The sequence below is a fragment of the Gastrolobium bilobum genome, unplaced genomic scaffold (assembly GCF_033153095.1).
Source record: "Gastrolobium bilobum isolate Gb01-03AN ecotype WA unplaced genomic scaffold, APGP_CSIRO_Gbil_v1 utg12474, whole genome shotgun sequence".
Lineage (NCBI taxonomy): Eukaryota > Viridiplantae > Streptophyta > Magnoliopsida > Fabales > Fabaceae > Gastrolobium > Gastrolobium bilobum.
Window position 1 is genome coordinate 652 of NW_026895756.1, and position 126,622 is coordinate 127,273.

The following is a 126,622-nucleotide window of genomic DNA, read 5'->3' on the forward strand; positions in this document are numbered from 1 at the left end:
CACTTCTCCCAGTTCAAAACCAAATTACAGTCCTGACATCTTTTTAATACAGAATCTAAATTCCCTAGACATACATCAAAATCAGAACCAAATAATGAAAAATCATCCATAAAAATTTCTATGCATTCTTCTATCATATCAGAAAAAATGGAAAGCATGCACCTTTGAAAAATGGCAGGAGCATTGCATAAGCCGAAAGGCATCCTCCGGTATGCGAATACTCCATATGGACATGTAAAAGCAGTCTTCTCCTGATCCTCTGGTGCCACAGCTATCTGATTGTACCCTGAATAACCATCCAAGAAACAATAGAAAGCATGTCCTGCCAACCTCTCTAGCATCTGATCCAAGAAAGGAAGTGGAAAATGATCCTTCCTGGTTGCCTTATTCAGCCTCCTGTAATCAATGCACATTCTCCAGCCAGTGATTGTCCTTGTGGGAATCAGTTCATTATTCTCATTTTTCACCACAGTCATCCCCCCTTTCTTGGGTACTGTTTGCACAGGACTCACCCAAGCACTGTCTGAAATAGGGTAAATCATCCCAGCATCAAGCAACTTCACAACCTCCTTCCTCACTACCTCCTTCATAGTGGGGTTAAGTCTCCTCTGTGGTTGCCTTACTGGTTTGATTTCCTCTTCCATCAATATTTTGTGGGTGCAAAAGGAAGGATTAATACCCTTAAGATCTGAAAACTGCCATCCAATAGCCATTTTATTCTTCTTGAGTACCTTAATCAACTTCACTTCCTCACTCTCAGATAACATTGCATTGATGATTACTGGATATGTTTGATCATCCCCAAGGAACACATACTTCAGATTTGAAGGTAATTCTTTAAGCTCTACCTTAGGTGCTCCTTTTGGAATGTCATCAATCTTCTTCTCAAGCTCTTCCACTTCTGGCTCTTCTTGGTAATCTTCTGTACCTGTCTCTTCTTCTGATCTTTCTTCCTCAACTGGGAATTCTTCTTCTTTATTCACTTCTTCCACAACCTCATGTATCACATCCAATCTAAAACAATCCCCCACATCAACAGGGTGCTTGATAGTTTCAAATACATCAATTGTGACTATTTCCTCATCCACCCTTAGCAAAAACTTTCCTTGTTCAACATCTATCAAAGATCTTGCAGTTGCTAAAAAGGGTCTTCCTAACAATAGAGTACTTTCTGTATCCTCTTCCTCCATGTCAAGAATCACAAAATCCACTGGAAAAATAAACTTGTCTACCTTGACCAAGACATCTTCAACCACACCTTCAGGCCTCTTGATAGATCTATCTGCAAGATGCAGAATAAGATTGGTCTCCTTCAAAGTGTTGATTCCCAAAGCTCTACATACTGTCAACGGCATCAAGTTTATACTGGCTCCCAAATCGCACAATGCCTTTCCCACCTCCATATCTCCTATAGCAATAGAGATACTGAAGCTTCCAGGATCTTTCATTTTTGTTGGAATCTTCTTCTGGATTAGGGCACTACACTCTGCTGTTAGGGCCACTGTCTCACCATCAGTTAATTTCCTCTTCTTAGTAAGAAGATCTTTCAGGAACTTTGCATAGTGAGGCATATTTTCCAGTGCTTCAGAAAATGGTATGTTAATTTGTAAATTTTTGAAGATATCCAGAAATCTTGCATAGTGCTGTTTCTGAATCTCTTGCTTCAACATTTAAGGGTAGGGAACTCTAGCATAGGGAGATAAAATAACTGGCTGTTCTTTCTTGTCAGTCATCTTCTTCTTTTCCCACTTCATCATCTTTTGTGGGGAAGCATTTTTACCAACTTCTACCTCTCCTTCATTCTTATTGTCTTTCCCTTCCTCTTCTTTCTTAATTCCAACTATAACATCTCTAACAACTACTTCCTTCTCACTTTTCTCATTTCTCATCTTCTCTACTTCATCATCAGAGACTACATCTTCAACCACAACCTCTTCTTCATTCTTTTTATTTTCCACATTCTTTTTCACTGGTTGAAGTACCAACCCACTTCTTGTCATAATTGCTTTACAGTGCTCCTTAGGATTCACTAATGTATCACCTGGAAATTTCCCTTGTGGTCTCTCTGATATCTGTCTTCATAATTGACCAATCTGGGTCTCCAAATTTCTGATTGATGCTTCCTGATTTCTGAAAGAAGTTCTGGTCTCCTGCATGAATGCAGTTGTCTCTTCCCTGAATGAATTAGACCCCTGGATATAATCCTGAGTTGTCTTAGATAACTGAGCAAACGCTTTCTCCCATGCAGCATGATCACTTTACTGCTCCTTCATATGTGGTGGTGGAGGATGTAATGGTGAGTTCAATTGATGGTTGGAACTATAGCTGAATCCTGGGTGTTGATTCTTGTTCTTCCATGGTGGCACATAAATATTCCTTCCCTGATTGTTGTAGTTCCTTTGATTATTCTGATCATACCACACTCCATTCACCTCTGCTTGTTCTGGTGATCCCCCATAATCACACTCCTCTGTCACATGGCCTTTCCCACAGATAGCACATACACTCTTGGTTTCCACAGAAGCTACCTTTTGTGAAGAGAGTTGCTTAATAAGGGTATCCAACTGTTGCTGCTGTTGTCTCTGTGTCTGCATCAGCTGATCATTCCTTGCCAACAGAGCATCATACCCATCCAACCTGATGATTCCTGTCCTTCTGTCAGCCACTGGGGCATTATCAAATTCCTGAGATGCCAATGACTCAAAGATATCCAAGGCTTCTTGAGGAGTCTTGGTAGTCAATGATCCACTAGCAGTGGCATGCACCAAGGTTCTAGTGTTAGTGGTCATTCCTTGCAGGAAGATTGCTGCTTGTTGCCATGCCTCAATTCCATGTTGTGGACATTTCCTCAACAAAGTCTTGAATCTCTCCCAAGCCTCATAAATGGATTCTGACTCTTTCTGCTTAAAGCTTGTAATCTCATCCTTCAACTTGGCCCTCTTGGATGCTGAGAAAAATCTCTGCAAGAACTTGGTTTGCAGATCATCCCAAGTTGTTATACTTCCCTGTGGCAATGATTGCAGCCATCTCCTTGCATCATCCGTCAGTGAATGAGTGAATAGTCTCAACAGAATTGCATCTCTTGTGACACCATTTATCTTCACAGTATCCCTCAACAACAGAAAGTTCTCTATGTGCAAGTAAGGGTCCTCTGCACTGGTTCTAGCAAATTGATCCTTCTGTACCAAATGTATCAAAGCAGGCTTCAATTCAAAGTTGTTGGGCTCCACTGTTGGGCGCACAACACTCCCAATTGGAGGAATCACTGCAGGAGTCATGTACTCTCCCAATGTCCTCTGTGGTGGTGGTGGTGGTGGTCTGTGATTCTCTGCTATTATCTCTTCCTGATTAACCGTACTGGATTCACCAATTTCTTGTAACTGTCTCCTTTGCCTGGCTGCTCTTTTGTGCTTCCTCAATGTCCTTTCTAATTCTGGATCATACAACAACAAATTCGGATCAAGTGTACCTGGCATATACCATAATCAAAATTGACCAGAAACTTAACATAAACTAAAATACTGAAAATAAAAGGATTCAATCTCAGAATTCTATGGTATCAGTTAGTGTTGAAAAACAAATTCCCCGGCAACGGCGCCAAAAACTTGTTGGACGTTTAGCAAGTGCACTAGTCGTACAAGTAATAAAATGATGAGTAAAGATCGTTCCCACGAGGAATTGTGTTCAAGCACCAATAAACCATAGAAAACTAATTTGAATCAGATAAGAATTTGTAAAAGTCATGAATAATTTGTCACCAGAAAATTGATTGTAAGTAATTTGACACAAAATAAATATGGATTAAGAATTAATAAAACAACAAGTAGTCAGAAAACAACTTTCCTCCATAATAACCCATGTAAAAACTGATTATATTATGAATTCTTTTCCATGTGATGTTAATCAACCTTTTACTTATCATCAAGATGTAATCCCTTACTACCCTGATAGATACATTAATCAGAAATCCCAATCCCTTGGTGATCTCTTTCTTAATACATGCATGAAATACTAAAGTCTTAAGATTACATCAGAACTCTAGCATCAATCCCTTGAGTACTAGAATTCTGATGTTGAGATTATCAGATACAGAAGTCATATAAACATCCCTGTTCTACACTACTTCCTTGATAGAAATAATTAAATCAGAAAATCTCAAATCAACACATGAAAAATACTTCATCATATTAATCAGATCAACATAATATTATCATGGAGTTCTATTGCATTCAGACTACAAAGACTTTACTCAGACATGACTAAGGAATAGACAAGAGAAGAAGAATCAAACTTCATTTCCATGTTGAAAGTCTTCAATCTCCAAACTATTACAAAGAAATCTTAATACAAAAACTAAAACACTAAGAGAATTTAGAGAGAAGTCAGACTAAAGTTTAAGAGAGAGAGAGAGCAAATTCCAGATCTTTTACTAAGTGTGAAGGCTTTGCCTTTTATAGTGTTACAATTAAAAACAGAAAACTGATGTGGGCGCTAAAACATCCATAAGTGACCGTTTTAGCGTCCATGCTTTACATTTGCTCAACTGTTTTTAACTGACAAAAATGCTAAAACGTTAAGGAATGACCGTTTTAGCGTCCAAACTTGGTGGATGCTCAACTGACTTTAACTGACTCCAACGCTAAAACTCTTGATTTGGACATTTTAGCGGTGGAGACAAGAGTCCTTTTTCCACTTCAGGGCGCTAAAACGCTTATTGCAGGCCATTTTAGTGCCCAAGACCAGCAATTTTCCATCTTCTAAGTGCAGCAGGGCGCTAAAACGCTCTGTGTGGGCGTTTTAGCGCTCATCACCAGCAAGTTTTGGCCTCTTCCTGTAGCAGGGCCCTAAAACGCTCAGTGTGGATGTTTTAGCGCTCAACACTTAGGCTATTTTTCTCCTCTTGAGCTCCAGAATCTTCTTCCTTCTCCAGTTGCCTTTCAAGCTTGCTTTTCCTACAAAAATCATACAAATTTCCAATAAAGCTCTTGAACTTGTAATTGAGGATATCTTAGGACATTAACCTTGTTTTTCATCATTTAATCACACAATTTGATCCTAATTCCTGCTAAAAACCATGATGAACTAAGGGTTCATCAAAGAAAACGTCGTCGTTTGTAGTTCCAACGTGTCTACCGTCCAGTCCGCGTCAGCAGACTAACGTGCCACACGGGCACCATTAGTTTGACCGTGACGGAAGAGTTGACAGAAGGACTAACGTGGCCCTTTTTTCATAATATTAGGGACCAATTTAGTCCTTTTTTATTGCCAGGGACTAAAACGGATTTCGTGGATATTGCCAGGGACCAAAAAGGGTGTTTACTCTAATTATTATGAGACTTAAATAATTATGGTAAGTGAGTAATAATGTTGAAAGTCATTTTTCTGACGAAAAGTGCAGATACCGGTTCTGCTACTCGGTATAAATGCGTACCGATGAAGTATCCCGAAAAATTATGAAAAATGTGTATATAGTCCTAGAATAATATGTAGGACTTGCAAAACAAGTTTCAAGTTAAAATAATGAGAACCGGTGCCAGAACTGATACTGGCTATGGAAAAGCGCGTACCGGAAAGGTACTGCGAAAAATAAAATAAAAATATGAAAAATCATAGAAAAATGAGTAGGTTCAGAATCCTGAGTTTGGGATTAAAATACTAAGCGTAGTTATTAGTGCTAATATTGTGCGATTAGTGATAAGTGGGCTATAAATAGGCTTGGGCACAATGCCCTAGGTCATAAACCTTCAGCCTCTACGTGAAGTTTTCCGGTCTTCATCAGCTGCCACCCTTCCCCTCCATTGTCACCCTCTTTTCTTCACTTAAAACCTCCAAGTAGTCACCTTTGTTCATTGTTCCTTCACCAAAGTAGTGTGGGTGAGTGAGAGCAAACTTGAGAGGGTGTGAAGCCTCACATTCTGAGTGTGTGTGGTTGTTGTTTGGGTGACTTGAGTGGCTGAGCTTTCTTGTTGGTTGTGAGAAAACCATTTTCTTAGCACATAAGGCTTCAAGAAGCCATTTTGATGATGAAAGGTCCAAGCTTGTAGCTTTTTTTCGTGGTCTTGAGGTGGCAGAACCATAGTGCTGTGTAGAGGACCCCTTGTGTGTCTCATTTTCGGAGTTTTGGAGCCTTAGAGGTATTCATGATCACCTCTTTGTCATTTTGACGTTTTAAGCTTGTTTAATCGGTTAAAAAGTAAAACTTGGATCATTTAAGTAAAGGAATGTGTTTCTGAGTTCTTAACATGCTTATGAACATCTATTTAAGGAGTCATTGGACTTTCAATCGCATTTGGACCCTTAAAAATGGGATTATGCAGCTGTCTGTTCGGAATTCTGCATTTTGTTGGAGAAGTATTCGAATACTATTCGTGTAGTATTCGAATACTATTCGTGTAGTATTCGAATACTTGTCCTATGGTAGTCGAATACTCCTTACAGGAGTATTAGAATACTTTTCTAGGAAGAAAAGTATTCGGATACCATTGAAGAAGTATTCGAATACTGGATAGTATTCGAATACAATGGGTTTTGGTATTTGAATACAGTGGTATTCGGATACTGGGGAAAAAGTATTCACATACTTTGTGGTATTCGAATACTTAAGTGAAAGTAGTCGAATACTTTCTGAATAGCTAGAGTATTCGAATACTACTCGTGAAGTATTCGAATACCTCCTGCAGAAACAACATGAAATGAGTTAAAATGAGTAAGAAAGTATTGATCACTTATAGAATCTTGAGCAATGATTATTGATGATTAATTATTGTATAAACAGATTGTGATTGTGCTGTTTGTGGGCCTTGAGCTTGTGTGGACTCTTGGCTTGGATTGTTATCTTGCAAGGTAAGCTTCCGTGTTCTCGATTTAGCCATTGTTGGTTCCACCATGTCCCATGGGGGGATGGTTTATATGCATGATGTTGTTTTCTTGTATTGTTTTGATAAATGCTATTGAGCTGTTATATGCGAGTGCCTTTATGATATACATGTGGCGTTCCACCTATACGGTAAGCCTGAGTATGTGGAGACATACAAGATGGTGAGGCTGTGGGTGAGGTGTAAGCGGTGTTCCTTGTACTTATTGTGGGGTTGTAGACGTACGTCCTGCATTTCTCTTGCCAGTAGAATAGTTAAAACACACATGGCATGAATATCTGTTGCACTGCATAGTTTTGGAACTTATACTGTTAAAGGCTTTTGAACTTATATTGCACATGTAAGTGAGCTTGGGGAGGAAGATCCTTGAGGACCCCTTGTCTTACTGAGATTTCTTGTTTAGAGATCTCACCCCACGTTTAGGGACACTTATTTCAAGTTCAGATAACTTGGGGGCTGATGCCTCTAGCGGCAGGAGGCCGGAGCTTAGCTGATATTGATGTTATATGCTGACATGTTTGGATGCTGGATTATATCTGCTGATGTTATGCTTTTAGCTTGTTATTATTATGTTGCTGTTGTTGAGACTTTTGTGGGCTTTGTTGCCTTATTTGGTGAGCATGGGGTTTGTCCATGCCACATTGATGTTAGTACTTTTAGCTTGAGTTGTATAAACTATCAAGGTTGTCCGGTCTACGTGTTGTAGTTCCGTGACTAGAGACACATTGATGTAAATTTTATATTGAGGTATTTCAGTTAGATGTCTTTTGCAATTTACATACATGCGATGCTTTTATGAAATGAATTAAGTAATTCAACTTGGCTAATGATAATGAAGTCATAATTGAAAATAAAAAGATATTCCGCATTTTTAAATTAAGCGTGGCTTAATACGATGATATGATAACAAACCGGGTATATACGGGGTGTTACATTTTATGGTATCAGAGCACTTTCTAGGGAAAAGCCTGTATGTATTACAATAGCTTAGAATGCTTTGTGGTGTCTTGTCTTGTGTGTTTGCTCCGTTGAGTTTTATTATGATAATGCATATGTGATCACATTGCATGGGCCTGATCAATTCATAATTTGTGTAACTTGTGCAGAGTCATGGTAATACCCAGGAGAACTCGTGAGACTGTTGAGGGTCAACCCGACCCGATACTGACTACGTTAGCTGAGATGCAGGAGGCCACTAGATTAGCCAACGTGGCAATGATGAACGCCGCTCGTGAGGCGAACCAGAAGGCCTCGGAGGATTCTCTTGAGGCGAACCGTTTGGCGAACAAACCGGATATATACGGGGTGTTACAACTGGCATTCCTGTGGTAGGGGAATTCTTCGAGGTGTTTCTTGAGGAGATTCCTGAGTTTCCGCCACAACGGGAGATAGAGCTGTTCATAGACTTGTTGCCTGGTATGGGGCCTATTTCATTAGCTCCATATCGGATGTCGCCACCGGAGTTAGCGGAGCTGAAGAAGCACATTGAGGGTCTTTCTGCGAAAGACTTCATTCGACCGAGTGTGTCTCCATGGGGAGCACCGGTCATCTTTGTGAAGAAGAAAGATGGCACTATGCGATTTTGCACCGACTACAAGCAGTTGAACAAGGTGACGATCAAGAACAAGTATCTTCTTCCGCGTATTGATGATTTGTTGGATCAGCTCAGGGGTGCTTGTGTGTATTCGAAGATTCATCTCCGGTCCGAATAACATCAGATTCGGGTGAAGCCGGAGGATGTCCCTAAGACCGCGTTTCACTCGAGATACGGTCACTTCGAGTATCTGGTGATTCTATTTGGACTCACCAATGCACCTGCAGTATTCATGGATTACATGAACCGAATTTTCCAGCCATACCTGGATAAGTTTGTGATCGTCTTCATTGACGATATCTTGATTTACCCCCAGACGGAGGAGGAGCATGCTGAGCACTTGAGGATTGTGTTGCAAGTGCTGAAGGAGAAAAAGCTTTATGCTAAGCCTTCGAAATGCGAGTTCTGGCTCAAGTCGGTGAAGTTTCTTGGGCATGTGATTTCTGTTGAAGGAGTTGCAGTGGATCCCAAATAGATTGAAGTTGTGCTAGATTAGGAGAGGCCCAAGACAGTTACTGAATTGAGGAGTTTCTTGGGTTTGGCAAGTTACTATCGGAGGTTCATCAAGGGATTCTCCACGATGGTTCTACCATTGACTCGCCTTACCCGGAGGGAGACTCCGTTTGTGTGGACTCAGGAGTTGAAGGAGAGATTGACAACTTCACCAGTGTTGATCCTTCCTGATCTTGAGGAGCAGTTTAAGCTTTACTGTGATGCTTCTGGAAAAGGGTTGGGCTGTGTTTTGATGCAGACTGGTAGAGTTGTTGCTTATCCTTCGAGGCAGTTGAAGCCTCATGAGGAGAACTACTCGACTCATGATTTGGAATTGGCTGTGATTGTGTTTGCCTTCAAGATTTGGAGGCATTATCTGTTTGGTATGCAGTTCGTCGTGTTCAGTGACCACAAGACTTTGAAGTACTTGTTTGATCATAAGGAGATAAACATGAGGCAAATGAGATGGATGGAGTTTCTGAAGGACTACGACTTTGAGTTGAAGTATCATCCTGGCAAGGCCAATGTGGTAGCTGACCCTCTGAGTCAAAAATCCGCAAGTCTATCCAGTTTGTCGATAGATGACTTTGATGTCATTGAGAAGTTTCGAGATCTAACGGTGACTTCTGTTAGTATATGGATGTCCTAGAGACAATCTTTTGATTAGATTACGACATAAGTGGACCTTTGTATTGTCGCAAATAAATAAAAGCATTCTTTATCCTATTTCATATTTTGTCTCGATATTACTGTTAATATTATATATGAGTAACTGGATAAACCCCTTGGAATAAAATAGGTATCTCTTGAGTATCTGTGATGAGATCACGATCATGAGGATTCAAGGATACTGGATGTTTATTCCTAATTTTATGTTCCTAGTCTAGAGACACTGAGAATGGGGATCAGTGATCTCGGGTAAGACTAGCACGACTTATCTGCTTGTATTCGGATGCAAGGTAAAGACCTCATGAGCTACAGATATGGAAATGTCTTAGCTAAAGTCGTGGGTGGACCTATAAGGGTATAGCTCGCACTTAACAGACCCACAAAGAGACTCTATGAGGAAATCTCACAGAGAGTATCATTAGAGTAGTCTTTTTATATTTGGGTATGTCTTTCCTTAGACCAGAAGTTATTGCATAGACTGTGTTCTAGAAGGCATGCTTTGACTGGATACCTCGTCTGCCTGAAACATGGAGACTCATAGGTATACTGTTGGGCTTGTCCTGAAAGAGCACAGGGCTAGGGTGATACGCTGAAGGAATTCGTCAAATCTCTGTGAGAGATTAGGTTATCTGTAAACAGGAGAAATTGGGATGACATTTACAGGGACTCGAGAATCTATGCATAGTAAAAGAGATCATGAGATGATCTGCCTTTAGAGTCAGTAAATTGAAGATTCCCTATTTCGAATAAAGCTTACCCTAAACCGCAAGGGTTGATACGTTCCCTTACCCTAGGTTTTATGGGAAGGTTACCGAGATGAAAGGAAATACATACGGCAACCAAATATGTGTAATAGGATGATTATGTCATTAACCTAACTAGCTCTGGGGCAACAAAGCATTGCTAGTGCTCTGTGTTGTCATTAGATGGGTTGTGGGCTTATTGGGCCCAAGCCCATTTATGTCAGTGGCTATGTTGGGCCTAATGGGTCACACACTAACACCTTATTGTCATGACAATATAGCATTAAAGGTATTGAGCCTAATAATGGTTATTATCCCAAGAAGAAGTTTGGAAGCCCAGCAAAAGGGAAAAAGGGTGCATGGTTAGTTAATGGGCTTGGATGGTCCAAGACATTACTAATTAATTTAATTAGTTAAATTAATTATCAAATGTTTAAATTTTGAATTTTGAATTTTGAATTTGAAATTTGAAATTTGAATTTGAATTTCGAAATTTGAATTTTGAATTTGAAATTTGAAATTTAAATTTTGAATTTGAAATTTGAATTTGAATTTGGAATTTGAATTTAAAATTTAAATATTTGAACGTTTGAATTCAAATGTTTGAATTCGAATTTGAATTGGCTATGAAAAGTTGTTTCATAACAAAAGGATAAGATAAGATCTTATTGGAATAAATCCCAAATATCAAGAGGAGATCTTTGAGAATCTTCTAGTGAGGATATGAGGCGCTGATTTTGGTATCTGATGATGGTCATAGGATCAACCAAATGAGCTCGAGTCAGATTTGATTTGTTGAGAGAATAAGTGAGACAGTTGGTTCAAGTTTGAATGCAACTGCTCAACGTATCTGGACTGTTATGAGGCCAAGTGGGGTGCACCATATGGCTGGCCATATGATGGTTGTTGAGTCAGACTCTTGTTGAGATATTCACTTGATATCATGAGGATGTGAGAGGAGGTTGTTGACAAGATTTGGATTTTTGTAACAACTCCACTCATCCCCCTAGTGTGCGCTACATAGGGCCTTATTTGAGTGAAGAAAATATGATTTTAATTAACTCATTCTCTCATCTCCCTGTGGGTTCCTTTTGTCTGATTTTTCTTAAGAGAGTTTTGAAATAACCTAGCTTTTTTCAAAGTAAATCCATGCGCCACTTTTGTGTCTATTCTGGCTGAATATTCACTCTTCTAAACACCTTGACCTAGCCTCCTTCACACATTGGGCGCATAGCTTGCCTCCATTGGTGTTTTCGTTGGTGGCCTTGAAGAAGAGTTATTCCGTCTTGACAGAGGGTGGTGTGGATCAACATTAGAGGGCTTGCATCTTCAAGCCTCATCGTGATCATCCTCAAGTTTTGGAAAGCAAACAAGGTAACATCCATGCCCTAAAGCATGTTTCTTAATATGGTATGTGTTATTCCGCTCGAAAAATTTTGTTTTTTCCTCTCATATGCCTCGACCTTCAAGGTCAGTTTTTCCCTCTCAGAAGCCGTCTGGTAAGCTTCAACCTCTAGAGATTCCGGAATGGAAATGGGAGAGCATTTCCATGGACTTCCTGGTGGGTTTGCCGAAGACTCAGGTTGGCTGCGACTCTATCTGGGTCATTGTGGACAAACTGACAAAGTCTGCCCATTTTCTTCCAGTGAAGGTGATCTTCACTACTGAGCAGTTGGCCAGACTGTATGTTCGCGAGATTGTGAGGCTTCACGGGGTGCCCGAAAGTATCATTAGTGATAGTGACCCGAAGTTCACATCTCGGTTCTGGGAGGCGCTGCAGGGAGTATTTGGTACTCAGTTGAGATTGAGTACAGCCTATCACCCTCAGACTGACGGACAGACTGAGCGGACCATCCAGACCTTGGAGGACATGTTGAGGGCTTGCACTTTGGAGCAGGGTTCAACATGGGATAAGTACCTGCCATTGGTGGAGTTTTCATATAACAACAGTTTCCATGCTAGCCTGGACATGGCACCCTACGAGGCGTTGTATGGTAGGAGGTGTCAGACTCCTACCTGATGGTTTGAGGTTGGAGATAAAGAGTTGTTTGGCTTGGACTTTGTCCAAGATACTACCCAGCAGATCCAAATGATCCGAGAGAAACTGAAGCAGGCGCGAAATCGCCATAAGAGCTACTACGATGTCAAGCATCGTCCACTGAAGTTCAGTGAGGGTGAGTACGTGTTTGTGAGACTTTCACCTGGCACCGGTGTTGGTCGGGCCCTCGGAGTGAGGAAGCTGAACCCGCGATTCATTGGGTCATACCAGATCCTTGGTAGAGTAGGGCCTGTTGCCCTATGATGCACGGTCACGGACACGGGACACGACACGACACGCCGACACGTTAATTCTAAAAAATGTCATGTTTTGACACGTTGGGACACGTTTTGATATTAAATAAAATTTTTAATATATATAATATAATTTATATTTAATACATATAAGAGTCCATAATAAGTCATATAACCAATCAAATATTTAAATTTCATAACATAAATATAAATATAAATAATTTTTCGTAGTTTGTTTATTTTTCATGTCAAATTTCATAACAGAAAAAAATTAATTTATAAATTATTTCTTTTAAATTTAGTTAACAAAATAAAATTAAGAATTAAAAAAAAAAATCTGTCTGAGCGTGACCGCGTGTCCGAGAAAGTTAACTGCGTGTCAGAAAAACGTGTCAGAGAGTTGACCGCGTGTCGGACACGTGTCCGACACGCAAATTTTTCACAAAATCGTGTGTCCGTGCTTTGGAGCTGTTGCCTACCGGCTTGCCTTGCCTCCAAACTTGGCCAACATCAACTACGTGTTTCACGTGTCTCAACTTCGGAAGTAGGTATCAGATACCTTGCACATGGTGCAACCGGGTGATGTGGAAGTTCGGGAGAACTTGAAAACTCCCGTCGGACCACTCAAGATTCTCGATCGTGGCGAGAAGAAGATGAGGAGTAAGATCATTCTGATGGTCAAAGTGCAATGGACAGGAAGAACCCCTGAGTAGTGTATTTGGGAGCGAGAGGACGAGCTTCTCCGGCAGTATCTCGACTTCTGAGACTAGTATGTTTCTAATTTTGAAGACAAAATCCTAAAAAGGTGGGGTGAATGTAAGAACTCGCACCGTTAATTAAGGAAGTTAATTAATTAAGTATGAGAAATTAGAAAATAATTTCATAATTGACCCTAATAATTATAATATGGCTTAAATAATTATGGTAAGTGTTTAATAATGCTGAAAGTTGCTTTTCTGATGAAAAGTGCAGATACCGGTTCTGCTACTCGGTATAAATGCACACCGATGAAGTATCCCAAAAAATTATAATAAGTGCAGGAATATTCCTAGAATAATATATAGGACTGTGATTTCAAGTTTCAAGTTAAAATAATGAGAACTGGTGCCAGAACTGATACTGGCTATGGAAAAGCGCATACTAGAAAAGTGCTGCGAAAAATAAAATAAAAATATGATAAATCCTAGAAAATAGCTAGGTTCAGAATCCTAAATTTGAGATTAAAATGCTAAGCGTAACTATATTTGTTAATACAATGTGTTTAACTTAAGATGCCTATAAATACTACTCTTCACAAAACCCTAGGCTGATTTGATACATGCAACGTGTCTTTTCTGAGTGAGCTCCAGCAGCCTTGAGCTTTCCCTTGACATTCTTCCTTTGTTCTTGATAAAACTCACTAAAGAAGCCATTTTTATTCTTTGTTCTCTATCATATCACCTTGTGTGAGTAAGGGCTGGCCTTGGGTGTTAGTAAGGGACCTTTTTCTGAGTTTGGTTTCTGAAATTGTGAGGGTTAAGGAGTTGTGCTTCTAAGTTGTGTGAGTTTTAACCTTTGTCTTGGCATTTTGAGCTCCAAGTTGTGAGCTTTGTGGAGAAAGACACCATCTTGAGGTGGCAAATTCGTGGACCTTAGAATCCTGTGCTGTGAGTCTGAGTTGGAAGCTCCTTTTGTGTCTCATTTTCGGAGTTTTGGAGCTTGGAGGTATACCATGATCACCTCTTTGTTATTTTGATGATTTAAGCTTGTTTGATCGGTTAAAAAGTAAAACTTGGATCATTTAAGTAAAGGAATGTGTTTCTGAGTTCATAACATGATAATGAACATCTGTTTATGGAGTCACTGGACTCCAAATCACGTTTGGACCCTTAAAAGTGGGATTAAGCAGAAGTCTGTTCGAACTTCTGCATTATGTTGGAGAAGTATTCGAATACTTTTCGTGTAGTATTCAAATACTTGTCCTCTGGTAATCGAATACTCCTTGCAGGAGTATTGGGATGCTTTTTTGGGAAGAAAAGTATTCGGATACCTTTGAATAAGTATTCGAATATAGTGAGTTTTGGTATTCGGATACTGTGATATTCGGATACTTGGGGTGTTGGTATTCGAATACCTTGTGGTATTCGAATACTTTAGTGAAAGTATTCGGATACTTTCTGGAGACAAAGAGTATTCGAATACTCATCGAGGAGTATTCAAGTACCTCCTGCAGAAACAACATAAAATGACTTGAAATGAGATGGAAAGCCTTAATCACTTAATGTAACCTTGGTAAATGGTTATTGATGATTATTTACTGTATAAACAGATTGTGATTGTGCTGTTTGTGGGCTTTGAGCTAGTGTGGACTCTTGGCTTGGATAGTTAGCTTGCAAGGTAAGCTTTCGTGTCCTCGGTTTAGCCATTGTTTGTTCCACCATGTCCCATGGGGGGATGGTTATATGCATGATGTGTTTTCATGTACTTTTTTTATTGAAATGCTTATGAGCTATTAAGTGCAATTGCTTTATGATATGTATGTAGTGTTTCGCCTAGACAGGAAGCCATGGGGTGGTCCAGTGGGCAAGTACAGCATGTGCATGTACTATGTGGGTAATAGACGTATTCCTGCACTTCTTTGATCAGTAGAATTGTTATAACACACATGACATGATTATCTGCTGCATTGCACTGTTTTGGAACTTATACTGTTTAACTATTTTTGAAACTTATATTGCACATGTAAGTGAGCTTGGGGTGGAAGATCCTTGAGGACCCCTTGTCTTACTGAGATTTCTGTTTAGAGATCTCACCCCACGTTTGGGGCGCTTATTTCAGGTTCAGGTAAAGCGGGGGTTGAGACCTCCAACGGCAGGAGGTCGGAGCTTAACTGATTTATATGTTGTTATGCTGATTATGTTGGATGATGGATTTTGCCTGTTGCTATTTGCTGTTAGCTTTATGATTATGTTGTTATTATTGTTGAGACCTTGTTTAGCTATGTTACCTTATTTGGTGAGCATGGGGATTGTCCATGCCACACTGCTTGACTATGTCTTACTTTAGCTTCGAGTTGTAATAATGTATCAGGATTATGTCCGGACTACGTGTTGTAGTTCCGTGATTTTAGATACTCACAGTTGCTTATATATTGAGGTATTTCAGTTAGCTGTCCTTTGCAATTTACATACAAGCGTTGTTTTTAAAGAAATTGATTAAGTAATCAACTTGGCTAAGTTTAATGACGTCATCATTGAAAAGAAAAAGATATTCCACAAATTTAATTAAGCGTGGCTTAATACGATGACATGTTAACAAACCGGGCATACATGGGGTGTTACAATGTAGCTTCTTAACTTGGTTCCGCCAAAGTTTGTTGTAAAGACACATAAAAAACTATGGAAAGGGTGTAGGCCCAGATCAATCCATATTCGGATTTAGGGTGCTATGGCATACGTCCTACAACAGCAGTCAAATAAGATGGAATCTTATACAGAAGAGTGCATATCTTTTGGTTACCCTAAGAGAACCAGGGATGAGATCTTATTTAGTCCTAAGGACAAGATGATCTAAGTGGGTGGTATTAACACTCACTTGATTTTCTTAAAGGAGGACTAGATGAGAAATTATAAGCTCTTAAGTAAGGTTATTCTTGAAGAGACTTATCTCATATCAAGAATTTCCAGAATCTCTAGAAGCTTCATTCGTTGTTCCCTTGATTGTTCAAAGAGGGGAAAAATATATCTCTAGGTGAACGAACAACGGAACCATAATTGGAAAGTCAACATGATAATATATAAGTGAAACTAGTAGAAATATTAGTATCACATGTGGAAGAACAATATCAAGAATAAATGGATCCTCAAGAAATTGAAGATCCACCATTTGACCCAATCTTTGATCTACCTATAAATACACAAGGTCTAGTGCAGAACATTCGTAGTGGGAGAGAACCTTATTAGCTCTCAAGTTGTCTCTTATCGAGTGTCATTGATCCTACTAGTTATGATAATGCACTAGAAGATTTTATTGATCAAGTTTGCTCAAGCTATAAACCATGAGATGGAATACTTGTATTTCAACTCTATTAGATACCTAGGAAAGGCATCAAGAGGGGTAAAACCCATTAGGTGCATGTGGACCTATAAATGCAAAGAGAGGATAGACAAGAAGGTAAAAACCTTCAAAACTAGCTTGGAGGCAATTTTGCAAGACGTCATGCTTGAGTCTATCCAGATTCTCTTAGTTGCTGTTATAAGTCTAAATTATGATATTTCATTTTGGGAGTTGGATGTCAGGATATCTACATATAACAACCAAAACAATTTATAGCAAATGGGCAGGAACACACGGTATGCAAGTTGTGAAAGTCTATTTCATGGACTTAAGCAAACATCGAGGTCTTAGAACATCTGTTTTGATCAAGTTATCAAAATTTTGATTTTGAGAGAACCTTGATGAATGATGTGTATTTGTATGCAAAAGATCCAACGAAAAATAGTAGCTTTTCTGGTACTTTATGTAGATGATATGCTCCTTATTGGAAACAACGTGGAGGTAAAATCAAGCATAAAGAGTTGGTTAAGTTAGTGTTTTAGTATGGAAGTACTGGGCAAGCCAATTATATTCTTGGTATAAAACTCTTATGAGACCGAAAGAATAAGTTGTTGGCATCACCTTAGGCTACTTACATTGACAAAACTCTTGTCAAAATTCAACATGAGAATTCTAAGAGAAGAATTATAATTCTCAGATGTGGAATTCATCTTCCTAAGGAGTAACCAAAGACACCTGAGAAGGAAGAATGCATGAGCAGGATATCTTATGCTTTGGCAAAGGTAATCTTATGCATATCATGTTGGGCGTTAAACCAGACATCTGTCACGCAGTGGGAGTAGTGAGACGGTACCATTCTGGATATAGAGGAACACTAAGATTATTGTTAAGCATGTACTCAAGTATCTTTGGAGAACGAGGGATTATATGCTGGAATATTCTAGTGGGAGTTTTGAAAAGCTAAGTTTTCATAAATTCAGTTATTTCAAGTGGATATTGACTCAAAAAAAGAACCTCGAGCTATGAGTTTTACTCAACTAGGATAGAAATAAAGGTGGATCTTGTAGACCCAGTTACTAAGAGTTTGCCTGAACTTGTGTTCAAGAGGCATGCTACTTCTTTGGATCTTAAGAGGATCCCAGACTTGCTTTAAGCGAGTGGGAATTATTGATTTCATTGTGCTCTTAGAGTAAGACAATGAAACAATGAAATCATTTTCTGAATTTCATAAATAAGGTTTTATTTATTTATTTTGCACACCATTTACAAATATCAAGGTCCGGATCAATTGTGGAGTATATGATCATATGTATACGTTCATTAAGGACATGATCATAGGTTCTCACAATTAATTAATAGATTCACAGCTGTTAAATAAAGTTGGGCACTTTATTTGGGCTGCAATATTTTATGAAATGGTTTTGTCCAAATCATTGTAAAATATTGGTGTGGATTAACATTTATATTGAAAGGATCAATGAGAGATTTGATTAAGGTTGTTTTTCTGTCTTAAGGTATCAAATCTCCAGTTAACCATAGTTATGTAATTACTCTTAATCCTGAGTTTATTATAAATAGGTAATCAAATAGTTTTCATTCTTTGATTTACCAACGGGTGAGGTTCGATCTATTGATAGCCAATAACTCGGTATTTTAAGAGTGAGATTATTTGATTATCGGTATTTATGAGATAAACAACATGGAATTTGTAGGATATGTCCCCTTGATATGTTTCGGTACTTGGATATTAAAGACACTGGCCAGTGCATGTAATCCATTAGAGAAACTAGCATAGTCAATGGAATAAATAATTGATTGAGTTATAGAAAACTTGTCAATCAATTATAGACATTCTACAAAGGGGCGATGCATATTCGTGTTATAAGTGTTATTAATCTTGGAGTTCAAGTTCGGGCTTTTAGTGGAATAGCACCGAATTAGATAATCATTCGTTGATTATCAAGAGCCTTGTTTAATAACAGATGGTAGATCCCCAGACTAGCTCAAGAAAAGGATGAGATAATTTTCAGTTGATGACAACTAGTGGGATACATGTACTTGGACTTTGGGCTCAAGTTTGTACTTAAGAGCAAGTGGGAGATTGTTGGACTTGCTCTTTCACTAAAGCCCAATATGGTCTAGTGTGTAAGAAGAGCCCAAGAAACCTAAAGCCCATTCTGCTTAGGGCTAGGGTTTCCTGGAACCCATATATATTCTACACTTATAGTCATCAGCCTCTCAAGTCTTCACTTTGTGGTTGCAGAGGCTGAGGTAAGGTCATCTCCCTGAAAGTGAGAGAGTGCCCACACACTTTCCATTTTCCCCTGAGACATAGTCTGGAAGATCTGCCACAGTCCAGTTTCAAGGAGGCTGTTCGTACTGCGACGCTGAGGAGATCAGTTCGTGAGTTCGTGCTGTGACGCAAAGGACTCTAGTTCGTGGAACATCATCTCGAATCTGAGCTACAAGAGGTAATGATAAAACTATGATGATCCTATACATCCAAATCACAATGGTCTTAAACGCTTTCGCAGATGCAATTGCTTCTGCAATAACTTTCTCTTCCGGGATAGGGAAGTGTTACGTTTATAACTTTTTTTTGTTTATAACTCTTACAACCTCAACTACGTAATCCGAGGAGTAGAATTACTTAAGAGTGTACTTCCCGGAGTACATAACTGAGGTTGTAAAAATTGTAAATAAAAAAATTTGTAAAAGTAATCTGCTATCGAGGTATAATTTTAATTTTAGAAGAGAATTCATATAACTCAACGTATTAGTAATTCTTAAAAATAAATAAATAGCAAAAGTTGGTTCAATTGGCAAGAATATATGAAATATAAGAAATTATAGATTGTTTCATCAGATAATGTTAACAATATAATTTTGTTTTGTTTTGTTTTCACTAAAATAAGTCATTTTCAAAGGAAATACTCAACATGATGGATTGCCCTAATTCTTTTTGTTCAAGTTTATCAAATCCCAATAAAACCTTTTTTTTTTGTAAGGAAAAGGAGGATTAAGCCCCCAAAACAACAAAAACAAAACCAGAAAAAACTACGAATTACAACCTAAGACACGAGGTCTTCCCACACTCGCCATATTAGCATTAAGAAGCGGGATTAGTCCAGGAGGAGGCTCCCCCCACACTAATCGGTCATCCTGATTACCATGATCAATAATAAAGTTTGCTAACCAATCTGCACAAGTATTTGCTTCCCTTAAAGTGTGCTGAACAAAAACAGACCAGCTTCTATCCAACCAAGTCCGTATACGAGAAATCAACTGATTTTCACGGACTGTTGCACCACTTCTGGTGAGCACAGTGACCACACTAGATGAATCACTCTCAATCACAACTTTGCGGAACCCAACGTTCCAAGCCATCTCTAAACCCCGTAAAACACCCCACAGCTCAGCCTTAAAAGAAGAACAAGTACCCAATTTGAAAGCTAAGCCACCCAACCAAAGACGTTAAGAATTACGAATAACTCCCCCACAAGCAGCAAGACCAGGATTCCCTCGCGCAACACCATCTGTATTCACCTTAATAAAATCTGAAATAGGGAATTGCCAAGCAATATTAATAACCATAGTGCTCCTCTCAGCAAGATTATTTTTCGTGTGAGTGAATGAATCTAAAACATCTTTAAACAGATTCTGCACCAGAAGAACTTTCATACTGATTGAAAAAACATTGGCCCCATGAGTAACATCATTTCTCCAATCCAAATTTTCCAACACAAAATGAAAAATAAAGTGATCCAATTCTCACGAAATCTACTATAATTCTAATTTGAAATGTTCAATAAAAGCCACTGCTCCAAACTACCAGAAAAGAACTCATCATACTGCGAGCTAGGCATAAAATAAGACCACAAAGGTTTCACTTCTCGACAGTCCCTAAGAGCATGAAGGACTGATTCCCTCTCCACATTACACACAGAGCACACATCATCACCATTACCCCAGGCTGCAATTCTGCACTTTGTAAGAAGTCTCCCATGCAAAATTTTCCACATTAGAATTTTAATCTTTTGAGGACCCTTCCACTTCCATAGTAAAGACCACTTAGAATTATCAACATCTTCACTTCTATGATGGCTTGTTAACATATCATAAACTGCTTTCACCGAAAAGAAATTCGAGCCATGCAGGTTCCAAACTTTCTAGTCCGAGCCATCAGCGTCAGAAGGAGGAAGCACACTACGGAAACTGTCGACAATATCAGCTGGAAGGAACTCAGACATAGAAGCCAAATCCCACTCACCATTATGCTTAACCATACCCGCCACCTTCACGTCTGCTTCCCTTGAGGAAATACTCCTCGTGGCACACTCCTGGAGCCTAGAAGCTTGAGGAAACCATCTATCATACCAGAAACTAATACTCTTACCATCCCCAACTTCCCAAATAAGCCAATCTTCCATAATATACCAAATTCAGAAAATATTCTGCCAAAGATTGGAATCACCACCCCGCGCTACAAAAGGGCCACCACGGTTTCTACAAGCACCATACTTAGCGTGGAGAACCCGAGACCAAAGATGGTTAGGTTTATTCACATAATTCCAAACTAGTTTGGCAAGAAAAGAATCATTCATAATCTCCAACTTCTTAAATCCAAGACCACCATACATTTTAGGAAGAGTAATAGTATTCCAGCTAATCAAATGATGCTTCCTATGATCCTCCCTATCACCCTAGATGAAACCTCTTTGAACTTTCTCAATCTCTAAACAAATTGAAGAAGGAATCTTGCAACTTTGCATCTGAAAGTAAGGAACAACAGACATGACATATTGAGCCAAGGTGATCCTACCAGCTTGCGACAAACTTTGTTGATTCCACGCATTAAGTTTCGCTCTAATCTTATCAACAATTCCTGAGTAAGAATTTTTTGAGACCCTACCATGTTGCATCATAGTCCCCAGATATCTACCCACAATCTTCACATATTTAAAGCCACTTTTCTCAGAAATCCTTTGATGCATATCCTCTGGCATATTTCTTGAAAAGAAAACACTAGTTTTTTCAACACTCAATTTTTCACCTGAAATTTCTTCAAATAAAGACAGACATTTTAAAAGGACATCGAGTTACTCCTCCTTAGCCTCCATGAAAATAATCAAATCATCTGCAAATGCTAGATGTGAGATTTGAGGACCATCATTACCAACCCTGATAGTGTAACAGCCCGTTGTACACCGGTATTGTTAACATTAATTAAGATATTAAGCGCAGTTACAATCACAACAATTCATTTATAAAAATGCGAGTAAACTTTTTTCGTTATTACACAAGCATTTAAAACAATAAAAAGCGTAATAATTAAAAGTTATGACCATAACTGTAAACTCTTTGCGGAATACTTAATTAAACTACTTTTTTAACTTATTTTACTTATTACAAGTCACTAAGGGGTTCCCATAAACCCACTTAGCATAATTCTCACTTTTACGTTTTCTACCCTTCCGAACATGGTTCGGTTATTATTTTTCTGCGGACACACCGCACAAAACCAGTCCTTCATCTTTAGCTATATTTTTTTCTTACTTAAATACCTTTCCAATGAGCCATCACATGAGTCATTTCGATCTCGTTTTCTCCGGATATCACCGTTTGAAGTTGGACAAGCAAAACTGCCAATCAACCCCAAAACAGCTCCAAACATCCTTCACTCCACGAATTACTGCACAAAATCCAATCTACCAATTGCTATCAAATTTTTATACAACTAACTAGACACCTCAACTTTCAATTTGACATATCATACACTTAATTTGACTGAGAAACGAAGCGGGAATTAATTTCCCAAAAACTGCCAGAAACAGCCCCTGCACAGGTGCGTTCTGGACAGTCCGTGTTCATAGGCTTCTACAGGGCTGCATGTAACCCAGAAAGTTATCAAATTTTAACAAAATGTAGAGGACATCTCAAGCTTTAAAATGACGTATGATACGTTCCTATCGGACCTCTGTGGAGGGAGATATGTTCTCCCGAAGTTCGCCTAAATTCTGCCAATTCTACAGAAAATTCGTCAGAGTTTCCTTTGTTTTTACAAAAATTCCCAAGTTTGCAAATGCTTTCTAATACCTCAAATGTACCTAACAACCAATGGGTGGCACACACAAGGACCAACAATGCCTTGGGGTGTAACAGCCCGTTACGTACCGGTATTGTTAACATTAATATGATATTAAGCGCAGTTACAATCACAGCAATTCATTTATAAAAATGCGAATAAACTTTTTCCGATTATTACGCGAGCATTTAAAACATAAAAAGGCGTAATAATTAAAAGCTGTGACCGTAACCGTAAAATCTTGCGGAAGACTTATTTAAACTATTTGTATAACTTACTTTACTTATTATAAGTGACTAAGGGGTTCCCATAAACCCACTTAGCCAATTCCCAAACTTTACGTTTTTACCTATTCGGACATGTTTCACTCTTAATTTTTCTGCGACCAAAACGATCTCAACCAAACCTGCTTCACAGATTATATCTTTGTCTTACTTAATTCTCTTTTCTACAAGCTATCATATGCTCAATTCGGAGCTCATTTGCTCCTGTTATCGCCGTTTGAAGTTGGATCAGCAAATAGCCAAACAACCCCAAAAACAGCTCCGAACCACTCACCTTTCTCGATTTACTGCACTCGATCTATTCAACCATTTGCTCTCAAATTTTTATCCTACATACTAGACATCTAAAACTTCATTTTTATATATTGCACGCTTAATTTGACTGAGAAAAGAAGCGGGAATTAATTTCCCAAATCCGGTCCAGAATCTGCCTCAGGTGCAGGGGCACATGAGCAGTCCATGTTTCTCTATTTTTTCAGGCTGAAGATCAACCCAGTTTTTCCTAAAAATTTTACACAAGATAGGGGATATCTCAACCTTCAAAATGGCGTATGGCACGTCCCTATTGGACCTCTATGGAGGGATATATGCTCTCCCGAAGTTCGCCTAAAATCTGCCAATTCTACAGAAATTTTGCCAGAGTTTCCTTTGTTTTTCCAATAATCCCAAAATTGTAAACGATCATTTAAACCTCAAATGTACCTAATAAACACATGATAATACAGTAATAATCCAATGGGTGGCACACACAAGGACCAACAACGCCTTGGGGCACTTACAACCCAATCCAGTTTATAGTTATTACACAGTTTATACAATAGAGCTCACATTATATTTCTTGTTTCAATCACATAGGTCCCATTCACATGTAGTTTCACAATATAATCATGTAATCATAACTCTAACATAGGCCTAAAATCCTTCCATCTTTTACATCATGCCTCTATTACATTTACAACATACACTTAAATATTACAACTTACGACTTTACTTCAAATTGCCTTTTACAATATTACAACACCAATTACAAATTTAGACATAAATTTAAATGATACAAACTGCTAGACCTAGGCATGCCAACATGAACAATATGCCAAATACTGAAAATGTTCCTCTATCACCCTGCGGGCCTCTTACCCGCTGCTCCAACGCTACAGGTACATCCTGAAATAAATTCCCCGAGACAGGGTGAGATATACGAATATATCTCAGTAACCAAGAGGTTCTGGAGAAAACTCCACCCAATAGTTCACTTTGATGCATATCAATAGAATAAAACAACCACTTTGAAAATGGGATATAGCAAGGGATTTAGAGAAATGAGGAATATAAAGAAACAAACTACGACGATACGGGATGGTAACCCCAATTCCACGTACGCCCTGGGCATATATAAGCCTATGGGTATCATCCAAGGTGTGTTCACAGAAACCACAACCATGATGCCCAAACCAACCAAAACGCCAAAGACATTCCTAGTGTGCTCCTACCCGGATCACACACCATGACACGCAGTCAACTGGAACTCCCTCCTGGAGACCTATCCAGCGGAAGTCCGAAAATGCCCGAAGGCTAATAAAACTGTCTACTAGCCAGAGACTCGGTACATAAGTACCCATTGTAATAATGCATGCATGCTCATGTGTTCTATACTACTCATACACACTTCATACCGTTGCCATCAACTGGCAAGGTGGAACAGAAAAGGGGAACAAGCCCCAGTACCAAGAGGTTACCTGAAATATTGTTTCCACAAGCTCCGCAGCAGCTTATCCCTCCACTTGGTACACAGCAGAATGCCTACACAGAGGACATTCCTAATCACTCACAATTCAAACAATACATGCTACTTTACAATTACACATGCATTGCACCAATTACTTACCTCAATCCACTTGGTCCAAGACCAATGGCAACTCACTGAATCAAGATTCGGAATTCAAGTCAACGTACGGCAACCTATACAATTACGTACATCCATCAGTACGCGTCAAATAACATCAAAATGCAAAATCACAAAAATCCTCTCCATCCTCCCTTGATGGTTCGGCCATTCAAGTGTAAATTTGAGATTTATTTTTCTAAATTTTCTTTCTCATTTTGTTACGCCTCATTAGGTTGTCAATAGGCCAATTCAAGTGCTGGTTCGTCATTTTCGCGTCGGATTACATCAGAACGCGAAAATCGCAAAATCCCCCCTTTTCTCCTTGGAGGTTCGGCCATATAGGTGTTATTTGGGGATTTATTTTTCTAAATTTTCTTTCTCATTTTATAACACTTCCTTAGGTTGCTTAGAGGCTAGTTCAATCGTCGTTTTTCCGTTTTATGACATTTACGCATCGTTTTGCGAAATATTTCACTTTAGGCTCATTTAGGTCTCTAAACACAATTCATTTTTTCCCATTGATTCAAACACTTTCCAACCACAACACAACCCATCTAAGCACTATATAACTACACAAATCATCATCCAATTCATTTTTCAACATCAATTCCTTAATTTTCCTTTAAAGGCCAAGTTGTAACCTAGGGCAATTCTAGGATTTCCATTCACTTTTAATCACTCCACACCTCACACAACCACATTATATCATCATATAATCATACAACAACTCATTAATTAATTCCCAACAAAATTCCAAAACACAAAGTCATGACATTCCTCAAAATTTCTAAGTTAAATTTTCATAATTTTCATCAATAATTTTCATGGCATTTCTAGCTCTCACACATCATTCTAAGACATTATCATCTAATACACATTTTCCAATTGAGCTCTCTAACATCACCAATCACGAAATCAAGGTGTAGGGTTCATGAAAATAAACTACAATCAAACCATGTAAATGGGATGGAAATATACTCACAACCAAGGCTTGATGCTACCCCAAGACTCCTCCAAACAATGGAAGCTCAAATGACTCCATGAACCTCAAATTTCTCCAAAAATTCGCAGCTGTAAATGGGCAATAACTCACCAAAGAGAGGGTTTCAAGGGAAACTAATCGGTGGAACGGGTTCGGATGATGATTTCCATTGAATTTCAAGACAAGAATCGATGGATTCGGTGGAGAAACGACTAAGTTATGATGAAATCAAATTTTTGCACAATAAAGGGGATGGAGGGGCTGTCACCGTGAAGAAGAAGGAGGGGAGGAGAGAGAAAGTGTGAAGAAAAGGTGAGTTTGACTCACTTAAGTCACAGGCGGGTCCCACACGCATTTTAACTTTAATCAATCATCTAATTTCAACCACAAATTCATGACCTACGTATTTTTCTTGTTCATGTCATATTTTTCTTTCTAATACCTCAAATGTACCTAATAACCAATGGGTGGCACACACAAGGACCAACAATGCCTTGGGGCACTTACAACCCAACTCAGTTTATAGTTATTACACAATTCATACCATATTGCTGTTAGTATTTGGGTGTCCTAGAGATAATCTTATGATTAAATAAGTACAGAGATGTAGACCTTTTTAATATTGTTGCGAATAAATAAAAGCACTCTTTATCTTGTCTCATAATTCCGTCTCGATATTAATGTTAATATATTATGAATAACTTGATAAACCCCGTGGAATAAAATAGGTATCTCTTGAGTATCTGTGATGAGATCACAATCATGAGGATTCAAGAATACCAGATGTTTATTCCTAATTTTATGTTCCTAGTCTAGAGATACTGAGAATGGGGTCAGTAATCTCGGGTAAGACTAGCACGACTTATCTACTTGTATATGGATACAAGGTATAGACCTCATGTGCTACAGATATGGAGATGTCTTAGCTAAAGTCGTGGGTGGATCTATAAGGGTGTAGCTCGCACTGAACGGACCCACAAAGAGACTCTATGAGGAAATCTCACAGATAGTATCATTAGAGTAGTCTCTTCATATTTGGGTATGTCTTTCCTTAGACCAAAAGTTATCACTTAGACTGTGTTCTAGAAGGCATGCTTTGACTGTATACCTCGTCTGCCTGAAACATGGAGACTCCTAGGTATGCTCTTGGGCTTATCCTGATAGGGCACAGGGCTAAGGTGATAAGCTGAAGGAATTCGTCAAATCTCTGTGAGAGATTAGGTTATCCTTAAACCGGAGAAATCAGGATGACATTTACAGTGACTCGGTAATTTATGCATAGTAAAAGAGATCATAAGATGATCCGCCTTTAGAGTCAGTAAATTGAAGACTCCTTATTTCATATAAAGCTAACCCTAAACTGCAAGGGTTGATGCGTTTCCTTACCCTAGGTTTTATGGGAAGGTAACCGAGACGAAGGGACAAACATACGGCAACCAAATATGTTTAATAGGATGATCAAATCATTAATCTAACTAGTTCTGGGGCAACAAAGCATTGCTAGTGCTCTGTGTTGTCATTAGATGGGTTGTGGGCTTATTGGGCCCAAGCCCATTTATGTCAGTGGCTAAGTTGGACCTAATGGGTCACACACAAACACCTAATTGTCTAGATGCTCTAGCATTAAAGATATAGGGCCTAATAATAATTATTAGCCAAAGAAGTTGTTTGGAACTCCACCTAAAGGGGTGGAGGGCGCATGGATCATTGTAATGGGCTTGGATAGTCCAAGACATTACTAATTAATTTAATTAGTTAAATTAATTATCAAACATTTAAATTTTGAATTTTGGAATTCGAAATTTGAATTTTGAAATTTCGAATTTTGAATTGGAATTTCAAAATTTGAATTTAAAATTTGAAATTTGAATTTTGAATTTTGAATTTTGAATTTGAATTTTGAATTCGAATTTTGAAATTTGAATTTTGAATTTTGAAATTTGAACTTTGAATTTGAATTTGAATTTTGAATGTTTGAACATTTGAATTTGAATGTTTGAATGTTTGAATTCAAATATTTGAATTCGAATTAGAATTGCCTATGAATGGTTGTTTCATAACAAAAGGATAAGATGAGATCTTGTTGGAACAAATCACTAGTATCATGAGAGAATCTTTTGGACATAATCCAAGGCTATATATGGCGCTGATTTGGGCTGTTGGTGAGCAAGATTTGCTCATCAAAATCAGCTTCAGAAGATTCAGTCAGTTGGGAGAAAATCTGAGTGAGTTGATTCAAATTTGAATGCAACTACTCAGATGTATCTGGTCACCTTTTTGGGCTATATGGGGCGCACCATATAGCTGATCTTATGAAGATTTCTGATCAGAATTTTGAATAGGTTTTGAACCAATTCTCAAGAGAATATTCCAGGAGCCTGTTAGCAATTTTTGAAATTAAACAGCTCCACTTCTCTCTCTCCAATCTGGCGCCTAAAAAATCTGATCGGTATTTTATTTTAAATACTCTCATCTTATGCGCCTATGTGATAAGTTGTTCCTCCAAGGGTTTTTCTGAAAAGCCTAGCCTATTCTCTCCTTTCTCCTACGCCACTTGTGAAGCTTTCACATTGAGAGCTTCACTCTTTCAAACACTTTCACCTAGCCTCCATCTTCACACATAGAGCGCCCAGCAAGCCTCTTTGTGGTGATCATCTGGTGGCTTCACAAGAAGGAGTTCTTGCACCTAGACGAGTGGGTGGTGTGGATCAACATTAGAGGGTCGGAACCCTTCAGACCTGCCTTGATCATCTGGTGATTTCACGAACAAGGTAACATCATGCTTTCCTAAAGCATGATCTTGATGTGCATGTATGTTCCGCAAAGAAAAATTTTGTTTTTCCCTCTTGCATGCATCGGCCTTCAAGGCCATTTCAAACTTTCAATTGCTCACCTTATTTTTCCTTAACTTATTTCAATCACCAATGTCTATTTACATGCATTTTCTAAACATACATATAATCATAATCTTAAAATAGGCCTATTGCCCTTTCATCGTATTACACATGCTTCAAATTACACAAGGTCCAAATACAATCTTTACAATTATCCAATTACAACCTAATTCATAAATCTCCAAATGCTATAAAATACTTGTATCTAGACTTAGGCAAAATAGCATGAACAAATATGAACATAAACTCATCCTATAAATAAATACCATGTTCATGCCCTAAATCTAGTCTAGGCCCAATAACCATCAAAATGCAAAAGCATAAAGTCCTCCCACGACTCATCCTACGGTTCTTGCCCGCCGCTCCTGTGCCACTGCTACCTCCTGAAATAATGCCCCCAAGACGGGGTGAGATATACGAATATATCTCAGTAACCCAGAGGTTCTGGAGAATACTCTGCCCAATGGCTCACTTCGATGCATATAAATAATATAAAACAACATATTAAAAAACAGGATAAAGCAAGGGATTTAGAGAAACTGGGGATCATAGGAATATAAATTACGACGAAGCTGGAATGGTAGCTACCAATACCACGCAACGCCCTGCCTAATGGCTTGGCATATAAGCCTACGGGTCTCATCCAAGGCGTGTTCCAAGAACATCCAACCAAGGTACCCCTCCCATCCGTATACACCCGAGACTTCCTAGTGTGCTCCTATCCGGATCACACACCACGACCCTAGGTCAACTGGAACTCCCTCTTGGAGACCTATCCAGTGGAAGTCCAAAATGCCCGAAGGCAAACTGTCTACTGGCCAGAGACTCGGTACCTATGTACCAACATACATACTATATGCATGATCATGCTGTTCTACATTACTTACATACATTTCCTACCATCACCCTCAACAAGCATGGTGAAACACACAAGGGGATCAAGCCCCAGTACCAAGAGGTTACCTTAATAAGCCTCTCCACTTAGCTCCAAAGTAGTGTATTCTCTGAGCTCGTTACTCAAATGAAATGCCTACATAGAGGACATTCCCAATCACTTAAAACTCATACGAACATATGCAAGTTAACAATTATTCAAGCATTGTTCCAATCACTTACCTCAATCCCACTTGTCCAAGACCAATGGTAATCCACCGACTCATGGTTTGGGATTCAACTCAACGTACGACAACCTACAACAACCATGTACGAACAATCAATACACGACAATTCTATCAAATTACGAAAACGTCAAAAATCCTCGCATACACCATGTAGGTTCGGCCATTAAGGTGCAATTTTGTATTTTATTTTTCTAACTTTTCTTTATCATTTTCTTAGGCATCCTTAGGTTACCGAAAGACCATATCAAGTGCCGTTTTTCACTTTACGTCTTTTAAACGTCGTTTTGCTTAATATTTTGCTCTATGTACAATTTAACACTAAACACTACCAATTATTTTTTCGTTGATTTTCTAACTTTCCAACCACCACACAACCCATCTAATTTCCATTTAATTACACAACACATCATTCAAATAATTTTTCAACACAATTTCCCTACTTTTTCCTCTACATGGCCGAATTGCACCAAGGCAATTCCAAGAGATTTTCAATCCAATTTAACCACTTCACACATCATACAATCCCATTATATCAACCTGCAATCACGCCACAACTCGTCAATCCAATCCTAACACATTAATCCAATCCTAACACATTTTCAAAACTCAGTCTTGACATCCTAAAATTTTTCTAAGTTAAAATTTCACATTTTTCATCAATAATTTTTATTGCATTTATGGAAACTACAGATCATTCTAAGACAGATTCATGTACAAACATTTTCCATTTAAGCTCTCTAAACACATCAATCAACCAAGCCCTCTTTAGGGTTCATGAAAATAAATCATCAAATTAATCCATGAGAGGTGTTGAAATATACTCACAAGCTTGGCCTAGGACCCCTCCAAGTGATCTCCAAGCAATGACTTGAACACACAACTCCAAAATCACAAAAATCCCTCCAATTTTCGTGGCTGGTTTTGGCCCTTTTCTAAAAAATGAGAGGGTTTCAAGGGAAACTAATCTGTGGGTTGTTTTCGGATGATGATTTTCAACAACTTTGCTCACAAACTTTTCTTGATTCAGAGGTGTATTGAAGGAGTTATGAGGAAAAGAAATTTTGGAAGCAAATCTCCCATTCCATGGAAGGCAAGCATGGTTTGGAGGAGGAAGGAGGAGAGAGAAAAATCACATTTGTGGTGTTGTCCAAGTGGCAAGGTCCACTTAAGTGAGATAGGTCCCACATGCGATTTAACTTTAATCAATCACCTAATTTAAATCACTAATTCATAACCTACGTATTTTTCTCGTCCACGTCATATTTTTACTTTCTAAAAATATTGATTATATTTTCACGCTTATCCGTACAATTATACCGCAATATTTTACACCGGAAAAATCACTATTCATCAAAATTTTCGAAACTTGCCTATCCACTCGATTTTTTTGTTCTGAATCCATTTCCAGGATTATTTTTATCATCTGAGACCTTCTACTCAATTTTTATCTGCCTAGGGTTGCGTGTTGGTTAATTACCGTTTTGCCATTTCTTTGTATTTTGGCCTATTTTTCAAGATTTTCACTAATTATTCCTTTTAATTCTCATTTAATATTTTAATATTTGATTTAGAATTACGAGGTGTTATACATAGGTTTCAAGATACCACCACTAACAGCAGTATTTATAATATAGGTCAACTTCTCTATGGCCATTACAAATAGATATGGAGATAAGGGATCTCCTTGACGGATACCCCTAGAAAGAGTGAAATCTTCAGTTTTACCACCATTCTATAAAACATTAATTTTGGAAGATTTAACACAGCTCATAATGAGGTTGACAGTGTGCACATGAAGCGAAATTTCCTCTAAAGTTCTATGCAAAAAATCCCAACTAACTCTGTCATAAGCCTTGATCAAATCAATTTTGATAGCCATAAAAGTTTTTCTCCCTTTCATCTTATGCATATAGTGAATTAATTCCTGGACAATAATAATATTATCCTGAATTTGTCTATTCGGAACAAAAATCACCAGGAAAGGAGATATAATGAGCTCCATAACTGGTTTGAGCCTATCAACAATGATCTTGGACAAAATCTTGTAAACTACAGTGCATAAAGAGATCGGCCGAAACTAAGAGATAAACTTAGGAGAATTTGTTTTCGGGATCAAGACCAGAAGAGTTGAATTAATCTCAGCAACAAGCTCCGGCTTACTCCAAATCTTACTGATAACATCACAAATTTGAGTCCTTAAGAAAGGCCACTGCCGCTGAAAGAATATAGTTGGAAAACCATCATCACCAGGAGCCTTAAAAGACCCCATTTCACACGAAATTTTGGAAATTTCCTCCAACCCAGGAACTTGATCAATCTTTCCTTAAAATCAGACGGAATATTTGACCAACAATTTGGAGATGTTAACCATTTACGGTTGTGGGATTCTTCAGTAAACAGACTTTTATAGTAACTACAGACATGATTCCTAAGCTGGGAGGGATCCTCAAGCCAACAATTAGTATCATTACTCAGGCTATTTATTTTATTACAACTTCTGCGGACCACTGTCTTCAAATGATAAAATTTAGTGTTCTTATCACCATCCACGATCCAGTTATGACGAGATTTTTGAAACCAGAGAGACTCTTCTTGATCCAAAGTCACATTTAACTCCATTTGCAGATAACGTTCTAGATCTTGCAGCCGAGAAGAATCGTTAGCAAATCTATAATTCTGAACGTCTTGAATTCTATGGGTTAAATCCATCTTTCTCATATTGATGTTACCAAAAACTTCTTTATTCCACCGTTGGAGATGAGGAACAAATTGATTGATCATAGACACAAACTCCTCTCTTTTATTCCATTTCTCTTGCATCAGCTCATCGAAACTTGGATGCTCCAGCTAAGAAGCTATAAAGCGGAATGGCCTCTTCTGCCACACTTTAAATTTTGAAGAAAAATTCACAAGTAAAGGACTATGATCCGAAAGTATCCTGGGAAACACGCAAACTTCAGCCTCCTCAAAACACAATCTCCATCTCTGATTCGCACAAACTCGATCAAGCTTTTTGTAAACTCTATCCAAATGATTCCACTTTGGACCCTGCCAAGTAAAATGAGGACCAGAAGTGTTTAAGTCTTCCACATGACATCTATTAAGAAAATCAGAAAACCGATTACATCTTGCACTATCAGGATAGAATCCTCCTTTCTTTTCATTACTACTTCTAATCTCATTGAAGTCACCTAACATAAGCCAAGGAACATTAATGGAGTTACTAATATGAGAAATATCATCCCACATCACATGTCTTTCAACTTCACGGGGGCTAGCATAAACAGCAGTGCATAAAAATTCACTAGAATTATTCATTAGAACCTTTATATGCCACAACTAGGATGATTGGGAAATTCTTTGCACCGTAACACAGTTGGAGTCCCATATAGCCCAAATCCCACCAGGAAAACCCACCGCTTCCTCAACTAAAATCTGATCAAATCTAAGTTTCTTCATCAAACTTTTACTCTTAACGCTACTGGTCCGAGTCTCCATTAGCACCACCATGCAAATGGCATGTTTATCCACTATCATTTTAAGAGTTTGACCCAAATTAGATTTGGCCGCACCCCTACAATTCCAAGATAGCAAAGACTTCAACAAGATTTTTGAATTTTTACAGAGTGGGATTGCACCTGCGACAATTTACTGGAAAAAGACTTCCCTGCTCCTCGCTGACCAGATGATGCTTTACTTCTGCTAGAAACTGAAGCTGTCTTACTAGGCTTGGGATCCAGAGGCTTAGGATCTTAAGATAACACAATCACACTAAGGGATGGATCCCTACAAATTTTCTGAACCTTCGCAGATTCATCCAACGTACTCTCGTTCCCAACATTATCAGTATACATCATAACAGAACTCTCATGACACGGATTATCAATCGAGCCCAAATTGTTATTAATACTGTGCTGTATCTTCTTAGAACTTCCTATGGTATCCTTTGGAGTAGACTTTACCTCCATAATTGCATCCCCGACACCATCTCCCACCAACTTGAAAGCAGTTTCAGTCTCTATTAGTTGAACTCGTTCATTAACACCATGTTACCTATCTTTACCTGGACTCTTGGCTAGATCACGAACCCCATGTAGATTGTCCCCCCCAAGCCTATCTGTGCTCAACTTACCAGTATTGTGGTCCTCTTCCGTAGTCTCAGGTTTATTTGCTACAACAACTATTTTAATATTCTTCTCTTCATTACTTCTTTGTATGCTATTATCGGACTTCCTTTCCACATGTTTTCCGTTTTTTTCCTCGAAACTACCATCCAAGGACCGAAATTAGGTTGATTAGTCTCCACAGGAATGCCAGCATGCTGCATATACTATCCAGAATTGTATTATTCAAAGACACCTCTCCATTGGTCACAGTCACAGGTTCCTTTGGAGCATTGGGGAAAAGCTCTGTTCTATGCCCATATTTCCCACACTTGTAACATATTAAATGAAGACCTTTATACTCCACCTGCTTATACCTTCCCTCTACATAATAAACAGACTTTAGTGGCTGGCTAATATCCAGTTCTACGCAAATCCTGGCAAATTTTCCCCTGGCCAGGTTGGTTGATGCTGCATCCAGTCGAATGAACTTCCCCAACCAATTACCAACACTCTGCATCAAGGGAGTATTAATATATTCCACAGGAAACCCAGGTAGACGGACCCAAGCAGTGATCTTACTAATGGGGGAGCTAAACGCTTGAAAATCGGGCTCCCATGATCTGATGAACGAATAATGATCAAAAATTAACCATGGCCCAGCAGCTAAAACAAAATTCATATTTTTTTTTGCTTCAAACCTGACTAAGAAAAAATCATTCTCAATGTCTGTAACATGAATTTTCCCATCTCTTTCCCACATATTCTCCAAGTGTTTCTTCATGAAATTTATTGAAAGTTTTTTCCCTAGCAGTTTGACAATCAACGATTTCTTCCATGGCTTCCAAGCTGTCTTTTTGAAACTGTCCGAAAGCTTGAAGTTCGGAGAACCATCCTTGCGAAACTCCAAAGTGACATCCTCCAAAGATAGAGCCTTTTTTCGTTCATCTACAGCCCCATCCTGCAGCAGCATCTCAGCATCATCCTCCTCTTCCGAATCGGTCTCCGATCTCCGTTCTCCATTACTTCTCATAAGGATCTCCTTGAAACTTGACTGACCATCCATCCAAGTTTCATCTTTAGGAACCCTCGAAATATTATTTGAGAAGGAACCATCGCCCTTGTACTTTTTGTTACTTCTTTGAAGGTTGTCCACCTCCTCCGATGTTAGATCTCGAGAAGTTGACGGTTGCATGATAAGAACGTAAAGAAAACCCTAGGGATACTAGGAAACCCAGAATTACAGTTTACCCCAATCAAACCTTTTTAAATTTGAGGGACGAGGCAGTAGATTTGTATATATTTGATCTTTACGTGATATTGGAGTTTTTCCAGTGTTTTTCAAAAATTAAAATAAATGAAATAATCTCAACTTATATATATTTTAATTTAAAAACATAAAACCATGCCTTTCCATATCATTAATTAGTTACCTTATTGCTACCCATGTCATCTTGAGACTCTTTAAATTCCCATCTTCTCGTGTCTGTATAATAATATAACCTATAAAGTATAAAGTTTGGAATTACTACGAAACAATGCTTAGGAATAATATATATTATTAAAAATTTATAGAAATTACTTTTACTTAGATGTATAAAAAATAATTGAGAAATTAAAAATTAGAATACTTTTTAGCCAGTTCCTAGATTTGGGCTAAATAATGTCTAATGTGTATATAGGGCAATAAAATCACAACATCATGTGAAGCACCTCTGCGTAACTCTATATTCTCTCTCTCTCCTCTTCCTGTCTCTCAGTCCCTTTCTTAAGGCAAGTTCTCTTTCTTTCTTTTTCTCTCTGTATCTGCTTCTCAGTGTTTTTTCCCCATTTTGTTCGATTTGTAGTGTGTGCTAAGATGCCAAGATTTCGATGAAATATTTGTGCTCGTTGTTGGAAATAGGAGATGCCCTTTTGCCGTGTGACAATTTCTGTTTACCACTCTTTGTTCTACTCACTCGTAGATTCAGGTCTTGAATTGGGTATCTGAATCTTTCTTGTGTTTGGTTGAGTAAGAGATGAAGTTTGACTTTTTATGCGATTTGCACTTGGGTTGAGAAAGCCCCACGATTTTATCCATTAAAATCTTGATATAATGTGAATTGGGTTTTGAAAAGAAATTGGAATTGATGAATATTATGTAGCTTTTTTATTTTTCTTTTCTTTTCTTTTCTTTTTTTTGTGGGAAGGAGGGGAGTGTTGTTGAGCTTCAGATGTGAACATTGTAATGCATGCCCAAATGTGAGTAGAGAACTGTTGGGGTTTGATCATTGATGCTACTCTTAAATTAGAAAGAAAACGAAAAAAGAAAAAGAGCTATTGACTGTTGATCATGATTTTTTCTTTCTTTTATCTATTTCTATAGGTAATTTGCAATGGCTGAACCTTCCAAGGTCATTCACGTCCGAAATGTGGGGCATGAGATATCTGAAGTAAACTCTCTCTCTCTCTCTCTCTCTCTATATATATATATATATATATATATATATATATATATATATATATTTGTGTGTGTGTGTGTGTTTGTACTTGTCATTTGTTTTTGTATAATGATCATGACTTTACCATGTCTCAGTTGCACTTGCTTTAGCTCTGTTATGGCCTGAATGGTGATTTCTGTGATATTTACTCTTGTCCGGGAAAGGATGTAAATTTTTTAGACCCGGCTTGTAATTAGTTCTATATTTTCTGTTTCTGTTATTGATTGTAACAGTTTTAGTTAGCACTAATCTGGATTCTATATATAGACTATTTCTTGCCCACTGAACCTTCCATCTTATTTAACGGGCATATAAAACAAAGATGGATAGTATTAACTTCTGTTACAAGAGAGTTCTGAATGGTTTAAGGAAATGGCACCAGCCCTATTCATTATACATAGGATTTAAAATCACTAAAAAGGGAAACAAAGAACCTACAAGTCAAACCAAATTTAATCAAATCAAGCTAATAAATTACAGATACATAATCCCTAAAATTATGGGATCTATTTCCTAAAATAGAAGGTACTATTCAACAACTTCAAAGTTGCTTGTTCTCTTCAACATTAATGACTATATTTATAAAAGGAAGCTGCAAGATCATGTCAGTAGGGAAAATTCTGGTAACAAAATAAATATACATAATTGTTAAAGCTTTGCATAGCCAGTTTCACAAGTTGTTTAATATTACTGCACGGTTGCCTCTCTCTCTCTCTCTATATATATATATATATATATTTCCTCTATATTTTGGAGTATAGACATGATAAATTTTTTGGGGCAACTCCGGTTTCTATCTTATCAAATGGAAGAACATTCCTACTACCCCCAAAGAAAATCTATGACCGTTTCTTTAAATTCTGAAGATAAACTTAGTATTTTCTAAATATTCCAGAAATACACTAGGGAAATGCAAAAGCAAATGGCATTGGTTACAGAATTTGTGTAAATAATTCTCATATATGAATTAAGTGCTTTTTGTGGGATTGGAGTCTGCAACAAGATATATTTGTCGATCTGTTGAGTACCACAGTCCAAATGAAACAATAATCTTTCGAGGGAGTTTTGGGTGTAAGGTCAAGAAAAAAAAATCTATCTTTGGTAGGAGAATAGATAAGAAGAACTAATAACAATACACACCATAACAATCCAAAGTCTAAAATTGCCTTTCAGGAGTAAAATACAAGGGTACGTATGTATTTATGGCTATAAGAGGGTTTATAGTAACATCTTCTAAAGGATGAATTGCTATTTCAAGTTCTAGTCGCCATATTCCTTGGGGCATAAAGTATTTGAACGTAAACAATCAGCACTGTTATGTTTTCCTGTTTGCTCTTTTTCTTGGGGTGAGAGGGAGAGGCAATGGTGTTCTATTGCAGTACATTGATTTGTAGAATTGCTGCTGACATGCAAACAAATCATTTTTATTCTTTAAGAGGAATCAATCTGCAATTGCTATTGTTCCAATTATTTGTACTTTACATCCTTCAAATCATTTCTCTTTCCCCCAAAGAAAAAAGAATTTGTTAAGGACTGATGAAACAAGATAAAGGATGGGCAATTTTCTCAAAAAGTGAAAGAGAAACTAAAAAAAAAAAAGAAGCATTAATGGACAGTCTACAGCACTAGAAAATCTAACTTAGAATGTCCTTAAAAATCCAATAATGTTAAAAGTGCTTGGGTGCTTGCTTAAGTCAAATTAGATTCCCTCTTGATATGTCAGGTGTGAGCTCTGCTTAAAGAAGATGTGGGCTGAACACAAAAGATGAGCTGGTTGAACAATTCTGTCTCACATTAAGCTCCGAGTTTTCAATTCTCTTCAATGATTTATAAATTTTAACTCTTCTGGATGCAGAATGATTTGCTTCAGCTATTTCAGCCTTTTGGAGTCATAACAAAGCTTGTGATGTTACGTGCCAAAAATCAGGTTTTCTTCTTGCCTTCAAATGAAACTTTCTGTTTTCCTTAGATTCTTAGAATTTAAGGCTGAATGATTTTATTGTTTTCTTTTATTTGTACAATCTGTTGTCTTTGTAGGCTCTTCTCCAAATGCAAGATATTCCTTCTGCAGTTAATGCTTTACAATTTTATGCAAATGTTCAGCCAAGCATAAGGTATAAAACTATAAATAGATTGTTCATTTCTTTTTTAAATCTTTATATTATTGCCTTGAACAATATTTGATAACTTAATCCTGGACATGCTAGTTAGAGATTTGGAAAGCATGATTCGTTCCCATTGATTTTAAGAAATCACTCTACTTTTTGTAATTATCTTTTCTGTTTCATTCTAGGGGGAGAAATGTTTATGTCCAGTTTTCCTCACATCAAGAATTAACTACAATGGATCAAAGTCAAGGACGAGAAGATGAGGTTAGCATTTTTTTTTAATTGGAAAATATATTCCTCAACTTGTAGATTTTGGAAAAACAGAGAATTGATCAGCCCTTTTTTTTTTGGAATTTGTACTTTTTATTTTTTATATGATGTTTCCCCCTATAACATTTATATTATTATCTTAGTTCTTAGACTTTCAATTGTAATGGGTTTAGTGTAAATTGTTATGTTCTGTATTTTCTGTCTCTTTATCATGAACTTCTCTATTTATTCTCCTTTCTCTCTATCTCTTCTCCTTCTCTATGCTGTCTACTGTTGGCGACTCTCTGGATGCACAGCCAAATCGAATTCTTTTAGTTACGGTTCATCACATGCTGTATCCTATAACAGTGGATGTACTACAACAAGTGTTTTCTCCCCATGGATATGTGGAAAAGATTGTAACCTTTCAGAAGTCAGCTGGTCAGATTCTCTCAGTTTTCTTCCTTTCTCTTTCTTTCTTTTCCTATTAATCTTTTGTATTTGGGGCTTTAACTGGATGAATTGTGGGCATATTTGGTTCAGGCAATCATTTATTTTGAAATATAAAAATATTTTTCGTTCTATTTTTAGATAAATAGGAAGATGATAGAATTATTAATGGAATTATGTTTCTTGTTTTTACTGTGTCATGGAATGCTTCACTTTTTTGTCAGCACAATATACAACTTCATATGATTAGATATGAGGAGGTGCCACTGCATTTATTTTTATGGATGAAGATTATTGTTATATTTGATTTATGCATGTTTAGTGTGTGTGTGTGTTCTACTATTTGTTTCATCCTGTGTTTGAAAAATTGTGTAGGCTTTCAGGCTCTCATCCAGTATCAATCCTGTCAAAGTGCTGTTACTGCCAGAAGTACACTTCAGGTTGTTGTTTTACATTACGTGTAGCTTAGGGTTCTACTTTGATTGTTAATTTTGATATTGTTTTTCTGAAATGATGATCGTACTTCTGGAAATTTATAGGGACGCAATATTTATGATGGTTGCTGTCAGCTAGACATTCAGTTCTCAAAGTAGGTTAAATTTATTACTGCAATTTCATCAAATAATGTTTTCGTGATTTAGAGACTTATGCTATGCTACTGTGCTGGCCCATTTTGTATCCCTCCATCTTTGTGTCTTTTCGTTTATTCTTGGACATTAATTCATGTTGATTGCAGCCTTGATGAACTACAAGTGAACTACAACAATGATCGTTCAAGGTGATTCAGTCAGTTCTTTTTTCTTTTTTTCTTTTTTCACTTCTCAATCCCTTTTTTAACATCATATTCATTGTTGCTGAGTTTATTCCTCACGTTCCACAGGGATTTCACAAACCCAAATTTGCCTACAGAGCAGAAAGGCCGATCTTCACAAGTATGTTCTGTGTGATTCTTTACTTTAACTATTTATGAACCAAATCTTCTTGTTGATCTTTGTCAAGTCCATTCTAATGCTTTTTTTTTTGTTTCTTTCATCCTTCATCTTCTATGAAATAGTCTGGATATGGTGATGCAGGAAACATGTATGGGGTTCAAGGTTCTGGAGCCAGAGCAGGTGTGAAATATTTTAAATTGCTTTGGTTGGTTTGCTTAATTTGTCTTAGTGTGCTAATTTATAATGTACTAATATTTTTCATTTTCTTTTTACAGTTGGATTCTCACAGGTGGGTACTTTTCAAGCTAAGTTGAACTCTCCAATAGCGGTTGTTAATGCACAGTTGAATATATGAGGAACTTTTTATCGGTTTGCATTTTATGAAAAGTAGCATTTGAGATGTCTAATGGTTTGTGTCTCTTTTATTTAATTTTTAATTCTTTCAAAATTCTGAATGTGCTAAATACGATGTTTTCCTTATTGTAGCCGACTAACTGTCAGAATTTGAGTTTGCCTATCTTTAGCAAAATAAATTCATGATCTGGCTTTATGTTTTATTTGGTTTTTGTTTTTATTCAAATTAAGGTTTTGATTGGGAGAGGGAGGAATTTGCTGGGCTTTTTCCTTTGTGAAGTGTGCGGGAGTTTTTTTCCATTTTGTGATAGATGACATTATATTATGAACCCATTACTACTATGACTTTTTTGTTTATAATATGACTGTTCATATGCATGTAAGTGAACCTTCTTTTCTTCATTTATATTTAGTGCATGTTTTGTTTAGCTCAAATTTTTTTTCTTAGTAAGATATTGATTAAAAGGGGGCGAACCGGAACAGTGGTAAAACTGTTCTTTTATGACTGAAAGGTCATGAGTTCGAATCTAGAAAACAGCCTCTTTGCAATTATGCAAGGGTAAGACTGCGTACAAGGATTTCCTCCACCCCACGCTCGCCAGTCGGGTTTAACGGAGAGTGGTTTTTTAGTAAGATATTGATTATAAGCAATTTTGAATACAAAATAAGCTAATCCTAACTCATACTTATTAATTTGTTTTGAATTATAGATGGCCAATGCTGCAGCAATTGCAGCTGCCTTTGGGGGAGGTTTACCTCCTGGAATAACTGGAACAAATGACAGGTGTACAGTTCTAGTTGCAAATCTCGATCCCGATGTAAGTATGTTGACTTGAAATTTCTGCCTTCTGCTAGAAAGTACTTTACCTTTTTTTGAATATTTGGCTTGAAATTTGTTCATTTCAGAGAATAGATGAGGATAAACTATTCAACTTGTTCTCCATTTATGGGAACATTGTCAGAATTAAACTTCTCCGAAATAAACCAGATCATGCACTTATCCAGATGGGAGATGGTTTCCAAGCTGAATTGGCAGTACACTTTCTGAAGGTTTGTTTCATGTATACCTTGCTGATTATGAATCTTTAGACTTGATCTCGTGGTATCTTTACTAATGTGAGAAGTTATTGTTGTCTGTTATAGTTGTACCTGGAGATAATCAGTGTATTTGTTATTTACGTTAGAAGATATTAGGGTTATTAGTCTTACTGTTTTTGGGCTTGGGCTTGTACAAGTAGTACTTGTACTTCACCTAAGTACTGGTGTCATCTACTTTGAAGGGCTTGTTCTTTTTGCAGTCTTGAGTTCATAGAACTATTTGTATATTCTCTCTTTTGATTACCTTTGAAATCAAATTCGGTCTTTATCCTAATAGTGAAGAAGCTATGTCCTTTCTGCTGCTGAAAAAAAAAAAAAAACTTTTGGAGAAAACCATCACTTTTTCCTACCTTTCTCTTTGTGCTCCACCCCTCCTCTTTCCCGATGGCAGCAGCCCTTACGTGTGGGGATGCTTCCCGTGGTGGCTAATCACCCGACACCCTGGGTTGTGCTTCCTAAGTGCGTGTGGGTTTCTTCAATGGTTGGATCTGGTGAATGTGGGAGGCCTCAATAAGGCCTGAGTGCTGGCGTCTAGGGAAGTTTCTGGCCTGATCTGTGTTTGCTGGCAGTTTTTCAGCGATGTTTGATGTTGGTGCAGGGTTTTCAGAGGCTGGTTTGGTGCTTTTTCCTTGTTGTTTGTGGTGCTTTCTTTCATGTTTGGTTTCTCAATTTTCTGCCAGATTCTTCTATCCCCTGTGCCTGATGGGCTGTTATTCTAATTCTGCTCTGCCTTCCTTTCATCTTCTCCTGTTGCCGACTTTTTCTATACTTTCTGTCTTTTGTTTTTCCTTGCTAGTTCTGATGGCATTTTGTTGTGTTGCGTGTAAATAACAACCAAAACTTGTTATCAATAACTAATGTATGATGAGTAAGAGTACTATCCCAGTATCCCACAGAGAAAATTAACAAAGTATGTCCAATGAAATCATCTCGCTAGTGGTTGCTTGAAGAATGTAAAACAAATATATTAATGGATGGTTGGAAGCGTTGCGTGAAGGTGTAAACCAGTAAAAATAAGCACTAAATGACCAAAGTTGATGAAGAAATCAAAGAATGAAGGGTTTGGGCATCAATTTTCCCATTAGTGCAAATGCTGCCAGAAATGCTATAGCTATTGCTAAATCAACATCAACATCAACCAGTAACCAGAACGCTAAGAGTTGCAAGTTTTTCCAACAAACTTACATTTAATATTTCCGATTCTAATTTTAGCATATTCCTATGAAAAAGTGAAAGCGAAAAAGCAATTCAAGTGCTGCTTCCAATAGGTTATGTGAGGTAAATCCATTCCTGTGATTTACTAAGTGCCTATTTGGCATGTCTTATTTTTAGCTTCTCTTCTCCTTAAAAGCCGAAGCTTAACCAAACATAATTTTATAAAAGCTCTTATCATAAAGAGCTTTTTTGTTATAATGAAAAAAAAGCTAAAAGCTCCTAAGAGGAACTTTTTTTTAATATGTATGCCAGCTTTTTGGAGTCGTAATATTTATTTTATAGTTTTACCCTTATTTTAAACTTGTATTTATAAATTTTATCCATTACCCTAATAATCCATCCTGATAACAAATTATTTTATTTTTCCTTCTTCAAAACCATCAGAACAACTTTATATAATAACCAATCAGTTTTTAGCTTTATTTTTTAAGCTCTTTTTTGTTTTTAACTTTAGCTTAAAAATAGCTTTTAGCTTAAAAAAAGATGTGCTAAAAAGCCTCTAAATTAAGTCCTGAACAACCCAACCAACTCGCACTTCTCAATATCAGTCTAGATTCAATTACTTTCCAACAAATCAAAACCACTTAACCTTGCTTATATATGCCCTGTAAATATGCAAAGCTTTTCAATAAGAACAATATTAAACAAATTGAAATTATTGACAAAAGCATCCAGGATAGTGCTACAACAATGGGTACTTTATCCATATAATCACAAAAAGCTTTGCTCATAACTACAAAGCAAGATACTAAAAGTAGCAGCATTGTCTCCAAAGTCAAGTACAACTAGTACAACTTAGAAATGAGATGAAAAGAAGTAAAAGAAATCAGCTCAATGTCCAGGAGGGGAAGCTTCCAGCAAGCATCATCAAACGCTCTATCTTCATCTATTGAGAGTTTCTCCTCTAATACAGCAAAGCCAATGTCCTTCCCCGTTCTCTTGTCAGCTGAGATGTAAGCCAACCGAGACACCCATGGAGCCTAATGTTGACTTAGGCATTAAAGATAGGTAAGAGGTGGATTGCTTTTATAGTTAGTTTGGTCAAGCAATTTATGCATTCGCTTAAGAAGAAGCTTCTTGATGCAATCTATAGGGTCTTAAGGTATCTTAAGAGCACGCTAGGTAGGGGATTGTACTTCAAAAAGGGGGAGTAAAGTATGGTTGAAATCTAAACTGATGCAAATTGGACAGGTTTATCGAAGGATAGTGATAAGAACCTTGGGATGCACCACCCCAAAAGCTAGCTCAAAGGGTGGGAGTCCAAGTCCACATTAGTTGCCCATATCAATGTGGGACTCCAAGTCCCATACCTTACAAATGGGTCTTAACATTCCACCACGCTCCGCAGTTCCGGCGCCCACGCGGGCTGGCTTTGCGCTAGTCTTTTACTAGCCTCGGGCGAACACTGCAATGCTGGCGTCACCACCCGCGCCGTTCAATTGCAACCGGGAGACATAGTAGAAGGCTCTGATATCATTTGATACGAACCTTGGGATGCACCACCCCAAAAGCTATCTCAAAGGGTGGGAGTGCCCAAGGCCTTATAAACCCCACATTAGTTGCTCATACAATCAATGTGGGACTCCAAGTTTCGTACCTCCTTGCAAATGGGTCCTAACAAATAGTGTGGGGAAACTTGGTAACCAAGAGAAGTAAGAAGCAAATAGTGGCTGCTAGGAGTAGTGCTGAAGCAGAATTTCGAGGATTAGCTCATGGTGTTTGTGAGGGAATATGCTTATGAAGGCTTCTTGATGAATTGATGATCTCCTATTCTCTACAAATAAGGCTGTATTGGGATAACAACGAAGCAGTCAATATTTCTCATAATCCTTTTCATCATAATAGAACAAAGCACGTGAAAGTTGACCACCATCTCATCAAGGAAAAATTGGATGATGGAAGTGTGTGTATAACAGTTATTCCCACCGTAGAGTATATTCTTACCAAAATCTGACACAAACTAACCTTTGAAGATTTGATATGCAAGTTGGGAATGATCAATCTATACATCCCACCTTGAGAGGGAGTGTAGAAAATCTTGTACTTTATTCTAGGAATCCTTTAAATTAATTCTGTCCTATAGAGTGAGATGATATTTTTATCTCTACTTTTTATTCAAAAGTCATTTACTGCTAAAAATGTGTGCATGACTTTTTCTAGGTTCATTATTGATTTTACTGGTGTTTTTTGGCATGCAATATCGATTCTTTCAAATGACTGCTATTGATCCATATTTTTGAGATGGTGGCATTAAACACGTGGTTGATAAAAACTATGGTTGTAATATCTAATTAGCTAATATTTTTTTGTTCTTTAAAAAAAGACAAGCTGATGTTATAAAGCTCTTGCTATGTGCACGGTCCACTAAATCTGTTGTGTGGGTCTATATTAGATAGTATTCCATTTGCAAGAGTCTGATTCCATGAATCGAACATGTAATCTTTGGGTCACGGTGACCACACCAAGTCTATTGTGTCAAGGCTTCTAGTCAATTAGCTAATATTTTCGAATGCAATCAAATATTGAATAAATTAAACATTATAATTTGAGAAAGTAGAAAATGGAGAATAGTTTCATTAAGACTGGATTGCTTTGCATTGAGATGATGTGAGAGTGCACATTACACAGTATCCGTGTTGGATCCATTAGTCATCTAAAAAGTATTTGGGTTTCTTTGATATATTTATTCTACCTTTATTATCATTGTGGCCTGCAAATTAATGTGTGTTTCTTCTGCTCTAGTGTTAAGCTGGTCACTAAAATCATTTCAATTTGAAATACAGGGAGCCATGTTGTTTGGGAAGCGATTGGAGGTCAACTTCTCAAAGCATCCAAACATAACCCAAGGTGCTGATACACATGAGTACGTGAATTCAAATCTCAATCGATTCAATCGTAATGCTGCTAAAAACTATCGGTATTGCTGCTCACCGACCAAGATGATTCACTTGTCCACCCTCCCACAAGACATCACTGAAGAGGAGATTGTAAGCCTCTTGGAGGAGCATGGAACCATTGTCAACAGCAAGGTCTTTGAGATGAATGGTAAAAAGCAGGCTCTTGTTCAGTTTGAGACTGAGGAGCAGGCTACTGAAGCCCTTGTGTGCAAGCATGCAAGCTCACTTTCTGGCTCAGTTATCCGCATCTCCTTTTCGCAGTTGCAAAATATTTGAGGCTTTGGTAAGGACTTAAGGGAAAGCAGTCTTTAGGGACAAGGAATTCTAAATCTGGGAAGGAAAATATTTATGCAGATAATGCCATCTTCATTGTCTTGTAATGGTGTCTCTTTGCTTGCTAGTTTACTTATAAAAACTGCTCTTGACGTTTTCTCTTTCAATCATTTTTGTCTTCTCATCACGGTTGCCTCTACTAGATCTTTAGGTTGCTAACATAATGTTGTGGGGCAAGATTTATGATTGCAGATAGATGAAAGTCTTGAAGAACTGAAAGGGGAAAATGACTACCTTTTTCAGAGTTGAGGGATTGGCTTGTGGTTTTATAATTGTTGTATATGTTTTTGTAATTCAGGCTAAGTAGTAGGCCTCTCTGTTGTATTCTCAATCCATATCAAAATTTTCTTGTCCCACTAAACAAGAAGCTAAATATTTGTTTTTGGTTTATTATTGGTCTCTCTGTACTCTCGCTAACTAGTTTGGGATAAAAATGTGATGTCGATGGTGATTAGTAACTCTCATCTAGCTACATATATCTTTCTTCCTTGCATGTAATGGATTGAGAACATGTTCATGATTTCTTCTACTCTGAGATTCCCATTTTCCACTCGGTCTCCTGTGTCTATAAACAGGAAGCTCAACCTCCAATGAAAGAAAGGAAAGTACGAGCCCTTAAGGGCTGTGTCCCTGTTGCAAGAATTCTTGCATAGGCATTGTCTATCGTGATTAATGGTATGTATGCCTAGGTTTAAAGGTTTTAATGGTGCATCTGAAAGACTTACTTTTTATGTAAGTGAATTTCGTACTTAATTATATATACCCTGATATAGTCTTCAAAATTTTAGATCTGACATGCTAGAAGCATTATTCTATGGGAAATACTACAGAGCAAAATTCTATTGGGACAATGAGTTAACATTGTTATTGATTCTTGAATTCATGAGTTATTCGTGTCACTTTGACTTGTTTTACAATCATCTTTAAATTTTAACAAATTATAATTTTCTTCTTCTTCTGATTATGGTTCCTATTTAAGTCTATACAATATTGTTCGAAGTTTGCTAAAAAGTTTACTAGTTATCAACTTTCTAACAACTTTGACTTGTTTCACAATCATCTTTAAATTTTGACAAATTATAATATTTTTTTTCTTCTGATTATGGTTCCTATTTAAGTCTATACAATATTGTTCGCAGTTTGCTAAAAAGTTTACTAGTTATCAGCTTTCTAACAAGTTCATCATCTATTTTGTACAGACAGAAATTTTCGCAGATTAAAGCAACACAAGTAATAACTTTTATAATTTTGACATGATAATTTTGAACAAATATTGCAAGCTTTTAACGCCAAATAAATAAAAGTAAAGATATAATTTAGTCTCTTAGATGCTATTTGTTAATGTTTTGGATCCATCCAATGAGTTTCACAGCATCTACTAATAACAAATTAGAGTAGGTCAGCATATAAAATAAAAAAAAAATGTATATGCTTAACTATTATTATGCACGAAAGTGATTCCCCTCATATATTATTTAATATAATTATATCACGTGGAAGAATCTTAATAATCAATGAACAAATTGTGATAATTTTATAAATTTATATTCCAATATTTTTTCTCTTATTTTTTTATCACCCAATATTCATTTCTTTATGTTTAGGATTTTTCTCTATGATATGATCATATTAAAATTACATAAGAATGAACTTTTCCTTCTGCACACCGTTGAACGCCCCTTTGTACCGTTGGTGTTATGTAATCTGTAATCTATTACTGAACAAATTTTTGGTATATTAAATATACTTAACTCGATATATTTTTTTTCTATCTTTGAAAAAAATTTCACCACTTTTGAATTTTTTTTAAAGTCACATTAAAAAAGCTTTTTCTTTTGGAAAAAAAGTTGGAAAAAAGATATACTCAATTGTGTATATACGATGGATCAAAGATTTATTCCTATTACAGTATCCACATGTTACTTTGGAATTTGAATTAAACTAACAAAATTTACACTTTTTACTGGCACATTTATATAACCTATGTTGCGCCGATATGAGATATGGGATACGACACGATATTCTGATATGTTAATTTTAAAAGATGTTAAATTTTGACACATTAAGACATATTTTGATATTATATAATATTTTTAATTTATGTATTATATTTAATATGCAATAATTTAACAAAAAAATAAAGATAAACTTATAATACTCATCAATTTTGTAAAGAAATATAAAATATCTTAAATATTTATATTAAATTTAATAAAATCGTAATTGTAATATAATGAATCTAGAACGCAACGCAAGTTATAATATTTCTTGCGTTTTTACAACGATTATTAAAGTGTTGGTAAGATTTGTTAGACTTTTTTGAAGTATGGTGATTCGTACTTGATAATATATAGCTGCGTAATAAAATATGACGAAAATATTTTATTTATTTATTTTCAAGTTGAGGTTCTAACCAACCATAATTTCAAACCCGACGTTGTCCTAAAATGGATTCACATACTCTACGTTTATCATGTCCATTAATGCTCAGCAACAACAACTCGAAAACATTCTCTCTCTTGAACACAACCTGCTCCCAACTTCGTTCTGTCTCGAATCCTCGCAGGTGGTTCAAGCTGGAAGCCACCATTGCCCAAAACAAGAACAACAACGAGGCCTTCGACGAGTCGGCTTTCGAGGCGGAGAGGCTCGCCCTCGACGCCGACGCCCGTCATGCCATGGCGGCGGAGGAGGCTTCCCTACGAGATGACCCGAAAGCTTGGAAATGGGTAATCCGAAAGAGAATATGGGATACAATGGAAGCCCACAACTTTGCCCAAAACCCACGACCCGTTCACCACCGGATTCCCAATTTCGTTGGTGCTTCTCTTGCTGCTGAAAAGGTAAGGCTCACCTTAATGCATTAATTAAATCTCGTAGGTTTAGGCCTTAAATAACTTATTGTACTTTTTAGTATTACATTTTTGTAGTGAAATTAAGGGTGTACATGAAGATGATTCTGTTTTCATTTCTGCTAGGAAGTTTTTGTTCTATTTATGTGCGAAGAGTAAAAGAAAGAGTATTTAATTAAGGGGAATGATATGCTTATCACCATTTTGGGCTTATCACTTCTGCTCCCTGATTTTGGTTATCCTTAGATTAAAATTGAAATCAACAGTCGAAAAAAAGGAAAAATTAACCACCGTTGATTTTAAATTAATCTAACAATAACCAATCACGTGATAAGAATGGTAACCTTAAAATAATGGTAAATATAACCGCCTCCCTTAATAAATAGTGTTTTAATCAAATAATGTGAATTTTATGTTGATAACACTGTAATTAATAAATAATGTATCAAGGAAAAAGAAAGTATTTACTAAATTGCTTTTTATTTCTTTCAATTTGTGTTTTATCATTCTTTTGAACAGCAATTTTTTTTTATTTTTTATAAATCATTATTTCTTACCATTTCTATTTTCCAGACTAAAAACAGACGGGGAAAAAAACGTTTCTGATAACTTTGTCATGCACACCCCAAATTATCTATTTAGTTGCTGATTCCACTTGCACATTTAAGGACTGTAATCTATTTTTTTTTTGGATACATGTGGGAATTGAATACATAATCTAATACAACCTATACAAATCCCTCACCACTAGAGCAAATCCAGTGGCTTAGGATTGTAAATTTGTAATCTATTAGTTGAGCTTTTCTATCCGCATATAATATTAATTTCATTAATTCAACTGTGTGATATTTTGTTATTATAATGATTATATATAACCTTGGTATAATGGTTGGTATTCTCTCAACCTGACCGAAGATCAAAGGATTGATATAACTCATTTTTTAATAATTATATATACCAAATTTGAGATCCGTCCAGGTGGACATTCATATTGATATTTGACATTTACTTATATTTTGGAGTATGAGCTATATGTTAAAAAAAAATAGTTAAATGAAATAATTGGATTTTAAATTTTATAAAATATCTCATGAGTATTTTCTATTATGTGGCTAGATTAATATAACTCAGCCTTGCTTACTCAAAAAAAATAATATAACACAACCTTTGTATAAAAGGTTAGTTATTCATTGGTATCAAAACTTATTTCTCAAGGTCTCACTTTATTGGGGAAAGTGTGAATGTTTGACGGGGTGTGCTGGGGTAGAACGGGAAACAAATGGGTGTGTTAATTGGAATTTGAGTAGAGTTGTTTAATGTGGGTTTTTGCAGATGAGGGAGCTAGACGTGTTTCGGGTTGCAGAGTGTGTGAAGGTTAATCCGGATTCTCCTCAGAAACAAGTCAGGTTTCTCACTCTCTCAGGTCAGGTACTTCATTTGGAGTTTGTGTGTGTGTGTTGGGTGGGGAGGGGCACTGTTATCGATGTACATGTTGTGTGATTGGTGCCTTGTTGATTTTGTTTCTAATTTTCACATTTTGAGACGTATTAGTATTATAGGGAGCTGGGGAATAGCAAGAGAGTAAATTTTTTTTAAGAAAATGTATGATCATGATAAGTGGAATGTCAAGCGGGTTTAGAAAAAGTCCGTGGCGGGGGATCACCACCAATGAGCCAAGTTACTCCAAGTACACCAAGTGGGTCCGACACCACATCTCAACCCAAAACCTTAAGGCATTGGGTTCATGGGTCCGTCCACTTATATACTCTTCACTTAGTGTAACACCCCGTGTATACCCGGTTTGTTAACATGTCATCGTATTAAGTTACGCTTAATTAAAATTGCGGAATAACTTTTTTTTTTCAATTATGACGTCATTATCAATTACCAACTTGATTACTTAATCATTTTCAAAACATTGCCTGTATGTAAATTGCAAATAGACAGCTAACTGAAATACCTCAATATATAAATAACTATGAGTCTCTAAAATCACGATACTACAACACGTAGTCCGGATCACAATCCTGATACATTAATACAACTCAACTCTAAAGCAGCAAAGTCAACATAGAGTGGCATGGACAATCTCCATACTCACCAAATAAGGCAACAAAGCCCACAATAGTTTCAGCTCAATAAATCACAAAATGAAGCTAATAGCATAATAGCAACAGACATAACCAGCATCCAAACATAATCAAAATAAGCAGGTAAACATCAATCAACTAAGCTCCGGCCTCCTGCCGCCCGAGGTCTCAACCCCTGGGTTACCTGAACCTGAAATAAGCGCCCCAAACGTGGGGTGAGATCTCTAAACAGAAATCTCAGTAAGGCAAGGGGTCCTCAAGGATCTCTCCACCCCAAGCTCCTTATATGTGCAATATAAGTTCTAAAACAGATAATCAATATAAGTTCCAAATCAGTGCAATGCAGCAGATAATCATGTCATGTGTGTCAATACTATTCTACTGGCTAGAGAAATGCAAGATTTATATACGTCTATTACCCACATTAGTGCAAGACGCCACTTGCACCCACCCACGGAATCACCGTCTTGTATGACGCCACATACTCAGGCTTACTGTTTAGATGGAACAACACATACATATTATAAGCAATTGCACATAAAGCTCAACAGCATTTCAAATATCAAAGCATGTAACACATCATGCATATAAACCATTCCCCCATGGGGTATGGTGGAACCACACAATGGCTAAACCGAGGACACGAAAGCTTACCTTGCAAGCTAACTATCCAAGCCAAGAGTCCACACAAGCTCAAAGCCCACAAACAGCACGATCACAATCCGTTTATATCAGAAGTATCATCAATAACCATACTTTAAAGGTTCATTTCATTATGACAACATTTCGTTATTCGATTACATCTTTTCTAGTTCATAATTATCAAGCATTAAGTCCCTCAATTAAAGGTATCACTGTTTCCCAACAGTAACACCAACTTCCTAGGCCATCAAGCCCAAATGGGGACTTTTCCACGCATAAAACTGGTTTCTGGTCATTTTCACAGGGGGTAATCGATTACCAAGGACATGGTAATCGATTACTGCACATGGTAATCGATTATCACAAAACAGGGTAATCGGTTACTGAACATGGTAATCGATTACCAACCAAAAGTAATCGATTACTACGCGGGCGGAACAATTTTCTGCAGAATTTTTCTGCATAAACCGAAGTGAAAATGGCTCCCAATGATCCAAGGTTCGGTTTTGACCCAAAACAGATGTTCATTAACACTTATTAACCCTAGATTAACAACCCTAAGCTTGAATGATTAAAGTTATCTCATTTCATAACATAAACAAGCTATTTTCATGAAATTTCAAAGAGAATGTTCAAGGTATACCTATGGAGCTCAAACTCAGCAGAAAGATAGGCTCTTGGAGCTCTCTAACAAGGCTCAAAGGTTCTGACTTTGCAAGAGCACGAAAATGTACCACAAGGTTGGATCTTTCTCCATCAAAATGGCACCATGAAGCTCAAAATGGCATGGAGATGGCTCCCACACCTCACAACCTCCAAGTCAGCAGCTCCCTCACTCACCACAACACCCACAACTCATAAATGGCTGGACTTTTACCCACCCATGGCTAGAGCACACTCTTATAAGCAACTTTGGTGAAGGAATTAAGTGGAAATGTGCTCTCTTGGAGCTTCAATGGAGGAGAGAAGATGGAAGAAGGTGGATGCCTCCCTAGGTTCAGAAAATGCTACGTAGAAGAAGAGCTGACCTAGGATCATGTGCCCATGGGTATTTATAGGCGCGCTTAAGTTTAATCGCGCAGTATTAGCATTAAAATCTACGCTTATCATTTTAACCCCAAACTTGGGATTCTGAACCTAGCCATTTTTCTAGGATTTGTCATATTTTTATTTTATTTTTCGCAGTACTTTTTCCGGTACGCGCTTTTACATAGCCAGTATCAGTTTTGGCACCAGTTCTCATTATTTTAACTTGAAACTTGAAATCGCAGTCCTATATATTATTCTAGGAATATTCATGCACTTATTATAATTTTCCGGGATACTTCATCGGTACGCACTTATACCGTGGAGCAGAATCGGTATCTGCACTTTTCGTTCGAAAAGCGACTTTCAGCATTATTAATTACTCTCTATAATTATGCAAGTCTTCTCATAATTATTAGGGTCAATTATGGAATTATCTCATTAATCTCATAATTATCTAACTAATTTCCTTAATTAACGATGCGAGTTCTTACATTCACCCCACCTTTTTAGGATTTTGTTCTCAAAATCAAAATATACCTATCTCGAAAATCGGGATACTGCCGGAGAAGCTCGTCCTCTCGCTCCCAGGTACACTACTCAGGAGTTCTTCCTGACCATTGCACTTTGACCATCGGAATGATCTTGCTCCTTAGCTTCTTCTCGCCACGATCGAGAATCTTGAGTGGTCCGACGAGAGTTTTTAAGTTTTCCCGAACCTCCACATCATCAGGTCACCATGTGCGAAGGGTGCGCTATGTACCTCCAAAGTTGAGACACGTGAAACACGTTGTGGATGTTGGCCAAGTTTGGAGGCAAGGTAAGCCGGTAGGCAACAGGTCCTACTCTATGAAGGATCTGGTATGGCCCAATGAATCGTGGACTCAGCTTCCTCACTCCGAGTGCCTGACCAACACCGGTGACAGGTGAAAGTCTCACAAACACGTGCTCATCCTCACTGAACTCTAGTGGACGATGCTTGACATCGTAGTAACTCTTCTAGCGATTCTGCGCCTGCTTCAGCTTTTCCCTGATCATTTGGATTTGCAGGGTGGTATCTTGGACGAAGTCCAAGCCGAACAACTCACGATCTCCAACCTCAGAGCTACAGGTAGGAGTATGACACCTCCTACCATACAACGCCTCGTAGGGTGCCATGCCCAGGCTAGCCTGGAAAATTCTCAACCAATGGCAGGTACCTATCCCATGCTGAACCCTGCTCCAAAGTGCAAGCCCTCAACATGTCCTCCAAGGTCTGGATGGTCCGCTCAGTCTGTCGATCAGTCTGAGGGTGATAGGCTGTACTCAGTCTCAACTGAGTCCCAAAAGCTCCCTGCAGCGCCTCCCAGAACCGAGATGTGAACTTCGGGTCCCTATCACTGATGATACTCTCGGGCACCCCATGAAGGCTCACGATCTCGCGAACATACAGTTTGGCAACTGCTCTCTAGTGAAGCTCACCTTTACCGGAAGAAAGTGGGCAGACTTTGTCAATCTGTCCACAATGACCCATATAGAGTCACAGCCAGCCTGAGTCTTCGGCAAACTCACCACGAAGTCCATGGAAATGCTCTCCCATTTCCATTCCGGAATCTCAAGAGGTTGAAGTTTACCAGACAAAACAAACACTTGGACACAAAAACAATAATGTCCTTCTTCATGCCTGGCCACCAGAAATTTCTCTTCAAGTCTTGATACATCTTTGTCGCACCAGGGTGGACAGTAAACTGGACCTTATGGGCTTCTGACATCACCTCTTCGGTCAAAGGACCTCGAGGAATCACGATCCGCTTCTGGAACATCAGAAGTCCATCCTCATTCCAAGACACACCGTCTTGGTTCTTCACGTAGTCCAGACACACTCTCTGCACTTGTGCATCTTGGATCTTCTCCATTAGCTCATTCTTGACTCTCACAGTCTCCATCTCGAGAAGTGGACCCCTAAACAAGGAAGTCACCTTCAGGTCTCGAAACTTCTCAATGACATCGTAGTCACCCATCGTCAAACTGGATAGACTCACGGATTTCCGGCTCAGAGCATCGGCTACCACATTGGCCTTGCCAGGATGGTACTTCAACTCAAAGTCGTAGTCCTTCAGAAACTCCATCCATCTTCTTTGTCGCTGTTCAACTCTTTCTGATCAAACAGATACTTCAAGCTCTTGTAGTCACTGAAAACGGCAAACTACATGCCAAACAGATAATGCCTCCAAATCTTGAAAGCAAAAACAATAGCAGCCAACTCCAAATCATGAGTCGGGTAATTCTCCTCATGAGGCTTCAACTGCCTCGAAACATAGGCAACAACTCTACCAGTCTGCATCAAAACACAGCCCAGCCCCTTTCTAGAAGCATCACAGTAAAGCTCAAACTGCTCCTCAGGATCAGGATCAACACATGTGAAGCTGTCAATCTCTCCTTCAAATCCTGAAAGCACTCCTCACACTCGTGAGTCCACACAAACGGAGTTTCCTTCCGAGTAAGGCAAGTCAATGGTAGAACCATCGTGGAGAATCCCTTGATGAACCTCCTGTAGTAACCTGCTAAACCCAAGAAACTCCTAAGTTCGGTAACCGTGTTGGGCCTCTCCCAATCTAGCACGACCTCGATCTTGTTGGGATCCACTGCAACTCCTTCAGATGAAATCACATGCCCAAGAAACTTAACTGAATTGAGCCAAAACTCACATTTCGAAGGCTTAGGCATAAAGCTTTTTCTCCTTCAGTACTTGCAAAACAATCCTCAGGTGCTCCGGATGCTCCTCTTCAGTCTTGGAGTAAATCAGAATGTCGTCAATGAAGACGATCACAAACTGATCCAGGTACGGCTGGAAAATCCTGTTCATGTAATCCATGAACACTGCGGGCGCATTGATGAGTCCAAACGGAATCACCAGATACTCATAATGACCGTATCTCGAACGAAACGCGGTCTTAGGGACATCCTCCGGCTTCACTCGAATCTGATGGTATCTGGACCGGAGATCAATCTTCGAATAAACGCAAACACCCCTGAGTTGATCTAACAGATCATCAATACGAGGAAGGGGATACTTGTTCTTGATCGTGACCTTGTTCAACTGCCTGTAGTCGGTGCAAAATCGCATAGTCCCGTCTTTCTTCTTCACAAAGATGACCGGTGCTCTCCATGGAGACACGCTCGATCGAATGAAGTCTTTCGCTGAAAGATCCTCAATGTGCTTCTTCAGCTCCGCCAACTCCGGTGGCGACATCTGATATGGAGCTAATGAAATAGGCCCCACACCAGGCAACAAATCAATGGAGAACTCTATCTCCCGCTGTGGTGGAAACTCATGAATCTCCTAAGGAAACACCTTGAGGAATTCCCCCACCACAGGAATGCCAGTGATATCCTCCTGTGTCCCACTCACCAAACCTCCCAACATGACATAACCAAATGCCCCTGCTCTCAAGGCTCTCTTAACCTGCAGCAACGAAATATAAGGCGAGGAATTGGCTGTGGAATCACATGGAGATATCACCACACGCTTGGCACAACAGTCAATCAATACACAGTTCTTGGACAACCAATCCATGCCAAGGATGATCTCCAAATTAGCCATCGGCAATCCTATCAGATCTACCGAGAAATCACGGCCATCTCACTGAAACACGACATCTCGATGTACAGTGGAGGTATCGTACTTTTCTCCGGTGGCAGTAGTCACCAGCAACGGTGGAGAAAGCACAGCACTGGGCAATTCAAGCCCCACAACAATTGGGGTTGCAACAAAAGAATGCGTAGCCCCGGAATCAAACAAAGCATCAACAGTAATTCCACCAATGGAAACAGTACCTCTAACAAGGTTCGGAGCTCGGTCCGACTGCTGACGGTCCAAAGTGTACACACGACCGGTAGCAGGTCGCACTGCAGGTGCCGCTGTCGGTGGAATGGGAACCATCTGGAGTGGAGCATGGTAGGATGTTATGATCCATTTGTAAAGCGTGGGACTTGAAATCCCATATTAGAAACATAAGGTTCTACTGTGGGGTTTATATGGACTTTGAGCTCTCCTACCTTACGAGCTAACTTTTGAGATGAGGCTCTTTCAAGGTTCGTACCAGTATACCTACATTTTGTTGATTGTTGGGGGCTGCTATTTTCACACTTGATTGGCCTTACTATTTTGACAAGTGAAAGTGCGAGACTTAGTTTGTTATTGGCCCTTTATGATCTAACTAAACCGAATGAGAATATGATACAACCCAACCCAAGCCCAAGCCCAAGCCCAAGCCCAATGTGTATAGAAGGGACAAGCATAGAAGGATTTGGACCTCAACCAACATTGATCCAATTGATGACTCAACAATTGATGACTCAGCTAGTTTGTTGCAACAGAATGAGGGAACACAGCACAGCGTGAGCGAAGGAAGATTAAATAACGCTGGTGATTCCATAAATATTCATAAATTCAATATATATCCAAACAGCATAATATAGAACAAATTCATTTAAAAAGTGTTTTTAACTAATAAAATGGGGTGAAATGGATTGAGGAGAGAGGGAGAAGGCTATTACAAGTAGTATAAAAAATATAAAAATAAAATAAAATAATATACTAGGCCAGCCTGAGAGGCTCTAAGGCCGAGCTTTTGAATTGGAGCATGAGACCTTTTTATTAAACGAGCTTTTATATAAGTCTAAACTTGGTTCCAACAACCAATATTAGGCATGTAAGCTCAGGCCTTCACGAGTTGAGCCGAGCCGAGTCAAAAGCCCCTGAAAGGCCCCTGATTCGTTTATCACTCCTACTGGTGATGAGAGAGAAGGGCATCGAGAATCAGAATAGAAGAATTAGGATCTTGGGAGAGAGTGAAGCCTCTCCAATTGCTTCACATTATCCTTTAATTTCTGCATTAATGTTATTAAATTGAACACAATTTCTGTTTTAGTTCAGTTGAAGTTTCTTAGTGGTATTCTGATAGAGACCAACCACTAATGAAATGAGAGTTTGAGATTTTAAGGTTCATTTTCTCCTTCTCCTTCTTCTCATGGTTGTCTTTTAATTCTCTCTTCAATATCTGTTCAGATGGAAAGAAGTTGTTAACTCCTCAGCCACGGCTGAGAACAGGTTTTTTCTCTATACTGGATTCCAATATGTTAACCTTGAGTACCATCAAGGAAGCCTGCACTTCTGTCGGGGTTGCCAAACATGGACGGCCAATTGGGTTAGATGAAAAGATAAAGGTAGATCTTATTGTTATTGGATCTGTTGCTGTTGACCCAAGGACAGGTGCTCGATTGGGAAAGGGAGAGGTATAGTTAAATGTCTTTTACTTTTTATATTCATGTTTAATCTCCAGATCATTTGCTTGCTTATCCATTAAAAGGCCAGAACAATAAAATTAGATTATCTTTCCTTGGCAACGTGTATGATCCTGGGTTTAAAAGTTTGCATTGACTTTTCTATTTATTTAAATGTTATAAAATTTTCTAGCCAATGAACTGATAGGTCTATGGGAAACTAACCACAGTCTAGTTGCAAGGCCTCCCAAAGATTTTTTTCCCTACTGTGCTATCTGACAATATATACCAATAGGAATGTACGGAATAGTTAATTTAGCTGATGTGTGACCTTTTAATCTGTTAATGGATTGTGAACTTGATTGTTCCTTCAACTAATAGAGGACTGAAGTGCAGGGATTTGCAGAACTTGAATATGGTATGCTGCGGTACATGGGAGCTATCGATGATTCAACACCAGTTGTTACTTCTGGTAATTTTGGTTCTTGCCTTTGCCATTTTCCCTTAGCCATTCATTTGAAGGTTTCTCTTGGACATTTCAAAGACAAAATTTGGACAGCTAGAGCAATTTAATGTATGTATATTCATGCTTATTCCATGTTTCAAAACATGGTTATGACAAACTTGTTTATAGAACCTCAATTATTGTTTTCAAAAAAGGAAAAATTTCTCCTTAATGAGAATAATTTACCTTGGATTTTTTAGATTATTTTTGTTTTCACATATGATTCTCTAACCTTTATAAAATATAAAGGATTATTTAGGTTGAACGGATCTGGGGTCGCAAAATAATCGTTTGTTGTTTTGAGAAAGTGATAGTGGGGCAGGGGAAGCACTTGAAAGTAAAGTAATCTTCTTGCATTAACACAGACATGCTAATTGTGCAATATCTTCCATGGTCCCTCCATACTGTTTCTTAACGTGCAGTCATACTCAGTTACGAATTTATTCTTGTAAATTTCCCTGTGCATAAGGCTCTTCAACTTGTGTGGATAGGGGTGATGATTGATTGTATGCTGCATTATGATCCTTATATTTTTGCAAGAGGGTTTTCTCAGACTCGAAAATGTGACTTTCCAGTCATGAGAAACAACCTTACCACTGTTTCAAGTCTTGCCCTCTACTAATTTATTTGTGTCGTATGTAAAATCTATAATTTTCCTTATTTGGTGTATAACATAATGAGAACTTCCCTCGCAGTGCATGACTGCCAATTGGTGGATGATATTCCAGTTGAAAAGCTGTTAATCCATGATGTACCCGTGGATATCATTTGTACTCCGACGCAGGTCATTTTCACACACACATGTATTCTAAAACCTCAAGGTTGGTGAAACATTGCTATCTGACTTTGCATTTTTTGCCAACAGTTCCTTTCTTCTAAATAGGGGTTATAGTGAGCGGGGATTATCCTTTAGTTTATAAATAATTGAGATACCCTTTTAAAGTTGTAATTTCTGTTTCAACTTTGACTGATGTAGCTTGTTTTTCTTTCCCATATTGGATGTCAAAACTTATTCTTCAGAGATTAAAACCTTCATTCCCTACAGGAATTTATTGGGACAAGTTGTCTCCGAGAAGCTGGGACAAATTCGTATACTTAGAGAGCTCAAGAAGAGGATTGAACGAGAGACTGGACAGAAGCTTCCTACTGGTCCATCAGAGAAATTACCCCCTACTGCTCAACGTAGTCGAAGGGGTTAAGTATGTAAATATGAATTTTAATATATATGTATATATATTGTAGAAGATAAAATTATCTCCTACACACATATAAATATGTGAGGCTCATGTGTGATCAGGTGAAGAGAACAGAGAGAAAAAGAAAACATAGATTTCATATACTTTTATGTGTATGTAGGAGATAAAATTTATCTCCTACATGAGAGACATTATACCTATATATATATATATATATATATATATATATATATATATATATATATATATATATATATATATATATATATATATGAAAAATATTTGTCATTTTAAAAGAAATAACTTTGTGTCATTTTAGATAAAACAACGTCGATGCATAATTGATGATTTTTTATATTTTATTTCCTCAATTTTCTCTCTCTTCCTAATTTTACGAATGAGAGATAATGTAAAAAAATATACACAAATGATGTCCTTTTGTCTAACACGACACAAAATTGTGTCCTTTAAAATGACATATTTTTACCATATATATATATATATATATATATATATATATATATATATATATATATATATATATATATATGAGGTAGGATCCTTTTACACCGGTGTCAAATTTTAATTTTGACACTTCATCTGAGACCCGTTAGATAAAAAAAATCAATGGTGTCACATGCTTGCAAATCAGAGTTGTTGATTTTTTTTTTATCTAACGGCTCTCAGATGAGGTGTCAAAATTGAAATTTGACACCGGTGTCAAAGGATCTACCTATATATATATATATGTTGTAAATATTATTATTATTTATTTATTTGTTATTTATTGTATTGGACTTAGCCTATTAGGTCAAGTATTCTAGGTCTTGTATCTCTATAAATAGAGAACCCTTTTGTACAGATGATTTACAATTTAATAATATATCAGAATACCCTTTTTCAAGTTGGTATCAGAGCTCTAGATCTGAGGGCTCTGCTTCCGCGCCTATTTGCCTTTAGAGCAAAAACCCTGATTTCTTTGCCTCTTGCTGCCATCAGTTGGCACTGGAAAAATTTTTCGGGGACCTTTTGGACCAAGAGGACTACTGTTCACCGTTATTTTCTTCGATTACAGCCGCGAACATCGATTACACTGTTTCTCAGCCGCAAACTGTAACGCCAGACCGCTTCAAGAATCAATGACTATCCCCACATACTAACACGAGACTTTTCAGTGTGCTTTTTCCTCACTCGCACACTTCCCGGGAAAACTTCCCAGGAGGTCACCCATCACAGAATTGCTCCAAGTCAAGCACGTTTAACTGTGGAGTTCTTCCTATCCGGGCTACTGAGGAGCATATGCATCTTGTTAGCATAGGTAGTACCAATTAATTCTTATAAGCTATCCCAAACTGTGCAGTCTCACACCTGCACAGTCTTTGGAATCCCTATCTTTCAGGTGTCAATTCGATTCATTCATGCATGTAACCCTCCACTAGAAGCCTGTCAGGAGCCGCTCCTTGTCCGTGCCTCTTTGCACCGGCGATCACTCCCCGCCCTCGTCAGCGCTCGGGATGTTACACAAACACCTCCAAACAGGTCTGTCATCGCGTTTGGACCACTTTCCGGTGACTTTTCAACCGAGACCACCAACAGACAGGTGCGCGCTCGCTGGACGACCATGGTGCAAAAATTTCAGCCGGAGAAGACAACCCACGCGCCGTCCAAACTCCAGCTCGTGAAGCCCACGCGCAGCCAACTCCACCGGCGCGTGGAGGCGTGTGCAGCCTTATTTTGGCCTCGGACCACCGCCATTCTTCTCGTCTCCTTGTTCTCTGTCTGGATCTGTGGTTGTTTTTCTGATCGGAGTTCATTTGATATTCTGTTTGGTTGATTTTACTGCTGTTTGTTAACTTTTTTAGTGCAGCATGGCCGAGAATGACAATGAGTCAACTGTTTCACAAACTACACAGTTTGGTGATACCCCACTTGGCCACAATGATCTTCCCAATCTACATCAGAGCTATCGTCTTGAAGGATCAAACTACTTGTCATGGTCCCAGCTTATTCGCACTACCATCAAGAGTCCCAATAAGATTGCTCATCTTGATGGCCTTGCTCCTGCGAAAGTGACATGAAGTTTGCTGTTTGGGATAATGAAGATTCCCTTATCATGACTTGGTTATGGAACTCGATGACTCCTGAAGTGGGTCGTCACTGTATGTTTTTGTCTTCTGCTCAGGAGATTTGGGACACTGTTCGTTCAACTTATTCCTTGAAACAGGATATGGCTGCGCGCTATGAATTGCGCAATAAAATATTTTCTATGAAACAAGACTCCTCATTAGTGACTGCTTACTATGGTACTTTGAAGGAGTTGCGGATTGAACTTGATCAATTTCAGAGTTTGAAGATGCAATGTACTGCAGATGCTACTACTTTAGCCAAGGAGGTGGAAAATGAACGTATTTTTGATTTTCTTGCTGGTTTGAATCCCGAGTATGATCCTATTCGGGTTCAGATACTTGGCAAAGAGACTTTTCCATCTCTTTCTGCTGTTTTCAATACTGTTCGGGGGGAGGAAAGTCGTCGGGGAGTTATGATGAACTCTGATAAATCTACCATGCTGTCATCACATGATGGCGCTGCCTCTAAACCCACTGATGGGTCTGTTATGATTTCTACAAAAAAGAATGTCTCTTCTCAAGGGAATTCTTTTACAAAATTTTCTGATGGTGCATCTTCTAGACCCAAGAAAGATGATCGCTGGTGTTCTTACTGTAGAAGAACCGGTCATATCAAGGACCTATGCTTTCGTCTCCATGGAAAGCAAAAAGTCTTAGAAAAGATGGCAAGGATGAGTGGTCAAGTGCATTTTACTTCTTCTGATATAGCTCCTGCACCTAATGAGACCCAACCTGTATTTCGTCAAGATGAGTTGGAACGACTCTGGACCATATTTGATTCTCTGAGTAAGCCATCTGGTACTAGTGATTTGGCTATGACTGGTATGAGCTCCAATATCTATTCTTTTCTTACTTCATGTATTGATTTTAAACATTCATGGGTTGTTGATTCTGGTGCTACTGATCATATGGCTTGTTGTGCTGACTCATTTGTTTCTTATAGCCCTACCATTGGCACTCATACAATAGTCGTAGCTGATGGCTCACATACATCGGTTGCGGGTTCTTGTAACATAAAATTACAGCCTTCCTTACATCTCAAAGATGCTCTTCATGTCCCTAAACTTTCTACTAATCTTCTTTCTATTCATAAAATCACAAAAGATTTGAATTTCACTGTAACCTTCTTCCCTACTCACTGTGTTTTTCAGGATCTCGCCACGAGGAAGACGATCCGGGGTGCTAAAGAGCAAGGTGGACTGTACTATCTGGTGTCACAATCTCCCACAACTAATGTTAAGGATCACATCTTGCTGTCACATGGCCAGTCAACTGCTGATTCTCTGATTTGGCTTCATCATAAGCGCTTGGGACATCCTCCGTTTAGTTTACTCAAGTCTTTATTTTCGTCTTTGTTTTTATCTAAGTCTGTTGAGTCTTTTCATTTTGATGTTTGTGAGTTTGCTAAGTATCATCGTGCATCTTTTCCTTCGAGTATTACTAATAGTGTTGAACCTTTTGATCTTATTCATTCTGATGTTTGGGGTCCTTCTAAAGTCCCTCATTCTTCTGGTAATAAATGGTTTGTTTCTTTTATTGATGATTGCACTCGTGTAACTTGGGTTTACTTAATGCGTGAAAAGTCTGAGGTACCACAACTATTCTTTCAATTTTATAAAATGGTTGAGACCCAATTTGGTAAATAAATCAAAAGACTAAGGACAGATAATGGTACTAAATATGTTAATCACTATTTTTCCCAATTTATACGAAGTCAAGGTATGATTCATGAACTTACTTGTGTAGACACCCATCAACAAAATGGGGTTGTTGAAAGAAAGAATCGTCACCTTCTTGAAGTTGCTTGTGCCTTACTGTTTCAAACACATGTACCCAAATGCTATTGGGGAGATGCCATTCTTACTACAGCGTTCTTGATCAACCGTCTACCCACTCGGGTTCTTGATAATGTAAGTCCTATTCACTCAATGACTTCTTTTTTTCCTTTTGTTCCAACTTTGCAAAGTCTTCCTCCTCGAGTGTTTCGATGTGTTTTCTTTGTTCATGTTCATAAACAGCATTGTAGTAAGTTAGATCCTAGGGCTCTTAAATGTGTTTTCCTTGGTTATGCTCCTGATAAGAAGGGCTACAAGTGCTATCACCCTAGCAGTCAGAAATTTTTTGTTTCTGTGGATGTTACGTTCCAGGAATCTGAGTCTTTTTTCAAAGATCCTCATCTTTAGGGGGAGAATAATTCACCAGAAAACTCATCACCTTCCTTCTTTGAGTTTGAATCTTCAGTGTCTACTCCTTCACCTCTTCCTCTTGTTTTGGTTCCTTCTGTGTCTGTGTCTGATCCTCTTGTGTTTGATCCTCCTGTGACTGATCCATCAAGTACACCAGAGATACGGAAGATTGTGACACCTGAGTTGGTATATCATAGAAGGAAACAACCCACATTGCCTCACCAGCAACCTCAATCGTCTGAACCACTGGTAAGTCCCGAATCTCATATTTCTGATCATGATATTAATACTTCTGATGACTTACCCATTACTACTGATTCTGATGATTTACCCATTGCCCTAAGAAAAGGAAAAAGATCTTGTTCCAAGAAATCTTGTTCCTCCTATCCCTCTTGTACTCAATACCCTATCTCCCATTTTGTTTCCTCTACTAATCTTTCTGTGCAGCACAAAGTTTTGTTTCAGCACTAGATTCTATTTCAATCCCAAAATCAGTACATGAAGCTTTGAAAGATGGAAATTGGGCTCAAGCCATGCAAGAGGAGATGAATGCGTTGGAGAAAATAAAACATGGGAGGTTATTGATAGACCCAACGGAAAGAAAGCAGTAGGGTGCAGATGAGTTTATGTCCTGAAGTATAATTCTGATGGCACTCTTGAGAGATACAAGGCTCGATTAGTCGCCAAAGGTTACACTCAGACCTATGACATTGATTATGAAGAAACCTTTGCTCCAGTGCAAAGATGAATACAGTGAGAGTATTGCTATCCCTTGCTGCCTATTACAATTGGGATATAAATCAATTTGATGTGAAGAATGCCTTCCTCAATGGTAAGTTAGAAGAAGAAGTCTACATGGAAATCCCGCCTGGTTTTGATTCTGTGAATGGAGAAAATAAAGTTTGTAGATTAAAAAAGACTTTGTATGGATTGAAGCAGTCACCTCGTGCCTGGTTTGGAAGGTTTACTAAGGTTATGATGACCTTAGGATACAGACAGAGTCAAGGAAATCACACTCTTTCTTCAAGCACTCCCAAAATGGGAAGCTTACTGTGCTCCTTGTATATATCTGGCTCATACTAACCAGGCACGAGGTGACTGCTTCAATCCAACCTTTGGAAGGATATCTCGCGAAAGTAACCAACTAATATATGAACCTAGAACAGAGTAAAAATGCATGCTTTAACGTTTTAATGGGTGAAAAACCCAACCTTTGGAAGGATATCTCGCGAAATGCAGAAACTGCATTCTGTCGCGAAATATCCGGATATGGATATCCCGATATTGATATCCGGATATGGGCTTTGAGATATCCGAATATGGATATCCAGATATGCATGCATATCCAGATATGATATCCGAATATTGATATCCGAATATGACCCCGACATATATCCGGATATTCTGGGTTTTCGAAGAACAGTAGCTGCACTGTTCATACAAAAGGCTATTGGGGGTTAGTGAACCCTAGATTGATGAAGTTGAACTTCTGTAATAATTAATGTAAGTCAGAATCAAGGGATTAAGGGCTTGTGGCTTTGTGAGAAGCCTAAAGACGTAAAACATAAAGGAAGGGCGTTGTCTTTAAATCGTATGCTTGTTGTGCCTAAATATTGATAATATTGTTGGTCCGAAACAGATTGTGATTCTGCTGTGTTTGGGCTTTAAGCTGGTGTGGACTCTTGGTTTGGATAGCTAGCTTACAAGGTAAGCTTTCGTGTCCTCAGTTTAGCCACTGTTGGTTCCACCATGTTCCATGGGGGGATGGTTTATATGCATGATGTGTTTTCATGTACTGTTTTTATTGAAATGCTATGGAGCTGTTAAGTGCAAATGATTTATGATATGTATGTGGTGTGACGCCTACACAGGAGGCCATGGGGCGATCCTGTGGGCGGATACAACATGGGCTGGTACAACATGAGCTGATATTGTGTGGGTAATAGACGTATTCCTGCACTTCTCTGATCAGTAGAATAATATAAACACACATGACATGATTATCTGCTGCATTGCACTGTTTTGGAACTTATACTGTTAAATGGCTTTTGAACTTATATTGCACATGTAAGTGAGCTTGGGGTGGAAGATCCTTGAGGACCCCTTGTCTTACTGAGATTTCTTGTTTAGAGATCTCACCCCACGTTTGGGGACGCTTATTTCAGGTTCAGGTAACTCGGGGGTTGAGACCTCGGGCGGTAAGAGGCCGGAGCTGAGTTAGATTATGCTGTTATCATGTTATTATGCTGTATGCTGGCATGTTGTGGACTTGGTTGCTGTTTATGTTTTCTGTCATTTATGATTATTGAGTTGAGACTGTTGTTGGGCTTGTGCCTTATTTGGTGAGCATGGGGTTTGTCCATGCCACTTTGATTTCCGTCTTGTTAAAGCTTATCTGTGTTGTATAAACTATCAGGTTGTCCAGTCTACGTGTTGTAGTTCCGTGACTAGAGACATATTTATGATATTAATTAATGAGGTATTTCAGTTAGTTGTCTTTTGCAATATTCATACAGGCGATGTTTTGGAAATGAATTAAGTAATTCAACTTGGTAAGGATAATGACGTCATAATTGAAAAGAAAAAAGATATTCCGTATTTTTAAATTAAGCGTGGCTTAATACGATGACATGTTAACAAACCGGGTTAACACAGGGTGTTACTTTTTATGGTATCAGAGCAATGGTTCGAGGGAAAAGCCTGTATGTATTGCAATAACTTAAGATGTTTGGTTGTGTCTGTCTTATGTGTTTGCTCCGCTGAGTTTTATTATGATGATGCACATTAGATCACATTGCGTGGGCCTGTTCAACTCATAATTTGTGTAACTTGTGCAGAGTCATGGTAAATTTCAGGAGAACCCGCGAGACCGCTGAGGGTCAACCTGACCCAATCCTGACTGCATTGGTTGAGATGCAGGAGGCCACTAGATTGGCCAATGTGGCAATGATGGAAGCCGCTAGAGAAGAGAACCAGAAGGCCACAGAGGATGCTCTTGAGGCGAACCGGCTGGCAAACATGACCATGATGAGGGTCATGTTGGAGTAGATGAGGGCGGGTCCTGCTGTTGGTCAGTTTCCTCGCCACCACCTCCACCGCCGCCTCCACCTTTGCTGGGAAGGGAAAAGGAAAGCAGTTGGCTGCTAGGCAGGCGCGTAGTCAGTTCAAGAGGACTTTCACTCAGGGGAGTTCAGTGAGACCTCCCACTCCCCGATGCACGGGATGTGGGAAGGTTCATCTGGGGCCGTGTGCTACCGGCCAGACTATTTGTTTCTAGTGTGGCAAGAAGGGCCACTATGCTAGAGAGTGTCCGCGTCGACGGCAAGAGCTGCAGCTGTTCAGGCAGTTCCACTTCAGATGGTTCCCCTTCCACCTACAGCGGCACCTGTTGTGCCACCTACCATGGGGCGAGTTTACCCTTTGGATCGTCAGTAGTCCGACCGAGCTCTGAACCTTGTCAGAGGTACTGCTTACATTGGTGGATCTTCTGTAGATGTATTATTTGACTCTGGGGCTACGCATTCCTTTATTGCTACCCCGATTGCTGTGGGGCTTGAGTTGCCCATGTTTGTGCTTTCTCCACCGTTGCGGTTGACTACCCCCACCGGAGGAAAGTGTGATACTACCACTGTACATCGAGATGTCGTGTTTTAGTGGGACGGCCGTGAGTTCTCGGTAGATCTGATTGGATTGCCGATGGCTAATCTGGAAATCATTCCGGGCAGGGATGTGTTGTCCAGAAACTGTGTGATGATTGATTGTTGTGCCTAGCGGGTGTTGATGTCTCTGTGTGATTCCACAACCAGTTCCTCGCCTTTTATTGCTACGGGCTAGGAGAGCCTTGTGAGCAGGGACATTGGTTATGTTATGTTGGGAGGTTTGGTGAGTGGGACACAGGAGGATCTCACTGCATTCCTGTGGTGAAGGAATTCCTCGAGGTGCTTCCTGAGGAGATTTTTGAGTGTCCGCCACAGTGGTAGATAGCGTTCTCTATTGAGTTGATTGCCTGGTGTGGGGCCTTGTTATTAGCTTCATACCGGATGTCGCCACCAGAGTTGGCTGTGTTGAAATAGCTTTCTGAGGGTCTTTCGGCGAAAGACTTCATCCGACGGAGCGTGTCTCCATGGGAAGCACCGATCATGTTGTTATTGAGGCAAGATGCCTTATGCCATTACTTAAGCGTGATGGTGCTCTGTTTGAGGATATGAAATTCTCTTTAGGGAAACTGAGTGTGTAACACTTGGAATTTGTGGCAAGGCCACATGTAATCTTGTGTATGCGAGGCAGTGCATGTACAAGTAGTTGTGAGTTGAGTGGTCTCCATGACTCTAGAATTTTATGTGATTATTGATATGTGTCATGAGTAGTTGGCATGTTAACACCATGGGTAGTGTTAAGCATGAAATAAGTACGATGAACTGTGGTAAAATATCAATGTTATTTCACCTTGGACTGACTCTCGATTTTGCAGATACCATGAAGATTGAGGTATACCGTTACTTAGAGTTTTTGGTTTATTATGTTATTGAGATTGAAAATTTTGCAGGTGTACGTGAACCGAGGTACGTTACTATGTAAATGAGTATGTTAACTAACATGTATTGGTTGAAACGAACATAATGATGATTTAGTACTGTGAAATGAATATGAATTTATTTTGAAGATATTGATTATGAATGGTAAGTCTTGTTCAGGTTAGAGTCATGGAATAGGACCAAACTCACTCGTATGTTGTGTAGTTTTGAGTTGTGGGGTCAGGTCACTTTATCGAGAAGGTGACTGGTGACCCCAGAAAATCGTTTGGCATTTGGATGTCAATAAGGAGTTTCAAGATTTGAAGGATGCACTTCTCGAAATTGAGACTGTGAGAGTCAAAAATGAGCTAATGGAGAAAATCCAAGATGTGCAAATGCAGAGAGAGTGCCTTGACTACGTGAAGAACCAAGACGGTGTGTCTTGGAATTAGGATGGACTTCTGTTGTTTCAGAAGCGGATTGTGATTCCCCGAGGTCCTTTGACTGAAGAGGTTATGGTAGAGGCCCATAAGGGCCATTTTACTGTTCACCCTGGTGCGACAAAGATGTATCAAGACTTGAAGAGAAATTTCTGGTGGCCAGGAATGAAGAAGGACATAGCTGTGTATGTGTCCAAGTGTTTGACTTGCCAGAAGGTGAAGATAGAACACCAGAAGCCGTCTGGTAAACGTCAACCTCTTGAGATTTCGGATTGGAAATGGGAAAGCACTTCCATGAACTTCGTGATGGATTGGCCTAAGACTCAGGTTGGTCTTGACTTTTTTTGGGTAATTGTGGACAGATTGTCAAGTCTGCCCATTTTCTTCCGGTAAAGGTGAGCTTCTCATCAAAGCAGTTGGCCAAACTTTCGTTCGCGAGATCGTGAGGCTTCATGGGTTGCCCGAGTGTATCATTAGTGATAGGGACCCGAAGTTCACATCTCGGTTAGGGGAGGCGTTGCAGAGAGCTTTTGGGACTCAGTTGCTACTGAGTACAACCTATTACCCTCAGACTGCTGGACAGACTGAGCGGACCATCCAGGTCTTGGAGGACATGTTGAGAGCTTGCACTTTGGTGCAGGGCTCAGCATGGGATAGGTACCTTCCATCGGTTGAGTTTGTGTGCAAACGTGTTTTCCTTGCTAGCCTGGGCATGAAACCCTACGATGCGCTGTTTGGTAGGAGGTGTAGAACTCCTACCTGTTGGTCTGAGGTTGGAAATAAAGAGTTGTTTGGATTGGACCTTGTCCAATTTACCACCTGCCGAGACAGATGATCAGAGGAAAGAGGAAAGCTGAAGCAGGCGCAGAGTCGCCAGGAGAACTACATTGAAGTTAAGCATCGTCCACTGGAGTTCAGTAAGGGTGAGCACGTGTTGTGAGACTTTCACTGTCACCGGTGTTGTTCGGGCACTCGGAGTGAGGAAGCTGAGCCCACGATTCATTGGGCCATACCAGTTACGTGGTAGCGTAGGACCTGTTGCCTACCGGTTTGCCTTGCCTCCGAACTTGGCCAGCACCCACGACGTGTCTCAACTTCGCAAGTTTGTACCGGATCCTTCGCACGTGGTGCAACCGGACGTTGTGGAGGTTCGGGAGAACCTGAAGATCTCCCATCGTACCACTCAAAATTCTCGATCGTGGCGAGAAGCAGCTGCGGAGTATGATCATTTTGATGGTCGAAATACGATGAACGGGAAGAATTCCTGAAGGGTAATTCTGGGAGCGAGAGGACGAGCTTCTCCAGCAATATCCCGCGTTTCGAGACAAATATGTTTATGATTTTGAGGACAAAATCCTAAACATGGGGGTGAATGTAAGAACCCGCACCGTTAATTAAGGAAATTAATTATATACATATGAGAATTAGGAAATAATTCCATAATTGACCCTAATAATTATGAGAAGGCTTAAATAAATATAGAAAGTGATTAAGAATGCTGAAAGTCTCTTTTCGGATGAAAAGTGCAGATACCGGTTCTGCTACCCGGTATAAATGTGTGCCGGTGAAGTATCCCGGAAAATTATAATAAGTGCATGAATATTCTTGGAATAATATGTAGGACTAGTAAAACAAGTTTCAGGTCAAAATAATAAGAACTGGTGCCAGAATTGATACTGGCTATGGAAAAGCGCGTACAGGAAAGGTGCTGCGAAAAATAATATAAAAATATGATAAATCTTAGAAAAATGAGTAGGATCAGATTCCACAGTTTGGGATTAAAATGCTAGGCGTAGCATTTAGCGCTAATACAGTGCGATTAAACTTAATTCGAGTATAAATAGCCATGGCACAGATTTTTAGGTCAGATTTATCATTCTCTACGTGCTTCCTTTCTGAGTGTGTGCTCTCCAAGGCTAGCCACCTCCATTTCCTTCATGAAATAGCCCAAGTTGTCACCTTTTTTTTTTGGTTCTTCCCTCTTAATCATGGTAAACACATAGTGGAGTGTTTTGTGAGTGAGGAGAGTGCATCATTTCTGAGTTTTGGTGCTGCCTTGTGAGGTGTTGAGGGGCTAACCTTGTGGTTTGAGTGTGAGAGCCATTGTCATGGCATTGGGAGCTTCAAAGTGTGATATTTGAAGAGAAAGAACCAACCTTTGTGCACCAATTTCATTTGCCTCCAAGTCAGAACTGTTGAGGTTGTGTAGAGAGCTCCAAGAGCATCATCCATTCTGTTTTGGAGCTTGGGGTAAGTGTTGAACCTTTGATCATGATTTTAGTTGATTAAAGATGGTGTCTTGGCATGTTTGATGAGTTAAACAAGTAACCAACTGATATATGAACCTAGAACAGAGTAAAAATGCATGCTTTAACGTTTTAATGGGTGAAAAACCCAACCTTTGGAAGGATATCTCGCGAAATGCAGAACTGCATTCTGTCGCGAAATATCCGGATATGATATCCGGAAATGGGCTTTGAGATATCCGAATATGGATATCCGGATATGCATATCCGGATATGAGATCCGGATATTGATATCCGGATATGGCCCCGACATATATCCGGATATTCTGGGTTTTCGAAGAACAGTAGCTGCACTGTTCATACAGAAGGCTATTGGGGGTTAGTGGACCCTAGATTGATGAAGTTGAACTTCTGTAATAATTAATGTAAGTCAGAATCAAGGGATTAAGGGCTTGTGGCTTTGTGAGAAGCCTAAAGACGTAAAATGTAAAAGAAGGGTGCTGTCTTTAAATCGTATGCTTGTTGTGCCTAAATATTGATAATATTTGTGGTCCGAAACAGATTGTGATTCTGCTGTGTTTGGGCTTTGAGCTGGTGTGGACTCTTGGTTTGGATAGCTAGCTTACAAGGTAAGCTTTTGTGTCCTCGGTTTAGCCACTGTTGGTTCCACCATGTTCCATGGGGGGATGGTTTATGTGCATGATATGTTTTCATGTACTATTTTTATTGAAATGCTACGGAGCTGTTAAGTGCAAATGCTTTATGATATGTATGTGGTGTGACGCCTACACAGGAGGCCATAGGGCGATCCTGTGGGCGGATACAGCATGAGCTGGTACAACATGGGCTGATACTGTGTGGGTAATAGACGTATTCCTGCACTTCTCTGATCAGTAGAATAGTATAAACACACATGACATGATTATCTGCTGCATTGCACTGTTTTGGAACTTATACTGTTAAATGGCTTTTGAACTTATATTGCACATGTAAGTGAGCTTGGGGTGGAAGATCCTTGAGGACCCCTTGTCTTACTGAGATTTCTTGTTTAGAGATCTCACCCCACGTTTGGGGACACTTATTTCAGGTTCAAGTAACTCGGGGGTTGAGACCTCGGGCGGTAAGAGGCCGGAGCTGAGTTAGATTATGCTTGTATCATGTTATTATGTTGTATGCTGGCATGTTGTGGACTTGGTTGCTGTTTATGTTTTCTATCATTTATGATTATTGAGTTGAGACTACTATTGGGCTTGTGCCTTATTTGGTGAGCATGGGGTTTGTCCATGCCACTTTGATTTCCGTCTTGTTAAAGCTTATCTGTGTTGTATAAACTATCAGGTTGTCCGGTCTAGTGTTGTAGTTCCGTGACTAGAGACATATTTATGATATTAATTAATGAGGTATTTCAGTTAGTTGTCGTTTGCAATATTCATACAGACGATGTTTTGGAAATGAATTAAGTAATTCAACTTGGTAAGGATAATGACGTCATAATTGAAAAGAAAAAAGATATTCCGCATGTTTAAATTAAGTGTGGCTTAATACGATGACATGTTAACAAATCGGGTTAACACGGGGTGTTACATTCTCATTCTCGTATCTTGTATCTCAAGTAAAGCATGAATATCTACATTTATACAACATTAGTAAAGGTACCATATCATAGTCCTTTTTACATATACAACTTGAGTCATAATTCATGAATGAGCATACACATTACTCAAACCTCATAATTACATACATAAATGGACATTGAGATCATATAAGCCTTATACATCATTCTCTAACAAATGTACATCAAGGCTACAAAATGTAAATCATCCTGGTACAATGTCCTCAAAATACATCATCATACGAGTTCCTCAAAATATACAATCTCATGTTAATACTCAAAATAAATGTGTTTACATGACATATCTACATCAAAACATAAATAGAAATCCACGTGCTATCTGGTATGCTCTACATTGGCCTCTTGCCAAGTGAAACTCCCTCTCCATCTGTGGAGGTACTTGAAATGTATTCCTTAAACACTGGGTGAGATAAAAAATTAAGTAAACTAAGGGTCCCACTTACTGTGCATATATAATATCTGAACATAGTATACACACATCATATCATATCTATGGAACTTCCAAGAAGGTATCTAACCCCAAAAAAGTCCTCATAGGCTGGCTCCCAGGGAAATTCCTACTGGTATGGTTCTTTTATAAGAGATTTCAATGTTGTGTCTCATAGGAATCAACCCCATGGAGATCCATGTTGGGTGTTTGCAAAGCTGTTAGGTAAAAATATATTATGATGAAAATGTTCCTAGTTTATTAAGAGAAACTACAGTGGCTCTCTTAGCTTCAACCCAAGTGCGCAAGTGCACGCATCAAGTAATAAATGGGAGTGTTAGTGCCCAGATTATCGTTCCCACGAGGATAGAACTCTAATTAATGTCTTATACTATTTTACAAAGAATGAAAACGAAAAGAAAAGTTAGTAATTGACCTGTTTGGTCAAACGTTCCCTACTGTCTTGACAACTTTCCTCAAGAACAGTAGGTTTAATCTGATGGCAAATAGTTCATCGCTTCGTTATGTATTTTCTCCCTCTTGTTTAGAGAAGGAACAGAAATATTCATAAGGGTTTTGTAAATACAAGATTAAATAAAGAAAAGAAAACTACAAAGTAATAACAATAGCAAGTGACAACATGGTGGATGGTTAAAACAATAATAACAGAAAGAACGGATCCACTGCTCCATTCATAAATAATTATTTTCTCTACTCAAGACTTAACACTCTTGCATCTGTTCCAGTCTCTTCTCTGCCGACTTTGATTCCTCAGCTCATGGACTAGATGGCTAACAAGTTTCCATATTTCTATGGCTCCCTTGACTCCAACAGGTACTGGGCACAGGACCTTTGAGTGAATGAGGTGGTCCCTTATTCCTAAGGCAACCAGCAGCCTTGTTTCGGCAAGACTACCTTCCCCCTCTGGTTAAGCTGTCTGAAATTCCTTCCTTTTGGAAGATCCTTTCTCAGTATATGTTCGATTTCCAAAGATACACAATGAAGATAGCTCACTTAACCAGAGAAACACAAAAGCTGTAATACAATAGTTTCGAAAATAATTCTTTAAGAACTTTGCAGTTTTTCCATTCCATAGATAGTTTAGCCCATTTCTAATAGTTTAAACATAATTATTCCAAACTGAAGTTCCATAGACCCGAGATTCAGTTCAGAGATAACGAGTGGAAAGGAGAGAAAAAACACTTATATTGAAATGAAAACAAAATGATTACAACAGAAATGAAAAGTAGAGAAGATGGTTGTTGCTCGTGAGGAGTCTCAAGTGGGTCATACAGAATGGAGAAGAAGGGTTGTCACTTAACTAATGTTAAAACTATAAAACTAAAAATTACAAAAATAAACTAAGTGATCTTTGTCTTAAGGAATTTGATCCTAGGTGATCTTCTTCTTAAGGAATTCGATGGATGTCTTTGTAACGCCCCAATTTCATTAATCGGATTGTTAACTTACATATGGTACTTTTGTGCGCATGAAAATTTCTTTAGCGGAAGATTTTATTTGCATTGTCACGATTACCTAGTGTAATTAGGTGAGTAAACTTTTTCTTTTCTTTTTATATGTATTGCCATGCTTAATTCATTATTGAATCTCTTATTATTATCTGTACAGTCCCATACCTGTACAGATTTCTTAATTTATTTTTCATAACTTATAAATAATCGTAACTAATACACAAATCATGAAACTGAATATACATCATATATTATATTTAATATCAAACTTATACCAAATACATACAGAAAGTAACATCAAACATATAAACTTGTTCATAGGCTACATATGCCTACCAAAATAGATGTCAACTATAACATGCATCATATCTAATCATGTCTCAATAACATATGTCAATATATAAAACTAATACTGCAACTTTATCTTCTAGCCACTCTGCATTGGCCTCTTGCCCTGAGTGTGCTCTCCTGCTACTGATGTACCTGTGATTCAAATCACAGCCCACGACGGGTGAGAAATTAATCCCAATAAGACTCTGGGTTTATGAAGTAATCTCCACCCATGAGTTCACTTACTGCATGAAAGATTAGATACAGAGCATAGAAAATCATATAAACATATCATAACTTATAACTTATCAGAAGACTCCCAAAGTGTAATTTCTCACTTTGACCAGTCTATGAACTCCCAAAGCGTAATTTCTCACTTTGACCAGTCCACACTTATTCTCCGAGAACCGAAGTCCCCCCACGGAGTCGTTCATTGATCAAGAACCATACTTATCATATCTTATCATATCATATCATATAGTCTACATGAATGCAACTATACTAAGTATCTGACACATAAAACTTACAAACATACAGATATCCTAACCATCATCCCACTGGATTATGGTGGATCAATAAGAAAGGAGAAAACTCCTTAAACCAAAAGCTTACCTGTAAGAAGCTTTCCTTATACTTAATACTTGAAACTAATCCGCTTAACTCACTTCTCTTGATTCCAAACTAAAATACATAAACATGGACATCATTAACTATCAACTTAAAACTTTCTTAAACTTGAAGAATCTACGTTTTCCATGCATAGTTCGAAATCTTCCATACTTACAAAATCTTACTTATTCATTTATGCCAACCAGCAAATCTCTATATTAAACATCTAGACTTCCAATATTAACATAACATAGACTTTCTACTGAAAATTCTAACATATCCGAAACATAGACTTAGAAACAGACTTCAAATTTCCTACCTTTTAACTTAACTTAACCATAACTTATCTCTTAAAACAACTTAAAATAATCTTAATACAACTTATAAAAATATTTAACTTACTAATTATTACATCATATATTCGAAACATACACATGATTTTAAGACCACAATTTTTCATTTCTAAACCGTTTAACTTAGAGTTTTACCGATTAAAAACCTATACAAACGCTAAAACTTCATAAAAACCATCATACAAGACCATATGAATTCTTTAAAATCATTTTCATAAAAGACCAATAAATTGATAGACAGAAGTTTAATTTAACAATCAAACCGTAGAAATTGAGAGTTTATACCTTAGATAGGTTAACGGGACCTAGAAATCAACTTAGAACCGAACATACTTAAAAAAAACTATCCTTTTTCAAGGAGGCATCAAGGAGCTCGTGGCTAAAGGTGGCCATATCTCACTCTTATGAACTCCTATAGATGTTCTAAGACCAAAGCTATGATCATAGGATCCTATACTATAAGTTTCATGAAATAGGATTTTTGGAGAAAACGGCTAAAACATGATGAAAATCTCACTCTATTCTCTCTTGACATGTGCGCCTAAACCATGAAGAAAAAGCTCTTGGATGATAGCCTATATATAGGCATAAGGCTGTGACATCCAAGGAGAAGAGAAAGCTTAACGATGAAGATAACTTAGCGAGCAAGTTTCCATGACTTAGTGACTAAGTTTCCACTACTTGGTGAGCAAGCTACCTTACTTAGCGTGCAAGTTAACTTAGTGAGTAAGTTATCTTAATGAGTAAGTTATCTTAACTTGGAAGAAAAGTCATAATAACTTAGCGGCTAAGCAACTGAAGTGGTGTCATGGAGAAGCTACTTACGTAACTTAAGGACTAAGTAACTAAACCTGTAGAATAAGCTAACTTAGTGACTAAGTTTTCACAAAACTTAGCGACTAAGTCTTGAAAAGTAGTGTGATGAAGAAGCTATCTAGATAACTCGTAGAAAAAGCTACTAGATGACTTGTTGAACAAGTAAGCTATGTGACTTCTTGAAGAAGTTATCTTAGTAACTTAGTGACTAAGTAAACCAATCTTAACGACTAAGCAATTGAGACGTGACTTCCTGAAAAAGTTATCTTTATAACTTAATGACTAAGTAATTGAAACGTGACTTCCTGAGGAAGCTATCGGAGTAACTTAATGACTAAGTAAACTAAACTTAACGACTAAGTAATTGAAACTTAATGGCTAAGTTTTTTTTTTTGATAACAACTTAATGGCTAAGTTATTGACGTAACTTGTTGAACAAGTAACGTACTTTGACCAAAAAGTAAGGTTACTTAACTGACAAGAAAACTAAGATTACTTGATAAACAAGGAAGGTAACTGAGAAACTTAGACAACATACCACTTAACCTTTATATGAAATAACTCTACTGTTTTTCATTTCCTCTAATCTTAACTTATTTTCATAATTATTCTACTCATAATTAACATACCTTTATACCACTTAAATTCATGAAATTTCCTAAAGAATTTGATTTTACTATCAGAATCTAGTTTAGACCATGTTTCACCAATTTGCAAAATGGTACCTAAACTGTCTCATAATTTTGACTTTTGACCTTAACATCCAAATATTACTAATAAGTTCCTAATTGACTTGCTTGGCATAAATGACATTCCCATGATTAATATCACGATAATTTCATGATTAACATATGAAACTTACTTAAATCCTTAATTTCATATACTTACTGATATGAGTTGTTATAATCACCCCACCTTTTAAAGATTTTTCCCACAAAATCACATACGTACCTGGCATTAACTCAGGATAAAGTCGGAGAATCTCATCCTCCCGTTCCCAAGTAGCTCTTCTGTAGTTCTTCCTTCCCATTGGAATTTTACCGTAGGAATAGACTTGCTTCTTAATTTCTTTTCCTCTCTATCAAGTATCCTTAATGGTCCCACCAGAGTCTTTAAGTTCTCCCGTATCTGAACATTGTCAGATTGAATGATATGGGACTCATCAGGAACATATCTCCTGAGCTGACTGACGTGAAATACATCATGTAAATTAGACAAATTTGGAGGTAAAGCAAGTTGATAGGCAACTGGTCCCACCCTCTTAATAATTTGATACGGTCCAATAAATCTGGGACTAAACTTCCTCACTCCTAGAGCATGCCCAACACCCGTAACAGGTGATAATCTGACAAAGACATGATCCCCTTCAGAAAATTCTAAGGGTCGATGTTTACCATCGTAGTAACTCTTTTGACGGCTCTGAGCTTTCTTAAGTTTATCTCTGATCAAAACTATCTGATTCGTGGTCTCTTGAACTAAATCTGGTCCAAATAACTAACTTTCTCCAACCTCTGACTAACAAGTAGGTGTTCTACACCTTCGTCCATATAAAGCTTCAAAAGGAGCCATGCCCAAACTGGAATGAAAACTGTTATTATACGAGAATTCTACCAAAGCTAAATACTTATCCCATATTGATCCTTGCTCTAACGTACATGCTCTGAGCATATCCTCCAAAGTCTGAATAGTCCTTTTAGTCTGACCATCAGTTTGCGGATGATAGGCTGTACTTAATCTTAACTGGGTATCAAAAGCCTACTGCAAAGCATTCCAAAAACGAGAAGTGAACTTTGGATCCCGATCACTGATAATGTTTTCCGGAACCCCATGAAGTTTCACTATTTCCTTAACATACAAACGAGCCAACTGCTCAGCAGAGAAACTAACTTTTACTGGCAGAAAATGAGCAGACTTAGTCAATTTGTCCACTATAACCTATATAGAGTCAAATCCAGCTTGAGTCCTAGGCAAACCCACAACAAAATCCATAGAAATACTAACCCATTTCCATTCAGGAATATCAAGAGATTGATGTAAACCAGAAGGCCTCTGATGCTCAATCTTTACCTTCTGACATACTAGACACTTATTCACAAACTTAGCAATATCCTTCTTCATACCAGACCACCAGAAATTCTTTTTCAGATCTTGATACATCTTAGTCGCACCAGGATGAATAGTATACTGACCCTTATGAGCTTCAGTTAATACCTTATCTACCATCTGACCCTTAGGCATAACTACCCTTTTCTTAAATAACATCAAACCTTGACTATCCAAAGAAACATCAGGTTGCACTTTCATAGCTACTACATCAACATCAAGTTGTTGAGCTTCTTTTATTCGTTCAAGTAAAGTATTTTGCACCTGAAGAGACTTAATCTCTATACTATCACCAACTGAACAAACAGACAGATTTAAATTTCTAAAATCCTCATTCAATTGGTACTCTGCTATCATCAAACTAGCCATACTAGCAGATTTCCTACTTAAGGCATCGGCTACCACATTAGCTTTACCTGGATAGTATAGTAACTCAAAATCATAATCCTTTATAAATTCCATCCATATTCTTTGTCTCATATTCAATTCTTTCTGATCGAACAGATACTTTAAACTCTTATGCTCACTAAAAAATTTAAAACTAACTCCATACAGAAAATGATGCCATATTTTCAAAGCGAACACTATGGCTGCTAACTCTAAATCGTGAGTAGGATAATTCTCCTCATGTGGCTTTAATTGTCTTGAAGCATAAGCAACCACCTGACGATTCTGCATCAAAAGACAACCTAACCCCATCTTCGAGGCATCACAATATATTTCAAATTCACCTGCAGAATCTGGAAGAATTAAGACTGGAGCAGTAGTCAACTTCCTTTTTAATTCCTGAAAACAACCTCACACTCGTGAGTCCATACAAATGGATTACCCTTTCTAGTTAAATGGGTAAGAGGTAAAACCATAGGTGAAAATCCTTGTATGAAGCTTCTATAATATCCTGCCAAACCAAGAAAACTCCTAATCTCAGAAATATTCTTGGGTCGTTCCCAATCAAGAACAACTTCGATTTTACTTGGATCAACTGCTACTCCTTCAGAAGAAATGACATGTCCTAAGAATTGAATCTCAGATAACCAAAATTCACATTTGGAAGGCTTAGCATATAACTGATTATCCTTTAAAGTCTGCAACACAATCCTCAAATGCATACCATGCTCCTCTTCACTCTTAAAATAAATTAGAATGTCATCAATAAAGACAACCATGAACTGGTCAAGATAAGGCTTAAAAATTCGATTCATATAGTCCATGAATACAGCCGGAGCATTCGTAAGTCCAAACGGAATCACCAAATATTCATAATGTCCATACCTAGACCTGAAAGCTGTCTTCGGAAAATCCTCCGATTTTATCCGGATCTGATGATATCCGAGCCGAAGATCAATCTTACTAAACACATAAGCACCCCTCAACTGATCTAATAAATCATCAATTCGAGGTAAGGGATACCTATTCTTAATTGTCACCTTATTCAATTGACGATAATCTGTGCACAATCTCATAGTTCCATCCTTCTTCTTAACAAAGATCACCGGTGCTCCCCATGGAGATACACTCGGTCTAATAAAGTTCTTACTAGAAAGATCTTCTATCTGCTTTTTCAACCCAGCTAACTCCAGAGGTGACATCCTATATGGAGCTAATAAAATAGGCCCCACTCCAGGTAATACGTCTATAGAAAATTGAATTTCTCTCTCTGGCGGAAAATGAGGAATTTCATCAGGAAATACATCCTCAAAATCACATACCACCAAAATATCTGCAATCGGCTTTTTACTACTGCCGACCAGACCTCCTAACAGAAAATATCCACAATCTCCTTGCTTTAAAGCCTTAACAGTCTGAAGCATAGACAAATAAGGAGAATTATGCACGTCACTCTTAGAAGAAATTATAACCTTCTTACTACAGCAATCATCATTACTCCATGCTTCATTAACCAATCCATACCTAAAATGATTTCCAGACTCATGCCCTCCAAAACATACAAATCAACCATATAATTCTGCCCCTCATAAACAAACTCAACATCCTTACATAACATAGAGGAAGAAACTTTCCCCCCTGTGGCAGTCTTAACCACCATCAGAGGTTTAAAATCATACAAAGGCATATTCAAACCAATTGCAACAAAACTCGAAACAAACAAGTGAGTAGCTCCAGAGTCAAACAAGACACTCGTATCAATGCCATCTATAAAAATCGTACCTTTAACCAAATTCGGAGCTCTCTCAGACTACTGTGGATCCCGTGTATAAAAACGTCCTGTAATAGTAGGAGTCTGAACTATCAGACTCTGATCCACAGAATTTGGAATAGTCTGATTTGGGATAACTTGTAAAGGTGAAGCATGAAAAGGTATAGCCTGCATAGCTGTAGCACGTCCCCCGAGCTTTGGACAATCCCTTATATAATGACCTGTCTGGCCACACTTAAAACATAGGTTTTGATCTCTTCTGCAGATACCAGGATGCATCTTACCGCACTTAGAACACTTCAGAAAAGATTTGAAATTTCCACTCTGGGGATTCCCAGGTTTCTTGAATTCATCACCAGATTGCTTGACTTGTAAATTCTTTCCTTTGCCCTTGTTCTTCCACCATTGATTTCTGCTAGTGGAAGCTTTTGAATCAGACTCTTTACCATTAGAAGACTTCTTTGACAGGTTACAGACATCCTCAACTTTCTTGCATTGATTAACCAAGGTATCAAAATCTCTAGATCCGCTACAGGCCATCAATTCTGCTATCTTCTCATTTAAACCCTTTGAAACTTGGCAGCTAGAAATTCAGATGAAGGCATAACGCCTCTATAGTTTGTAAACTTAACAAGTTCATCAAACTTAGCTAAGTAATCATCGATAGACATAGGGTATTGAACAAGTCATTCAAACTCTCCTTGTTTCGTTTCCCTAGCATCTTGAGGAAAATATTTCTCCAAGAATAGACCCTCGAACATATGCCAAGTAATGACATGACCTTGCAATTCTAGAAGTTGAGTAGTATTGAACCACCATTCGTTAGCATCTCCCTCCAACATATAAACGGAGTATAGAAGTTTCATCTCATCCTGACACCTCATAACCCTAAAGATCTTTTCCATGGCTTGAAGCCAATGAGCTGCTACGATAGGGTCACGAGTTCCACCAAAAGACGGAGGCTTGTGTTTTCTAAACGCAATTAATCTTCTTTCATCATCATATATCTGCATCTGAACATTTTCATCATGATGACGAGCTTCTGCATCCAAATGGATGACACCAGCACCAGCTCCTCCTTCTGCATACATAACTTGACGTGGTGAAAGTGGTTGAGGCTGCGGCTCTGGCATAGGTGCATGTGGCGACTGATTTACATTCTTACCAGGCCTAAGCTCTTCCATTAAAATCCTCATCATATGCTCATTATTAATTCGGTTGGAATCCAGCATCGCTTGATAAGCTTGTCGATTGGTATCCATATCAGCTTGTCTATTAGCATCCATTTGTTGTTGCATTTCAACCAAATCTGTGGGTACAGGATCTGGCTGACGACTCGATGATCCCCGAGTTCTCCTAGGAGGTACCATGACTCTGCACATGTTACACAAAGGAATGAGTTGATCAGGCCCACACTAAGTGGCCACACCTGCCAAATCATAGTAACTACCTAGAATCACTACAGAGTATCTAACTTTTGGCAATACATAAAGAACTTCCTAGACATGCTCTGATACCATAATGTATCGCCCCAATTTCATTAATCAGATTGTTAACTTACATATGGTAATTTTGTGCGCATGAAAATTTCTTTAACGGAAGACTTTATTTGCTTTTTCACCATTACCTAGTGTAATTAGGTGAGTAAACTTTTTCTTTTCTTTTTATATATATTGCCATGCTTAATTCATTATTGAATCTCTTATTATTATCTGTACAGTCTCATACCTGTACAGATTTCTTAATTTATTTTTCATAACTTATAAATAATCGTAACTAATACACAAATCATGAAACTGAATATACATCATATATTATACTTAATATCAAACTTATACCAAATACATACTGAAAGTAACATCAAACATATAAACTTGTTCATAGGCTACATATGCCTACCAAAATAGATGTCAACTATAACATGCATCATATCTAATCATGTCTCAATAACATATGTCAATATATAAAACTAATACTGCAACTTTATCTTCTAGCCACTTTGCATTGGCCTCTTGCCCTGAGTGTGCTCTCCTGCTACTGATGTACCTGTGATTCAAATCACAGCCCACGACGGGTGAGAAATTAATCCCAATAAGAATTTGGGTTTATGAAGTAATCTCCACCCATGAGTTCACTTACTGCATGAAAGATTAGATACAGAGCATAGAAAACATCATATAAACATATCATAACTTATAACTTATCAGAAGACTCCCAAAGTGTAATTTCTCACTTTGACCAGTCTATGAACTCCCAAAGCGTAATTTCTCACTTTGACCAGTCCACACTTATTCTCCGAGAACCGAAGTCCCCCCACGGAGTCGTTCATTGATCAAGAACCATACTTATCATATCTTATCATATCATATCATATAGTCTACATGAATGCAACTATACTAAGTATCTGACATATAAAACATACAAACATACAGATATCCTAACCATCATCCCACTGGATTATGGTGGATCAACAAGAAATGAGAAAACTCCTTAAACCAAAAGCTTAATATCATATATTATACTTAATATCAAACTTCTACCAAATACATAGTGAAAGTAACATCAAACATATAAACTTGTTCATAGGCTACATATGCCTACCAAAATAGATGTCAACTATAACATGCATCATATCTAATCATGTCTCAATAACATATGTCAATATATAAAACTAATACTGCAACTTTATCTTATAGCCACTATGCATTGGCCTCTTGCTGTAAGAACTCGCACCGTTAATTAAGGTATTTAATTAACTAATTATGTAAAATTAGGAAGTGATTCCATAATTGACCCTAATAATTATTAAGAGGCTTTAATAATTATGGTAAGTGATTAAGAATGCTGAAAGTCGCTTTTCGGAAGAAAAGTGCAGATACCGATTCTGCTAGTCGGTATAAATGCGTACCGAAAAGTATCCCAGAAAATTAAAGTAAGTGCATGATAATTACTAGAATAATATGTAGGACTTGTAAAACGAGTTTCAAGTCCAAATAATGAGAACTGGTGCAAGAAACTGGTACTGGCTATGAAAAGCGTGTACCGGAAAGGTGGTCAGAAAAATATAATAAAAATATGTTAATTCTTAGAAAATTATGTAGTTTCATAATCCAAAGTTTGGGATTAAAATGCTAAGCGTAGCAATTAAAGTTAATACTGTGTGTTAATGCTTATGTGGCCTATATATACACTTACTAAGGGCACATTGCCCTAGATACCAGAATTCCTGCGTGAGAAGAGGCTGACCAGCTGCTTGAGCACTATTCCATTGGTCTCCTTCACCTTCTCTTGAGCCAAGTTGGGACCTTTGAGCATTGATCCTTCTCTTTTCTTCTTGTAAACACTTGAGAGCATCTTTGTTGAGTGAAAGGAGAGCCTTTTGGTGAGTGTCCAGCTGCTGTGAGAGGTGTAAGGGAACTGTGTTTTCTGTTCTTGAGGGGTGTGACCTTTGTTGGCATTTTGATGCTCCAAGATGCCTTCTTGTTGAGTGAAAGACCTACCTTCTTGTTCATTTTCGTGCATCTTCCTTGATTCAGACTTGAGGGGCTGTGTTGAGCTCCAAGAGCATCTCCATTCTGAGTTTTGAGCCTTGGTATGTTGTACCAACCTTTAACTTGGGTTTTAAGGCTTAAAAATGGTACCTTGATGCATCGAATGACTAAAAGATGATAGCTTGTTGTTGGGTAATGTTGAACACGCCTAGAAATGCGTGATTGGGTGTTTAAAATCGATAAAAAGGGAACCTTTAAGGGATATCTTCACGAAAATGCAGAAACTGCATTCTGTCGTGAAATATCCGGATATTTGTCGAACAGATATCCGGATATTGGATATCCGGATATGTGGTTTTGGGATATCCGGATACTGGGTATCCGGATATGTGAATCTGTATATCCGGATATTGCATATCCGGATATGGACAGTGAGATATCCAGATATGGTCCCGAGGAATATCCGAATATTCTGGGATTTCGCAGAACAGTAGCTGTGTTGTGTGTACAGTAGGCTATTGGGGGTTTGTGGACCCTATTTTGATGAAGTTAAACTTCTGTATTTAATGGAGTAAGCCAGAATCATGGGATTAACGGCTTGTGGCTTTGTTAGAAGCTTTAAGACTTGAAAACGCAATGTAAAGGCGTTGTCTTTAATTGGTATGCATGTGGTACATGTTTATTGATTTATATTTGGTCCATATCAGATTGTGATCTGCCGTGATTGGACTTTGAGCTTGTGGCATTGGATAGCTAGCTTAGAGGTAAGCTTTCGTGTCCTCGGTTTAGCCATGTTGTGGTTCCACCATGTCCCATGGGGATATGGTATATGTATGCTGTGTTACATGCTTTTGATGTTTTGGAAATGCTGTTGAGCTATTGTATGTTAGTGCCTTGTTGATATGCATGGAGGTGTTCCACCTATACGGTAAGCCTGAGTATGTAGAACATACAAGAGGGTGAGGCTGTGGGTGAGGTGCAAGCGGTATTCCTTGTACTACATGTAGGGAATAGACGTATTCCTACATTTCTCTGGCCAGTAGACAGTGATAAACACACATGCCATAGATATCTGTTGCACTACATAGTTTTGGAACTGATAATGATATAAATGCTTTTAGAACTTATATTGCACATGTAAATGAGCTTGGGGTGGAAGATCCTTGAGGACCCCTTGTCTTACTGAGATTTCTTGTTTAGAGATCTCACCCCACGTTTGGGGAATGCTTATTTCAGGTTGAGGTAATGTTGAGACCTCAGGCAGCAGGAGGCTGGAGCTGAGTTAGATTGCTATTATATTATGCTGCCATGATTGGATGCTGGATTTGCATGCTGTTTATATGCTTATAGTTTCAGTTATGTTTATGGAGTTTTATGTTGAGACTGGTTGTTGACTATGTTTATTTGGTGAGCATGGGGATTGTCCATGACACATAGTATTGTTATGTCTTGAGTCTTTTGGAGTTGTAATAATGTATCAGGATATTGTCCGGATTACGTGATGTAATGTCGTGATTTAGATACACACTTTATTTATATATTGAGGTATTTCAGTAGATGTCTTATTGCAATTTATATACAGGCGTTATTTTATGAAATTGATTAAGTAATCAAGTTGGTAATTGATAATGACGTTATAATTGAAAAGAAAAAGAGTATTCCGCATTTTTAATTAAGCACTGCTTAATACGATGTAATGTTAATATTCCGAGTATACACGGGGTGTTACATTTTATGGTATCAGAGCAACGGTTCAAGGGAAAAGCCTGTATGTATTGCAATGATTAGGATGTTTGGTTGTGTCTGTTTTGTGTGTTGCTCCATCAAGTATTATTATGATAATGCATATGTGACCACATTGCGTGGGCCTGATCAACTTATAATTTATGTAACCTGTGCAGAATCATGGTAAGACCTGGGAGAAACCGCGAGACTTCGGAGGATCGACCCGATCCTGTCCTGGCTGCATTAGCTGAGATGCAGTCGGCCTGACTAGCCGACCATGAGGCCATGAGAATGGCAAATCAGGCCATGCTGGACGCCGTCAGAGAGGCGAACAGGAAGGCCACTGAGGACGTGTTGGAGGCCAACCGTCTGGCGAACATGACGATGTTTAGAGTCATGTTGGAGGAGATGAGGAATGACCCTGATGTTTGTCATGCCCCTCCGCCACCACCTCCACCGCCACCACCTCCACCTCCACCCAGTCTGCAGGATGAATCTCAGAGTCAGATGGGAGATAGCAGTCACCTTACGGGGGCCATGCAGACCGTCCCTGTTTTTGTTGAGGATCGTGATGAGATCGATCGCTGGCTGAATGCTTTCCGTAAGCATAAGCCACCTGCCTTTGATGGATCCTTTGATCCTGTTGCTGCGGCACGTTGGCTTCAGGCGTTGGACAAGATTTTTCGGGTCATGCAGTGCACAGATCCGCAGAAGTTGATGTTCGCTACTTACATGCTGGAGGGCGATGCCCATGAGTGGTGGACAAACCTTGCTCATGTCTACGAGATGCAGAGTCATGTGATGACTTGGCCTATGTTCGAGGATTTCTTCTTGGGTCAGTACTTCCCATATGATGCTCAGGAGAGGAAGCAGGGAGAGTTTGACAGATTGGTTCAGGGCTCGTTGTCTGTGGACGAGTACCTGGCTAAGTTCAACCAGTTGGTGAAGTTTGCACACTTCAGGATGGCGAGGCCTACTCCTACATTTCTGGCTGCTAAGTTCCGCAGGGGACTTAGTGAGGATATTGCTGGTTACCTAGCTGGTTTTGCTTCTAGAGATTTTGGGACACTGGTTCAGCAGTGTCGTGATATTGAAGATTACTACAGCTCGAGTAAGGCCAAGAAGGCCAAGGTTGCTGAGGCGACAAAGGTTGCAGCTGGTAGTTCCACTTCTTGGCGAGACAGGAAGTTTGGGAACAAGGGCAAGGGTAAACAGTTGGCAGCTCGGCAGGCGCCGAGTCAGTTCAAGAGGACTTCTGCTCAGGGGAGTGCAGCGAGACCTCCTGCTCCCAGGTGTTCGGGATGCGGGAAGACTCATTTTGGGCCGTGCTCTACCGGCCAGTTGATTTGCTTTCAGTGTGGCAAGGAGGGCCACTTATCCAGAGACTGTCCGTCAGCGACAGCGAGGGTTACTGCAGTGCAGGCAGTGCCACTTCAGATGGTCCCCCTTCCACCTACTTCGGCACCGGCAGTGCCACCATCTTCTGGGAGAGTTTATACTCTGGATCGTCAGCAGTCGGATCGAGCTCCGAACCTTGTCAGAGGTACTGTTACGATTGGTACATCAGATGTTGATGTTTTGTTTGACTCTGGGGCTACGCATTCTTTTGTTGCTACCCAGATTGCTGTGGGGCTTGAGTTGCCCAGTGATGTGCTTTCTCCACCGATGCGGGTGACCACCGCCACCGGAGAAAGATGTGATGCTACCACTGTTCATCGCGATGTGGCGTTTCAGTGGGATGGCCGTGAGTTCTCGGTAGATCTGATAGGGTTGCCGATGGCCAACTTGGAGGTTATTCTGGGCATGGATTGGCTGTCCAGAAATTGTGTGATGATTGACTGTTGTGCCAAGCGTGTAGTGTTGTCTCCGTGTGATTCCACATCCAGTTCCTCGCCGTACTTTTCGTTGCTGCAGGCTAGGAGAGCCTTGAGAGCAGGGGCATTTAGTTATGTCATGTTGGGAGGTTTGGTGAGTGGTACACAGGAGGACATCACCGGCATTCCTGTGGTGAGGGAATTCCTCGAGGTGTTTCCTGAGGAGATTCCTGAGTTTCCGCCACAGAGGGAGATAGAGTTCTCCATTGATCTGTTTCCTGGTGTGGGGCCGATTTCTTTAGCTCCATACCGGATGTTGCCACCAGAGTTGGCAGAGCTGAAGAAGCATATTGAGGATCTTTCAGCGAAAGATTTTATTAGACCGAGTGTGTCTCCTTGGGGAGCACCGGTTATCTTTGTGAAGAAGAAGGACGGGACAATGCGATTGTGCACCGACTACAGGCAGCTGAACAAGGTGACAATCAAGAACAAGTATCCCCTTCCTCGGATTGATGATCTGTTGGATCAGCTCAGGGGTGCTTGTGTGTATTCCAAGATTGATCTCCGGTCCGGATACCATCAGATTCGGGTGAAGCCGGAGGATATCCCGAAGACCGTATTTCGCTCGAGATATGGTCATTTTGAGTACTTGGTGATTTCGTTCGGTCTCACCAATGCACCTGCTGTGTTCATGGATTACATGAACCGGATTTTCCAGCCGTACCTGGATCAGTTTGTGATCGTCGTCATTGACGATATTTTGATTTACTCCAAGACGGAGGAAGAGCATGTGGAGAATTTGAGAACTGTTCTGCAAGTGTTGAAGGAGAAGAAGTTTTATGCGAAGCCTTCCAAATGTGAGTTCTGGCTCAAGTCTGTGAAGTTTCTTGGGCATGTTATTTCTGCTGAGGGAGTTGCAGTGGATCCGAACAAGATTGAGGCCGTGCTGGATTGGGAGAGACCCAAGACAGTTACGGAAGTGAGGAGCTTTCTGGGTTTGGCAGGTTACTATCGGAGGTTCATCAAGGGATTCTCCACCATGGTTTTGCTATTGACTCGCCTTACTCGGAAGGAGACTCCATTTGTGTGGACTCACGAGTGTGAGGACTGTTTTCAGGAGTTGAAGGAGAGACTGACTACTGCTCCTGTGTTGGTCCTTCCTGATCCTGCGCTTGAGATTGAGCTTTACACCGACGCCCCCGGGAAAGGGGCTAGGTTGTATGTTGATGCAGTTGGGCAAAGTGATTGCCTATGCTTCGAGGCAGTTGAAACCTCATGAGGAGAACTAACCCACTCATGACTTGGAGTTGGCTGCTATTGTGTTTGCTTTCAAGATTTGGAGGCCTTATCTTTTTGGTTTGAGGTTTGTGGTGTTCAGTGACCGCAAGAGTTTGAAGTACCTGTTTGACCAGAAGGAGTTGAACATGAGGCAGAGGAGATGGATGGAGTTCATAAAGGACTACGACTTTGAGCTAAGGTATCATCCTGGCAAGGCCAATGTGGTAGCTGATGCTTTGAGTCGGAAATCCAGTAGTTCATCCAGTTTGTTACTTGGTAACTTTGATGTGGTTGAGAATTTCCGAAACTTGGTAGTGACCGCTCCATGTGAGAGTGTACTTCTCGGGTTGGAAGCATCAGATGTTGTGAACGAGCTGCTAGAAAAGGTTAAAGAGGCACAAGTTCAGAGAGAGTATCTGGATTATGTGAAGAACCAAGACGGTGTGTCTTGGAATGATGATGGATTGCTTTTGTTTCAGCAGAGGATTGTGGTACCTCGAGGCCCGTTGACAGAAGAGGTTATGGCAGAAGGCCATAAGGGTCAGTTTTCTATCCACCTTGGTGCTACTAAGATGTATCAAGACTTGAAGAAGAACTTCTGGTGGCCGGGCATGAAGAAAGATGTTGCTATCTTTGTGTCCAAGTGTTTGGTTTTCCAGAAGGTGAAGATTGAGCATTAGAGACCGTCTGGTGAACTTCAACCTCTTGAAGTACCACAGTGGAAGTGGGAAGGTATTTCCATGGACTTCGTGGTGGGATTGCCGAAGACTCAGGCGGGTTGTGACTCTATTTGGGTCATTGTGGACAGACTGAGGAAGTCTGCCCATTTTCTTCCAGTGAAGGTGAGCTTCACTACAGAGCAATTGGCCAAGCTTTATGTCCGCGAGATTGTGAGGCTTAACGGGGTGCCCGAGAGTATCATTAGTGATAGGGACCCGAAGTTCACATCTCGGTTCTGGCAGGCGCTGCAGGAGGCTTTTGGTACGCAGTTGAGATTGAGTACCGCCTATCACCCTCAGACTGATGGATAGACTGAGAGGACCATCCAGACCTTGGAGGACATGTTGCGAGCTTGCACGTTGGAGCAGGGCTCGGCATGGGATAGGTACCTTCCGTTGGTTGAGTTTTCTTACAACAACAGCTTTCATGCTAGCCTGGGCATGGCGCCCAACGAAGCACTGTATGGTAGGAGGTGTCGGACTCCTACTTGTTGGTCTGAGGTTGGGGACAAGGAGCTTTTTGGCTTGGACTTTGTCCAAGATACCACCTTGCAGATCCAGATGATCCGTGAAAAGTTGAAGCAGGCGCAGAATCGCCAGAAGAGCTACTATGATGTCAAGCATCGTCCGCTGGAGTTCAGTGAGGGTGAGCACGTGTTTGTGAAACTTTCACCTGTCACCGGTGTTGGTCGGGCACTCAGAGTGAGGAAGCTGAGCCCGCGATTTATTGGGCCATACCAGATCCTTGGTAGAGTAGGACCTGTTGCCTACCGGCTTGCCTTGCCTCCGAACCTGGCTAACATCCACGACGTGTTTCACGTGTCTCAACTTCAGAAGTACATAGCAGATCCTTCGCACGTGGTGTAACCGGATGATGTGGAGGTTCGGGAGAACCTGAAGAATCCCGTCGGACCACTCAGAATTCTCGATCGTGGCGAGAAGTAGCTGAGGAGCTAGATCATTCCTATGATCAAGGTGCAGTGGACCGGAAGAACTCTTGAGGAGTGTACTTGGGAGCGTGAGGAAGAGCTTCTCTGGCAGTACCCCGAGTTTCGTCCAGATATGTTTCTGATTTTGAGGTCAAAATCCTAAAAAGGTGGGGTCAATGTAAGAACCCGCACCGTTAATTAAGGTATTTAATTAATTAATTATGCAAAATTAGGAAATGATTCCATAATTGACCCTAATAATTATTAAGAGGCTTTAATAATTATGGTAAGTGATTAAGAATGCTGAAAGTCGCTTTTCGGAAGAAAAGTGCAGATACCGGTTCTGCTAGTCGGTATAAATGCGTACCGAAAAAGTATCCCGGAAAATTAAAGTAAGTGCATGATAATTACTAGAATAATATGTAGGACTTGTAAAACGAGTTTCAAGTCCAAATAATGAGAACTGGAGCTAGAAACCGGTACTGGCTATAAAAAGCGCGTACCAGAAAGGTGCTCAGAAAAATATAATAAAAATATGTTAATTCTTAGAAAATTATGTAGTTTCATAATGCAAAGTTTGGGATTAAAATGCTAAGCGTAGCAATTAAAGTTAATACTGTGTGTTAATGCTTATGTGGCCTATATATACACTTACTAAGGGCACATTGCCCTAGATACCAGAATTCCTGCGTGAGAAGAGGCTGACCAGCTGCTTGAGCACTGTTCCACTGGTCTCCTTCACTGAGCCAAGTTGGGACCTTTGAGCATTGATCCTTCTATTTTCTTCTTGTAAACACTTGAGAGCATCTTTGTTGAGTGAAAGGAGAGCCTTTTGGTGAGTGTCTCGTTGTTGTGAGAGGTGTGAGGGAGCTGTGTTTTCTGTTCTTGAGGAGTGTGACCTTTTGTTGGCATTTTGATACTCCAAGATGCCTTCTTGTTGAGTGAAAAACCTACCTTCTTGTTCATTTTCGTGCATCTTCCTTGAGTCAGACTTGAGGGGCTGTGTTGAGCTCCCAGAGCATCTCCATTCTAAGTTTTGAGCCTTGGTATGTCGTACCAACCTTTAACTTGAGTTTTAAGGCTTAAAAATGGTACCTTGATGCATCTAATGACTAAAAGATGATAGCTTGTTGTTGGGTAATGTTGAACACGCCTAGAAATGCGTGATTGGGTGTTTAAAATCGATAAAAAGGGAACCTTTAAGGGATATCTTCACGAAAATGCAGAAACTGCATTCTGTCGTGAAATATCCGGATATTTGTCGAACAGATATCCGAATATTGGATATCCGGATATGTGGTTTTGGGATATCTGGATACTGGGTATCCGGATATGTGAATCTGTATATCCGGATATTGCATATCCGGATATGGACAGTGAGATATCCGAATATTGCTTATCCGGATATGGTCCCGAGGAATATCCGGATATTCTGGGATTTCGCAGAACAATAGCTGTGCTGTGTGTACAGTAGGCTATTGGGGGTTTGTGGACCCTAGTTTGATGAAGTTGAACTTCTGTATTTAATGGACTAAGCCAGAATCATGGGATTAAGGGCTTGTGGCTTTGTTAGAAGCTTTAAGACTTGAAAACACAATGTAAAGGCGTTGTCTTTAATTTGTATGCATGTGGTACATGTTTATTGATTTATATTTGGTCCATATCAGATTGTGATCTGCCGTGATTGGACTTTGAGCTTGTGGCATTGGATAGCTAGCTTAGAGGTAAGCTTTCGTGTCCTCGGTTTAGCCATGTTGTGGTTCCACCATGTCCCATGGGGATATGGTATATGCATGCTGTGTTACATGCTTTTGATGTTTTGGAAATGCTGTTGAGCTATTGTATGTTAGTTCCTTGTTGATATGCATGGAGGTGTTCCACCTATACGGTAAGCCTGAGTATGTAGAACATACAAGAGGGTGAGGCTGTGGGTGAGGTGCAAGCGGTATTCCTTGTACTACATGTAGGGAATAGACGTATTCCTACATTTCTCTGGCCAGTAGATAGTGATAAACACACATGCCATAGATATTTGTTGCACTACATAGTTTTGGAACTGATAATGATATAAATGCTTTTAGAACTTATATTGCACATGTAAATGAGCTTGGGGTGGAAGATCCTTGAGGACCCCTTGTCTTACTGAGATTTCTTGTTTAGAGATCTCACCCCACGTTTGGGGAATGCTTATTTCTTGAGACTGGTTGTTGACTATGTTTATTTGGTGAGCATGGGGATTGTCCATGACACATAGTATTGTTATGTCTTGTTTATGTCTTGAGTCTTTTGGAGTTGTAATAATGTATCAGGATATTGTCCGGATTACGTGATGTAATGCCGTGATTTAGATACACACTTTATTTATATATTGAGGTATTTCAGTAGATGTCTTATTGCAATTTATATACAGGCGTTATTTTATGAAATTGATTAAGTAATCAAGTTGGTAATTGATAATGACGTCATAATTAAAAAGAAAAAGAGTATTCCACATTTTTAATTAAGCACCGCTTAATACGATGTAATGTTAATATTCTGAGTATACACGGGGTGTTACACTTGCCCTGAGTGTGCTCTCCTGCTACTGATGTACCTGTGATTTAAATCACAGCCCACGACGGGTGAGAAATTAATCTCAATAAGACTCTGGGTTTATGAAGTAATCTCCACCCATGAGTTCACTTACTGCATGAAAGGTTAGATACAGAGCATAGAAAACATCATATAAACATATCATAACTTATAACTTATCAGAAGACTCCCAAAGCGTAATTTCTCACTTTGACCAGTCTATGAACTCCAAAAGCGTAATTTCTCACTTTGACCAGTCCACACTTATTCTCCGAGAACCGAAGTCCCTCCACGGAGTCGTTCATTGATCAAGAACCATACTCATCATATCTTATCATATCATATCATATAGTCTACATGAATACAACTATACTAAGTATCTGACATATAAAACATACAAACATACAGATATCCTAACCATCATCCCACTGGATTATGGTGGATCAACAAGAAAGGAAAAAACTCCTTAAACCAAAAGCTTACCTGTAAGAAGCTTTCCTTATACTTAATACTTGAAACTAATCCGCTTAACTCACTTCTCTTGATTCCAAACTAAAATACATAAACATGGACATCATTAACTATCAATCCAAAACTTTCTTAAACTTGAAGAATCTACTTTTTCCATGCATAGTTCAAAATCTTCCATACTTACAAAATCTTACTTATTCATTTATGCCAACCAGCAAATCTCTATATTAAACTTCTAGACTTCCCATATTAACATAACATAGACTTTCTACTTAAAATTCTAACATATCCGAAACATAGACTTAGAAACAGACTTGCAAATTTCCTACATTTTAACTTAACTTAAACATAACTTATCTCTTAAAACAACTTAAAATAATCTTAATACAACTTATAAAAATATTTAACTTACTAATTATTACATCATATATTCGAAACATACACATGATTTTAAGACCATAATTTTTCATTTCTAAACCGTTTAACTTAGAGTTTTACCGATTAAAAACCTATACAAACGCTAAAACTTCATAAAAACCATCATACAAGACCATATGAATTCTTTAAAATCATTTTCATAAAAGACCAATAAATTGATAGACAGAAGCTTAATTTAACAATCAAACCGTAGAAATTGAGAGTTTATACCTTAGATAGGTTAACGGGACCTAGAAATCAACTTAGAACCGAACAGACTTAAAAAAAACTATCCTTTTTCAAGGAGGAATCAAGGAGCTCGTGGCTAAAGGTGGCCATATCTCACTCATATGAACTCCTATAGATGTTCTAAGACCAAAGCTATGATCATAGGATCCTATACTATAAGTTTCATGAAATAGGATTTTTGGAGAAAACGGCTAAAACATGATGAAAATCTCACTCTATTCTCTCTTGACATGTGCGCCTAAACCATGAAGAAAAAGCTCTTGGATGATAGCCTATATATAGGCATAAGGCTGTGACATCCAAGGAGAAGAGAAAGCTTAACGATGAAGATAACTTAGCGAGCAAGTTTCCATGACTTAGTGACTAAGTTTCCACTACTTGGTGAGCAAGCTACCTTACTTAGCGTGCAAGTTAACTTAGTGAGTAAGTTATCTTAATGAGTAAGTTATCTTAACTTGGAAGAAAAGTCATAATAACTTAGCGGCTAAGCAACTCAAGTGGTGTCATGGAGAAGCTACTTACGTAACTTAAGGACTAAGTAACTAAACCTGTAGAATAAGCTAACTTAGTGACTAAGTTTACACAAAACTTAGCGACTAAGTCTTGAAATGTAGTGTGATGAAGAAGCTATCTGGATAACTTGTAGGACAAGCTACTAGATGACTTGTTGAACAAGTAAGCTATGTGACTTCTTGAAGAAGTTATCTTAGTAACTTAGTGACTAAGTAAACCAATCTTAACGACTAAGCAATTGAGGCGTGACTTCCTGAAAAAGTTATCTTAATAACTTAATGACTATGTAATTGAAACGTGACTTCCTGAGGAAGCTATCGGAATAACTTAATGACTAAGTAAACTAAACTTAACGACTAAGTAATTGAAACTTAATGGCTAAGTTATTGACGTAACTTGTTGAACAAGTAACGTACTTTGACCAAAATGTAAGGTTACTTAACTGACAAGAAAACGAAGATTACTTGATAAACAAGGAAGGTAACTGAGAAACTTAGACAACACACCACTTAACCTTTATATGAAATAACTCTACTGTTTTTCATTTTCTCTAATCTTAACTTATTTTTCATAATTATTCTACTCATAATTAACATACCTTTATACCACTTAAAATTCATGAAATTTCCTAAAGAATTTGATTTTACTATCAGAATCTAGTTTAGACCATGTTTCACCAATTTGCAAAATGGTACCTAAACTGTCTCATAATTTTGACTTTTGACCTTAACATCCAAATATTACTAATAAGTTCCTAATTGACTTGCTTGGCATAAATGACATTCCCATAATTAATATCACGATAATTTCATGATTAACATATCAAACTTACTTAAATCCTTAATTTCATATACTTACTGATATGGGTTGTTATAGTCTTCGTGCTGGGACGTCCTATTTTTAGGAGAAGAGCTGATGGCAAAGTTGTAATTCTCTTGGATTTGTTCTCTTGTCTGCTTAGAAGAGGCGGTGTGTACAGTGCTTCGAAGGGTGCAAAGTGGTTGGATGTGACAATAGTTGTTTGAGATTTGTCTTTCCTTCTTTTCCATACCCATGCCTTGCTTTCCTCTTTGGCCAATAAGAACCCTTTATTCTATGCTACCCACATTTTCCTTTGCTGAATAGCTGCATCGCTTCTGCTTTATGGAAACTTCTTTTCAACGTTTTCTGAAAAGTGGTCAGAGAGATTGAGTGAGTGAAGCAAGTGTATTTAATGTTCTCAATTCGTTCCCCTTTTTATATATTTTCCAAGGGCTTACGTCACCTTTTGTTCCCCACTGTGTTTTTATCAAAAAAATATTAAACACGTGTTTTAATGCTAAAGTTGCTCATCAGTGGAAGGAACAGATGGTATTTTGCCATCAAAATGGGCTTAAATGGGAACGATTTTTCGTCCCATCAATCCACATAGTGCTATGCCCATGGAAAGGTCATACATGTAAATTACTTTCAAAAGAGATATCCATTATGTGTTGTGTCTCTTTATCAGTAAAATGCATACATACTTAAACCTACTGGCCAGAGATACATATCACACATACTTTCACATCATTTGGCATTCATCAATCATCTTAACATGCATCATACTATGTCTAATATTATAGTGCACACTCATCAATCAACCATTACTCTAATGGATCATGGTGGAACACACAAGGGGACTAACCCAAGGTCCAAAAGTTTACCTTTTGTAGATTTCCGTTATTTGCTCTTTTTCTGCTTCAAAAGTCAAGATTCACGACAAACCACACAAGTTCAACCTATCGAAAAAGTATGAATGTGACAATCAACATACAAAACACATGAATCATTAAGTAATAGGGCCAGTTATACTTACTACTTTTTTAGCCTTACTATTTTTACTATCTTATTAGTTATCGTTGGATCAATTTGAGATCAATGGTTAAAATATGAGAAAAATTAATAGCTGTTGATTTCAAATTGATTCAACGGTAACCAATCAGGTAGTAAGAGTAGTAAGACTAAAATGGTAGTAAGTATAACATTCTCCCTAAGTAATTGGCTAGAATCTATCTTTAGACATCAATTTCATCATTTACCATCTTTGGTAGTTTTCAAGAACTTGAGTTTTGAATAATTGTTGGTGCCAATGAGTGCTCTTCCACCAATATATCAATTGGCTCAACACTAAACCAACAAACAACACAACAATCCACCATCAAATATCACTTTTAACTCTCAAATACCATAAAACTCAACACATATTCATGACCAAATTTCAAAGTGGTGCAAATGGTGATTTCATAATTTTTCTTTTGCCAAGAACCAATTCCTAGCATATTCAACAAAGGAAACCATATCCAAATCAAACTCTTACTACTCATACCACAAATTTTCGAAATTTACTATTCATGCAACCTAGTTTTTTTTCCAAAATCCATGAAAACATGAAATAAGTTGTAATTTCTTACTATAAATCCCTTTAGGATGCTTGGAGAAAGGCTTTCCAAGCTTTGGTGAGCTCAAACACCCTCCAAAACCCCATAATCCAAAAATCCAACTAAACTTTGAGGGAAAATATCTCTCTCCACAATGTCTCCCAATGGAAAATGGAAGATTAGTTTTGATCTTGGTAGTATTCTAAACTCTTTTTGTATTGGAACTTTTTGGTTGCATCCACTAGAACTCAAACTAGGTTTCAAGCTTAAGCTTTTCTTTTCTCTAATGGTGTCCACAGGTTTGGCGAGGAGAGGGATGGAAGATGGTCTTTTTTGTGTGTCTAATTTACCACCCTTAAATCACTTAAACATATGTTGACTTAGTCAACAACTTACACATAGGTTATTACTCATTTAACCCACTTTAACTTAGTCTTTTCTAGCCAATTAACTTAACCTCACTAACATGTGTTTTATCTCTTAAACCATTAATCTATCATGGATTTTAACATTCACTAAAATAATGAAATAGTTTCTCAGTAAATCATTTTCAAGTTTAAGGTAACTTTTACAAAATTGCACTTTTATCCCAAAAACTCTCTGTAATTACATCTAAAACTTGATAATTGCAATTATAAAACTTTGATTATTCTGAATGAACGATATCTTAATTGGTAAGAGCTATAAATAATGGTTTTAAGTGAATTTAAGGGATTAGTGTCTAATCTGTTATTGATGAAAGAGTTTGTAAAAAGTGAAAACAAATGATGTTTATCCATTCTGCTGAATTATTGATTGAATTGCATTTTGGTAGTGACTTCTATTGCTCGAGGAGATGCAAGGACTAGAGTTTGGGTGTGTGTTAAGGCTATGAAAAGAGACTCTATGATGAATTGGGCCTACTTATTTGTTAAGGATTAAGCTGATTATGGCCCTGTAAACACCCAATTTTGTACCAAATATTTAAAAATGACAAAAAATAAATAATAAAATAAAAAAAGGGCTGCTCATTCTTTAGACCACTACACTATTTCCAGTAGCAGTTTTTGAAGCGCTATTTCTGTCGATTGAACCGGTGGATCATCCTCAAATTTGGTCGGCATATTCCTCTCATATGATACTTCAATATGACCGAACCGATTTTCAAGCTAAGCCTTCAAGAGTGAGATATGGTTGTCGAAAAATGGCTGTCCACATTGAAAAAAAACTAAATTTCCTAAGAAGTCTCACATTGCCCACTCCTCCTCCCTTCCTCCTCCCTTCCCTCTATATAAAGAGCTCATTCCCCTTCCTTCCAACACACATCCTTTGGAGAGAACCAAATAAAAAACACAAAAAAACTCTTCCAAGAGTTAAAAAGACACTTGGACTTTATATTAAAGCTTGTGTCATAGTAATATTTTTTAAAGATACTTGGGCTTGGCATTAAAACCAAGCTAGTGTCAAAGTAAAAATTTCGTTTTTGAGTAGAATTAGGGAAATTTGTTAATTTGGCAGTGACAGCTTGTTAACTTATTTATCTGTGAGGATTAATTTAGCCATGACGGCTTGTTAACGTCATAGTACATTTTTGGGGCATCAAGCTTGTTGAGTTGAGGCTGTTCTCCATAATTTGGCTCTGTACTTCAAGTTTTCTCGTCTTTGAGGTAAGTCTGCTTACCTTCTTCTTTAGTTAATAATTATTTATTTTTGTATGCTTTTTCATGCTCTTTATTTTCTTTATTAGTTTATAATTGTCTATTTTTTATGTTCTTTATTTTTTTTTAATTTATAATTGGCTATTTTTTGGATGTTTTTTTTATACTCTTTATCTATTTTATTAGAAATTTTCTTATAATTGTTTATCACTTTTGTTTGTTCTTTACTTGTTTTATTATAATTTTTCTTATGTAGTTTAGAAACTTAATTAGGGATTAATTTTGCCGTGACGGCTTGTTAATCTCATAGTTTTTTTTGGGTCATTTTGGCTGTGACAGCTTGGTGACCCAAGCAAGTTTTAAATTATTATTTTATATTAATTTATTTATTTTTTAATTAAGGATTAATTTAGCATTGACGGTTTGTTAATCTCGTAGTATTTTTCGAGTTATTTTAGTTGTGACAATTTGGTAATCCGAAGCCTTTAAATAATTTCTTTAAAATTATTTTCAAAAATTAAAACCAACCAGTACACAAATAATTTTTAAGAACGACGTAGCTTTGAATTCCTCATTGCACCTGAGGATAAGTCGGAGAGGAACTCTTTCCATCGAGCTAAAATAAAGTTTAATAAATTATTTCTCTTTTTAATCATATTTATATTTTATGGGGAAAAGCAAATATTTTTAAAAGCTATTAATAATTCGCACAATTAATTTAAGGTGACCGCTTTAAAACAGATGTGTCAAGGGTGCAATGGGATTAAGTTTCCACCATTCCTTGCGCATAATTAGACTCCCGAACTTTTGATCTATAATTTTAAAGACCAGTTTGCAAAAAAAGATTTTCAAATTTTTCCAAATTAAATAAAATGGTGGCGACTCAATTTGTTTTAATTTTTTAATTCGGGTTGTTATAGGCCCAATAAGTCTTATTAAAGACATACTGTGAATAATAATAGTTAGTGTGCTTTATTATTTATTTTAGGAAATTTAAAGGCTAAATGGTCCAAGGGAAGAACAAGGAAAAATATGAATAAGCAGGGACAAAGTGGGAATTGAGAAAGAAATAGAAAAATAAAAGAAGAAGCTGTGGACTTTAATCATCTCATTATCCTCTAGATCTTGGTTGCAAACCCTAGCCTCTCTCTTTTTCTTGTGCAACCTAAATCTCCCATCTCCATTAACAAAGCCACATCTATATACCCACCTCGTCTAATTTCTTCAGCCTACAATAAAACAGATCCAAAAACTCTTCGCACCAAAAGATTTCCACAGCCCATCACAATCTCACCATCTCTTTGCAAACACATTCCTTTTTTTAACCAATTTCTTAAAAAGAAATAGAAAAGAAACCATACCCTAATCATTTCATAAGGATGTAGAGGAGGAGGGGATCATGTGAACAAAGGTATAGTGCGTGCTGATCGTGGGAAGGAACGACTTTGAATCATTTAAGGAAAGGCCGTAAGATTTGTGAAGATCTGAAGCGGGTGTAAGTAGATTCAATGGGCCAAGAAGGAAAACATGCTGACCGTGCGAAGGAATGGCTTTGAATCATTTAAGGAAAAGCGAGAACAAGCCATGCATCTACAATAAGAGTAGTATAAGAAGAGAAATAGGGTAATGGTTTTGGATCCTCTCCTTACATCTTTCATTTTTTTGAAAGTTCTTTTATGTTCCTTTAGTTTATGTCATAAACGTATTTTTATATTTTGTATTAGTGGAGTGCATCGCTGATGTTACTTTTGCAATATTTATGGTAGTTTGTATTTGATTTTTTTAATCTTTGAATCTGTAATTTTTAAGTTTCATTTATTGTTTTTGATGTTTAACTCGAAATGGGTATGAGCTAAATCACTGGTTGGGTTGGATTGAAATTTGCCCCAACTTTCTTTATGTTTTTAAAAACTAATTTTCATTTCATGATTGTCTATTCCAATATGCTTGATTTGTTAAAATTTGATTTATGAATTTCCTGCAAATGACCAAGCAATAAAAATGACAGAATATGCCTATATTGTAGAACAGAACCCTTGGACTCTTGTCAAGCATATGTCCCTTGAATAAAAAATTATTCAAGTAGATTCCTTACTTCAAACATGAAGAAGGAAGCACATGTGAATATTCGAGTATATATTTCAAAGTTCTTCTACTTAATCTCTTCATAGACATATGCAAGGGGTAGAATATGAAGATACAACACTTATATTGAAAAATAGAAGGCACCCTGCAATTCAAGTTACACTGGAATTCTCATTCAAAACCCAACTTGGATTTTTAACAGCTTAGAAACAGCAGATAGGAGGGACACTGGATACCCAAACCCTCTTTGTAATAATCCTAAAGTAGAGTTGCACATTGATTAGTTTTAATTAACTTCTTAAAAATTTTAGTTTCTTAATTTAGAATGTTATCATTTTTCACTACACATCTTATTTATCCATTACCCACTATTCTCATTATCTTTGTTTTTAATTCTAAAAATTAAAAAACAAAACTTGTTTGACTTCAGTAGTATAGGTAATTTGTTTTAGATTTCAATTTTATTTCCTTTAATCTCTTTAGCAATTACAATGTTAAAACAACTCAAAATGATCTTTTTAGGACGATATTAAGGTCTTAAAAGTATTCCCTATACTACTCGGTGATGTGTAAACTTAAGAAAATCTTGCATAATCATTATTAGCAAGCAAAAATTATGCATGTTCTTCTGTGGCAACATCGAAGAACATGTAATTTTCAAACTTGAACCAAAACAATTTCTATGTATGAATTTTCAATTATATGATCTTTCTACTTACGAAACATTGTTTGTTCTCTACAGGGAGAAAATCTTCCAACTTAACATCTTGGATTAGTGATGTATAACACCAATTATGATTGAGGTATATCTTTTGTAATATGTTTCTTTTTGGTCTATGATATGCCTTTCTATCGAATGCAGTATACATATAACAGTTGTGTACTCATCATTACAGCCATTAACTTCATGATACATTATGCCATTATTTGAACCATCTTTCCTTTTGGAAGCAAAAATTATATATTGGTTAATTTCTTCTCAAGAAAGTCCAACCTCAACATATAAACACTTCTGAGTGTTTCTTTTGTAATTTATGCAGGATGTGAAGTCCAATATATCCGTTGGACAAGTGATGTGGAGTATTTTATAGGCAACAATCTTGTTTAACTTTAAAAGGGGATGCTCTAAATCAATATGCCACGGCAAACGGTCTAGCAGAGGCACTAGTGGTGTCTGAACACATATTCCTTATACTTCTTATAATGTTATTAAGATTTGCACGAAATCATAAAAAAAGAAATAAACATATGAACTCTTGCTCTGACCAGGTGTATCCAACGCATTCAAAAGAAGAATACTATAATGGAGAAAGACACTGCATTCTGGTGGCTGCGAGTGAACCTATTCCTAGGATAATGTTAGTATCTATGCCTTAGATTTAAGATGGAAAACTTTACGACACAGGATTAGATGTTTTACATTCTGATTTTCTAGATGTGGCACAAATGTTTATCCCGGTAATATATTAGAACTTTGTTATTTCTTCTTTTGTTTAATAAAAAATAACCTTTCATTCATTCTGACTATGCTCTTATATTACATGCAGCTTGTGGTATCCCTTTCGATGATAGCTCCCAATCAACATCTAATTTTTGGAGTCATATTTGGTCTGGTAAAATTTTATCTCTCATGTATATAACATCCTTCTACTAATATCTTTTTTGTTGGTCACAAAGTGTATAATAATTTATTAATATAATGAAACACACAAAAGGTGTTAATCGATTTATCTATATAGGCTTGTCTTAGATGTTATGCACTTGAATAAAGAATAATCCCATTAAAACTCTAATAACTAGTTAGCTTACATAAAAACAATTGTGTTATGGTAAGGTACATAGCCAGTTGAGCTATCTTCAAAAGGGTTTACATTCTTTCAATGTGGCTGGTTGTGAGCATTGTTCTTCTAGAATTACAATTTATGCTAGTCACACTAACAATCATCATTCCTCATATTTGATAAGAGAATTACTTTCCTTCAAATAAATGTATTACAAACATATTTTATTTTCATCGTAATGTTGTCGTGATTAAATTAACATGACGCAAGCCATGTTTCTTTATGAAGTTTGTTTTGCTAATAAAAATTTCTTTCTTTACACTTATATTTTTCTCTTGCATGCTGAGATGGGCATTCACTAAGGTCCACAACTTGCAGCAAAATATAGTAGTTGTCTCCAAAATAAGGCTTATTTTCTTTTGGTAGTCTTAAATAAGGCTATTAAATTAGTAATTTCATAGCTTTTTAAATCTCTTCTTAAATAATTTTCATTTTTTTCTTTTATGGGGATTGCTGATTGGCATACGATACTTGGTTTTTGGGTCTGAGAAAAGTTTATTGTTGAAGGGGATTCTATGCAGTGATCTCCGTGTTTAACAAATATTGATAATAAAGGTCGGTGTCTCATTTAGTGACTAGAATTCGAGCATTTATTGATGATAATAGATTAGAGCTATTAAATTTTAGGAATATCCATGGCAACGACAATGGATGTGCAGACTAATTAGCAAACAATGCCATCAACAATGGTTAAAGTACTTCAAATTTACCATAACATGCCTCAAGATATTAGGTTTTTATTTTCAGTAAATCCTTTAGTAAAATCTAAATTTATATTGTTGAATTCTGTGTAATTTTTTTTTTGTAAAATGAAAACATAAGAAGCACTCCAAGACATGGAATCCTTTAGAAAGATGATAGACACAAGTCAATTGTGAGTTATTATGGGTGAATCATTTAATTAATGAGATAAACATCAAAAGGTCAATGAAACTACAACTCACATAAACTTAAATTCTGGTATAATTTAATGAGGGAACAAAAACATCCAAAAAGTACTGAAAATTAAAAAGATTGATAATTGAGTGCTCAAAACTCAAAAGAACGAAAGACCAGACAAGAACTAATTAACATAACCAAAGGACAGATGATAGAACAGAACTCCATAAACATGACTAAAAACCATAAACAAGACCATGGATAAGAAAACCCAGTGAATTGACCCTAAGAAAATAACATATTTGATCAATTATGCATTAGGCTCAAACTTGATGTTGACACGAGTGAAGTCATTGTCATCAGCTACTTCCTTTGTATGAGGAGGAACCTAATCATGGCCCTGATGATCAGCCTCGGCTTTACTATTGACTTGACCAAATGTTGCTGCAAAGTTGTTTCTTGCAACCTCAGAAGAAATAGGAAATAGAGTGAGTTCATCATTTTTCTTTTGCAAGCGGAGATTTCTGCGTCAGATTCTAGCATTGAGTCTCTTTCTTCTTTGAGCTTTGGTTTCATACTTGTAGTGACTAGAAGCCACATGACCTACAAAGAACTGTGAGATTGGGAACACTTGCTTGTACTTTTATATATGTGCATGACATACTTTTATCTCCTACAACCATAAATATTAAACACCATAAGTAAATCCATTCCTTTTGTTATTTTTAATTATTTGAAGTTGTTAAAAAAAATTTAAAAATAAGAAAATGAATGATTAAATATTGTAAGAATAAATTTTCTATAAGACTTCTTCACTGTAATAAATATATATATATATATATATATATATATATATATATATATATATATATATATATAAGACCTTTATTTCCTTTATCCGAACGCCAAAAAATAAATAATACTTTACATTTGTAGCCAACTTCAAATTGTCTTTCACGTGAACATCAAGTGCAAAAGTGATGTTTAATTAAATTATAGCCTTCACCAAAAAAAGAAGATGAATTAATTCATTTTTATTTTGGTGAAGGCTATAATTTAATTGAGCATCATTTCAGCACTTAATGTTCATGTCATAGGGCATTCGGATGAAGGAAATAAATGTCTTATATATATTTTTTATTTTTTTGCAGTAAAGAAGCCTTATAGAAAATTTATTCTTACAATATTTAATCATTCATTTTCTTATTTTTAAAGTTTTTTTTAACAACTTCAAATAATGAAAAATAACAAAAGGAATGAGTTTACTTATGGTGTTTAATATTTATCGTTATAGGAGATAAAAGTATGTCCTGCACATATATAAAAGTACAAGTAAGTGTTCCCAATCTCACAGTTCTTTGAAGGTCATGTGGCTTTTAGTCACTACAAGTATGAAACCAAAGCTCAAAGAAGAAAGAGACTCAATGCTAGAATCCGACGCAGAAATCTCCATTTGCAAAAGGAAAATGATGAACTCACTCTATTTCCTATTTCTTCTGAGGTTTCAAGAAACAACTTTGCAGCAACATTTGGTCAAGTCAATATTAAAGCTGAGGCTGATCATCAGGGCCATGATTAGGTTCCTCCTCATATAGAGGAAGTAGCTGATGACAATGACTTCACTCGTGTCAACATCAAGTTTGAGCCTAATGCATAATTGATCAAATATGTTATTTTCTTAGGGTCAATTCACTGGGTTTTCTTATCCATGGTCTTGTTTCTGGTTTTTAGTCATGTTTATGGAGTTCTGTTCTATCATCTGTCCTTTGGTTATGTTAATTAGTTCTTGTCTGGTCTTTCGTGCTTTTGAGTTTTGAGCACTCAATTATCAATCTTTTTAATTTTTAGTACTTTTTGGATGTTTTTGTTCCCTCATTAAATTATACCTGAATTTAAGTTTATGTGAGTTGTAGTTTCATTGACCTTTTGATGTTTATCTCATTAATTAAATGATTCACCCATAATAACTCACAATTGACTTGTGTCTATCATCTTTCTAAAGGATTCCGTGTCTTGGAGTGCTTCTTATGTTTTCATTTTACAACAAAAAAATTACACAGAATTCAATAATATAAATTTACATTTTACTAAAGGATTTACTGAAAATAAAAACCTAATATCTTGAGGCATGTTATGGTAAATTCGAAGTACTTTAACCATTGTTGATGGCATTGTTTGCTAATTGGTCTGCACATCCATTGTCGTTGCCATGGATATTCCTAAAATTTAATAGCTCTAATCTATTATCATCAATAAATGCTCGAATTCTAGTCACTAAATGAGACACCGACCTTTATTATCAATATTTGTTAAACACGGAGATCACTCTCATAGAATCCCCTTCAACAATAAACTTTTCTCAGACCCAAAAACCAAACATATCGTATGCCTGTCAGAACTCCGCATAAAAGAAAAAAAAATTGAAAATAATTTAAGTAGAGATTTAAAAAGTTGGGAGACAACTACTAGATTTTGCAGCAAGCTGAGGACCTTAATAGAATGCCCAGCCCAACAAGCTAAAGATAAATATAATAGCATAAAGAAAACAATTATTATTAGCAAAATAAACTTCATAAAGAAACATGGCTTGCGTCATGTTAATTTAACCATGACATTACGACGAAAGTTAAGTATATTTGTAATAAATTTATTTGAAGGAAAAATTCTCTTATCGGGCATGAAGAAAGACGGTTGTGAGTGTGACTAGCGTAAATTATAATTGTAGGAGAACAATACTCACTACCAGTCACATTGGAAGAATGTAAACCCTTTAAGGTGTTAGCTCAACTTGCTACCTTAACGCAACCAAAAACAAATATATGTAAGCCAACTAGTGATTAGAGTTTTAATGGGATTATTCTTTATTCATGTGCATAACATCTAAGACACACCTACATAGAGAAACCAATTAACACATTCTGTGTGGTTCATTATATTAATAATTATTGGACACTTTGTGACCAACAAATAAGATATTAGTAGAAGGATGTTATATACATGAGAGATAATATTTTACCAGACTAAATATGACTTCTAAAATTGGATGTGTGACTAGCATAAATTGTAATTGTAGAAGAACAATGCTCACCAGCCACATCGGAAGACTGTAAACCTTTTAGGTGTCAGCTCAATTGACGCGACTACCTTAATGCAGCCAAAAGCAGTGTAAGCATCTTTATATATATATATATATATATATATATTGATACACTATTTATATATCTTTTCGTTAGAACATAACTTTGTTTTCCTTGTTTTTTGTAGGGAAATAATGTTTCCGGAATGGAAAATACTCCCTTCTCCAATGACAAAGTTGGTGAGTTTATTGTTATGCTCAAGAAACTTTAAGGAGGCACGCAATGCTCTTCACAGGAAAAGAAGTGTAGAACAAACAAATACAACAACTGATGATATCACTGTATGTGTAGTCATTTTTTTAATTTAAATTTTATTTGGTAGAATAACAGTAGTTTTTTAGTTTTTTTTTACCATCGTGGTGTTAAATTTCTTTTGTAGTGTTTTCCACATATTTTGAGTTTACAATAATTTATTTGTTTATCTATTTTTCATTTTCTTTTTATTCAACATTAAATACATTATTGTGCAGGAGTCTATAAGCTCCCCATCTATGGAGTCACACCAAGTTATCCCAAAATTCTACATATCAGACACATGTTTTTCCAACATATGTGTATAATGATATGGTAGCTATGATCAGTGCTTGTGATGATATAGACCAAACAATGTTTTCCATGAAGAACATTAGAGCATTTGAAGCTGAATATGAACAAGCACTACATGATACTGACTTGATAAGGAATCCATCAAAAACTTCCAATAATAGAATAGGGTCTTCACAAGGACAACTTCAGGAAGTAAGAGACAATATTCACACCCCAGAAAGCACTTCATATCCTACTTTGTTATTGCCTCAAAACTCTTCAAGTATGACGAACAGTTGAGCACAATAGTTCAATTAGGGAATGTTAATCAATGGGATCCTCAAATACCACATGATATTTTATTTGACTATTCCGTGTTTCCAAATGTGATGGGGGATTCACTCAATATTCAATTTCAACCGTGCTCATCAACATGCCTCACAATGTTTCGTGAATTGGAAGCTTTTCAGAGCAAACTGCAGATTTTGAAAAATATGTGCAGACATGGGAGGTAAACTTCATTAATTTTAATATTTGATGAAGAGGAATGTTATATTTACAAACTTTTTTGTTTACAAACTACACTATGTTCTTCCGAGAGAACACTAGGTTACACTTTGTAAAAGTTTGTAAACAAAAAAGTTTGTAAATATAACATTCCTCTTCATCAAATATTAAAATTAATGAAGTTTACCTCCCATGTCTGCACATATTTTTCAAAATCCGCAGTTTGCTCTGAAAAGCTTCCAATTCACGAAACATTGGGAGGCATGTTGATGAGCACGGTTGAAATTGAATATTGAGTGAATCCCCCATCACATTTGGAAACACGGAATAGTCAAATAAAATATCATGTGGTATTTGAGGATCCCATTGATTAACATTCCCTAATTGAACTATTGTGCTCAACTGTTCGTCATACTTGAAGAGTTTTGAGGCAATAACAAAGTAGGATATGAAGTGCTTTCTGGGGTGTGAATATTGTCTCTTACTTCCTGAAGTTGTCCTTGTGAAGACCCTATTCTATTATTGGAAGTTTTTGATGGATTCCTTATCAAGTCAGTATCATGCAGAGCTTGTTCATATTTAGCTTCAAATGCTCTAATGTTCTTCATGGAAAACATTGTTTGGTCTATATCATCACAAGCACTGATCATAGCTACCATATCATTATACACATATGTTGGAAAAACATGTGTCTGATCTGTAGAATTTTGGGATAACTTGGTGTGACTCCATAGATGGGGAGCTTATAGACTCCTGCACAATAATGTATTTAATGTTGAATAAAAAGAAAATGAAAAATAGATAAACAAATAAATTATTGTAAACTCAAAATATGTGGAAAACACTACAAAAGAAATTTAACACCACGATGGTAAAAAAAAACTAAAAAACTACTGTTATTCTACCAAATAAAATTTAAATTAAAAAAATGACTACACATACAGTGATATCATCAGTTGTTGTATTTGTTTGTTCTACACTTCTTTTCCGGTGAAGAGCATTGCGTGCCTCCTTAAAGTTTCTTGACAGCATAACAATAAACTCACCAACTTTGTCATTGGAGAAGGGAGTATTTTCCATTCCGGTAACATTATTTCCCTAACAACATAGTGTTCTCCCGGGAGAATATAATGTATTCGTAAAAAAAGTTTGTAAAGAGATCATTCTCTTTTGATGAAACACCAATATCATAAATGATTATTGCAAAATCTGGGAAGTATTCAAGTCCTCTATATTTATATGCACAATAACTGGCTATATGTAACTTTATTTTCTACCCAATGGCTTCCTAGTTGCTAGATTAAATAAAAACACAATTCCGAATTACTTATGAAAGAGAAAAACCATATGCGTCCTTGCATGTGTCTTCGTAACGACATCTCTACATTGTTAATATTAATTACATATCACTTTAAATTATTTTTATATTATTTTAAGGGGATCGAAAAACATTTCTTTTTTCTTAATTGATTTATGTGGATGGCTAATATCATGTGGAGAATTTTCTTATTGTATTACTAAATATCAAATATAAACATTTGAAAATTGTATTTGTGCAATATATATTTTGGATCACGAGATGTACTCATATCCTTTAATTATAAGATTAATTTTTACTTGCATGTCGACTTAGTTCTAACCACAATATATTTTTAGTGGATTCTAAACTTTTGCACAACACATAAAGTTTATCTATACTAATTAATTAATTGAAAGTATAGAATATAAAAACAAGCAGATTGTGCTTGTGATAAAAAAAACAGTAAACACAATACTTTCCAACACTATTAATATAAATAAATACATAGAAAAAATATATATATAATAAATATTTTATTTGAATTGTTTATGTTTTCATATTTATTAAATATCATCATTATTATGAATGATTTTAAATTTAATGTTACTTTAGAGGTGAACAAATATATAATATGATAAGAACAAGCTATTGATATGTTTTGAATTATATTGTGTTCGGATATATATGTATTATTTATCACGGTTAAATATATAATTAGTTAGGTTAAAGACAAAGTATGCAGTCATAAATATGTATTAATTTCATATTAAATTTTATAATATCAATTTATAAGGAGATGCTTACAAATAGTTTTTTTATAATGAATATTTATCTTTTCCATTCAGGGAATTTTAGAAGCAATAATTTAGAGAGAGTGTGATAGAATCAATGTGTAACACTGTAAGTCTAGGGGTGTTAACGGGCCGAGCCGAGCCGAGCTTTGGTCTTAAAAGGCTAAGCCTGCGCTTAAATGTGTAAGCCTGACCTAGCCTGTTACCTGTTACCTGTTACGAATATAATTATCGGCCTTGGCCTGTCTTATTTACAAAAAATAAAAGTCTGGTTTGACCTGTTAGCCTGTTTAAAAAAAAATAAGACAACAAAATTTTATCCAAACAGAATATACAATCAACAGCACTAGTAATTCCATAAATATTCATAAATTCAATGTATATCCAAACAGCATAATATAGAACAAAATTATTCAAAAAATCTGTTTAACCAAAAAAATGGGGTGAAATGGATTGAGGAGAGAGAGGGGACTATTACAAGTTATATAAAAAATATAAAATAAAAATAAAAATTAATATTCTAGGTCGGGTTGAGAGGCTCCAAGGCAGAGCTTTTGAATTGGAGCCTCAGGCCTTTTTATTAAACGAGCTTTTATACAAGTCCAAGCCTAGTTTCAATAACCAATTTCAAACATGTAGGTTCAGGCCTTCACGAGCCGAGCCAAAGGCCCTTGTAAGACTCCTGGTCTGTTTACCACCCCTAACTGTAATAGCCTGTTGTACACCGGTATTGTTAACATTAATTATGATATTAAGCGCAGTTACAATCACAACAGTTCATTTATAAAAATGCGAGTAAATTTTTTCCGTTTATTACGCAAGCATTTAAAACAATAAAAGCGTAATAATAAAAGATGTGACCGTAACTGTAAACTCTTTGCGGAATAATTATTTAAACTACTTTTACTTCCCACAAGTCACTAAGGAGTTCCCATAAACCCACTTAGCATAAATCTCACTTTTACGTTTTTTACCCTTCTGAACATGGTTCGGTCTCTAATTTTCTGCGGACAAACCGCATACGAAAAGACTCTCATCTTTTAATATGTTATTGTAGACCCAATTACCTTTCTAGGAAGCTACTACACGAGTCATAAAGTTCTTGTTTGCACCGGATATCGCCGTTTGAAGTTGGACAAGCAAAGCTGCCAGCCAACCCCAAAACAGCTCCAAACATCCCTCACTCAATAAATTACTGCAGAAAATCCACTTAATCAATTTCTCTCAAATTTTTATACAACAAACTAGACACCTCAAGCTTAAATTTGATATATCATACACTTGATTTAACCAAGGAATGAAGCGGGAATAAATTTCCCAAACTTGGTCCAGAACTGCCCAATATGCAGTAGCCCACTGAACAGTCCGCGTTCTCTGCCTCCTATAGGCCTACGTACAAAACAGATTTTTACCAAATTTTACCACAAGATAGATGACATCGTAAGCTTCAAAATGGCATATGAGCTTCAAAATGGCATATGGCACGTCTCTATCGGACCTCTATGGAGGGAGATATGTTCTCCCGAAGTTTGCCTAAATTATGTCAATTTCTAAAAAATTCGCCAGAGTTTCCTTTGTTTTTACAAAAATCCCCAAATTTGCAAAGTGATCTAAGACCTCAAATTGTACCTAATAATCATAGGGTGGCACACACAAGGACCAGCAATGCCTTGGGGCTCTTACAACCCTTCACAGTTTATATCAAATTACTCAATTCATACTATATTGCTTACTTTATTACACTTAACACATTTCAATCACCAATGTTCATTTGCATGCATTTTCTCAACATACACATAATCATAATCCTAAAATAGGCCTATTGCCCTTTCATCATATTACATGTTTCCATATTACATCAAGTATTCATGTACAAATTACAACTTCCAAATGAAATATTACACTTTACAACTCATAATCTTTAAATACAACATAATGGATAACCTCAAAATGACATATGTAACTAGATTTAGGCAAAATGACATGAACAAATATGACAATGAATCACATCCTAAATTCCATATGCAATGTTCATGCTCTAAGTCTAGCCTAGGCCCAGTGGCCACCAAAATGCAAAATATAAAGTCCTCTCGCTAATCATCCTACGGGCTTTTTGCCCGCCGCTCCTGCACCACTGCTACCTCCTGAAATAAAGCCCCCAAGACAGGGTGATATATACGAATATATCTCAGTAACCCAGAGGTTCCGGAGAATACTCCGCCCAATGGCTCACTTCAATGCATATAAATAACATAAAATAACATCTTGAAAACGGGATAAATCAAGGGATTTAGAGAAATAGGGGAGCATAGGGATACAAAATACGACAAAGCTGGAATGGTCAATGCCAATACCACGCAACGTCCAGCCTATTGGCTCGGCATATAAGCCTACAGGTCTCAACCAAGGCGTGTTCCCAGAACATCTAACCAAGGCACCCTCCATTCATATCCACCCGAGACTTCCTAATGTGCTCCTATCCAGATCACACACCACGACCCTAGATTAACTGGAACTCCCTCTCGGAGACCTATCCAGTGGAAGTCCGTAACGCCCGAAGGCAAACTGTCTACTGGCCAGAGACACGGTACATCCTATGTACCAACACACATACTAAATGCATGAACATGTTTCTACATTACTTACATACACTTCCTACCATCACCCTCAACGGGCATGGTGGAACACACAAGGGGATCAAGCCCCAGTACCAAGAGGTTACCTATATAATCCTCTCCACGTAGCTCCAATGCAATTTATATTCCGAGCTCGTTTCACAACAGAAATGCCTACACAGAGGACATTCCCAATCAATTACCACTCATACAAACGCATGCAAGTTACTAATTCTACAAGCATGGTTCCAATTACTCACCTCAATCTCACTTGGTCCGGGACCAAGGGTAACCCACCGAGCTCACGGTTCGGGGTTCAAATCCACGTACGACAACCTACAATGACCATATACGGATCGTAAGAACACGAAAATTCTATCAAAATACAAAAACATCACAAATCCTCCCCCACCCTAGGTAGGCCTTTATAGTGTATTTTTACAATTTATTTTTCTAAATTCTTTTCATTTTTCTTAGGCACCACAAGGTTACCAAAAGGTCATATTAGGTGCCACTTTTCATTTTACATCATTCAAACATCATTTTGCCTAATATTTTGCTCTAGGTCCAATTACACCACTCAACACTATAAAATATTTTTCCAATGGTTTTTCAACCTTCCAACCACCACACAACCCCTCTAATTACCTTACAATACACAACACATCATTCAAATAATTTTAACAACCTCACATCCTCACTTTTCCTTCTTGGCCGAAATGCACATAGGTACACCTCAAAGGATTTCCAATCCCATTCAACTACTCCACACCTCATACAATCCTATTAGATCATCATACAACCATACAACAATCCAATTACACAATCCTAACACAATTCCAAAACATAAAGTCATGTAATCATCAAAATTTTCCTAAGTTAAAATCATATTTTCACCAATAACTTTTATTGCATTTATAGCTCTAACACATCATTCCAAGACATAATCATCTAATACACATTTTCCATTTGAGCTCTCTAACAACGCAAATCAACCAAACATAGCTTAGGGTTCATGAAAATCAAACTCATCAATCAACCATCAAAAGGTGAAGAAACTTACTCACAATTAAGTCATAAGGCTCCTCCTAGCACTCCACAAGCAATGACTTAAGAAATCAACCCCAAAATCACAAAAACTCCAAGAAATTCGTGGCTGTATATGCCTATTTTCTCACAATAAAGAGGGTTTCAAGGGAAACTAATCGGTGGAACGGGTTCGGGTGGTGGTTTCCATCGAATTTCAAGACAAGAATCACTCGATTCGGTTAAGATTTGATGAAGTTAAGATAGAAAGAAAATCAAAATAAAAAATGGAGTCAAAGGGGGGGGGGCTGTCGGTTTGAACAAGGGAAAGAGAGAGAAGGTGATGAATAGTTAGGTGATTAGGTGGCTTAAGTGGTTTTTAAGTGAGGTGGGCCCCACCGCCACCTCACGCGATTTCAAACTAACTTGAATTTTCTCTCCGATTTCGCTAAACGTCCATAAATTCACAACCTATTTAGAAGCTTTAATTTTTAACATTAACCATCGTCCCTTAATTACACTTGATCAGATGAATCCAGAGTTTTCCGATCGTTCGGAGAAAATGTTGTTTTAAGCTTTAGCCGCGTTGTGGGCACGCTTCCCTAAACTTACTAATTTCCATCAATTTTCATCCGAAATCACATTTCCCAGTCCTATAAACCATTTATAACTTGTATTCAAAACCTAGAGCTCAAAACTCAATCGGCACGCTTTACAGCGCAACTGTACTGCGGTATTTTTGTTAGTATATAGGTGTCCTAGAGACAATCTGTTTTATCATATGAATACCTTTTTCTATTTAGTATTTCATGATTAATAAATTTGAGCAAACTTTATCTTTATCATATTTATGTCTCGCCAATATTTCATTGTAAATATACGTTCAAAGATAAAGACCCTAGGAATAGAACAGGTGTACACTCGAGGATCTATGATAGGGATCATGATCATGAGGACTCGAGGACACTGAATGTCTATTACCTAAAATCTGTTCCTGGTCTTGAATCACCAAGAAAGGGTATTGGTGATCTCAATAAGATTAGTACGACATAATCTACTTGTATGGAGATACAAGGTAGGGACCTCATGGAATGCAGACATGGTGATGCCTTAGCTGATGTCGTGGGTAGATCTGTTGGAGAACAGATAGCACTGAACTGACCCCCTAGAGACTCCACAAAGATTCATTATGGAGATTATCATTGGATTTGTAAAGTCTCTGAACGTTTGGTAGTGAGGATCGTCCTAGACTTAAGGATGTCATCGAATACTATGTCCTAGAGTTATACTTTGACTGTACAACTCTATTCGCCTGAAAATGGGGAGAACAGTGTACTCTTGGGTATAACTCGAATACATGTGTAACACCCCGTGTATACCCGGTTTGTTAACATGTCATCGTATTAAGCTACGCTTAATTAAAAATTGCGGAATATCTTTTTCTTTTCAATTATGACGTCATTATCATTACCAACTTGATTACTTAATCATTTTCAAAACATCTATTGTATGTAAATTGCAAAAGACAGCTAACTGAAATACCTCAATATATAAATAACATAAATATGTCTCTAGTCACGGAACTACAACACGTAAACCGGACAACCCTAATAGTTTATACAACTCAAGCTAAAAAGTATTAACATCAAAGCGGCATGGACAAACCCCATGCTCACCAAATAAGGCAACAAGCCCAACATAGTCTCAACTCAAATATCATGAAAATGACAGAAAACATAAACAGCATCCAATAACCAGTCATGTCAGGATACAACATAAAATAATCAACTAAGCTCCGGCCTCCTGCCGCCAGAGGCATCAGCCCCCAAGTTACCTAAACCTAAAATAAGCGTCCCCAAACATGGGTGAGATCTCTAAACAAGAAATTTCAGTAAGATAAGGGGTCCTCAAGGATCTTCCACACCAAGCTCACTTACATGTGCAATATAAGTTCCAAAAGCAGTGCAATGCAGCAGATAATCATGTCATGTGTGTCAATACTATTCAACTGATCAGAGAAGTGCAGGAATACGTCTATTACCAACACAGTACCAGCCCATGTTGTACCCGCCTACAGGACCACCCCATGGCCTCCTGTTCAAGCGTAACACCACATACATATCATAAGCAATTGCACATAACAACTCAATAGCATTTCAATAAAACAGTACATGAAAACACATCATGCATATAACCATCCCCTCATGGGACATGGTGGAACCAACAATGGCTAAACCGAGGACACGAAAGCTTACCTCTAAGCAATCAATCCAATCCAAGGTCCACACCCGCTCAAAGTCCACAATCAGCACAATCACAATCTGTTTGGACCAACAATCATTACCAATATACATACTTTACAAGCATACAATATAAAGACAACGCTTTTCCTCTACGTTTCATGTCTTGAGGCTTCTCAGAAAGCCACAAGCCCTTAATCACTTAGATTCTGACTTACATTAATTATTACAGAAGTCCCACTTCCTCAATCTAGGGTACACAAACCCATAGCTCAGTTCTGGATGAACAGTACAGACACTGTCTCGAAATTCCCAAAATATCCGGATATTTGTCGGGGGTATATCCAGATATCATATCCGGATATCACAGAACCCCATATCCGGATATCAATATCCGGATATCAATATCCAGATATTTCGCGACAGAATGCAGTTTCTGCATTTCGCGTTCGCGAGATATCACTCCCAAGGTTCCATTTTTAACACTTCTAAACGTTAAAGCATGCATTTTTATTCTGTTCTAGGTTCATATACAGGTTGGTTACTTGTTTAACTCACTAACATGCCAAGACTCAACCTTTAACCCATTAAAATTCATGATTAAGTTAAGGAACATATCCAAGGCTTCAAAACAGAAACAAAATGTGCTCTTGGAGTTCACTTGAAGCTCCCAAGGTTCTGACTTCGTAGGAAAACGAAAATGGCACCCAAGCAAGGACCTTTCTCTACAAAGATCACACTTTGAAGCTCCTACAACCAAGGAAATGGCTCCTAAAGCTCAAGCAAAGAACTCAGCCCAACAATTCTCCCTAAACAGTGCTCACAACTCAGAAGCAAGGTTCTCTCACTCAAACAAGGTAGCTTACACTAAGATATGTTGATCAAGAGAAAAAACAATGATCAAAAGTGGTGTCTTTGGTGAGAAAATGAAGAAGGAAGAGAGTAGCAAGGTGGCTGGTCACAAGGCTTCAGAAATTCCAACGATGGAGGCACAAAAATAGACCTAGGATCATGTGCCAAGGCTATTTATAGTCGGTTTAAACTTAAACGCACTATATTAGCGCTAAATGCTACACTTAGCATTTTAATCCCAAATTTAGGATTCTGAACCTACTCATTTTTCTGAGAATTGTCATATTTTTATTTTATGTTTCGCAGCACCTTTCCGGTACGCGCTTTTCCATATCCAGTATCAGTTCTGGCACCAATTCTCATTATTTTAACTTGAAACTTGAAATCACAGTCCTACATATTATTCTAGGAATATTCATGCACTTATTATAATTTTTCGGGATACTTCATCGGTACGCATTTATACCGAGTAGCAGAACCGGTATCTGCTCTTTTCGTCCGAAAAGCGACTTTCAACATTCTTAATCACTTTCTATATTTATTTAAGCCTTCTCATAATTATTAAGGTCAATTATGGAACTATTTTCTAATTTCAAATATTTAATTAATTGTTTTCCTTAATTAACGGTGCGGGTTCTTACATTCACCCCACCTTTTTAGGATTTTGTCCTCAAAATCAGAACACATACCTGTCTCGAAGCTCGGGATACTGCCGGAGAAGCTCGTCCTCTCGCTCCCAGAAATACCCTTTAGGAATTCTGCCCGTCCATCGTACTTTGACCATCGAAATGATCTTGCTCCTTAGCTGCTTCTCGCCACGATCGAGAATCTTGAGTGGTCTGACGGGAGTCTTTAGGTTCTCCCGAACCTCCACAACATCTGGTTGCACCACGTGCGAAGGATCCACTACAAGCTTGCGAAGTTGAGACACGTGAAACACGTCATGAATGTTGGCCAAGTTCAGAGGCAAGGTAAGCCGGTAGGCAACATGTCCTACTCTACCAAGTAACTGGTATGGCCCAAAGAATCGCGGGCTTAGCTTCCTCACTCCGAGTGCCCGACCAACACCGGTGACAGGTGAAATTCTCACAAACACGTGCTCACCCTCACTGAACTCCAGTGGACGATGCTTAACATCATAGTAACTCTTCTGGCGATTCTGCGCCTGCTTCAGCTTTTCTCTGATCATCTGGATTTGCTGGGTAGTATCTTGGACAAAGTCCAAGCCAAAAAGCTCCTTATCTCCAACCTCAGACCACCAATTAGGAGTCTGACACCTCCTACCATACAGCGCCTCGTAGGGTTCCATGCCCAGACTAGCAAGGAAACAACAGTTGCACAAAAACTCAACCGATGACAGGTACTTATCCCATGTTGGGCCCTGCTCCAAGGTGCAAGCCCTCGACATGTCCTCCAAGGTCTGGATGGTCCGCTCAGTCTGTCCAATAGTCTGAGGGTGATAGGCTGTACTCAGTCGCAACTAAGTCCCAAAAGCTCCCTGCAGCGCCTCCCAGAACTGAGATGTGAACTTCGGGTCCTTATCACTGATGATACACCCGGCACCCCGTGAAGCCTCACGATCTCTGGAACATATAGTTTGGCCAACTGCTCTGAAGAGAAGCTCACCCTTACCGGAAGAAAATGGGCAGACTTTGACAATCTGTCCACAAAGACCCAAAAAGAGTCACAGCCAGCCTGAGTCTTCGGCAATCCCACAACGAAGTCCATGGAAATACTTTCCCACTTCCACTTCGGTACATCAAGAGGTTGAAGCTTATCAACGGCTTCTAGTGTTTAATCTTCACTTTCAGGCATCACAACAATTGGACACACAACAACAATGTCCTTCCTCATTCCAAGACACACGGTCCTGGTTCTTCTTTATAAGCTCATTCCTGACTCTCACAGTCTCAATCTCGAGATGTGCACCCTCAAATAAAGAGGTCACCGTCCAAACTCGAAGTTTCACAATGACATTAAAACGTCATTCGATTCTCTGGGATCACTAGTCACTCCCTCTATAGAGGTGACCTAACCCCACATACTCTAATCCACACAAGACTTGAGTGAGTTTGGTCCTATTCCATGACTCTAACCTCGACAAGACTTACAATTTATAATCAATATCCTCAAAATAAATTCATATTCATTTCACAGTACGGAATCATATTCATGTTCATTTCAACCAATACATGCTAGTCAACATACTCATTCACATAGTAACGTACCTTAGTTCACGTACACCAGCAAAATTTTCAATTTCCATAGCATAATAAACCAAGAATTCTATGTAACGGTATACCCCAATCTCCATGGTATCTGCAAAATCGAGAGTCAGTCAAAGGTGAAATAACATTGATATATTATCACAGTTTATTGTACTTATTTCATGCTTTACACTGCCCATGGTGTTAACATGCCAATTACTTATGAAGCATATCACTAATAAACATACGATCCTAGAGTCATCGAGACCACTCAACTCACAAACGAATTGTACATGCACTGCCTCGCATATACAAGATCACGCGTGGCCTAGCCACAAAGTCTAGGTGTTACACACTTAGTCTTCCTAGAAGAGAATTCCACATTCTCGAACAAAGCACCATCACGATAGTAATGGCGTAAGGCATCTTACCTATTAACAACAGTGACCGGTGCTCTCTATGGAGACACGCTCGGTCGGGTGGAGTCTTTCGCCGAAAGACCCTCACAACGTTACTTTAACTCAGCCAACTCTGGTGGTGGCATCCGATATGGAGCTAATGAGATAGACCCCACACCAGGAAACAAATCAATGGAGAACTCTATCTCCCGCTGTGGTGGAAACGCATGAATCTCCTCAGGAAACACCTCGAGGAATTCCTTCATCACAAGAATGCCAGTGAGATCCTCCTGTGCCCCACTCACCAAACCTCCCAACATAACATAGCCAAATGCCCCTGCTCTCAAGGCCCTCCTAGCCTGCAGGACTGAAATATATGGCGAGGAATTGGTTGTGGAATTACACGGAGACATCACCACTCTCTTGGCATAACAATCAATCATCACACAATTTCTGGACAACCAATCCATGCCCAGAATGATTTCCAAATTAGCCATTGGCAATCCAATCAGATCTACCGAGTAATCACGGCCATCTGATTGAAACACGACATCTCGATGTACAGTGGAGGTATCACACTTTTCTCCGGTGGCTGTGGTCAATCGCAACGGTGGAGAAAGTACAAACATGGGCAACTCAAGCCCCATAGCAATCGGGGTTGCAATAAAGGAATGTGTATCCCCGGAATCATTCGAAACATCAACAACAGATCCACCAATGGAAACAGTACCTCTGACAAGGTTCGAAGCCCTATCCGACTGCTGACGATCCAAAGTGTAAACCCGCCCAGTGGCAGGTGGCACAACAGGTGCCGCTGTAAATGCCAAAGGAATCATCTTAAGTGGAACTGCCTGAACTGCTGCAGCTCTCGCCATCGACGACAGACAATCTCTGGAGTAATGACCCTCCTGGAAATAGCGAAAACAGATCAACTGAATGGTAGCACAACGTCCTGCATGCTCCTTTCCGCACCCCGAACATCTAGGAGTGGAAGAAGGTCTAGCAAAACCTCCCTGCTGCGAAGAAGTCCTCTTGAATTGACTAGGCGCCTACTTAGCAACCAACTGCTCTCCTTTTCCGTTTCCGGCATACTTCCTATCTTTCCAGGAAGTGGAACTACCAGTCCCCTTCGTCTCAACAACCATGGCCCTCTTGACCTTACTCGTAATACAGACATCCTCGATGTCTCGACACTGCTGCACAAGTGTCCCGAAGTCTCTCGAAGCCGCTCCAGCAAGGCGATCAGCTATCTCCTCGTTAAGTCCCCTACGAAACTTAGTAGCCAAGAACGTCGGAGTAGGCGAAACCATCCGAAAGTGTGCAAACTTCACCAGTTCATTAAACTTGGCCAGGTACTCGTCAACAGACAACGAGCCATGCACCAACCTGTCGAACTCCCCCTGCTTTCTCTCCTGTGCATCATAAGGGAAGTACCGACCCAGAATGCAATCCTCGAAAAATGGCTATGTCATAACATGACCCTGCATCTCGAAAGCGTGAGAGGTGTTCATCCACCACTCATGGGCATCACCCTCCAGCATATAAGTCGCAAACATCAGCTTCTGCGGGTCAGTACACTGCATGACCCGAAAGATCTTATCCAACGCCTACAGCCATCTCGCCGCAGCAATAGGGTCATAAGACCCATCAAAGGAAGGTGGCTTATGCTTGCGGAAAGCATTCAGCCGACGGTCGATCACGTCACGGTCCTCAGCAGGCTCAAAATAAGGTTCCAACACCCCAGTGACATGAGTAGCACTACCAATGTGACTCAGGCTTTCGTCCTGAACACTAGGTGGAGGCGGCGGCAGTGGCGGCGGTGGAGGTGGTGGCGGAGGATACTGGCCAACAGCAGGACCAGCCCTCATCTCCTCCAGCATGACCCTCATCATGGACATGTTCGCCAGCTGATTCGCCTCAAGGGCATCCTCTGTGGCCTTCTAGTTTGCCTCTCGAACGGCGTCCAACATTGCCACATTGGCCAATCTAGTGGCCTCTTGCATCTCAGCCAATGCAGTCAGGATCGGGTCAGGTTGACCCTCAGCAGTCTCGTGAGTTCTCCTGGGTATTACCATGACTCTGCACAAGTTACACAAATTATGAGTTGATTAGACCCACACAATGTGATCACATATGCATCATCATAGTAACACTCAACGGAGCAAAAACGCAAGACAAGACACAACCAAGCATCCTAGTTATTGCAATACATACAGGCTTTTCCCTAGAAACTTTGCTCTAATACCATAAAATGTAACATCCCGTGTATGCCCGGTTTGTTAACTTGTCATCGTATTAAGCTACGCTTAATTAAAAATTGCGGAATATCTTTTTCTTTTCAATTATGACGTCATTATCATTACCAACTTGATTACTTAATCATTTTCAAAACATCGCCTGTATGTAAATTGCAAAAGACAGCTAACTGAAATACCTCAATATATAAATAATATAAATATGTCTCTAGTTACGGAACTACAACACGTAGACCGGACAACCCTGATAGTTTATACAACTTAAGCTAAAAAGTAATAACATCAAAGCGGCATGGACAAACCCCATGCTCACCAAATAAGGCAACAAGCCCAACATAGTCTCAACTCAAATATCATGAAAATAACAGAAAACATAAACAGCATCCAATAACCAGTCATGTCAGCATACAACCTAAAATAATCAACTAAGCTCCGGCCTCCTGCCACCAGAGGCATCAGCCCCCAAGTTACCTGAACCTGAAATAAGCGTCCCCAAACATGGGGTGAGATCTCTAAACAAGAAATCTCAGTAAGATAAGGGGTCCTTAAGGATCTTCCACCCCAAGCTCACTTACATGTGCAATATATAAGTTCCAAAACAACAGTTCAACAGTATAATGCCTTTCTGCTGCGTTTCTATGTAGTACGACTGTCTTCCGTTCCAAGGATTCTTTGATGGGTAAGTGTATGGAAATGTGGAAGAAGTGGTGGTCTGATTTGTGGGATCAAGGAACGTTTAGTTTTTGTGCCTTTGAACTTGGACTTTTTCTGGTTTGAAGGAACACTTTTTCTTGAACCTTTTTCCCCCTTTAGAGGAAGGTTTTCTGGTTTTTCTTGAATTCTTTTGAATGGTTGTTCCCATTTTTCTTTGTTTTTCTTCTGTCCCTTTTTTTGTTCATTGTTGAGTACATTCCTTGTTCTTTCTGATTGACCAGATGGTGTATGATGGAGGTGAGGTGAGTGTGTGATTCTGTTTTGATCCTTGACAGCAGAATTCATCTGTCTTCAGCAGTACTTACAACATTAAGGCAAGCTGAGTAGTTTCATTCTGGTTACACCTCAGGAACGCTCTCAGAAGTAGGTGTTTGGCATTTTTCCGTTCCTTACCAGTTTGAGTTCACACAGATCAGCTTCTTTCAAAAATCTGAGGATTAAATTCCCTGCACTGTTTCTATTTTCAAGTACTCAAAGAAAGAACAAGCAAGATTAGTCAGTGACTTTGTGTTTCATGTATGTTAGTTAATCCAAAAGAATTGAGCAGTCTTAATACTATAACTGAAATGCATGCATATACCAAACAGTTTGATAAAAAAAAAGTCTTTTCTATTTAAAAAAAAAGACTAATTACAAGGGAACGGAAAGAAACTAAATTAAAAACAGAATTGAAAACAAACTAAGCTAAGATATTATATATATTTTTTATTGGGATTGTGTGGTCAGGGACCACCCCAAAATTACGTTCTTGGAACGGAATGTACTTTATTTGGACTTTTTGGAGAGGAACATCAGACGTTCCCTCCATTTTGGGAGCTATGTGGTTATGGATAACCACCCCAAAACTTTGCTCTTTGTCAGAGAGCAAAATGTATCTACTGGGTTGCCTTCCAGTCAGCGCTTAGTTTGATATCTTTAGCTAGACATGGTACTTACCTCTCAAGGGGTTTCAGAAAGAGGGATACTTTCCTCTTTTTCATCAAAGGTTTCATCATTGTATAGTTTCAACCTGTGCCCATTTACCTTGAAGGAACGACCATGTTCTGAACCTTGGATTTCAAAAGTCCCGTTTCCTGCATCGTTAACAATTTGATATGGCCCGGTCCATCTTGATTTGAGTTTACCTGGGAACAGTCTGAGTCTGGAGTTGAAGAGTAGCACCTTCTGACCGATTTTGAGATCTCTGTTCCTGATCCTTTTATCGTGCCACTTCTTCATCTTCTCCTTGTACAATTTATGATTTTCGTATGTGTTCCCTTTGAACTCCTCTAATTCTTCGAGTTGCAGAAATCTCTTCTCTCCAGCTGTTTTTTATCCATGTTGAGGGTTTGGACTGCACAGTAAGCCTTGTGCTCCAGTTCGAGGGGGAAGTGGCAAGCTTTGCCAAATATCAATCTGTATGGGGAACACCCTAAAGGTGTTCTATATGCTGTTCTGTAAGCCCATAATGCCTCGTTTAACTTGAGAGACCAGTCTTTTCGAGAAGGAGTAACTACCTTCTCTAAAATTCTCTTAACCTCTCGGTTAGAGACTTCAATGAGACCACTGGTTTGTGGATGATATGGGGTTGCAACTTTGTGTTTGACTCCATATTTCTCCAACAACCTCTCAAGTTGGCGGTTGATGAAATGTTTCCCTCCGTCGCTGATGAGACAACGTGGGGTTCCATATCTGGTTAATATGTTCCTCTTTAAAAATTTTATAACCACCTTAGCATCATTAGTGGGTAAAGCAACTGCTTCTACCCACTTGCTTACATAATCTACAGCCATTAATATGAATTTGTCCCCACATGAAGGAGGAAAAGGTCCCATGAAATCAATGCCCCAAACATCAAATAATTCAACTTCTAGGATCGGATTGAGGGGCATTTCATTTTGTTTAGTCAAGTTACCTTCTCTTTGACATTTATCACAATTTTTTGCATATTGAAGTGCATCTTTAAAAAGGGAAGGCCAGAAGAAACCTGATTGAAGAACCTTGGAGGCAGTCCTGATTCCACCTAGATGTCCTCCATATGGGGACGAATGGCAGTGTTGAAGGATTTGAGGTTGTTCTTCTTCTGGGACGCACCTTCTTATCATTTGGTCTGCGCATCTTCTGAACAGTAGTGGTTCGTCCCAGAGGTAGTTCTTGCAATCGTGAAAAAATTTCTTCTTCTGCATTTTATTCGCCTCATAAGGTTCCAACCCTGCTGCAAGGAAGTTGGCTATATCAGCAAACCAAGGAGCATTTGTCTCTATGTGATTAATGACAAACAATTGTTCGTCAGGGAACGTTTCCTTGATTGGTAGCCCCACTTCAATGTGTTCCAATCTGGACAGATGATCTGCAATTTGATTTTCACATCCTTTTCTTTCTTTGATCTCCAGATTGAACTCTTGCAGCAGTAGGACCCATCTTATCAATCTTGGTTTTGCTTCCTTTTTCGAGAAGAGGTACTTGAGAGCTGCATGGTCAGTATGGATAGTAACTTTTGATCCTAAAATGTAAGGCCCGAATTTTTCACAAGCATATACTACAGTCAATAGCTCCTTTTCAGTGACTGTGTAGTTCACCTGAGCTTCATTTAGAGTTTTACTGGCGTAATATATGCTACGAAAAAGTTTGTCCTTCATCTGGCCCAGAACTACCCCAATAGTATGATCACTTGCATCGCACATTAGTTCAAAGGGTAAGTTCCAGTCTGGAGGTTGGATAACAGGCGTGGTGATGAGCTTATTTTTCAAAGATTCAAAAGCTTTCACACAATCAGAGTTAAACTCAAATTTTATATCTTTTTCTAATAAGTGGCACAAAGGTCTAGCTATTTTGGAAAAATCTTTAACAAACCTTCTGTAAAAGCTTGCATGCCCTAAAAAAGATCTCAAGGTTTTTACACTTACTGGTGGCGGCATTTTTGCTATAGCTTCTACTTTGGCTTGATCCACTTCCAGTCCTTCTCTGGAAATCTTGTGTCCCAGGACTATTCCTTCTTTCACCATGAAGTGGCATTTTTCCCAATTAAGCACTAGATTAGAGGACAAACACCTTTGAAGGACTTCTTCTAAGTTTTCCAAGCAGTGATCATATGACGTTCCCAGTACTGAAAAATCAATCATAAAGACTTCTACTCCTTCACCTATTAGATCAGAAAAGATTGAGAACATACACCTCTGGAACGTTGCTGGTGCATTACATAACCCGAAGGACATCCTTCTGAAAGCGAACGTTCCATATGGGCAGGTGAAGGTGGTTTTATGTTGATCTTCTGGTGCCAAGGCAATTTGATTATACCCCGAATATCCATCAAGGAAACAGAAGTATTATTTTCCTGCTAGGTGGTCCAGCATCTGATCTGTGAAAGGGAGTGGGAAATGGTCTTTCCTGGTGGCATTGTTGAGCTTCCTGTAATCTTGGCAGATTCTCCATCATGTAACCTTTCTTACAGGTATCAGCTCATTCTTTTCATTCTTCTCCACTTTTATGCCTCCCTTTTTGGGGACGCATTGGACAGGACTTACCCAACTGCTGTCAGATATTGGGTATATGATCCCTGCATCCAGCCATTTGATGACTTCCTTTCTCACCACTTCTTTCATTATAGGTTCAATCTTCTTTGGTGTTGCACTGAAAAACTATTAGGATCAGTCAATAATATTTTATGCATACAGAATGAGGGACTGACACCTTTGAGATCAGCTATGGTCCAATCGATGGCTCCTTGATACTTTTTGAGCTTGTCAAGTAACAGTTATTCTTGTTCCTTGGTAAGAAATGAAGAAATGATCACAGGAAGGGTGTTGTTGTTCCCCTGATATGCATACTTCAAATGTTGGGGAAGGGGTTTTAGTTCTAAATCAGGAGGTTTTTCTGAAGAAGGTCTTTTGAGCTGCTTC

General features: G+C 38.1%; 5 protein-coding genes and 1 non-coding gene across 7 annotated transcripts; 4 read left to right on the plus strand and 2 right to left on the minus strand.

Moving 5' to 3' along the window:
* The first annotated feature begins 2,826 nt into the window (after positions 1–2,826).
* Positions 2,827–2,933, plus strand: LOC133295659 (small nucleolar RNA R71). Its single transcript, XR_009749383.1, has one exon. It is a non-coding gene; the product is annotated as a small nucleolar RNA R71 (small nucleolar RNA).
* Positions 2,934–19,757: 16,824 nt separating this feature from the next.
* LOC133295652 (uncharacterized) lies at positions 19,758–20,087 on the minus strand. The gene has a single exon (XM_061494494.1). It carries the CDS (start codon positions 20,085–20,087, stop codon positions 19,758–19,760), a length of 330 nt encoding a protein of 109 aa, XP_061350478.1.
* Positions 20,088–20,869: 782 nt separating this feature from the next.
* LOC133295655 (uncharacterized) lies at positions 20,870–32,660 on the minus strand. The gene is made up of 6 exons (XM_061494499.1): positions 32,495–32,660; positions 32,124–32,273; positions 31,792–32,000; positions 31,557–31,683; positions 21,415–21,753; positions 20,870–21,123 (listed from the first exon to the last, which is right to left on the minus strand). The coding sequence occupies exons 1-6, from the start codon at positions 32,658–32,660 to the stop codon at positions 20,870–20,872; spliced, it is 1,245 nt and encodes a 414-aa protein (XP_061350483.1).
* A 3,049-nt stretch (positions 32,661–35,709) lies between these two features.
* On the plus strand, positions 35,710–46,651 carry LOC133295651 (polypyrimidine tract-binding protein homolog 3-like). 2 transcript variants are annotated; one of them, XM_061494492.1, is made up of 15 exons: positions 35,710–35,827; positions 36,420–36,486; positions 38,390–38,461; positions 38,572–38,648; positions 38,828–38,906; positions 39,209–39,332; positions 39,717–39,781; positions 39,881–39,930; positions 40,078–40,119; positions 40,222–40,273; positions 40,396–40,453; positions 40,549–40,562; positions 41,338–41,445; positions 41,534–41,677; positions 45,724–46,651. In XM_061494492.1, the coding sequence occupies exons 2-15, from the start codon at positions 36,430–36,432 to the stop codon at positions 46,111–46,113; spliced, it is 1,332 nt and encodes a 443-aa protein (XP_061350476.1). In that variant the 5' UTR covers positions 35,710–35,827; positions 36,420–36,429; the 3' UTR covers positions 46,114–46,651. The 2 variants fall into 2 exon arrangements, with proteins under 2 accessions (XP_061350476.1, XP_061350477.1); XM_061494493.1 differs by lacking the exon at positions 35,710–35,827 and adding an exon at positions 38,258–38,307 and having other exon boundaries at positions 36,421–36,486.
* Positions 46,652–48,616: 1,965 nt separating this feature from the next.
* LOC133295658 (5-formyltetrahydrofolate cyclo-ligase-like protein COG0212) lies at positions 48,617–59,930 on the plus strand. The gene is given in 7 exon segments (XM_061494502.1): positions 48,617–49,013; positions 50,355–50,445; positions 57,831–58,057; positions 58,442–58,517; positions 59,246–59,371; positions 59,596–59,619; positions 59,622–59,930. Coding segments are annotated over 7 exon segments (1,068 nt in total). The 5' UTR covers position 48,617; the 3' UTR covers positions 59,750–59,930.
* A 1,890-nt stretch (positions 59,931–61,820) lies between these two features.
* LOC133295656 (uncharacterized) lies at positions 61,821–63,058 on the plus strand. The gene is made up of 3 exons (XM_061494500.1): positions 61,821–62,555; positions 62,598–62,694; positions 63,024–63,058. The coding sequence occupies exons 1-3, from the start codon at positions 61,821–61,823 to the stop codon at positions 63,056–63,058; spliced, it is 867 nt and encodes a 288-aa protein (XP_061350484.1).
* Positions 63,059–126,622: the final 63,564 nt, after the last annotated feature.

Coding starts and splice junctions, on each gene's coding strand:
- LOC133295652 (XM_061494494.1), bottom strand. CDS start 20,087: ATGGCTTGGAACGTTGGGTTCCGCAAAGTTGTGATTGAGAGTGATTCA.
- LOC133295655 (XM_061494499.1), bottom strand. CDS start 32,660: ATGGATTTAACCCATAGAATTCAAGACGTTCAGAATTATAGATTTGCT. Junction 31,684..31,791: donor TGATCAAGGCTTATGACAGA/GTTAGTTGGGAT, acceptor AATGTTTTATAG/AATGGTGGTAAAACTGAAGA. Junction 21,124..21,414: donor GATTGAGAAAGTTCAAAGAG/GTTTCATCTAGG, acceptor ATATTATGGAAG/ATTGGCTTATTTGGGAAGTT.
- LOC133295651 (XM_061494492.1), top strand. CDS start 36,430: ATGGCTGAACCTTCCAAGGTCATTCACGTCCGAAATGTGGGGCATGAG. Junction 38,462..38,571: donor TGTTACGTGCCAAAAATCAG/GTTTTCTTCTTG, acceptor TTGTCTTTGTAG/GCTCTTCTCCAAATGCAAGA. Junction 39,333..39,716: donor AACCTTTCAGAAGTCAGCTG/GTCAGATTCTCT, acceptor AAAATTGTGTAG/GCTTTCAGGCTCTCATCCAG.
- LOC133295656 (XM_061494500.1), top strand. CDS start 61,821: ATGAAGTTTGCTGTTTGGGATAATGAAGATTCCCTTATCATGACTTGG. Junction 62,556..62,597: donor TGGCAAGGATGAGTGGTCAA/GTGCATTTTACT, acceptor GCACCTAATGAG/ACCCAACCTGTATTTCGTCA. Junction 62,695..63,023: donor TAGTGATTTGGCTATGACTG/GTATGAGCTCCA, acceptor TGTGTTTTTCAG/GATCTCGCCACGAGGAAGAC.